The following is a 144,179-nucleotide window of genomic DNA, read 5'->3' as shown; positions in this document are numbered from 1 at the left end:
ACAATGTTTTCAAAAGCCTCTATGAAATTACTATGTACCAATGCTCATAATGGCCACACTAAGGCTTACTGTTTATCAGGTTATCATTTGATGTTTTTGGCATCTCTCTGGATGATAAGAAAGCCCCCCAAAAATGATTGGGAAAATAATCAAAATATGTTTTTGTTGCTGTTCTTGAGACGTCCCATCCTCCACCTGGCTTCTGATTAAACCCTCATAGTTGTCTGGTATTGTCGTCAATACCCAGAAGCCTCTATTTCAAAGTTGAACACCTAAATTAATTTCTGGGAACAAATAGCTAGTTGTGAGATGGTTAATCTAGCTTCAGTAGTTGTGACTTGTTTATGTTGTTGTTTATTTTCATTGGCAGGCAAGACAGCTTGCTAATAAACAGGTCTGACAGAATGACAAGACAAACATTTACCTACCGCCCCTCACTCTGTCACAGGGGTCGTGGAATGGAGACCAGGACGCAGCGTGGATAGTGCTCATTCTTAATCTTTAATGAAGACACTTTAACCAAAAAACGACCAACAACAGTCCCGTCAGGTACACTTAGACTAAATGGAAACAACTACCCACAAACCCCAAAGGAAAACAGATTGCCTAAGTATGGCTTCCAATCAGAGACAACGAAAGACACCTGCCTCTGATTGGAAACCATACCCGGCCAAACATGGAAAAACAACACATAGAAATAGAAAACTAGAACACTCCCACATAGAAACAAAAACCCCAAAAACCCACACAAAACAACCCCCTGCCACGCCCTGACCATTTTGCTATGGCAAATGACCTCTTTACCTGGTCAGGACGTGACACACTCTCAGCAGGAACGTTATGTTGTGGTGGAGTCAGGAGTGTGCGTGTGTGTGTCATACAAACAGGAGTGATTCAAACACACATGAGGATATGTAGATGTCTGAAATGTCAACAATACTGGGCCTCTACTAACTGGCGGTTGAATAATCAGCCTGTTGTTTTCATTTAACCAGGCTAGTCAGTTAAGAACAAATTCTTATTTACAATGACAGCCTAGGAACATTGGGTTAACTGCCTTGTTCAGTGGCAGAACAACAGATTTTTACCTTGTCAGCTCAGGGATTCAATATGGCAACCTTTCGGGTTACTGGCTCAGCGCTCTAACCACTAGGCTACCTGCTGCCCCTGGTTAACTCTTTTTTTTGTTAGGAAAACTTCCTCACCTACCTCGCCAACCCTCTGAATGATAAATTATCATTATCACCAAGAGAAAACAAACAATGCCCTGCATATTTATCTTCATCATTCAATAAGAACTACAGTGGGTAGCTAAATGAAACCATCAGTTTCATGACTCAACGTGTTGTTGCGTGCATCATGATGAAAACTGATGAATGAGTGGACAGATAGCAGGTCCTTTGGATGGATATACCCACAGTAGTGCAATGCAGTGCTGTGTGTTATTGCAGAGCTGCCAGTGTGCCTGTCTATTTGACTGAGTCAGTGAGCGCTCAGGATGCATTATGAAGTAGTTGAGAATGTCAGAAGGGTTGTAGTCTATTTGATTTGATTTGATTTATTAGGATCTCCATTAGTCGACACCAGTGGTGGCAGCTAGTCTTACTGGGGTTCAACACATAACGGAAAAGATATTACAGACAAAATACTTTACAATTTACATACATGAACATGTAGTGTGTTTGTGTGTGCCTCTATCAGTTACACATACATGTCAGTACATACACACAACAAGTAGGTGACATGGGGGAGAGACGTTGTGTCATGAAGTGTTGCTTTAGTTGTTTTTTGAAACCAGGTTTGCTGTTCACTTGCACTATATGGTCCTGTGTGGCTCAGTTGGTGGAGCATGGTGTTTGCAATGCCAGGGTTGTGGGTTCGATTCCCACGGGGGACCAGTACGGGGAAGAAAAAAAAAACATCTATGAAATGTATGCATTCACTACTGTAAGACGCTCTGGATAAGAGCATCTGCTAAATGACTAAAATGTAAATATAGGACAGAAGAGAGGTCCATTCACTCATGGCTCTGTATAATACTGTACGTTTTCTTGAATTTGTTCTGGATCTGGGGACTGTGAAAAGACCCCTGGTGGCATGTCTGGTGGGGTAAATTTGTGTGTCAGTGCTGCGTGTAAGTTTACTATGCAAACAATTTGGAATTTCCAACACATTAATGTTTCTTATTAAAACAAGAAGTGATGCAGTCAGTCTTTCCTCAACTCTTAACCAAGAGAGACTGGCATCCATAGTATTAATATTAGCCCTCTGATTACAATTAAGAGCAAGACGTGTTGCTCTGTTCTGGGCCAGCTGCAGCTTAACTAGGTCTTTCTTTGCAGCACTTGACCATATGACTGGACAATAATCAAGATAAGATAACACTAGAGCCTGCAGGACTTGTTGTGTGAAGTGTGGTGTCAAAAAAGCAGGCAGGATCACTGGACAGATAGTAGCAGTTCCAGCAACTGATGCCAACCGAGTCGCGGGATCCAAACTCAAAAGGTAGCTAGCTAGTAACCAAACTTTTTCAATAGACTTTCTATCAGGTATCAAGGTAGGACCCAGATGCAGACCATGTCGAAGTAACAATGTTTATTACAGCCACAGGGGCAAAGGTACAGGACTGCAAGCAGGCTCATGGTCAGGGGCAGGCAGAGTGGTCAGGTGGGCGCGTACAGGGTCAGGACAGGCAAGGGTCAAAAACCAGGCGGACGAGAAAAGAGAGACTGGGGAAAAGCAGGAGCTGAGACACAAAAACGCTGGTTGACTTGACAAACAAGACGAACTGGCAACAGACAAACAGAGAACACAGGTATAAATACACAGGGGATCATAGGGAAGACGGGCGAAACCTGGAGAGGGGTGGAGACAATCACAAAGACAGGTGAAACAGATCAGGGTGTGACACTTTCAGAACTTTCCAAAACAACAATCTTCCCAAAACAACAAACCGAGAGAGAGAGAGAAAGAGAGAGAGAGAATGAATGAAAGAGAGAGAGAAAAAGAAAGAGAATGAGAGCGAGGGGGAGAGAGATGGGAGAAAGAGAGAGAGATAGGAGAATGAGAGTGATAGAGAGATAAGAGAGAGATGGGAGAATGAGAGAGATGGAGAGATAAGAGAGAGAGAGATGGGAGAATGAGAGAGATGGAGATAATAGAGAGAGAGAGAGATGGGAGAATGAGAGAGATAGAGAGATGGGAGAATGAGAGAGAGATGGGAGAGAAAGAGCGAGAGAGTCAGAGATGGGAGAGATAAAGAGAGGGAGAGATAAAGAGAGAGATAAAGAGAGATGGTATGAACATGGTGGAGAGAGAGAAGAGAGCCTGACTGAGCCATCAGGATTTAGACTTTCTAATGGGGTGTGATGTGATCCAGCAAGATGTCTCAGGCTGCGTTTGGGGTGAGATGTCATCCAGCAAAATGTCTTAGGGTGCGTTTGGGGTGTGATGTCATCCAGCAGGATGTCTCAGGGTGCGTTTGGGGTGTGATGACATCCAGCAGGATGTCTCAGGGTGCGTTTGGGGTGTGATGACATCCAGCAGGATGTCTCAGGGTGCGTTTGGGGTGTGATGTCATCCAGCAGGATGTCTCAGGGTGCGTTTGGGGTGTGATGTCATCCAGCAGGATGTCTCAGGGTGCGTTTGGGGTGTGATAACATCCAGCAGGATGTCTCAGGGTGCGTTTGGGGGTGATAACATCCAGCAAGATGTCTTAGGGTGCGTTTGGGGTGTGATAACATCCAGCAGGATGTCTCAGGGTGCGTTTGGGGTGTGATAACATCCAGCAGGATGTCTCAGGGTGCGTTTGGGGTGTGATAACATCCAGCAAGATGTCTTAGGGTGCGTTTGGTGTGTGATAACATCCAGCAGGATGTCTCAGGGTGCGTTTGGGGTGTGATAACATCCAGCAAGATGTCTTAGGGTGCATTTGTGTAGATGGGAAAGAAAAGGACAGATTCACCCTTGTCACAAAACGCTGCCTTCCAGTTGCTTTAGATGTCTCTTAGTGTGTGTATGAACTACTGGAAGTATGAATTATGAGTTTCAAGTAAACAATAATACTGTATTTAGATCAAGATAACAACACAAAAGTAGCAGAAATGTATAACCCCATACTGCTTTATCTGTATAGGGATGATATTAATTCATTCTGAACAATTAGAACCAAAAAAATGGTGGCCATAAACTTTGAGAAAACTATGAATGACCACACACCGTTCCGCATTCAGACTGTTGTTGACTTGTCTCTATTCTGCAGCCGTAGAGAGGACAAGCTGAGGATCCCCAGTGGATGGTTGTGTCACCTGGCCCCTGAAATAGTCTCTCAGCTCTCCCCGGAAACAGAGGAGGACAAGCTGCCTTTCTCCAAACAGTCAGATGTCTTTGCTTTCGGGTGAGTACCGCTACGTTGCAAATGGTACCCTATTCCATATGTAGTGTGCTACTCTCGACCAGGGCCCATATCTCTCTGGTTAAACGTAGTGCACTATTAGGGAATAGGATGCCATTTGGAATACACTACGTGTCCCTTGCCACTTCTCTTATGTTGTGAGGAGTTGTTCAGGAGCCTCTTCACTCTCTGTCCAGTTTTCATTGGATTTTCAGGCCCGATTGTATTGACTTGAATTAAATTGAATAAACTTTATCCCACTAGGGGAAATTGGGTTTGTCACTAGCAAGACAAATACTATAATGTTTATTTTATTTTTTTGTTATCCCTCTGAACCATTTACCATCTCTTCCATCTTTCCTCTCAGCCATCTTCCATCTCAGCCATCTTCCTTCTCATCCATCTTCCCTCTCATCCATGTTTGGAATGGTTATAATAAAATGGTAATAGCGGCTAGAATGGTTATAATAACCGAAAGCCAGGAGTTTTCCAGTCTACCTGACCTAACCAAGAAAAACTCTAGTACCTTAGATATGACACTGACCCTAGTTATAACACTGACTCTAGTTATAACACTCACCCTAGTTATAACACTGACCCCAGTTATAACACTAGTTATTACACTGACCCTAGTTATAACACTGACCCTAGTTAACACTAGTTATAACACTCACCCTAGTTATAACACTGACCCCAGTTGTAACACTAGTTAAACACTGACCCTAGTTATAATACTAGTTGTAACACTGACACTAGTTATAACACTGACCCTAGTTATAACACTGACCCTAGTTAACACTAGTTATAACACTGACCCTAGTTATAACACTAGTTATAACACTGACCCTAGTTATAACACTAGTTATAACACTGACCCTAGTTATAACACTAGTTATAACACTGACCCTAGTTAACACTAGTTATAACACTGACCCTAGTTATAACACTAGTTATAACACTCACCCTAGTTATAACACTGACCCTAGTTATAACACTGACCCTAGTTAACACTAGTTATAACACTGACCCTAGTTAACACTAGTTATAACACTGACCCTAGTTATAACACTAGTTATAACACTGACCCTAGTTATAACACTAGTTATAACACTGACCCTAGTTATAACACTAGTTATAACACTGACCCTAGTTAACACTAGTTATAACACTGACCCTAGTTATAACACTAGTTATAACACTCACCCTAGTTATAACACTGACCCTAGTTATAACACTGACCCTAGTTAACACTAGTTATAACACTGACCCTAGTTAACACTAGTTATAACACTGACCCTAGTTATAACACTAGTTATAACACTGACCCTAGTTAACACTAGTTATAACACTGACCCTAGTTATAACACTAGTTATAACACTCACCCTAGTTATAACACTGACCCTAGTTATTACACTAGTTATAACACTGACCCTAGTTATTACACTAGTTATAACACTGACCGTAGTTATAACACTAGTTATAACACTGACCCTAGTTATAACACTAGTTATAACACTGACCCTAGTTCTAACACTGGACCTAGTTATAACACTAGTTCTAACACTGACCCTAGTTATTACACTAGTTATAACACTGACCCTAGTTAACACTAGCTATAACACTGACCCTAGTTATAACACTAGTTATAACACTGACCCTAGTTATAACACTAGTTATAATACTGACCCTAGTTATAACACTAGTTATAACACTGACACTAATTATAACACTAGTTATAACACTGACCCTAGTTATAACACTCACCATAGTTATAACACTGACCCCAGTTATAACACTAGTTATAACACTGACCCTAGTTATAACACTGACCCCAGTTGTAACACTAGTTAAACACTGACCCCAGTTGTAACACTAGTTAAACACTGACCCTAGTTATAACACTAGTTATAACACTGACCCCAGTTATAACACTAGTTATAACACTGACCCCAGTTATAACACTAGTTATAACACTGACCCCAGTTATAACACTAGTTATAACACTGACCCTAGTTATAACACTGACCCTAGTTAACACTAGTTATAACACTGACCCTAGTTAACACTAGTTATAACACTGACCCCAGTTGTAAAACTAGTTAAACACTGACCCTAGTTATAACACTAGTTATAACACTGACCCTAGTTATAACACTGACCCTAGTTATTACACTAGTTATAACACTGACCCTAGTTAACACTAGCTATAACACTGACCCTAGTTATAACACTAGTTATAACACTGACCCTAGTTATAACACTCACCATAGTTATAACACTGACCCCAGTTATAACACTAGTTATAACACTGACCCTAGTTATAACACTGACCCCAGTTATAACACTAGTTATAACACTGACCCCAGTTATAACACTAGTTATAACACTGACCCTAGTTATAACACTGGCCCCAGTTGTAACACTAGTTAAACACTGACCCTAGTTATAACACTAGTTATAACACTGACACTAGTTATAACACTGACCCTAGTTATAACACTGACCCTAGTTAACACTAGTTATAACACTGACCGTAGTTATAACACTAGTTATAACACTGACCCTAGTTATAACACTAGTTATAACACTGACCCTAGTTATAATACTGACCCTAGTTATTACACTAGTTAAAACATTAACCCTAGTTAACACTAGTTATAACACTGACCCAAGTTATAACACTAGTTTTAACACTGACCCTAGTTATAACACTCACCATAGTTATAACACTAACCCCAGTTATAACACTAGTTATAACACTGACCCTAGTTATAACACTAGTTATAACACTGACCCCAGTTATAACACTAGTTATAACACTGACCCCAGTTATAACACTAGTTATAACACTGACCCTAGTTATAACACTAGTTATAACACTGACCCTAGTTATAACACTCACCATAGTTATAACACTAACCCCAGTTATAACACTAGTTATAACACTGACCCTAGTTATAACACTAGTTATAACACTGACCCCAGTTATAACACTAGTTATAACACTGACCCCAGTTATAACACTAGTTATAACACTGACCCCAGTTATAACACTAGTTATAACACTGACCCTAGTTATAACACTCACTCTAGTTATAACACTGACCCCAGTTGTAAAACTAGTTAAACACTGACCCTAGTTATAACACTAGTTATAACACTGACCCTAGTTATAACACTGACCCTAGTTATAACACTGACCCCAGTTGTAAAACTAGTTAAACACTGACCCTAGTTATAACACTAGTTATAACACTGACCCTAGTTATAACACTGACCCTAGTTATAACACTGACCCTAGTTATTACACTAGTTATAACACTGACCCTAGTTATAACACTGACCCTAGTTATTACACTAGTTATAACACTGACCGTAGTTATAACACTAGTTATAACACTGACCCTAGTTATAACACTAGATATAACACTGACCCTAGTTATAATTAAGTGATAATGCCCTCGAAGCTGGTGTTTGGAGGATATATTGGCACGGATGTATTTTGGCTTGAGACTGTCTCGAGCCGGCAAACCTTGCCAATATATCCTCCAAACACCGGCTTCGAGGGCATTATTACTTTGTACAACGGGATACCAACATATTCAAATAATGATTTACATATTTTAATTAAAAACTTTATTTTGATGAATTTATTTATACTATTTCATCCTTCCACAAGATATAGTCCCGACACAAATCTAGGGTTGCTACCCAAGCCGGCTCGTTTGCCAGAGACGCGACCCAGTCGTTCAGTCTTTTTGTTTTGTATCTATGGGCTCGACCCAGTCATTTGTTCTAAATGTCCATACACAAGCCAGTATGGCAATGTTCTTATCCATTGCTTGCTAGCTAGCCAACTACGTCTAACTTACAGTCACATCAAACTGTGTAGTCTGAATAACAACAAGTAGCTGCATTTGCATTTGTTTGAGCTGTTTTCTAGTGACATTTATTTAGATACATCCCATAACAATGAGCTAATGATGCATGATTTCACCTGGCATAGAACATGTGCTCTCACGTCAGAACACTGTTGTTCAGAGGCGCTAGCCAACAACACAGATAAAACAGTTACTTCAAACTGAAGCTGGAAAGACTGCAGACTAGCTGCATAGTTTTCTATTGACATTTCTTTGTATATATCCATAAAAATTATACTGATTCATGATTTCGACTTGCTGAGAAAAGCTGCTTGCTGCATCCCGACTCCCGACACCTACACGTTCATTACTATAGGACAGCTGGAGATAGAATTTCAATAGCCTACTGAAACAATGTGGCAAATGTCAGAGAGACACACAACAAGGTTTATTCTAAATCTCTGCTATTTAAAACCAATTGCTAGTTTAAAAGAAATGGGAGATAAGATTTATAGTATTTTTACAGTGGAGATCAAGTTTTATAAATTGTCTGGCTGGGCTATAACACTGACCCTAGTTATAACACAAGTTTTAACATTCCATGCTCTGCCATTCCTTGCCTTCTATTTTTTATCTTCTGTGATCGTCACAGACCCCTTTGCGTGGGCGGACCCTGCACTGTTGACTCCTAACACAATTGCATTTTCAGATGTCCTCCCATATGGAGGGCCTGTCACTGGATCAGTCTGAGGGGAAGGGACGCAGTGCTCACATACACACTGGATGGGCCCCATATGGCACGCTATTCCCTATATAGTGCATTACTTTTAACCAGAGCCCTGTGGTAATAGGGTGTCATTTGGGACGCAATCGGTGTCCATCTGGCCTGTTGGTGCCTTAGTGTTATCTAGAGGTGACCCCTAGAGCTGTTGTACATATTCAGCAATTCTCCATGTGTTTTTTTTTTCTATCTTGGCCGACTGCTATTTTTATGCTACTCAACCCTGGTTGTTGACATGACAGTGGAGAAAATGGCTGCTCATAATGCAAAGAGAGGATAGTGTGACGATGTTGATGAAGTATACTGTATTAAATGGACCTAACAGGTTTGATATAAAGTTAGTACTTCAGCAGCAACCTTGTGGTCTGTCAGACTCATTGTCGGAGCGTCTATAGCTTTTCAATGTATTCCGGCAAGCACAACAGACATACAGCATAGAGATGCAGGTTTAGGTATTAAACCTGGTTTGATACCCCTTGTGTGTGGACGTCTGTTGTTGTATTTTGTCATAATCTCACCGTAATAGGAAATATTACATACACACATCCAATCTCCCTGAGCAGGTGCTGAATAGGAAAACAAATCAATTCATTGTGAAACGTGAGACTGCACAGTGAAATCTATGCTGCCGTGTCATTGATGGTATCATAATGTTAAATGTCTAAACCATGGGATATTTCACACATCTGCCCCCCCCCAACTGATTCCCCCCCGTGCTGTGTCTGTCTGCAGCACTATCTGGTACGAGTTGCATGCACGTGAGTGGCCTTATAAGAACCAGCCAGCAGAAGTTATCATCTGGCAGGTGGGCAGCGGAATGAAACCCAATCTCACACAGATCGGCATGGGCAAAGAGATATCGGTGAGTGTTGCCCATTTACAGCAAACTGTACCACACCTACTGACTATTTTAAATTGAACCTTTATTTAACTAGTCAAGTCAGTTAAGAACAAATTCTTATTTACAATGACGGCCTACACCGGACAACGCTGGGCCAATTGTGCGCCGCCCTATGGGACTCCCGATCACGTCCGGATGTGATACAACCTGGATTCGAACCAGGGACTGTAGTGACACCTCTTAATTTTAATTTTTAATTTTTTAATTTTACCTTTATTTAACTAGGCAAGTCAGTTAATTAAAAACAAATTCTTATTTACAATGACGGTCTTGCACTTGCAAGGCCTCTCTTGCACTGAGATGCAGTGCCTTAGACCGCTGCACCACTCGGGAGCAGGTAGAAGTTGCTCACTAGTTGTAGGTGAACATATTCTAAGTCCATGGTTAAAGATACTGTATATTCCTGAGTAAGGTTCTTCATAGTAGTGCAGTGTTAACTTTCTTTCTTCACATAGCTAAACACCACACACCTGGTTGTTTCAGGTCTGATCTGTGTACATATCAATTTACAGGTGTTCAGAATGAGCATCCTCATACATATCAATTTACAGGTGTTCAGAATGAGCATCCTCATACATATCAATTTACTGGTGTTCAGAATGAGCATCCTCATACATATCAATTTACAGGTGTTCAGAATGAGCATCCTCATACATATCAATTTACAGGTGTTCAGAATGAGCATCCTCATACATATCAATTTACTGGTGTTCAGAATGAGCATCCTCATACATATCAATTTACAGGTGTTCAGAATGAGCATCCTCATACATATCAATTTACAGGTGTTCAGAATGAGCATCCTCATACATATCAATTTACAGGTGTTCAGAATGAGCATCCTCATACATATCAATTTACAGGTGTTCAGAATGAGCATCCTCATACATATCAATTTACAGGTGTTCAGAATGAGCATCCTCATACATATCAATTTACAGGTGTTCAGAATGAGCATCCTCATACATGGAATGAGACTAAATCCTGTATACCTGTCTGGGATGTTTTTTTTGTTTGTTTTTTTTGTCCTGTCCTCAATTGGCTGTTTGTTATTTGTGTTTTCTGAACCACTTCACAAAATAATTTCTCTCACAGGGAAAAATACTGTTATTTGAATCCGGTGGCATTTGTCCATTTGTCCAGTTCTCCACGCAGGTCTCTTTCTCTCCTGTTTGTCCTGTGTGTGCCTGGCTCTCTAAACGGGGTCTGTTCTGGATCTCCCTCCCTAGGACATCCTGCTCTTCTGCTGGGCGTTCGAGCAAGAGGAGAGGCCCAGCTTCTCCAAGCTGGTGGATCTGCTGGAAAAGTTGCCAAAACGGAACCGCCGCCTTTCCCACCCAGGGCACTTCTGGAAGTCAGCTGAGTATGTCAAATGAGATTAAAAAACAACAAAGTAAACTTGCCTAGACTATGTATCCTCATGGTGTGTGTGTGTGTGCGTGTGTGCGTGTGTGCGTGTGTGCGTGTGTGCGTGTGTGTGTGTGTGTGTGTGTGTGTGTGTGTGTGTGTGTGTGTGTGTGTGTGTGTATAGGTGCAGTTGACCGTGACCCTCTGAACCTAGACTTCTCAACATCCTCTGAACTCATATTTTGGGTTTATTGTTTAATCACATGGAAGATGTGTTTTATTTCATTACTCAAATGACCTGTTCAGTTTGTTGGTTGGTTTCTTTATTCTGGAATGTATTTTTCTCAATGTCACTTGTTTTAATTAGAGGTTTTTTTGTGTCATGTCTCACTTCATTGTGTACGGAAAATGCATCAGAATGAACTAGTTTTTAGAATGAATGTAATTATGTAATGAATTATGAAATGTACATTTTTAAGTAATTGTCTCGCCATTTCCTGTCTGTCAACTGTCTTTGTCATTTGACAGTGTACCTCATGGTCTCTTGTGTTTGTGTTCTCTACATCTTAGTCTCAAAGCTTTATTTGAAAGTCATTATTCACTATTGAATGTGAAGACTCCACTCCTGTCACTTGTAGGGCTGGATGATACTTCAGTACATTGGTAAGAAACTGTTCTGTGCTTTGATTATTGCCTGTGAACACTGTTGAGGATGCGTAAAAAAAGCATCCAATTCCCTACACGGACCTGTCAAAAACGTCAAAGGTAGTGCACTAGATGGGAAATAGGGTGCGAGATGTTTGAACAACAGCCTTTTTTCTCAGCTCTGGGCCATTCAGTAGAAGACCTAGACTGACTGACTAGAAATCTCTCACACTAGTGTGAAAACGCTGACACTTCAAATGTATCTCATTACTTAGTAGAAATGTGCGTCAACACATTGGACAAATGCTGTCACTGAGAAATAGGTTTATAGTGGTTACTTTGGTGTTTTAACGCAGAAAAGTTAAAAAAAGAGATGTATAGCCAGCTAGCTAAGGTCACTACCTACGTACGTTAATGATGACACAATCGATTCACTTCAGGAATTTGTCAGCCCTATAATTGACAAAGCACTTTCTGAACAGACACCATGACACAGTCTAGTAACACGACTCTGTCCATGACCTGGCCTTTTCTATCATATATTTCACAGCGATATTTGAAATCTAAGCTAGATAGAGTGCAGTCAGACTGTGGAAACCAGTGTCTCAGTAAGAACTGTAAAGCTACTGCCATGGGCTCTGTACAGCCATGGCTTAGATGCAGACAATCCAATCCTGTATAAAGCCCTTTCTACAACACTATATTATACAGTAAAATATGTTGGAAATGCATACAAACAAATTGCTGCTGTTTTTTGGAGTACATGTCTATTTTGGAATTACTGGAATTCAGATATTGTACGTGGGTCATTTATATTTGTACTGTTTACAACTTTTAAGTGCATGAAATGGACTACAAAGGATCTATTCTCGTTATTACGATACAAAGTTGACTCTTTCAGCTCTACATTAAGTATATGATCACTGGGGTATTTTCTGATGGAACTGTTGTCAGCGTAGGACCACCAAACAATACAGTTATAACAGTTAATAAGACTATACAGCCTGCTTTGTAAAAAAGGAAATGTTCAAAAGCGATGTTTAAGAGAATGATTGTAATATTATATTTGCACAGTATAATTGTGAAGAGAAATACCTAATTGTGCTGGAAAAAAACAAATCAACAGAAAAACCAATCAACATTTAGTGAAAAGTGTACAGTGGCTTGCGAAAGTATTCACCCCCTTGGCATTTTCCCTATTTTGTTGCCTTAAAACCTGGAATTAAAATAGATTTTTGGGGGGTTTGTATCATTTGATTTACACAACATGCCTACCACTTTGAAGATGCAAAATGTTTTTTATTGTGAAACAAACAAGAAATAAGACAAAAAATATGTATACTATTCACCCCCCAAAGTCAATACTTTGTAGAGCCACCTTTTGCAGCAATTACAGCTGCAAGTCTCTTGGGGTATGTCTCTATAAACTGGGCACATCTAGTCAGCTGGGATTTTTGCCCATCTTCAATGCAAAACTGCTCCAGCTCCTTCAAGTTGGATGGGTTCCGCTGGTGTACAGCAATCTTTAAGTCAGACCACAGATTCTCAATTGGATTGAGGTCTGGGAATGGCCTAGTCAAAGCCAATACATTTAAATGTTTCCCCTTAAACCACTCGAGTGTTGCTTTAGCAGTATGCTTAGGGTCATTGTCCTGCTGGAAGGTGAACCTCCGTCCCAGTCTCAAATCTCTGGAAGACTGAAACAGGTTTTCCTCAAGAATTTCCCTGTATTTAGCACCATCCATCATTCATTCAATTCTGACCGGTTTCCCAGTCCCTGCTGATGAAAAACATCTCCAAAGCATGATGCTGCCACGGCCATGCTTCACTGTGGAGATGGTGTTCTTGGGGTGATGCGAGGTGTTGGGTTTGCGCCAGAGATAACGTTTTCCTTGATGGCCAAAAAGCTCCATTTTAGTCTCATCTGACCAGAGTACCTTCTTCCATATGTTTGGGGAGTCTCCCGCATGCCTTTTGGCAAACACCAAACGTGTTTGCTTATTTTTTTCTTTAAGCATTGGCTTTTTTCTGGCCACTCTTTCGTAAAGCCCAGCTCTGTGGAGTGTACCGCTTAAAGTGGTCCTATGGACAAATACTCCAATCTCCGCTGTGGAGCTTTGCAGCTCCTTCAGGGTTATCTTTAGTCTCTTTGTTGCCTCTCTGATTAATGCCCTCCTTGCCTGGTCCATGAGTTTTGGTGGGTGGCCCTCTCTTGGCAGGTTTGTTGTGGTGCCATATTCTTTCCAATTTTTAATAATGGATTTAATGGTGGTCCGTGGGATGTTCAAAGTCTCTGATATTTTTTTATAACTCAACCCTGATCTGTAGTTCTCCACAACTTTGTCCCTGACCTGTTTGGAGAGCTCATTGGTCTTCATGGTGCTGCTTGCTTGGTGGAAGAAGCTCGCATCCGCTACAAGACCATGGTGCTTGCCTACGGAGCTGTGAGGGGAACGGCACCTCCGTACCTTCAGGCTCTGATCAGGCCCTACACCCAAACAAGGGCACTGCGTTCATCCACCTCTGGCCTGCTCGCCTCCCTACCTCTGAGGAAGCACAGTTCCCGCTCAGCCCAGTCAAAACTGTTCGCTGCTCTGGCACCCCAATGGTGGAACAAGCTCCCTCACGACGCCAGGACAGCGGAGTCAATCACCACCTTCCGGAGACACCTGAAACCCCACCTCTTTAAGGAATACCTGGGATAGGATAAAGTAATCCTTCTAACCCCCCCCCCTTAAAAGATTTAGATGCACTATTGTAAAGTGGTTGTTCCACTGGATATCATAAGGTGATTGCACCAATTTGTAAGTCGCTCTGGATAAGAGCGTCTGCTAAATGACTTAAATGTAAATGTAAATGGTGCCCCTTGCTTAGTGGTGTTGCAGACTCTGGGGCTTTTCAGAACAGGTGTATATATACTGAGATCATGTGACACTTAGATTGTACACAGGTGGACTTTATTTAACTAGTTATGTGACTTCTGAAGGTAATTGGTTGCACCAGATCTTATTTAGGGGCTTCACAGCAAAGGGGGTGAATACATATGCACACACCACTTTTCAGTTTTGAAACAAGTAATTTTTTTCATTTCACTTCACCAATTTGGACTATGTTGTGTATGTCCATTACATGAAATCCAAATAAAAATCCATTTAAATTACAAGGTTGTAATGCAACAAAATAGGAAAACACCAAGGGGGATGAATACTTTTGCAAGGCACTGTAGACCTCGTTTTATCGTCAGTTGCCGTAAATCAATATTCCATGTGAACTCACTACAGCAGTTTTGGTGTACAGGATTTCTTACTTTATGAATGTATGTATTGTGTTGTTGTGGTTTTGTCGTATATTTCTGTTCATTCAGATTTATTTTTCTCCATATACCTTCCTATATTACGTAAGCATTGATGTTTATTTTCTGATTCAAGCCTTGTATTGTAGAGTATAGCTCCCAAAGCTTGTATTTATCGATGCCTTGTGGTCCATGGCTCAGTGACTGGTAGATTCATCAGAAGCTCTTTATTTGCACTCATCTTCTACGAAAAAGTATGCCAATAAAAATGTTTTCATTTTGAATGTGTTTTTGTTCGTTTCTACTCATCTTTTATCTTACCCTCTTCTCTTTTATACGTTTTGCACTTGTTACTTTGAAAATGTTTTACACACCCTTGCACAGGACTTTATTGAAGAGCAACTTCCCCTAAAAACAAACATATATTTTAGAAAACAACCTGTATGGCATCGATATGAGTCAGAAACATTTATTCTACTGTCAAAATTGACTACAAAAGTGTAACAAAGACTTGTGATTGTGACTGCATCACAACTTAAATGAAGTTTGGGTTTATTTCAATCCTGCCTACATGCCCACAGCTGGCAGCAATCAAGTAATCATACATTCGGAGTATAGCTGCATGCAGCCCGATTGTAATGCCTGTGGTAAATTTGACATTGAATATCCCTATGGGGTTAGTTGGGGACCATCGGTAAATTACACAATGTACACAATGTTAAAATTCCAATAGCTCCAAATTCCAATGACTTAAAAACCTCAAACCAACTATAAATTGTAAAAATGTATATACAAATATTGAAACCATTTAATGAAAACTAAAAGGTGTGCAACATGAAAATATTTTGTCATTGTGTAATTTATTGCGGTCCCTAACTAGCCCCAAAGATAGACTATCCAAAGTCAAACCAATTTTGCCACGGTCGCACACCAGCTGGCTGAAGCTAATTGGCGTAAGAATTTGGCTAACTCTTCTCACCTGCAAACATACAAGCGAGACACCAATATCAAACCACACTCCGAAACCAACTCTCGCTTGAATTCATTCGTGACCGCTAACATTTCTTAATAAACCATCAAATACGATGCCAAATCAGGAAGTTCAGCCATCCTTTAAAACTGAGCCTAAAGTCAGTTACTAACCTCAAATTAAATAGACTTGTACAAGAATATAAAATCCACAAAAAGAAAAACTGAAGCAGTAAAACATCTGGATTAAAGGTACTGTATCAATCAGGAAAGTTTGAGTTGCATCAAATGTACTGGTGGACAATGTCATCAATCTCAACCAAGAACCCTTCAAGAGTCCTTCCCAGTGTTTAAACAGTAACACAATTCAAAACAATTAGCCTATTGTCTGGTTTTTCACAGACATAACACCTAAGCTACACTGAGTGTACAAAACATTAGGAACACCTTCCTAATATTGAAATGCAGCCCCTTTTGCCTTCACAACAGCCTTAATTTGTCGGGCATGGACTCTACAAGGTGTCAAAAGCGTCCCGCAGGGATGCTGGCCCATGTTGACTCCAATGCTTCCAACAGTTGTGTCAAGTTGGCTGGATGTCCTTTGGGTGGTGGACCATTCTTGAAACACACTGGAAACTGTTGAGCATGAAAAACCCAGCAGCATTGTAGTCCTTGACACACTTAAACCAGTGCTCCTGGCACCTACTTCCATAACCTGTTCAAAGTCACTTAAATATATTGCCTTGCCCATTCACCCTCTGAATGGCACACATACACAATACATGTTTCAAATCCTTCTTTAACCTGTCTCCTCCCCTTCATCTACACTGATTGAAGTGGATTTAACAGTTGACATCAATAAGGGATCATATCTTTCACCTGGATTCACTTGCCCAGTCTGTCAAATAAAGAGCAGGTGTTCTTAATGTTTTGTACACTCTGTGTATATATGTGTAAAGGAAATGAGTTGGAGATAATTTACACATTCCCCAGACATGTATATTTTGTATTAAGCAAATTGGCAGCAACAGTGCATTTGCATGGATCTCTTTAGGTTCGTAGGGAAATGGAGGGTTGACTATATGCCAGGATCCTCCTTCACGTATCCCAGCATTCACACTGAATTCACCATTCTACTAATTGACACTTGCCGTCATATTTTTGATGTATTTTTTGGCCACAGATTCCTGCATGCCCAGAGGGAGCGTTGGCACGCTGATGATGCTGTCTGTGCGAGCCTCACATGCTACCTCTGCTTTACGCCTGTGTGTGTGTGCGTGTGCGTGCGTGCGTGCGTGCGTGTGTGCGTGTGTGTCAGGTGTGTAACTCACAGGCTGAGGAGGGAGAGAAGTGGGAGAGAGGGAGGATGGAAAGAGGGAAGGGAGAGGTGGATTGATGGATGGATGGGAGCACTGGGTTCTCCAGACATTCTCTCCTGTCTTCAATCTCTCCCTCCTGTCTTCAATCTCTCCATCCTGTCTTCAATCTCTCCCTCCTGTCTTCAATCTCTCCTCCTGTCTTCATCTCTCCTGTCTTCAATCTCTCCCTCCTGTCTTCAATCTCTCCATCCTGTCTTCAATCTCTCCATCCTGTCTTCAATCTCTCCCTCCTGTCTTCAATCTCTCCCTCCTGTCTTCAATCTCTCCCTCCTGTCTTCAATCTCTCCCTCCTGTCTTCAATCTCTCCCTCCTGTCTTCAATCTCTCCCTCCTGTCTTCAATCTCTCTCTCCTGTCTTCAATCTCTCCCTCCTGTCTTCAATCTCTCCCTCCTGTCTTCAATCTCTCCCTCCTGTCTTCAATCTCTCCCTCCTGTCTTCAATCTCTCCCTCCTGTCTTCAATCTCTCCCTCCTGTCTTCAATCTCTCCCTCCTGTCTTCAATCTCTCCCTCCTGTCTTCAATCTCTCCCTCCTGTCTTCAATCTCTCCCTCCTGTCTTCAATCTCTCCATCCTGTCTTCAATCTCTCTCTCCTGTCTTCAATCTCTCCCTCCTGTCTTCAATCTCTCCCTCCTGTCTTCAATCTCTCCCTCCTGTCTTCAATCTCTCCCTCCTGTCTTCAATCTCTCCCTCCTGTCTTCAATCTCTCCCTCCTGTCTTCAATCTCTCCCTCCTGTCTTCAATCTCTCCCTCCATGTCTTCAATCTCTCCCTCCTGTCTTCAATCTCTCCTCCTGTCTTCAATCTCTCCCTCCTGTCTTCAATCTCTCCCTCCTGTCTTCAATCTCTCCATCCTGTCTTCAATCTCTCCCTCCTGTCTTCAATCTCTCCCTCCTGTCTTCAATCTCTCTCTCCTGTCTTCATCTCTCCCTCCTGTCTTCAAATCTCTCCCTCCTGTCTTCAATCTCTCCATCCTGTCTTCAATCTCTCCCTCCTGTCTTCAATCTCTCCCTCCTGTCTTCAATCTCTCTCTCCTGTCTTCAATCTCTCCCTCCTGTCTTCAATCTCTCCCTCCTGTCTTCAATCTCTCCCTCCTGTCTTCAATCTCTCCCTCCTGTCTTCAATCTCTCCCTCCTGTCTTCAATCTCTCCTCCTGTCTTCAATCTCTCCCTCCTGTCTTCAATCTCTCCCTCCTGTCTTCAATCTCTCTCTCCTGTCTTCAATCTCTCCCTCCTGTCTTCAATCTCTCCCTCCTGTCTTCAATCTCTCCCTCCTGTCTTCAATCTCTCCTCCTGTCTTCAATCTCTCCCTCCTGTCTTCAATCTCTCCCTCCTGTCTTCAATCTCTCCCTCCTGTCTTCAATCTCTCCCTCCTGTCTTCAATCTCTCCCTCCTGTCTTCAATCTCTCCCTCCTGTCTTCAATCTCCTCCTCCTGTCTTCAATCTCTCCCTCCTGTCCTTCAATCTCTCCCTCCTGTCTTCAATCTCTCCCTCCTGTCTTCAATCTCTCCCTCCTGTCTTCAATCTCTCCCTCCTGTCTTCAATCTCTCCCTCCTGTCTTCAATCTCTCCCTCCTGTCTTCAATCTCTCCCTCCTGTCTTCAATCTCTCCCTCCTGTCTTCAATCTCTCCCTCCTGTCTTCAATCTCTCCCTCCTGTCTTCATCATCTCTCTCCCTCCTGTCTTCAATCTCTCCCTCACTGTCTTCAATCTCTCCCTCCATGTCTTCATCTCTCCCTCCTGTCTTCAATCGCTCCCTCCTGTCTTCAATCTCTCCCTCCTGTCTTCAATCTCTCCCGCCTGTCTTCAATCTCTCTCCTGGCTTCCATTCTCCCTCCGGTCCTTCAATCTCTCCCTCCTGTCTTCATCTCTCCCTCCTGTCTTCAATCTCTCCCTCCTGTCTTCAATCTCTCCCTCCTGTCTTCAATCGCTCCCTCTGTCTTCAATCTCTCCCTCCCTCATGTCTTCATCTCTCTCTCCCTCCTGTCTTCATCTCTCCCTCCTGTCTTCAATCTCTCCCTCCTGTCTTCAATCTCTCCCTCCTGTCTTCAATCTCTCCCTCATGTCTTCAATCTCTCCCTCCTGTCTTCAATCTCTCCCTCCTGTCTTCAATCTCTCCCTCCTGTCTTCAATCTCTCCCTCCTGTCTTCAATCTCTCCCTCCTGTCTTCAATCTCTCCCTCCTGTCTTCAATCTCTCCATCCTGTCTTCAATCTCTCCCTCCTGTCTTCAATCTCTCCCTCCACTTCTTCTGACTGCCCCCACTCAAGTGTAAAATTCACATCCTTGTCAATGTCTGAAGATATCTGTCTCAATGATGGAATAGTTGAGGACTGAGGCAAATAAATAGTTGTCTAGGCCTACTTACTCTAAAGCAGGGCTCTCCAACCTTATTCCTGCAGAGCTACCCTCCTGTAGGTTTTTGCTCCAACCCCAGGTGTAATTAACCTGATTCAGCTTATTAACCAGCTAATTATTAGAATCAGGTGCACTAGATTAGCGTTGGAGTGAAAACCTACAGGACAGTAACTCTCCAGGAACAGGGTTGGAGTGAAGACCTACAGGACAGTAACTCTCCAGGAACAGGGTTGGACTGAAGACCTACAGGACAGTAACTCTCCAGGAACAGGGTTGGAGTGAAGACCTACAGGACAGTAACTCTCCAGGAACAGGGTTGGAGTTAAAACCTACAGGACAGTAGCTCTACAGGAACAGGGTTGGAGTGATAACCTACAGGACAGTAACTCTCCAGGAACAGGGTTGGAGTGAAGACCTACAGGACAGTAACTCTCCAGGAACAGGGTTGGAGTGAAGACCTACAGGACAGTAACTCTCCAGGAACAGGGTTGGAGTTAAAACCTACAGGACAGTAACTCTCCAGGAACAGGGTCGGAGTTAAAACCTACAGGACAGTAACTTTCCAAGAATAAGGTTGGAGAGCCCTGATATAAAGAGTTGTTTTTCCCTGCTGGGAGATCATCTACCGTCTTGAAGGCTTGAGGGGATGGTGGCAGGGGTGGGTGTGTGGAGAGGTGGAGAGAGGGGGTTGGACGGGAGGTGGAGAGGTAGAGAGAGGGGGTTGGAGAGGAGGAGGAGAGGTAGAAAGGAGGAGGGGTGGTGGAGAGGTAGAGAGAGGGGGTTGGAGAGGAGGAGAGGTAGAGAGAGGGGGTTGGAGAGGAGGAGGGGAGGTGGAGAGGTAGAGAGAGGGGGTTGGAGGGGAGGTGGAGAGGTAGAGAGAGAGGGATGGAGAGGAGGAGGAGAGGTAGAAAGGAGGAGGGGTGGTGGAGAGGTAGAGAGAGGGGGTTGGAGAGGTAGAGAGAGGGGGTTGGAGAGGAGGAGAGTTGGAGAGGTAGAGAGAGGGGGTTGGAGAGGAGGAGGGGATGTGGAGAGGTAGAGAGGGGGATGGAGGAGTGGAGGTAGAGAGGTAGAGAGAGGGGGATGGAGAGGCTCAGAAGGGATGGAGAGAGGGGGGTTGATTAAGGAATACCAGTAACACCTTGAATGGGAATACTAATTAATTCTGTAATATCCCAATCCTTACATAATTAGCCCCAATTAGCTTGTTGAAGTTTCTCCTATTCTGCAAATCAATGTACATAATTTCCTGGAAAATCCCCTCTAAACGAGGAAGATCTGGTGAAGAAATATATCCCATAGATTCTAAAATGCAGTCATTAGTGATGATATCATATCCTAGTGATCAACATTCCATTTGCAGGTTCTAATCGGGAATGTATTGTTCTGTGAGAACAGATTTCTATGCACTATATGCACTATAACCAATGACTGACGACTAAAACCTAAATACAATAATCATGTGCACTATAAACAATGACTGACGACTTAAACCTAAACCCCCACTTGAATGAAATGTATGTTTCCTTCCTGTTGTTTTCGCATGATGTTTCGTTAGAACCTTTGATCTTTCAGGAGCTTCTTCTCTCTCCCCCACACCATGTATATTTTGTTTTATCCATTTTGAAATTGGCATACTGAAAAAGCTGAACACAGAGCAACCCAGGCTGCAGGTAAAGATACCTTATTTTTAAATCCTGTCCTTGTTGTACCAAGGGCACCAGTAGAGGTTAGTGGTACAGTATGTGAGAACCAAACTTGGACAAAATTCTTGCATCTCGCAATGAGAGAGCAGGTCAGTGGAGATTCTAACTTTAAGAATTGGAGCAAGACAACGAAACTGATACTGTAACCTTTAGAATGGAGCAAGACAATGAAACAGATACTGTAACCTTTAGAATTGGAGAAAGACAATGAAACAGATACTGTAACCTTTAGAATGGAGCAAGACAATGAAACAGATACTGTAACCTTTAGAATGGAGCAAGACAATGAAACAGATACTGTAACCTTTAGAATGGAGCAAGACAACGAGACAGATACTGTAACCTTTAGAATGGAGCAAGACAACGAAACAGATACTGTACCTTTAGAATGGAGCAAGACAATGAAACAGATACTGTAACCTTTAGAATGGAGCAAGACAATGAAACAGATACTGTAACCTTTAGAATGGAGCAAGACAATGAAACAGATACTGTAACCTTTAGAATGGAGCAAGACAACGAGACAGATACTGTACCTTTAGAATGTAGCAAGACAACGAGACAGATACTGTAACCTTTAGAATGGAGCAAGACAACGAAACAGATACTGTAACCTTTAGAATGGAGCAAGACAACGAAACAGATACTGTACCTTTAGAATGGAGCAAGACAATGAAACAGATACTGTAACCTTTAGAATGGAGCAAGACAATGAAACAGATACTGTAACCTTTAGAATGGAGCAAGACAACGAGACAGATACTGTACCTTTAGAATGGAGCAAGACAACGAAACAGATACTGTACCTTTAGAATGGAGCAAGACAATGAAACAGATACTGTAACCTTTAGAATGGAGCAAGACAATGAAACAGATACTGTACCTTTAGAATGGAGCAAGACAATGAAACAGATACTGTAACCTTTAGAATGGAGCAAGACAATGAAACAGATACTGTAACCTTTAGAATGGAGCAAGACAATGAAACAGATACTGTAACCTTTAGAATGGAGCAAGACAACGAAACTGATACTGTAACCTTTAGAATGGAACAAGACAATGAAACAGATACTGTAACCTTTAGAATGGGGCAAGACAATGAAACAGATACTGTAATAGAATGGAGCAAGACAATAAAGCAGCACCCTTTTAGGATTGATTGGAGTAACTGCAAGGTAATGAAACAGCTTCATTAAGATGGTATCAAGACCATGAAACGCATACAGCACAGTAGCTTTAGAAACTGCCAATTTGGTACAACATGAGGTGTCAGAGTTAGCACTAGCTCCACAGCTTCCAGAGTGTGTGGGCTTTTCTTTATTCCTCCAAACACACTTCGTACTTCAAGGAAGACGGAGAGATAGAGACAAAGGGCTGGGGAGGGGGAGAGGACTGTGAGAAAGAGAGGGGGGGAGGAGATATAGAGATAGGGAGCGAGAAAGAGAGAGGACACAGAGAAAGAGAAATACAGAGATGTGTACCCTGAAAATTCATACAAATTTCCAGAAAATTCTTCCTTTAGCTGGCATTGTTTGGGACGAGGACTTGCATTAATTCATGCATTAAGGTGTCAGATTTCCCTCTGGCTATCACACGTGTTCCTCAACAGCTAGGAAAAACCTGTCCCCATGTCTGTCCATCTGCCAGGTAAAATAATACAGTACTGCTACATTCCCCATGTCTGTCCATCTGCCAGGTAAAATAATACAGTACTGCTACAGTCCCCATGTCTGTCCATCTGCCAGCTAAAAATAATACAGTACTGCTACAGTCCCCATGTCTGTCCATCTGCCAGCTAAAATAATACAGTACTGCTACAGTCCCCATGTCTGTCCATCTGCCAGCTAAAATAATACAGTACTGCTACAGTCCCCATGTCTGTCCATCTGCCAGCTAAAATAATACAGTACTGCTACAGTCCCCATGTCTGTCCATCTGCCAGCTAAAATAATACAGTACTGCTACAGTCACATGTCTGTCCATCTGCCAGCTAAAATAATACAGTACTGCTACAGTCCCCATGTCTGTCCATCTGCCAGCTAAAAGAGTACAGTACTGCTACAGTCCCCATGTCTGTCCATCTGCCAGCTAAAATAATACTGTACTGCTACAGTCTCCATGTCTGTCCATCTGCCAACTAAAATAATACAGTACTGCTACATTCCCCATGTCTGTCCATCTGCCAGCTAAAATAATACAGTACTGCTACAGTCCCCATGTCTGTCCATCTGCCAGCTAAAATAATACAGTACTGCTACAGTCCCCATGTCTGTCCATCTGCCAGGTAAAATAATACAGTACTGCTACAGTCCCCATGTCTGTCCATCTGCCAGCTAAAATAATACAGTACTGCTACAGTCCCCATGTCTGTCCATCTGCCAGCTAAAATAATACAGTACTGCTACAGTCCCCATGTCTGTCCATCTGCCAGCTAAAAGAGTACAGTACTGCTACAGTCCCCGTGTCTGTCCATCTGCCAGCTAAAATAATACTGTACTGCTACAGTCTCCATGTCTGTCCGTCTGCCAACTAAAATAATACAGTACTGCTACATTCCCCATGTCTGTCCATCTGCCAGCTAAAATAATACAGTACTGCTACAGTCCCCTTGTCTGTCCATCTGCCAGCTAAAATAATACAGTACTGCTACAGTCCCCATGTCTGTCCATCTGCCAGCTAAAATAATACAGCACTGCTACAGTCCCCATGTCTGTCCATCTGCCAGGTAAAATAATACAGTACTGCTACAGTCCCCATGTCTGTCCATCTGCCAGGTAAAATAATACAGTACTGCTACAGTCACCATGTCTGGCCATCTGCCAGGTAAAATAATACAGTACTGCTACATTCCCCATGTCTGTCCATCTGCCAGCTAAAATAATACAGTACTGCTACAGTCTCCATGTCTGTCCATCTGCCAGCTAAAATAATACAGTACTGCTACAGTCCCCATGTCTGTCCATCTGCCAGCTAAAAGAGTACAGTACTGCTACAGTCCCATGTCTGTCCATCTGCCAGCTAAAATAATACAGTACTGCTACAGTCCCCATGTCTGTCCATCTGCCAGCTAAAAGAGTACAGTACTGCTAGTCACCATGTCTGTCCATCTGCCAGGTAAAAGAGTACAGTACTGCTACAGCACCCATGTCTGTCCATCTGCCAGGTAAAATAATACAGTACTGCTACAGTCCCAGTGAGCCACTCAGATAGCCAAGGCCTGTTGTTCAATCATTTTCCTATAGATGTCAAACAGTGTCATGCTGTTGTTAGTCTGATCTCAGCTTGTATCTGGGAGATGGAGGTGCACAATAAACAGTTGGATGATAGATACTGTAAATACAATTTAAAATATCCTTTCCAGATTTAAATGATTTATCAAAACGTTTATTTTTCTAATTTTGTAATTATGCCAGTCATTTTGTCCAAGAGGGAATTTGTGCTTGTGCATTTGTGTTTCTGTACGTGTTTGGATATAATTGTCTCTATTTCGTCTGGTTGTTCCTGAGGGCATTGCGAGGCTTAAGGAAGACCACTCACTGACTTAATGTTGGTTCTTCCTTTCCCTTCCTGCTCCAGGATGTAACATAACTAACCATGGGACTGTGTCTTTGCGTGTTGAAGCTACACACAATACCCCATAATGAAATTTATAAAAAATGTAAAACTGAAATATCACATTTACATAAGTATTCAGACCCTTTACTCAGTACTTTGTTGAAGCACATTTGGCAGCAATTACAGCCTCAAGTCTTCTTGGGTATGACTCTACAGGCTTGGCACACCTGTATTTGGGGAGTTTCTCCCATTCTTCTCTGCAGATCCTCTCAAGCTCTGTCAGGTTGGATGGGGAGCGTCGCTGGACAGGCTGTTTTCAGGTCTCTCCAGAGATGTTTGATCGGGTTCAAGTCCAGGCTCTGGCTGGGCCACTCAAAGACATTCAGAGACTTGTCCCGAAGCCACTCCTGCATTGTCTTGGCTGTGTGCTTAGGGTTGTTGTCCTGTTGGAAGGTGAACCTTCGCCCCAGTCTGAGGTCTTGAGTGCTCTGGAGCAGGTTTTCATTAAGGATCTCTCTGTACTTTGCTCAGTTAATCTTTGCCTCGAACGTAACTAGTCTCCCAGTCCCTGCCACTGAAAAACATCCCCACAGCATGATGCTGCCACGACCATGCTTCACCGTAGGGATGGTGCCAGGTTTCCTCCAGATGTGACGCTTGGCATTCAGGTCAAAGAGTTCAATCTTGGTTTCATCAGGCCAGAGAATCTTGCTTCTCATGGTCTGAGAGTCTTTAGGTGCCTTTTGCCAAACTCCAAGCGGGCTGTTATGTGCCTTTTACTGAGGAGTGGCTTCCGTCTGGCCACTCTACCATAAAGGCCTGATTGGTGGAGTGCTGCAGAGATGGTTGTCCTTCTGGAAGGTTCTCCCATCTCCACAGAGGAACTCTAGAGCTCTGTCAGAGTGACCATTGGGGTCTCGGTCACCTCCCTGACCAAGGCCCTTCTCCCACGATTTCTCAGTTTGGCCGGGCGGCCAGCTCTAGGAAGAGTCTTGGTGGTTCCAAACTTCCTCCATTTAAGAAAGATAGAGCCAACTGTTTTCTTGGCGACCTTTAAAGCTGTGGACATTTTTTGGAACCCTTCCTCAGATCTGTGCCTTGACACAATCCTGTCTTGAAGCTCTACGGACAATTTCTTTGACCTCATGGCTTAGTTTTTGCTCTGACATGCACTGTCAACTGTGGGACCTTATATAGACAGGTGTGTGCCTTTCCAAATCATGTCCAATCAATTGAATTTACCGCAGGTGGACTCCAATCAAGTTGGAGTCCACTTGAAACATATCAAGGATGATTAGTGGAAACAGGATGCACCTGAACTCAATTTCGAGTCTCATAGCAAAGGTTCTGAATACTTATGTAAATAAGGTATTTCTGTTTATGTTTTTTTTTATACATTTTCACTTTGTCATTATGGGGTATTGTGATGTCATTATGGGGTATTGTGTTGTCATTATGGGGTATTGTGTGTAGATTATGGGGTATTGTGTGTAGATTATGATTTTTTACAATTTTATCCATTTTAGAATAAAGCTGTAACGTAACAAAAAATTGGGAAAAAGTCAAGGGGTCTGAATACTTTACGAAGGCGCAGTAGCTCCCTCAGCTTTTCCCCTTGACGTTACCCTTTTCTCTAACCAAAACACACACTCTCTAGCCGTCGCCTGATGGGAACCAGAGGTGTTGAGGAGAAAAGGCAGTCTACAGACAAGATTGACAAAGGCCTTTCTCCACTCAATGCCTAAAACTTTTCCCCCAAACAAGTACTTTAATCTTTACTTTGGATTTTGTTTTGTTTTACGGGGTTCTGTTATTCATTCATTCCATACATATAATTTTCACATTGCAACAGTTTTCATCGTGCTGAGACTAAAACACCTTCCAAATTACAGTTTTCCAGCTTCGTAGCTAATTCTTAAGTGACATAATGTAGAATGAGCGACTTCGCTTCTCCCCCTCACTTGTGTCAACATCCTCCTGTCAACTCCAACACTGTCAACCCCATGCTATTTCCCGCACGCTACCAATGTTATAATGTCACACCGTGTCCCAGAGCGGCTGGCTCAACTAGCAGACTATGTCAGTTCCTGTTTGTTGGGGGGGACCACCTAAACCAGTACAAAACATAGGTTCGTGACAGGCCACCTATTGGATTGAGTCATGAGAAATGCAATGGACCAGGCAACGCTTTATCTACAGTTGTATCACAATCAATCTTATTTCAGTTACAACATTTAAAACCAACTGGCGATATTCGGTTTCAACTTTTCCAGTATAAATAACAACAGTCAATGACACGAACCCGGATGGTGGCTTGGCACTACTCAGACCACACCTAGGACTACAATCACATTAGTGTCTTTTAGAGCAATTAACTACGTCATATCAGATCATTAATCGTTACAAATACCTGGTGAATCCACCATCACTGTGAGTATGGGGAGTGGCGCTTGGAGCATGGACCCCCGACCCCCCCCAAAAAAAAACGATAGCCGGCAACCCTGAACGCAGGGCGAGCTGTGGTTAGGACTGACTCCACTTGAAGCTAGCTCCAATCAGAGCTCTGCATCTCAGACCTTTGTAGTTTGGACTCCAGCACCAAGGCCTCACTCAGCAGGCGCTCCACCCCGAACACAGGTGCACCACAGGTTATGAAGGAGGCAGAGGGCGTGAACTGCAATGAAAGAGACAGTGTAGTTAGGGGATTCTCCAATCACAGGATGAGGGTGGTTAAAAAAGTTAAACCAGTGCAACCAATTAAGGTCGATCAGTTGTGAGAGATAAAGTCCCCCTAATTACACTATTACTTTTTAATTAGCTACTGAGCTGCCATCAAGGTTGACATACATACAGAACATACATAATTCATATACGAGTGAGTCCCACACACTGTTATTCCAATGCATCTGCTTCAGGTGTTCTTATCTTACTGCATGGTCTGGTCCAGGGATGGGCAACTGCCGCCCCCCTTTTTGTAGGCCTGCAGATCAGGCCGCCCCCACAAAAAAATATATATATATATAGGTCACACCTTATTTGGATAGTCCTGACTGTTCATCTGTAGATGCTCTACAGATGGTCATACTATCAACAAACTATCTGTTTGACATTTTCCACATGAGTTATTCCTGTCGTGTTTGGAGAGATGATTAGAGAATGCAAGTGGGGAGATGCTGCTAATTGGGATTAATTATGTGTTGGATTTTTTTCTACTTTTGGTGTATGTTGTTAGTGGTCGCCAGGGGCGTCATGCACCCCCAACATCTGAGGGGGCACAAAGTACGTGATTATGGCTGGGGGATGGTCCGGAGAGGGGCTAGGCCCCCATCTTTAAGTTTGAGAATGTTGCATTTTTCAAACACCCAAAACACCTTACTCCTGCAATAGAGCCATAAGCATTATGCTTAATTCTATGTCAAAATTAGGTTTATTTTTCTGTATGTCTAAGCATAACTCTTTATCCTCCTGACTGATGGTTATTTTGTTAAAGGAACTAAATATGCTTCTCTGCATCTTTGCTCAAATCTGGGTAAGATATTGAAAGGAATGTGAGTCTTATTCAGTACATTTAGCTATTGCCTGCTTTTCTAAACTCTAGTAACCTTGCCAGCAGGCATGCCAGCTAAGATAATTAGACAAGCTACTCCAACTTGATTGATAGCCTGAAATGGAACGGTAGATAGTTATGAAAATTGCTAGGTAGCTAGCAGTATTACAGAGAAACAAACAAAACAAAACAAAAACATAGATTTTTTTAACAGGACAAATAAGAGGGGGCACATGCCCCTGCGCCCCCTATGGCCATGACACATGTGGTGCCCGCATATGTGTCTGTGTGTCTGTGTGTGTGCGTATGTGTGCATCAGTGGAGCCTGGTGGGAGGAGCTAGAGGAGGACGTGCTCATTTTAATGTCTGGAATGGAATTAATGGAACTGTTGGTAGAGCATGGTGTTTGCAACGCCAGCATGGTGTGTGCAACGCCAGGCTTGTGGGTTCGATTCCCATGGGGGGCCAGTACAAAAAAAAAAAAAGACAAAAAAAATGCATGAAATGAAATGTATGTATTCACTACTGTAAGTCGCTCTGGATAAGAGCGTCTGCTAAACGACTAAAATGTAAATGTAAATATAAAACCCTTGACTCCGTACCATGAATGCTATTCCAGCCATTACAATGAGCCTGTCCTCCTATAGCTCCTCCCACCAGCCTCCTATGGCGTGCATTTGTCTATGTGTATTTGTGTAGGTGTGTGTTTATACTGTAGGTGTGTGTGTAATGTGTGTGTGTGTGTGTTTATACTGTAGGTGTGTGTGTAATGTGTGTGTATGTATACTGTAGGTCTGTGTGTAATGTGTGTGTGTGTTTATACTGTAGGTGTGTGTGTAATGTGTGTGTGTGTGTTTATACTGTAGGTGTGTGTGTAGTGAGTGTGTGTATTTATACTGTAGGTGTGTGTGTAGTGAGTGTGTGTATTTATACTGTAGGTGTGTGTGTAGTGAGTGTGTGTATTTATACTGTAGGTGTGTGTGTAATGTGTGTGTGTGTGTTTATACTGTAGGTGTGTGTGTAGTGAGTGTGTGTATTTATACTGTAGGTGTGTGTGTAGTGAGTGTGTGTATTTATACTGTAGGTGTGTGTGTAGTGAGTGTGTGTATTTATACTGTAGGTGTGTGTGTAGTGAGTGTGTGTATTTATACTGTAGGTGTGTGTGTAGTGAGTGTGTGTGTTTATACTGTAGGTGTGTGTGTAGTGAGTGTGTGTATTTATACTGTAGGTGTGTGTGTAGTGAGTGTGTGTATTTATACTGTAGGTGTGTGTGTAGTGAGTGTGTGTATTTATACTGTCGGTGTGTGTGTAATGTGATCAGCTATGCAGAAAATGTGTTGCTGCCGTAGACAAAATGCCAAGTCCTCTCTTAACCACTCATCACTCATTTTCACATTCAACTATTTAATTTCTCCCAGGTGTACTTTTTTATCCCTTACCAAATAAAAGCTTTTTTCCTCGTCTGCCTTACCAAATAAAAGCTTTTTTCCTCGTCTGCCATACCAAATAAAAGCTTTTTTTTCACATCTGCCTTACCAAATAAAACTTTTTTCCCCTCAGTGGGTTATTGATACAAAGACACCAATGTCGCATCCCAAACAGCACACTACTCCCTATATAGTGCAAACAAACCCTACTTACCAGTGCACTATAAAGGGAATAGTGCACCTAAGGAATAGGGTTCCATTTGGGACACAATCCAAAAATCAATGTGGAGCATTAGGATGCACTCCAAAAAGCTTTGCGTACGGGGCTGAGCGTCTTTGAGATGCTGTGTTTCGGATTTATGAATCTGTTACAGCTCATGTGGTTCACTGATCATTTCCATTAGAGCAGATTTGACTAAATAAGTGTTGAAGGGAGAGGATCTGATCACAAGCACCATTTCTGATCCACTAGTTGAGTTGGAAATTAAATATTCAACCTCCCTCTTCTCTAATTTACTGCACTTAAAAGAATTGACAACATGGTCCTCTCCTACTCTTCTTTTTCCTCCTCCTCTTCCTCCTCCTCCTCTTCCTCCTCCTCTTCCTCCTTCTCCTCTCCTCCTCCTCCGTCTCTTCTTCCTCCTTCTCCTCTCCTCCTACCCCTCTTCCCCCTTCTCCTCCTACTCCTTCTCCTCCTTCTCCTCCTTCTCTTCTTCCTCCTTCTTCTCTCCTCCTTCTCCTCTCCTCCTACTCCTCTTCCTCCTTCTCCTCTTCCTCCTTCTCCTCTTCTTCTACTCCCCTTCCTCCCCCTCCTCTTCCTCCTCAGATTGCATTTGATTCTACGGGGGAGAAAAATCTTTGTTTATCCCTGTCTGCTCTGCCGTTTGCACACACTCCCATGCCATGCCCTTTGCCCTTTGCCCTTTGCCAAACACAACGTATACATAGTAATGTTAATGCTTCAAGTAGAGCGTAAAACATGAAATAATCTATTAAATTTGTATCAGACGTGCAGACTGGGAATATCGAAAAACACATAACTTGGCCTTGAATGACTCCATAACATTTTCCAATTTGCTTTACAACACTTTCTCCTTTATAAAGCAACATAAAATCTTTATAGATTTATATATTTAAGCACATCAGCATTACGGCTTTATTTTTTTAATCAACATTACCCCTTTCAACTTTCTGCCTGTATATGATTGGATTTTCCGTCACATAAAATGTATAGAGGTTGTGTTCTGAGGTTCCATGACAGTGTTCTGAGAGGCAAGCGTGGTCAGTGGACACACACAATGCCTTTCTGTCCTGTTGTGCTTGAATTTCCCCATGAGCTTCCCAAATACACTGCTGTAACGAAGGCCTGGTAAGAGAAACAGGACTTCAGCTCATGATCAAGAGGAGATTAGAGGAGAGGAGAGGAGAGGAGAAAGAGAGAGCTCTACAGGGTTCTATGTCCACCAGCACACTTCATTCCCTCACACAAGTCAGTAAAGCCTGACAATCTCTCCACTGACGTGAGTCCCGCCGCCTCGCCACGTCATCGTGGAAAGAGGCTTATAGTAGAGACATACAAATTAAATTGACCCAATCTGCCACAGAAAGATACATTTATGATGCTAAGAATGGGATGATGACACACCCCCAAATCCCAATAGAAAGACGAAGAGGTCTTATTTTTGTATGTTGTATAGAGGCCTCAAAATAACACATAATTGGTTCATGCATAGGCTACATGCTGACTGAGGCCTGCTTTGATCTACTTCCCCACCAACCTAATCCCATGATTTAATCATCCAGGCCTGTAAAAACATTCAACAATAACCTGATTATAAAGCCAGAGCAGTGGAATCTCAAACAAGGTTTTGTAAAGGGGCTCTTCGGCTGTCCTTTTTTGGTTCTAGATAGCACCTTTTTTTTCTCAGAGGGCTATATTTTAACAAAGCTAACGCAATAGTAAATCTTTGCGCTGGCTGTAGTGCTATAGGTCGGGGGTGTGTGTGTCAGAAATAATTTTGGTATTTTCACAGCGGGAATTATGGGCACAGTGGCTGGCAGTGGGGTGAAAGGGCTGGGTTTTGATGAATAGATTAGTTGTAGGTGTGTCAAGGCTTGGCCCTTCACTGGCCAATCAGAATATGCTCCATGGCTAAATATGTGATTGCATCAAGTTGTGTATTTACAGTCTTTTATTGTCAACTCCAATTCTAATGTTAGTCCATTATAAATAACCTACAGAAACAAAATAACAAAATCTAGGCCCATCCCATATTTGCTAAATATGTTGAACATGTTTGTGGTCCATATTGTTCTAAGAACTCTAATTGCATAGCTTCAATATGAAAATACAGTGCCTTCAGAAAGTTTTCATACCCCTTGACTTATTTCTTGACTTATTCCAAATGTACAGTACAAAAAAAAGAAGCTATTTCTAAATAGGATCGGGTCAGAATCATGATATCACATAATGCCTAAGGCCAAGGGCTCTTTAGTGCTGTGTAGTGTCATAGGTTTGGGGGTGTGTTAGCTGTTTTCGCAACCGGAATTATGGGCGCAGTAGCTAGCGGTGGAGTGAAAGGGCTGGGTTTTGATGAATAAACAAGTTGTGTGTGTGTGTGGAGGCTTACACTGGCAAATCAGAACGTGCTCCATAGCTACATATATGGTTGCTTCAAGTCTTTAATGTATTCCGTTGTCATCAACTCCAATTAGAATATTAGTCGGTTATAGTCTAGTTCATTAAATAGCCTATCCAATATTTGCTAATTTGCTATTGCTATGTTGAACATATTTGCAGTCAACATGATTCTAATTGCATTGCTTCAATATGGAAATACATGGTTAAACATAGGCTATAGCATTAGCACTGATATAGGGGCTAGGCCCACTGTAAATTGCATTCTGGACATGGAAATGCCAAACGTACACAGTAATGGAAAAACTGGTAATTATACAGTAATTTGGGGTTATTGTCAACAGTAAAACACTCTGAAATATTTTACTGCAGCATAGTGTAAATTATAGTGCATTGTGGGAAAATGTTGTGGGCAGGGCAAATAATTGCTGTATTTCGAGTGGTACTGTAATTCCACCCCACAGAAAACAGTACCATACTGTATCTTTGGAGTGTCAAAAACCCTTACTGGGTGCATGGTATTGTTGTTTCTGGCTCATTAACATTTTTTTGCAACATGCCTTGTAAGAGGCTATATTTGTTGTACCCATGAATAAGAATGCTGTACCAATTTGACTCCTATTTATAGTGCCCCATGAACTTTTAAAGGGGACAGATTGGAGTGGCAACCAGTCTAAAACCTTAAACGGTTGAGTGTTTAGCCATGTCCTTTCGGTCTGTTTTGTCCTGTAGTCGAAGGCAGTTTGGAAGCCTTTGTTAAGTCCTCTAGAATTGCAAGGGATAGAAAACACCAAATATTCATGAATATACCTGGAATGTGTAAACATTTTACCTAGCAGCCAACCTGCTTGCAACAATCCCTTGTAATTACAGTAAAGTACTGTGAAATACAAACCCCTCCCATCAATGAATTTCATTCATTCATTCCAATTATGGTACCATGTTTTTTTTTGTTTTTTTACAGTATAATATAGTCCCTTTTACGGTATTGTACTGTGTGTCATTACACATTACTTGCTTTGATTCCGTATTTATATTACAGTAGGTATGCTGTAATATAAAATATATAATTTTACTTGCCACTGAGCTGCCTGTAATCTACTGTCAAATTCACTGTAACCCTTTTACAGTGTACGGTAACCCTACAATAGGCATGGTTACAACAAAAATGTAGCCAATCTAGTTTTTTTGATTGGCTTCAACATGAAATATTTCTCTACACGCATTGCATTAACATTTCAAAAATGCACTGTAGGTTCGAGACTTGGACAATTGGACATTGTCCAAACACTATAATAAGATTAGCCTACAATCGCCATTGATATGGCCTGTTAGTGTCTTTACTACATGAAAGTTAAAACGAACATGCAAATAGCCTAAGCTACAAGTGGATTCAGCACGAAGGACAGCGATCGGAATTCCCGCAATTTGACAATTAGGTCCAACAGAGGAAAGTGGAGTATGCGTTTTTTGACAAAATGACAAAAGGAAAAAGAATAAGCAGTCTTTAAAAAAAAAAAAAATTTCTAAACAGGCTTCACTGACACCTTTCATGCAATGGGCATCGCACATAATGAGTCCAGACTTTTCACAAAAGCTGGCCAAAAATAATGTCCAATATTAAAGGGGGATTTCGTTGACTGTTTTGCTGACTGTCTGTTTTGCTGACTGTCTGCTTTGCTGACTGTCTGTTTTGCTGACTGTCTGTTTTGCTGACTGTCTGCTTTGCTGCTCATGATATTTTAATAAAACATTGGTGATGAATCGATAAGGCTACAAAATCAAAACCATAAACAATCACGTTACGCTAAGACCAGTTTTTGCCGGTCTTAAATGTCTCTCTCTAGTTGAGCACTAAAATTGGCATATTGGCGCACGTTTTTCAGGACACACCTAAAAGATTTCCACCCCTCCCACCTCAGCACAAGCGGGCTGATGTTAGACAGGTAAATGACCAACCCTGGAGTTTTTACATGAGGAAATTACAAACGAACATGTGTTTGATACTTGCGCCTCCTTAGGAGACAGTAGAAAATAGAGCCCAGAGTGTATATTGAACTTTATACAATGGGTTGGTCTGATCCTGAATGCTGATTGGTTAAAACTGCATTCCAGCCGGTGTCTATTCCACAAGTTACCGTCAGCTAAAGCTATGACATTAAAAGGCCTATATAATCTGTTCCATCTGACTGCGCAATCCACTGTCTCATCAGTCCAGGCAGGGAAGTTATAAACTTCATCTCCACTATAAAAAACATCTGGACATGATCTCACATTTCTTTTACACTAACATTTAGTTTTCAACAGATTTGTATTTGTATTTGTATAAACCTTGCTCTCTGTTTCTCCGACATTTTAAACATTGTTTCAATATTCAAATTCGATCTCCAACTGTCAAACCAAATTTTATTGGTCACATGCACATGGTTAGCCGATGTTATTGTGAGTGTAGAGAAATGCTTGTGCTTCTAGTTCTGACAGTGCAGTAATATCTAACAAGTAATCTAACAATTCCACAACAACTATCTAATACACGCAAATCTAAGTAAAGGGATGGAATAAGAATATGTATATATAAATATATGGATGAGCAATGACCGAGCAGCATAAGCAAGATGCAATAGATGGTGTATAAAATACAGTATATACATATGGGATGAGTAATGCAAGATATGTAAACATCATTATTAATGTGGCATTATTAAACTGACTAGTGATCCATTTGTTAAAGTGGCCAATGACTCAAGTCTGTATGATGGCAGCAGCCACTCAATGTTAGTGATGGCTGTTTAACAGTCTGATGGCCTTGAGATAGAAGCTGTTTTTCAGTCTCTCGGTTCCAGCTTTGATGCACCTGTACTGACCTCGCCTTCTGGATGGTAGCGGGGTGAACAGGCAGTGGCTCGGGTGGTTGTTGTGTCCTGGAGGGCAGGTAGTTCGCCCCCGGTGATGCGTTGTGCAGACCGCACCACCCTCTGGAGATCCCTGCGGGTGTGGGCGGTGCAGTTGCCCGAGGGGGGGCTAGTGCCCCTGTGACAACAATTTTGGACCCCCTTGTGGCCCCCCTAAATGTGGAGTATGAAATACACATTTTTGCTATGATTCTTTTTTTACATCCGTTATTAGACAGTGGCAACGATGATGATTATGAACATGGTCTTTTGCCTGTTAATGCAGTGAAGAAAACGATATGACACAATAACGTCTAATGAATCTGGCCCCTCTAACAGTACAACTGGCCCCAGCTTGGCCCCCCCAGTTGAAATGGTCTAGAACCGCCACTGCCTGGTGCATTAAAGCTGGGACTGAGAGTGTGTTAACTGCCTTGTCCTAAAGAGAGAGCACATTTTCTATGCCAGGCGAAATCGTGCCTCGTGTATCCAAATAACTGTCACTAGAAAACAGCTTAAACAAATGCAGCTACTGTTGTTATTCTGTGTGCACTGTTTGATGTGACTGTACGTTAGCCATGGTTGGCTAGCTAGCAAGCAAGGGATAAGAACGTTGCCAGCCAGTATGACAGTGGAACGTTTAGAACGAAAGACTGGGTCACGTCCATAGATACCCGAACCAATAGAACGAACGACCAGCCCGCTTGGGTAGCAACTCTAGATTTGTGTCGGGACGATATCTTATGGAATGATGAAATAGTATGAATACATTCATCAAAATAACGTTTTTATTTAAAATATGTCAATCAGTATTTCAACATGTTGGTAACCTGTTGTATAAAAGTGATAACACCCTCAAAGCTGGTGTTTGGAGGATATATTGGCATGGTTTGCCGGGCCTCGACTTCCTCTCGGGCCTAACAACACCGTGCCAATATATCCTCCAAACACCGGCTTCTCTGGTATTACCACTTAAGTAGAATATCTACAGTACCCATTTCTTCGTCTGACTGTTAAAGTACAAAGAAGTACAAGTTGAGGACAATGATTCAGAAGGGAGTAGTACTACAGTACAGTACAGTACAGGTGAGTCAAGGAGAACGTTTCTGTCAAGAAACTAGCAGCCAAAGGCCAAGGTATCTCTTTACTGTAGCTCCACAAAACCTTGTCCACCTGAGAATGTATTCTACATTGTAGCATGTGAACAGCCTTCTTTACTGTTTGAGTTGTTTGATTATCATTCTTTGCATGTTCATTTTTATTGACGTTTAAGAAAAAAAGACACTCTGAATTCAATCTTGACAAAAATGTGATTTTCAGCTTATTCTTTTTTAAATCTCAGTTTCTTTTCTTTTCTTGTTAGTTTCTTTTATAAGTTTGAATGTCTGAAAATCTTCTCCACCTTGTCTACTGATATTCTGTGAAAGTCATTTAGAATGTTCTGTCCAAAACAGATGCCTCTGTAAACTAGTAAATCAAATGCATGTTCGTTGTTCGATATGCCTACTCTGCATTTCTGCAGCACAATAATCCTCCTCCTCCTCATCATCATCATCATCATCACCACCATTATCATCACCACCATGATGATCACCACCACCATCATTATCATCATCATCACCATTACCACCACCACCATCATCATCATCATTTTGATGCTGTCCTTGTTCTTTCTGATTTTAATGTATTTGAGGGAGCAACTCTTTCTTGTTCAAAGACAGATGATGAATCTACATTTGTACAGTGATATTTACGTTATTAACGTTATATTGACGTTTTTTACCCTTCCAGAAATATATAGTTTCTGCTGTTCAACTGAAGGTCAATGAATTACTGAAATCTGCAGCCTCGTTATTATTAAGTTTGTGTTTTGTTCTACTGTCCAGCCAATAAAAACATTAAAACATATTACTCTACATGGTGAAATTACTTTTCTTAAGGAATTGTTTGTATTGATATTTCTATGCATTGTAATTTCACGTATAATCTACATTTACACTGGATGTTTTCCTTCCAGGCACGTGTCACAAACAAGAACAAACAACAGTGATTACGTAAAACAATATTTTACTGCCAGATTATCTAAAAGGAATATATTTAGTCACTGTCAATATGTTGTTGTTGTTTGTCATATATTTCTGTTTCCAGTGATATCCGTCAGAGATGAGAAGACTCTAGCTAAAGTGAAAAAAATGGAAAAACAAACTGTCTATGAGTCATATTTTGCCCTGAGATATCATTAATGCTGCCATTAATGTTGCTAATTTCTTACCTTGTCCTTTTATTGAAATTATAAAATAAATGTCTCTTGATATTGACCAAGGCCAACTATTCGGTTCATTTAAAATTCACCATTCAGAATCTTAGTAGCTTGTGGCAGTCATTGTAAGAATAAAATACACACAAAAATGTTTTTTTCTTGCATCCTTCTAGATATATCTTTTTGCGTCATGCATCTTCTTGTGTCTCACAAACCATGTCCATTGTCTTAGCTTTTTTAACTCCCTTTTGAGAATCCTAAGGTGCAGTAAAGAATTATTTGAATGTTGAGAGATAAATACAGATTAGGGGTGTCCTGGCATTCTAACGATGGATCTCACTCACTCCAGCCCACTTCACAGTATTTATGCAGTAACCATTTTCTTACAGCTGAACAAACCCACATAATGGTTTTGGGAGCTGTACCAGGTAGAATCTCCTCACAGGTTAATGCTTCCAATTTTGAGAAGGTGTCGTGTGCGTGGTGTGCAGGCAGCAGTTTAAATTGATTCTGGACCACAAGACTGATGCAGTGTTCCCTTGACTCTCTGTCCCCAGATGTTAGGTTTTGGTTGCAAAGTCTCTGAGTGTCAGAGGAAGTGGATGGAGTGTTACACAAGTGTATAATGGATACTCTGAGTGTGTCAGACACGGTACTCTATGATGGATACTCTGAGTCTGTCAGACACGGTACTCTATAATGGATACTCTGAGTCTGTCAGACACGCTACTCTATAATGGATACTCTGAGTCTGTCAGACAGGGTACTCTATAATGGATACTCTGAGTCTGTCAGACAGGGTACTTACTCTATAATGGATACTCTGAGTCTGTCAGCCACGCTACTCTATAATGGATACTCTGAGTCTGTCAGCCACGCTACTCTATAATGGATACTCTGAGTCTGTCAGACAGGGTACTCTATAATGGATACTCTGAGTCTGTCAGACACGCTACTCTATAATGGATACTCTGAGTCTGTCAGACAGGGTACTCTATAATGGATACTCTGAGTCTGTCAGACAGGGTACTTACTCTATAATGGATACTCTGAGTCTGTCAGACACGCTACTCTATAATGGATACTCTGAGTCTGTCAGCCACGCTACTCTATAATGGATACTCTGAGTCTGTCAGACAGGGTACTCTATAATGGATACTCTGAGTCTGTCAGACTGGTTATTTGGTATTGGTGGCTTCTAATCAGGAACAACTTTTTTTGCTTTACCATGTAACCTGTCCAGGAAAGACTGAAGTAGTGGCTTCAGTTATGGACTGTAATTATGATCTAAAACAAGGCCCTTTGCGCATGGTATCCATTTTCTCTGCCACACACTTAGAGACCAAGCCACCAAATCACCTAGACTCTGAGACCAAGCCACCAAGTCACCTAGACTCTGAGACCAAGCCACCAAATCATCTAGACTCTGAGACCAAGCCACCAAATCCCCAACTCTGAGACCAAGCCACCAAATCACCAACTCTGAGACCAAGCCACCAAATCACCTAGACTCTGAGACCAAGCCACCAAATCACCTAGACTCTGAGATCAAGCCACCAAATCACCTGGACTGAGACCAAGCAACCAAATCACCTAGACTCTGAGACCAAGCCACCAAATCACCTAGACTCTGAGACCAAGCCACCAAATCACTTAGACTCTGAGACCAAGCCACCAAATCACCTAGACTCTGAGACCAAGCCACCAAATTACCTGGACTGAGACCAAGCCACCAAAACACCTAGACTCTGAGACCAAGCCATTAAATCAACTAGACTCTGAGACCAAGCCACCAAATCACCTGGACTGAGACCAAGCAACCAAATCACCTAGACTCTGAGACCAAGCCACCAAATCAACTAGACTCTGAGACCAAGCCACCAAATCACTTAGACTCTGAGACCAAGCCACCAAATCACCTAAACTCTGAGACCAAGCCACCAAATCACCTGGACTGAGACCAAGCCACCAAATCACCTGGACTGAGACCAAGCCACCAAAACACCTAGACTCTGAGACCAAGCCACCAAATCACCTAGACTCTGAGACCAAGCCACCAAATCACCTGGACTGAGACTATGCCACCAAAACACCTAGACTCTGAGACCAAATCACCTGGACTCTGAGACCAAACCACCAAATCACCTACATTTTTACATTTAAGTAATTTAGCAGACGCTCTTATCCAGAGCAACTTACAGTAATGAATGCATACATTTCATTTCATGTATTTCTTTAATATTTTTATACTGACCCCCCGTGGGAATCAAACCCACAACCCTGGCACACACCATGCTGGCGTTGCAAACACCATGCTCTTCCAACTGAGCCACAGGGAAGACCTAGACTCTGAGACCAAGCCACCAAAACACCTAGACTCTGAGACCAAGCCACCAAATCACCTAGACTCTGAGACCAAGCCACCAAAACACCTAGACTCTGTGGACAGTGATTCAAAGAAGCACTACAGTCTAGTTATAGACTATCACTATGGCTCCTGTCAGGTCAAACGGGTGAAAACTCAGGGTTCTTATTATAGCTGATATGTAAGAATGTGTAGTCCCCTTCTCCTCTGTTAACATTTAACACATAACCCTGAGCCAGTGTTTCATTGTGTGTGTCGAAGCTATGTTTTGGCTGATGAAGCTCTCTGCCAGTGTTTCATTGTGTGTGTTGAAGCTGTGTTTTGGCTGATGAAGCTCTCTGCTGGATATGACTGGAGGGTACGATTAGACAACAGTAGTTTAAGCTCATGGAAGTCAACAGACAGAATAAAAATTTACATGTTTTATCATCACATACACCAGATAGGGGCAGGGAAATATGTTGTTTTACAGGGTCAGACACAGTAGTACAGCTCCACTGGAGCAAATTAGGGTTAAGAGCCTTGCTCAAGGGCACATCGACAGATTTTTTTCCCCTTGTCGGCTCAGGAATTCAAACCAGCAACCTTTTCGGTTATTGGTCCAATGCTCCGACCGCTTGGCTTCCTGCCGCCGAGAATAAGAGCTCTGCAAAATCCATTGCCAACAACAGTTTGGTCATGTTATGATGGGAGGATGCGGTTTGAGGCTGATTCACTCCTATTTGAAGTCCAGTGTCCACCTGTATTTAATACCTTTAATAGTGAGGGTTGGCAGTGAGCTGGTCGTACAAGACTTATATAACCCTGAATTAAAGAGAAAACACAGAGTTAGATTGAAGAGAAGTGAGAAGGTAAATTAACAACCTGCAGTGCTATGAGATGTCAAAGAGTCAAAGAGATTGTACTGGCCTTTATAGAACGTAGTATCAGAAGATAAATAAAGAAAATGATGCAATCTTTCTAAATGTATACACATTAGCTTCTTTAATTGAATTTCATGTAAGTTGTATTGTGTCACCTCTCCTTTATATCTAATTGGGCAGTGTTTCCCTAAACATATTTTTGTTAAGGAACTCAGTCCGACTTTCAACTTACTCTTGAAAGTCGTAATAATAGAATGCACAAGGTGAGATTTAAAATTGGGTAGTGCATAATCACTTTTCAGTCATTGCATACCTTAGAGAGCTATTTATAACTTGACAGAAATGTCCAGATTTACTAGATCATGTCAGCTAACATTTTTTGAGCTAGGTTTTATTGCCCATAGATTTTGTTGTAATTTTTGAGTCTCTCAAATATCACATGAATACACATTAGACATGGCAAAATGTGTAGAATTGCAATGAAATTAGCTTTAAAACTGCAACATTTTCTCTGCCCCCCATGCCAAAATTGCAGGAAATAAGCTTTAAACAAGGAAAATGTTCTGAAAACATTTGGGAACCCCTGCAATTTCCTCAACATCACAGACGGTACATGTCAAATACATCAATGTAGGACATCAGTTTTGCTAACAAGAGAGACAGACAAGCAACAATATATTTAACTCGATTTATTTCTTACTGAGAGTATTTTCAAAGGCTTGAACACAATACCCTGACCCTGAATGACGTTTTCTGACGCAAGGACCAGGATTTCTGTGAGACCCTCCTCCCACAACATCCTTCCTGTGTAAATCAGGTCTGCACCTTCCTACTAAGATGGATGTAACACTGGCACATGTACAGCTCTCACTTCATTCTCAAGTGCTTCATATTATTTTCAGCACTGGAGACAATCGTAAGAGATGACTAGTGGAATTTCCTTGCGTTTTTCTTGCAGACAAGCAACAATGATGCTTGTCTGCAATACTAGTTCATTGCAATACTATTATAGTGAAGATAGTACCGTGAAGATTCATGGCATTAATATTATGAAAATGTAACTCATTCCCCTGAAATGTAACTTGGTCCCCTGAAATGTAACTTGGTTCCCTGAAATGTAATTCGGTCCCCTGAAATGTAACTCGGTTTTCTGCAACGTAACTCGGTTTCCTGAAATGTAACTCGGCACTAATATCTGGGGATATACAGTAGTTCACAGTCAGACATACACTATATCACTCTGACCATTGCTCATTCTGTGATGATACTAACCTCTGTAATGATCTCTGTTGCGTACGATAAAAGCTGCTTAATAATATTCAAGAACTGATGAGGTTTGGGAGTAAATTTGTTTTAAAGTGATTGTCATTACATTACGAGTCATGCTCTGACACTCGCACACACAGCCCCCAGCTAGCCTCATGAATTAGTCAGACACAATGAGGTTACAGTACATTCGGAAAGTATTCAGACCTGTTGACTTTTTCCACATTTTGTTACGTTACAGCCTTATTCTAAAATTAATTAAATTGCTTTTTCATTTTTAATTTTTCTTAATTTTGCAATTTTAACGGAAATATCACATTTACATAAGTATTCAGACCCTTTACTCAGTACTTTGTTGAAGCACCTTTGGCAGCGATTACAGCCTCAAGTCTTCTTGGGTTTGTAGCTACAAGCTTGGCACACCTGTATTTGGGGAGTTTCTCCCATTCTTCTCTGCAGATCCTCTCAAGCGCTGTCAAGTTGGATGGGGACACTGCACAGCTATTTTCAGGTCTCTCCAGAGATGCTAGATTGGGTTCAAGTCCAGGCTCTGGCTGGGCCACTCAAAGACATTCAGAGACTTTCCCGAAGCCACTCCTGTGTTGTCTTGGCTGTATGCTTTGGGTCGTTAACCTGTTGGAAGGTAAACCTTAACCCCAGTCTGAGGTCCTGAGCGCTCTGGAGCAGGTTTTCATCAAGGATCTCTCAGTACTTTGCTCCGTTCATCTTTCCCTCAATCTTGATTTGTCTCCCAGTCCCTGTCGCTGAAAAACATCTCTGCAGCAGGATGCTGCCACCACCATGAACATACAGGAACTCACACTATACAGAGTATTTGCACTTTTGTTTTCTTTCAGGAATGAACATAGAACGGAAACGTGTACCCAAACCAAAATATCAAGAGAGATAATCAAAAATGGCTGACATTACACAACTCTGTGTTGCTGGGTCATTAGAAGTTTAGCTGAACTAATTTAATGTTCCAGAAATCAACAATGTTTTTCCCTTTGGACTCTAATATATTAGGAATCATTTGACTACACAAAAATCTGTTAATTCATTTCATTAGTATGTGTAGAATGCTTTGTATTTAGACACTGTGTCAGTTTGATCATAAATTCTAACAGACCTTAGAGGTCTTATGGGGGAATTGGAAAATAATGCATTAGTCTATTACTTGTACTACATCCTTAGTTTCTCACAGTTTCCTTTATCAATATCCCACAGTCATTGATCCTCCTCAGCTTCCAATCCACACATTAAACCCTGCTTCTCTTCACTGCAATTCATCTCCAAGCTATTGTTGTACATGAGAATGAATGCTCAATCAACTTTCTGTACCTGAATTTTTTTAATAAAAGCTAAATAAACGATGAGAGAACAATTTATTCAGATCCTCAGTATTCAGTCAATGTTACAATGACAAGTTTGGCTTTAGGCACCATTTTGATTGAGCTTCTGGAAGCAGAACCAGCAGGGCTGAGGCTAAGGGTTATGGTTTTAAAATAAATTATGCCAGGGTAGGGGGTGGGTTAAAGACTTCACATCTCTGTAAACACCAGGAGTTCTTGTTCCCCGGCCTCCCACCAGCTCCCTGGGGCAACGGGAGGAGAACAGAAGACAGAGGGAGGCACATTATACTATCATCCCCTAACAGCCTGTTAAGAGGCCCCCTCCATACTGCCCTTTCCTCACACACACACACACACACACGCACGCACGCACGCACGCACGCACACACACACACACACACACACACACACACACACGCAGGCACGCATGCACGGACACACCCTTACAGTATCAAGTCCTTGTACCCACCATGCCATTACCCTTCAGCCTCCAGAGTGCTAAACTACTCTCTCTCTTTGCCTATCTCTGCAGTCTCCAGTCCTCCATATGATTTTACACTCTTTTCAGCGAGAACAATCCATTTGTTTCAGGAAACCTCAAGGCCATGCAGAAGAGAAGGGTGGGAGGAACTCTATCTTGAAAGTGTGAGACATACTGTACATTGTTTGTGAGGCGCTGTGGTGTCCTCTGGTGCTTTGGTCCTCCACAGTCCCATAGTGCATCATCCACGGGCTAAACAGATGGTAACCAACCCTCATGTTTTGCATCATTTAAAATAAAATTATTTTCTACACAACCAGTGGGAAGATGCTGGTATCCACTTGCATACATAAATACCCCTCTATGTGTTATCACCACTCTGCCTGCCCTTTGGAATTATAGTGCATTTCATGAAACTTTTGAGGCCCTTACCCCTACTGAAGAAGTGATGGTGTGCTTTTCATTGCTTTTCCTCTAGCGCATGTATGTTGACTGTAGGAGAGCTTTGTCACATCTGACAGGAATGCATCATAGAATGACCTGTGTGAAATCAACAAAAACATGTCTACAAGCAATTGTTACAGCAACAGGAGAAAAGCTTCAAGAGCTTTGTCCAAATACTGGTGGACTCAACTAACAAAATAATTGACGATTTAACCAAAGAGGTCCAGGACCCTGGAGAAAGCCAAGACTTGAGAGGAACCTACATTTTCCCCAATGAGGACTTGTCTGTAGCTGTGCGCCAGAGGCGGAAAGAACTTATCCTAGCTATGAAAGCTGCCAGAGAGCGTGGGAACATTGCTTACATCCTCTACGGCAGGCTCATTGTTCACCCTCCCTCCCAGAAGCCTGGGAGGGGTGAGAGAGCCAAGCTTCCCGGGTCAGTAGCTTCAACCCATTATCACTCACACACACACACAGCATATATTCAGAGCCATATTCCTGTAAACTTCGAGAGGATCTCATGATATATGTTCTTGAAGTTTTGTGGTTGCAGGTTCACCTGCCTCATCTAAGGCCTCTTCTTTTGGGGTGCTGCAATAGGCCACCAAGTGATAACAGTCAGTATCAGATAATATGGGTGAAATGCTTGATAATGTGTGTGATGTTAACCAAGAGGTCTATTTTCTGGGTGACCTGAATATAGGCTGGTTTTCATCAAATTGTCCGCTCAAGGGGTAGTAATCTGGCTCAGGTTATCAATCAACCTACCAGAGTGTTTAAAAACACTACATCATTCACGTGTATTGGTCTTATCTTTACTAATGCTGCAGAAATCTGCTCTAAAGCTGTATCCATACCCAGTGGATGTAGTGACCATAATAGGGTGGCCATATCTAGAAAACTAAAGTTCCAAAGGCTGAGCCTAAAACTGTGTATAAGAGATCATACAAATGGTTTTGTAGTAATTCCTATATTGAAGATGTAAAGAAGATTTGTTAGTCTGATGTGTGTAATGAGGAGCATCTAGACGCTGCACTTGATGCATTTATCACATTGTTTCTCCCAGCTATTGATAAACATGCACCTATTAAGAAACTGACTGTTAGAACAACCATGGTCTCAGACATTTCGTATTATTCTGTACGTAAATCCAATACACATTTTTTAGTATGATATGTTACGTTTCGTATGGTATGTATTCATTTGTGGATGTCCATCACCCATTTCGTATGATATGTTATGAATTAAAATGTATATTGTACAGTACTAGTCAGAAGTTTGGACACACCTACTCATTCAATGGTTTTTATTTCTTTTTACATTGTTGAATAATAGTGAAGACATCAAAACTATGAATTAACACATATAGAATCATGTAGTAACCAAAAAAGTGTTAAACAAATCAAAATATATTTTGTATTTGAGATTCTTCAATGACAGCTATTTGAGATTCCTTGATGATAGCTATACACAATCTTGGCATTCTCTCAACCAGCTTCTGAATTTCAATTAACAGGTGTATCTCGTTAAAAGTACATTTGTGGAATTTCTTTCCTTCTTTATACGTTTGCGCCAATCAGTTGTTTTGCGACAAGATAGGGGTGTACAGAAGATATCCCTATTTGGTAAAAGACCAAGTCCATATTATGCCAAGAACAGCTCAAATAAGCGAAGAGAAATGACAATCCATCATTACTTTAAGACATGTAGGCCAGTCAATCCGGAAAATGTGAACTAAAACCATAAAGTGCCATGATGGAACTGGCTCATGAGGGCCACCACAGGAGAGGAAGACCCAGAGTTACCTCTGCTGCAGAGGATAAGTTCATTAGAGTTACAAGCCTCAGAAATTGCAGCCCAAATAAATGCTTTACAGTGTTCAAGTAACCGACAGATCGCAACTGTTCAGAGGAGACTGCGTGAATCAGACCTTCATGGTCGAATTGCTGCAAAGAAACCACTTCTAAAGGACACCAATAATAAGAAGAGACTTGCTTGGGCCAAGAAACACAAGCAATGGACATTAGACCGGTGGAAATCTGACTTTTGGTCTGATGTGTCCAAATTTGAGATTTTTGGTTCCAACCTCCGTGAGACGCAGAGTAGGTGAAAGGATGATCTCCACATGTGTGGTTCCCACCGTGAAGCATGGAGGAGGAGGTGTGATGGCGTGGGGGTGCTTTGCTGGTGACACTGTGTGATTTATTTAGAATTTAAGACACACTTAACCAGCATGGCTACCACAGCATTCTGTAGTTGTCACACCCTGATCAGTTTCACCTGTCCTTGTTATTGTCTCCAACCCCTCCAGGTGTCGCTTGTTATCCCTGGTGTATATATCCCTGTGTTTCCTGTCTCTCTGTGCCAGTTCATCTTGTATGTTGCAGGTCAACCAGCGTGTTTTTCCTGTGCGCCTGCCTTTTCTATTCTCTTTAACTTGTCCTCCTGGTTTGGACCCTTGCCTGTTTTCTGGACTCTGTACCCGCCTGCCTGACCATTCTGCCTGCCTTGACCACGAGCCTGTCTGCCACTCTGTACCTTCTGGACTCTGAACTGGTTTTGACCTTTTGCCTGTCCACAACCATTCTCTTGCCTACCCCTTTTGGATGTAATAAATATCAAAGACTCAAACCATCTGCCTCCCGTGTCTGCATCTGAGTCTCGCCTTGTGCCCTCGTAGTAGTGATACGCCATCCCATCTGGTTTGCACTTAGTGGGACTATAATTTGTTTTTCAATAGGACAATGACCCAAAACACCTGTGTAAGGTCTATTTGACCAAGAAAAAGAGTGATGCAGTGCTGCATCAGATGACCTGGCCTCCACAATCACCCAACCTCAACTCAATTGAGATGGGTTGGGATGAGTTGGAGCGCAGATTGAAGTAAAAGCAGCCAACAAGTGCTCAGTATATGTGGGAAATCCTTCAAGAATATTGGAAAGCATTCCAGGTGAAGCTGGTTTAGAAAATGCCAAAGCTGTCATCAAGGCAAATGGTGGCTACTTTGAAGAATTTCAAATATAAAATATATTTTGATTTGTTTAACACTTTTTTTGGTTACTACATGTTTTCATATGTGTTATTTCATAGTTTCGATGTCTTCACTATTATTCTACAAGGTAGAAAATAGTAAAAATAAAGAAAAACCCTTGAATGAGTAGGTGTGTCCAAACTTTTGACTGGTACTTTATGTTACGAATTTGGTAAACATACAATATGTTCAGAGTTTGCTAAACATATGATATGTTACGAATTCTATCTAGGTGGCTAACGTTAGATCGCTGGCTAACGTTAGCTAGGCTAGGGGTTAAGGCCAAGGTTTGGGTGAAGTTTAGGAGTTAGGTTAAAAGGTTAAGGTAAGGGTTAGGGGAAGGGTTAGCTGAAAAGCCAAACCTTAACATGCTTAGTAGTTGCAAAGTATCTAAAAAGTAAATACAAATTTGCTAATTGACTTAAGTAACCATACCAAACGTAGTATATACTCATTTCAGTGTCTAGTCTATGAGACCAGGCCGGATAAAACTGTTAAGGCACACTGGATTGATGAGGAATTGAAAAAGTGTATGGTTGAGAGAACAAAAATAAGACAAAATTGTATTCTGAAACTAAGATAAACTATATAAAGTATGATGGAAAAATGGTTTGGAATAGTTTAAATGGAATGACGGGCAGAAAAACTAATTCAACACTATCTTTTATTGAATCATATGGCTCATTCATCGCAAAACCTTCTGCCAATTGTTTTAATGACTATTTAATTGGCAAAGTGACAAACTCAGGCATGAAAAGCCAACAACAAACTGTGAACCATCATCTTTATGCATAAAATAATGAATAAGGAATGAAAAGCATTGTAAATTCGAATTTTGTCAAGTTAGTGTCTGAGAGGTGGAACAATTATTTCTGTCCATCAATAATGAGAAACCACCTGTTATTGACAACCTAGATGTAAAGCTACTGACTATATTTCTTTCTTCTTATATATATATATATTTTAATAGTCATATTGTCCTTTAGTTATTGCGTTCTTAGCAGGGTTGGGGAGTCACGGATTACAAAAAACGCTAACTGTAATCCGTTACGTTACAAGCTAAAATATTGTAATCAGATTACAAATACTTTTGAAAAACTAGATGATTACTTCGAGGATTACTTTTAAATTCAGAAAGGATGTTTGCGAAACAAAAAATATTTTACACTTCCCTGTTTCCTCAACGACATTCAAATCAGCATTGAAAAAAGGTGCAAGCTGGTCTGACCACAATTCAGAGACCACCATGACGACACACCAAATGTGTTTGATGGATTGCAGGAAAAGAGCAGGAATAGGCTTTTGTAGGCTACGGTCCAAGCTATGTCTTCCAATGGTGCGACTGCTGTTGGCATCCAAAGAGTATCCAACTTGAATAAATGCTTGGAGGTGAGGATGGCAGCAGTGGTGTGGTCTACGGCGATACGGATATCACTTATTATTGATATCTACACAGCGCATTGATGTGAATCACGCTGCAGCTCTCTCATTTAGCTATTTGCACTTTATGGATTGTGGTTGTTGTGGATGGCTGTTTACATTTCTAAATGTATATTTGAACCCAATAATGGTTGAATACAAGAAGTTTAAGCTGCCTATCAATCATTGTTTTTGAAACAAGTAGATAGCCAGTGAAAAATGCGCTCTTGCAACAGCTGCATAGTGTGGATCCCGGCCTATGGAATAAAAGTGGGGCTTTAATTGCTCGATCTAATTCATGCTGATTAAAAAAAAATACATCCATAGGCCTAATGGACACATGCTCACACTCATAACACTTTTGATAGACTTAAAGGGGCAATTTGTAGTTGCTACATCAATTTTTGGACTTAAATGATATATATTAATGTAAAATATAATTGAATGGTATTATTATATGCAGTAGAATGCAGCGATATGCAGTGATGGGTTAGAAGAAGCCTACATAACCAACCCATACGGTAAAATGTAACATGCAGTTTTGGCCAGCTATATGTAAACTTTAACATCGATTTATCTTGCAGTAGATGTCAATCAATTGGTAACTGAATGTAATCAGATTACGTTACTGAGTTTGGGTAATCCAAAAGTTACATTATTGATTACAATTTTGGACAGGTACCTAGTAACTGTAACGGATTACATTTAGAAAGTAACCTACCCAACCCTGCTTCTTAGTCTACATTTGTGAAGCTGTTCCTGTCCATTAGTGTGGTGTGTTTTGTCATGTTCTATGTTTTGTGTGGACCCCAAATAAAAATCATAAATCACATGTCTCCTGGGTTGTATGGAACTTTTCATATATAGGACATTTGACTTGAACAATTTTGATACATCCTGGGTATTTACTATTCAATTAACTTTTCTAGGGCATTAGGGTCAAATATTTTAATTTGTAGCCCACACACATGAACCAAGATCCTTTAGGGGACTGCAGAGGACCATATTTGGAACCATCATTCATCAATTGAGTGCACTGTAATGAAAAACAATAGTTCCAAATGAATTAGTGGATACTGTTCTAACATAGAAAATCCCTGCAGGAATGTTCTATCCTCTCTTCTCAGGATGATAATCTTCAATGAAAATCTACGACAAACAAACATAAACACAATCCAATAGAATCCAATTATATGACATGGCCAAATAGAATTCATCCATCCAAAGCTAAACTCTATCAAAACACAGTGAGCCTGCAGTGAGGTACAAATGTCTTGAGGTGTAACTGGAAACAATGTCTTGTGGTGTAACTGGAAACGATGTCTTGTGGTGTAACTGGAAACAATGTCTTGTGGTGTAACTGGAAACAATGTCTTGTGGTGTAACTGGCAGTAACAAGATGGATCCAACAGAGGGAGAGACTTACACCAAACACACATCATTAGAAACAATATATATATATTGATAAACTCCAAACGACATCACACCTGACCAATTAACTGAGCTCTATGTACAGGTTGACGACATTGAGTCAAATGGTGAGAACAAGGAAGTGAGAAAGAAGCTAGCTACGATATACGTCAAGGTATCATAGACGTCAACTACCCATTCACGGAATGCGTAGATCATCATGTGACATCGTGAGAGGATCATGTGACTCAACCCTTGCTCTGAATAGGACCCCTTTACCCTAATTTAACATGTGTAAATAGAAGGCCCCAACATCCAGTTTTCAGCGGAAAAGGAAGCTAGGTTAAAAATACTCTATCCCTGAAAACCGCTGAGGGTGGTACCCCTTCAACCTCACTTTCTGTACGCACACACATACATGCATGCCCACCAACACGTACCCACACGTACGCACACATGTACGCACACACACAGACACACTTAATCTTTCTCTCTCACTCAACACTTGTCACAATTCCCAAGATATCCACTGCTCGGTTTCCAAAATGGAGGGTGGCAGGGTAAATAGGGAGGAGAATAACATTATTTTTTTGTCATTTTAGCAGACGCTCTTATCCAGAGCGACTTACAGTAGTGAATGCATACATTTCATACATATTTTTTTGTTGTTGTTCGTACTGGCCCCCTGTGGGAATCAAACCCACAACCCTGGCGTTGCACACACCATGCTCTACCAACTGAGCCACAGGGAAGCCAAACATAACAGATATAAATCCTAACAGATTTAAGTTTGGCTGGTTGGTGGGTTGGTGAGACTTAACTCTGGGCTGATGGTGTGATATGCAGCCCAGCGGATGGGTGACTGGCGATGTTACAGTTTTTAACAATCACTTTGGCACTAATTTCAGAACCTTGTGGTAATTTTTCAAAACTCTAGACACAAAACTGAAAACGGTCATCACTTGTAACAAAGGCTGTCCAATGTTCAAAATATTGCATTGTGCATTCATATCTTTAAAGAAACCTTGCACTTGCAGAATCATCGGTTCAAATAACTCATTTATCATGAAATACCATAGGAACATTCATTTAGATCACCCACACACAAGATACTGATAGTTTCACTGTGTCGTTGTTCGTACAATCATTAAATATTGTAGTACAAAATATGTGACACGTTTCATTATGCAACTACACGTAAATACAGCACTGTAAAAGGACTAGTAGAGAGAATACTACAGACACAGTGGAATCATTGAACAACATATGACATTTATTGATGAAATACAATACAATCACAACATAGGTTTCTTTGAATCAAAGCAAAAATAATTAGCTACAAAAAAAAGACAAAAACTACAGTAAAACATCAACTTCAGCATTCCTCACCTGGCTTACTGTCAAAAGCAAAACAAAGGATTGATTACTGTACTTCTATATTTCCATCAACCCTGTCTTGTGGATTTGGCCACAGGTTCTCATCCACATCACAATGGATGTTTTCATTAGCCAAACATCTTGGGAAGAATCTTCGGGCATGGCGAATACAGGCCTGACACTGGTCTGACGTGATGTCATTGCATGCATCATCCATGGCCTGGAGAAGGGCGGCTTGTTCGTGAGGGCGCCTATCATATACCTTCCACCTCCATGTGGAGAAAAATTCCTCAATCGGGTTAAGGAAAGGAGAGTATGGGGTTAAGTACAGGGTGGTAAATTGTGGTTGGGCCTAAAACCATGTTTGCACCATTTGAAGATGGTGGAACCTGACATTATCCCACACAATGACATAGGTCATGCCATCAGCTCTACAGACCTGATTTAGCTCATCAAAGAAGGTTACATTCGAACAGCGAATCATGTGGCTGCATGCAACTCAATATATAGAGTATATAGAGTAGAGAGCTTTAGATGTTGTTCGACCAAACATTAGAACGGGCAAGATGCATAATCTAAGCAACTTTGACCGTGGTATTATTGTTGGTGCCACACATGGTGATTCCAGCATCTCAGAAACAGCTGCCCTCCTGTGATTATTCCTCACTACAGTCTCTAGAGTTTACAGAGAATGGTGCGATAAACAAAACACATTCAGTGAGCGGCATTTCTGTGGGAAAAAACACCTTGTTAATGAGAGGTCAGAGGAGAATGTCCAGACTCATTCAAGCTAACAGAAAGGCCACAAATGCTCAAATAACAGCTGTTTAAAACAGTGGTGTGCAGAAGGGCATCTCTTAACGTACAATGCCATGAATAATTCAGGCTGTTGTGGAGGCAAAAGGGGTCCTACCCAGTACTAGATAGGTGTACCTAATAAAGTGAGTGTACAGTAATATACAATCTGAAAACATGGTCTGGAAAAGTGGTACATGGGACCATAGAAACAGTGTCTGATAAAGAATGATGATGAAATATTACATCAATAGATAATGTAGTCCAATTAGTTCATGTTCCAGGGTAATTGGTGTCAATGGATCTCATTATGCTGAAAGTTTCATGATCTAAACATGGAATATTGTTTGTCAGTTTCCACAAAACTATGCATTAAGAATAAATGCAACAGCTACTTATCATTTTGAGCAGTTGTATCAATTGATGGTTAGATCATTGTAATGAAATGAATAGACAGTCATCTCAGACATAATGTGTGAATTGCATTTTGAAATGGTAATACTTTGATGTTAAGTTGTGTCATTTTGAACAGGTGTTTTTAGTTCAATGAACAAATGATCTTATCTTTATGTGTATTGTATCCAAGCAATTGGAAAAAGTGTTAGAGTTTTGAAGAATTTGCATTTTGATCATTGGTTGTGAGTTTTGTGTCTGGAGTTTTGAAAAATGACATCAAGGTTCTGAAATTAGTGCCAAAGTGATTGTAAAAACTGTAAGCAGGGGCTTTGCAGCGTGGCTTTATTAAAGGGCAGATGGTACCACTCAAGCAGGAAGTGATTGAAATAATGACACGGAAGCAGGCCAAGTGTGTCAGGGTGTGTGTTTGAGTGTCAGTGTGTGTGTGTGTGTGTGTGTGTGTGTGTGTGTGTGTGTGTATGGCCCTCTTCATGGGCACCTGCATGAGCCCCCCACATCTTCACCAGGTGAGTCCCCTAACCTGCCTGTGTGTGTGTGTGTGTGTGTGTGTGTGTGTGTGTGTGTGTGTGTGTGTGTGTGTGTGTGTGTGTGTGTGTGTGTGTGTGTGTGTGTGTGTGTGTGTGTGTGTGTGTGTGTGTGTGTGTGTGTGTGTGTGTGTGTGTGATGTTATCACCGCATCACAGCGATGTATTAGACTTAACTTTATAGAAGGGACAATAAAATAACTACTCCTGTGCTAATCACATCCCAAATTCTTCCAGGAATTGTGTTGTGTTTGGTTTTATGACTTTTAACTTACAACAGCCAGGAAGCATGAAGCAAGTTGGGTCAAAAGGCCAATGCTGATTGGCTCTGAAGTACGAAGTAACGCATACAGCATCCTTTGCCCCATATTCAGTGCCCTTTGAACTCCGTGACTGGTGATGTCTGTATCATTATCTCAACAAGTATGGAGATAACTAACCTCAAGTCCTTGGACGTGCACCTACACGTCCCCTTTTCAAATCCAGGATTGCCCCATTAATTGATCGGCTATAATCTCTTCTTTAAACACCTGGGCAGATAACATTGGATAAGGCAAAACCACTGGAGAGCTGAGGCAATATATACACAAATGTATAGTATTTAAATTGATTCATTTATCAGATGCTATTATAAAGAGTGACTTTTGAAAATAGACCCTTCAAGGGGCAGTAGGTAGCCCTGAGCCAGCAAGCTGGAAAAATCTGCTTGCATATACATGCCCGTCTGAAGTTTACCAATGAACATCTGAATGATTCAGAGGACAACTGGTGAAAGTGTTGTGGTCAGATGAGACCAAAATGGAGCTCTTTGGCATCAACTCAACTCGCTGTGTTTGGAGGAGGAGGAATGCTGCCTATGACCCCAAGAACACCATCTCCACCGTCAAACATGGAGGTGGAAACATTATGCTTTGGGGGTGTTTTTCTGCTAAGGGGACAGGACAACTTCACCGCATCATTTGACGGGGCCATGTACTGTCAAATCTTAGGTGAGAACCTCCTATCCTCAGCCAGGGCATTGAAAATGGGTCGTGGATGGGTATTCCAGCATGACAATGAGCTAAAAAATAATCACATTAAGGTCCTGGAGTGGCCTAGCCAGTCTCCAGACCTTAATCCCATAGAAAATCTGTGGAGGGAGCTGAAGGTTCGAGTTGCCAAACATCAGCCTCGAAACCTTAATGACTTGGAGAAGATCTGCAAAGAGGAGTGGGACAAAATCCCTCCTGAGATGTGTGCAAACCTGGTGGCCAACTACAAGAAACGTCTGACCTCTGTGATTGCCAACAAGGGTTTTGCCACCAAGTACTAAGTCATGTTTTAAAGAGGGTCAAATACTTATTTCCCTCATTAAAATGGAAATCATTTTATAACATTTTTGACATGCGTTTTTCTGGATTTTTTTGTTGTTATTCTGTCTCTCACTGTTCATATAAACCTACCATTAAAATTATAGACTGATCATTTCTTTGTAAGTGGGCAAACGTACAAAATCAGCAGGGGATCAAATACTTTTTTCCCCCACTGTACCCTGACTCTGCGTGCAATGAACACAAGAGAAGTGACACAATTTCCCAAGTTTAATATTGCCTGCTAACCTGGATTTCTTTTAAGTAAATATGCAGGTTTAAAAAAAATATACTTCTGTGTATACATTTTAAGAAAGGCATTGATGTTTATGGTTGGGTACATTCGTGCAACGATTGTGCTTTTTTCGCAAATGCGCTTTTGTTAAATCATCCCCTTTTGGCGAAGTCTTTGTTAGGAAGAAATAGTCTTCACACAGTTCGCAACGAGCCAGGCGGCCCAAACTGCTGCATATACCCTGACTCTGTTGCACAGAACGCAAGAGAAGTGACACAATTTCCCTAGTTAAAAGAAATTCATGTTAGCAGGCAATATTAACTAAATTTGTAGGTTTAAAAATCTATACTTGTGTACTGATTTTAAGAAAGGCGTTGATGTTTATGGTTAGGTACACATTGGTGCAACGACTGTGCTTGGTAAATCACCCGTTTGGCAAAGTTGGCTATGATTCAATGATAAATTAACAGGCACCGCATCGATTATATACAATACAAGCTAGATAAACTAGTAATATCATCAACCATGTGTAGTTAACTAGATTATGTTAAGATTGATTGTTTTTTTACAAGATACGTTTAATGCTACCTAGCAACTTAGCACCTTACCTTGGCTCCTTGCTGCACTCTCATAACAGGTAGTCAGCCTGCCACGCAGTCTCCTTGTGGAGTGCAATGTAATCCGCCATGATCGGTGTCCAAAAATGCTGATTACCGATTGTTATGAAAACTTGAAGTCGGCCCTAATTAATCAGCCGTTCCGATTAATCGATCGACCTCTAATACATACCCCTACCAGAAGCCATAGATTACAGGCAACATTCGCACTGAGCTAAAGGGTAGAGCTGCCGCTTTCAAGGAGCGGGACTCTAACCCGGAAGCTTATAAGAAATCCCGCTACGCCCTCTGACGAACCATCAAACAGGCAAAGCGTCAATACAGGACTAAGATTGAATTGTACTACACCGGCTCTGACGCTCGTTGGATGTGGCAGGGCTTGCAAACTATTTCAGACTACAAAGGGAAGCACAGACGAGAGCTGCCCAGTGACACAAGCCTACCAGACGAGCTAAATAACTTCTATGCTTGCTTCGAGGCAAGTAACACTGAAACACGCATGAGAGCATCAGCAGTTCCAGTTGACTGTGTGATCACGCTCTCCGCAGCCGATGTGAGTAAGACCTTTAAAGAGGTCATCATTCACAAGGCCAAAGGTCCAGACGGATTACCAGGACGTGTACTCTGAGCATGCGCTGACCAACTGGCAAGTGTCTTCACTGACATTTTCAACCTCTCCCTGTCTGAGTCTGTAATACCAACATGTTTCAAGCAGACCACCATAGTCCCTGTGCCCAAGAACACTAAGGTAACCTGCCTAAATGACTACTGACCCATAGCACTCACGTCTGTAGCCATGAAGTGCTTTGAAGGCTGGTCATGGCTCAATACCATTATCCCAGAAACCCTAGCCCCACTCCAATTTGCATACCACACCAACAGATCCACAGATGATGCAATCTCTATTGCAAACCACACTGCCGTTTCACACCTGGACAAAAGGAACACCTATGTGAGAATGCTATTCATTGACTACAGCTCAGCTTTCAACACCATAGTGCCCTCAAAGCTCATCACTAAGCTAAGGACCCTGGGGCTAAACACTTTCCTCTGCAACTGGACTCTGGACTTCCTGACGGGCCGCCCCCAGGTGGTAAGGGTAGGTAACAACACACCCGCCACGCTGATCCTCAACACGGGCGCCCCTCAGTGGTGTCTGCTCATTCCCCTCCTGTACTCCCTGTTCATTTATGACTACACAGCCAGGCACGACACCAACACAATCATTAAGTTTGCTGATGACACAACAGTGATAGACCTGATTATCGAAAACGGTAGAGATCTGTGTGGTGCAAGGACAACAACCTCTCCTTCAACGTGATCAAGACAAAGGAGATGATTGTGGACAACAGGAAAAGGACGACGGAGCGCGCCCCCATTCTCATCGATGGGGCTGTAGTGGAGCAGGTTGAGAGCTTCAAGTTCCTTGGCGTCCATATCACCAACACACTAACATGGTCCAAGCACACCAAGACAGCTGTGAAGAGGGCATGACAAAACCTATTCCCCTCAGGAGAATGAAAAGATTTGGTATGGTTCCTCAGATCCTCAAAAGGTTTTCAGCTGCACGATCGAGAGCATCCTGACAGGTTGCAACCTGCCTGGTATGGCAACTGCTCTGCCTCCGACTGTAAGGCACTACAGAGGGTAGTGTGTACAGCCCAGTACATCACCAGGGCCGTAAGCTTCCTGATATCCAGGACATCTATACAAGGCGGTGTCAGAGGAAGGTCCTAAAAATTGTCAAAGACTCCAGCCACCCTAGTCATAGACTGTTCTCTCTGCTACCGCATGGCAAGCGGTACTGGAGCTCCAAGTCTAGGTCCAAGAGGCTTCTAAACAGCTTCTACCCCCAAGCCATAAGGCTCCTGAACATTTAATAAAATGGCAACCCAGACTATTTGCATTGGCCCCCCTTCTACTCTGTTGCTATTCTCTGTTATTATCTATGCATAGTCACTTTAATAACTCTACCTACATGTACATATTACCTCAATTACTCTGACACCGGTACCCCAGCATATAGCCTCCACATTGACTCTGTACCGTAACACCCTGTATATAGCCTCTGCATTGATTCTGTACGGGAATGCCCTGTATATAGCCTCCACATAGACTCTCTACCGGAATGCCCTGTATATAGCCTCCACATTGACTCTGTACGGGAATGCTCTGTATATAGCCTCCACATAGACTCTGTACCGTAACACCCTGTATATAGCCTCCACATTGACTCTGTACCGGAATGCCCTGTATATAGCCTCCACATAGACTCTGTACCGTAACACCCTGTATATAGCCTCCACCTTGACTCTGTACCGGAATGCCCTGTATATAGCCTCCACATAGACTCTGTACCGTAACACCCTGTATATAGCTTCCACATTGACTCTGTACCGGAATGCCCTGTATATAGCCTCCACATAGACTCTGTACCGTAACACCCTGTATATAGCCTCCACATTGACTCTGTACCGGAATGCCCTGTATATAGCCTCCACATAGACTCTGTACCGTAACACCCTGTATATAGCCTCCACATTGACTCTGTACGGGAATGCCCTGTATATAGCCTCCACATAGACTCTGTACCGTAACACCCTGTATATAGCCTCCACATTGACTCTGTACCGGAATGCCCTGTATATAGCCTCCACATAGACTCTGTACCGTAACACCCTGTATATAGCCTCCACATTGACTCTGTACCGGAATGCCCTGTATATAGCCTCCACATAGACTCTGTACCGTAACACCCTGTATATAACCTCCACATTGACTCTGTACCGTAACACCCTGTATATAGCCTCCACATTGACTCTGTACCGGAATGCCCTGTATATAGCCTCCACATAGACTCTGTACCGTAACACCCTGTATATAGCCTCCACATTGACTCTGTACCGTAACACCCTGTATATAGCCTCCACATTGACTCTGTACCGGAATGCCCTGTATATAGCCTCAACATAGACTCTGTACCGTAACACCCTGTATATAGCCTCCACTTTGACTCTGTACCGGAATGCCCTGTATATAGCCTCCACATAGACTCTGTACCGTAACACCCTGTATATAACCTCCACATTGACTCTGTACCGGAATGCCCTGTATATAGCCTCCACATTGACTCTGTACCGGAATGCCCTGTATATAGCCTCCACATAGACTCTGTACCGTAACACCCTGTATATAGCCTCCACATTGACTCTGTACCGTAACACCCTGTATATAGCCTCCACATTGACTCTGTACCGGAATGCCCTGTATATAGCCTCCACATTGACTCTGTACCGGAATGCCCTGTATATAGCCTCCACATTGACTCTGTCCGTAACACCCTGTATATAGCCTCCACATTGACTCTGTACCGGAATGCCCTGTATATAGCCTCCACATTGACTCTGTACCGGAATGCCCTGTATATAGCCTCCACATTGACTCTGTACTGTAACACCCTGTATATAGCCTCCACATTGACTCTGTACCGGAATGCCCTGTATATAGCCTCCACATAGACTCTGTACCGTAACACCCTGTATATAGCCTCCACATTGACTCTGTACCGTAACACCCTGTATATAGCCTCCACATTGACTCTGTACCGTAACACCCTGTATATAGCCTCTGCATTGATTCTGTACGGGAATGCCCTGTATATAGCCTCCACATAGACTCTCTACCGGAATGCCCTGTATATAGCCTCCACATTGACTCTGTACGGGAATGCTCTGTATATAGCCTCCACATAGACTCTGTACCGTAACACCCTGTATATAGCCTCCACATTGACTCTGTACCGGAATGCCCTGTATATAGCCTCCACATAGACTCTGTACCGTAACACCCTGTATATAGCCTCCACCTTGACTCTGTACCGGAATGCCCTGTATATAGCCTCCACATAGACTCTGTACCGTAACACCCTGTATATAGCTTCCACATTGACTCTGTACCGGAATGCCCTGTATATAGCCTCCACATAGACTCTGTACCGTAACACCCTGTATATAGCCTCCACATTGACTCTGTACCGGAATGCCCTGTATATAGCCTCCACATAGACTCTGTACCGTAACACCCTGTATATAGCCTCCACATTGACTCTGTACGGGAATGCCCTGTATATAGCCTCCACATAGACTCTGTACCGTAACACCCTGTATATAGCCTCCACATTGACTCTGTACCGGAATGCCCTGTATATAGCCTCCACATAGACTCTGTACCGTAACACCCTGTATATAGCCTCCACATTGACTCTGTACCGGAATGCCCTGTATATAGCCTCCACATAGACTCTGTACCGTAACACCCTGTATATAACCTCCACATTGACTCTGTACCGTAACACCCTGTATATAGCCTCCACATTGACTCTGTACCGGAATGCCCTGTATATAGCCTCCACATAGACTCTGTACCGTAACACCCTGTATATAGCCTCCACATTGACTCTGTACCGTAACACCCTGTATATAGCCTCCACATTGACTCTGTACCGGAATGCCCTGTATATAGCCTCAACATAGACTCGGTACCGTAACACCCTGTATATAGCCTCCACATTGACTCTGTACCGGAATGCCCTGTATATAGCCTCCACATAGACTCTGTACCGTAACACCCTGTATATAACCTCCACATTGACTCTGTACCGTAACACCCTGTATATAGCCTCCACATTGACTCTGTACCGGAATGCCCTGTATATAGCCTCCACATAGACTCTGTACCGTAACACCCTGTATATAGCCTCCACATTGACTCTGTACCGTAACACCCTGTATATAGCCTCCACATTGACTCTGTACCGGAATGCCCTGTATATAGCCTCCACATTGACTCTGTACCGGAATGCCCTGTATATAGCCTCCACATTGACTCTGTACCGTAACACCCTGTATATAGCCTCCACATTGACTCTGTACCGGAATGCCCTGTATATAGCCTCCACATTGACTCTGTACCGGAATGCCCTGTATATAGCCTCCACATAGACTCTGTACCGTAACACCCTGTATATAACCTCCACATTGACTCTGTACCGGAATGCCCTGTATATAGCCTCCACATTGACTCTGTACCGGAATGCCCTGTATATAGCCTCCACATAGACTCTGTACCGTAACACCCTGTATATAGCCTCCACATTGACTCTGTACCGTAACACCCTGTATATAGCCTCCACATTGACTCTGTACCGGAATGCCCTGTATATAGCCTCCACATTGACTCTGTACCGGAATGCCCTGTATATAGCCTCCACATTGACTCTGTACCGTAACACCCTGTATATAGCCTCCACATTGACTCTGTACCGGAATGCCCTGTATATAGCCTCCACATTGACTCTGTACCGGAATGCCCTGTATATAGCCTCCACATTGACTCTGTACTGTAACACCCTGTATATAGCCTCCACATTGACTCTGTACTGGAATGCCCTGTATATAGCCTCCACATAGACTCTGTACCGTAACACCCTGTATATAGCCTCCACATTGACTCTGTACCGTAACACCCTGTATATAGCCTCCACATTGACTCTGTACCGTAACACCCTGTATATAGCCTCTGCATTGATTCTGTACGGGAATGCCCTGTATATAGCCTCCACATAGACTCTCTACCGGAATGCCCTGTATATAGCCTCCACATTGACTCTGTACGGGAATGCTCTGTATATAGCCTCCACATTGACTCTGTACCGGAATGCCCTGTATATAGCCTCCACATAGACTCTGTACCGTAACACCCTGTATATAGCCTCCACATTGACTCTGTACCGGAATGCCCTGTATATAGCCTCCACATAGACTCTGTACCGTAACACCCTGTATATAGCCTCCACCTTGACTCTGTACCGGAATGCCCTGTATATAGCCTCCACATAGACTCTGTACCGTAACACCCTGTATATAGCTTCCACATTGACTCTGTACCGGAATGCCCTGTATATAGCCTCCACATAGACTCTGTACCGTAACACCCTGTATATAGCCTCCACATTGACTCTGTACCGGAATGCCCTGTATATAGCCTCCACATAGACTCTGTACCGTAACACCCTGTATATAGCCTCCACATTGACTCTGTACGGGAATGCCCTGTATATAGCCTCCACATAGACTCTGTACCGTAACACCCTGTATATAGCCTCCACATTGACTCTGTACCGGAATGCCCTGTATATAGCCTCCACATAGACTCTGTACCGTAACACCCTGTATATAGCCTCCACATTGACTCTGTACCGGAATGCCCTGTATATAGCCTCCACATAGACTCTGTACCGTAACACCCTGTATATAACCTCCACATTGACTCTGTACCGTAACACCCTGTATATAGCCTCCACATTGACTCTGTACCGGAATGCCCTGTATATAGCCTCCACATAGACTCTGTACCGTAACACCCTGTATATAGCCTCCACATAGACTCTGTACCGTAACACCCTGTATATAGCCTCCACATTGACTCTGTACCGGAATGCCCTGTATATAGCCTCAACATAGACTCTGTACCGTAACACCCTGTATATAGCCTCCACATTGACTCTGTACCGGAATGCCCTGTATATAGCCTCCACATAGACTCTGTACCGTAACACCCTGTATATAACCTCCACATTGACTCTGTACCGTAACACCCTGTATATAGCCTCCACATTGACTCTGTACCGGAATGCCCTGTATATAGCCTCCACATAGACTCTGTACCGTAACACCCTGTATATAGCCTCCACATTGACTCTGTACCGTAACACCCTGTATATAGCCTCCACATTGACTCTGTACCGGAATGCCCTGTATATAGCCTCCACATTGACTCTGTACCGGAATGCCCTGTATATAGCCTCCACATTGACTCTGTACCGTAACACCCTGTATATAGCCTCCACATTGACTCTGTACCGGAATGCCCTGTATATAGCCTCCACATTGACTCTGTACCGGAATGCCCTGTATATAGCCTCCACATTGACTCTGTACTGTAACACCCTGTATATAGCCTCCACATTGACTCTGTACCGGAATGCCCTGTATATAGCCTCCACATAGACTCTGTACCGTAACACCCTGTATATAGCCTCCACATTGACTCTGTACCGTAACACCCTGTATATAGCCTCCACATTGACTCTGTACCGTAACACCCTGTATATAGCCTCCACATTGACTCTGTACCGTAACACCCTGTATATAGCCTCCACATTGACTCTGTACCGTAACACCCTGTATATAGCCTCCACATTGACTCTGTACCGTAACACCCTGTATATAGCCTCCACATTGACTCTGTACCGTAACACCCTGTATATAGCCTCCACATTGACTCTGTACCGGAATGCCCTGTATATAGCCTCCACATTGACTCTGTACCGGAATGCCCTGTATATAGCCTCCACATTGACTCTGTACTGTAACACCCTGTATATAGCCTCCACATAGACTCTGTACCGGAATGCCCTGTATATAGCCTCCACATAGACTCTGTACCGTAACACCCTGTATATAGCCTCCACATTGACTCTGTACCGTAACACCCTGTATATAGCCTCCACATTGACTCTGTACCGTAACACCCTGTATATAGCCTCCACATTGACTCTGTACCGGAATGCCCTGTATATAGCCTCCACATAGACTCTGTACCGTAACACCCTGTATATAGCCTCCACATTGACTCTGTACCGTAACACCCTGTATATAGCCTCCACATTGACTCTGTACCGGAATGCCCTGTATATAGCCTCAACATAGACTCTGTACCGTAACACCCTTTATATAGCCTCCACTTTGACTCTGTACCGGAATGCCCTGTATATAGCCTCCACATAGACTCTGTACCGTAACACCCTGTATATAACCTCCACATTGACTCTGTACCGTAACACCCTGTATATAGCCTCCACATTGACTCTGTACCGGAATGCCCTGTATATAGCCTCCACATTGACTCTGTACCGTAACACCCTGTATATAGCCTCCACATTGACTCTGTACCGGAATGCCCTGTATATAGCCTCCACATTGACTCTGTACCGGAATGCCCTGTATATAGCCTCCACATTGACTCTGTACTGTAACACCCTGTATATAGCCTCCACATTGACTCTGTACCGGAATGCCCTGTATATAGCCTCCACATAGACTCTGTACCGTAACACCCTGTATATAGCCTCCACATTGACTCTGTACCGTAACACCCTGTATATAGCCTCCACATTGACTCTGTACCGGTACCCCCCTGTATATAGCCTCCACATTGACTCTGTACCGTAATACCCTGTATAGAGCCTCCACATTGACTCTGTACCGTAACACCCTGTATATAGCCTCCACATTGACTCTGTACCGTAACACCCTGTATATAGCCTCCACATTGACTCTGTACCGTAACACCCTGTATATAGCCTCCACATTGACTCTGTACCGTAACACCCTGTATATAGCCTCCACATTGACTCTGTACCGTAACACCCTGTATATAGCCTCCACATTGACTCTGTACCGTAACACCCTGTATATAGCCTCCACATTGACTCTGTACCGTAACACCCTGTATATAGCCTCCACATTGACTCTGTACCGTAACACCCTGTATATAGTCTCCACATTGACTCTGTACCGTAACACCCTGTATATAGCCTCCACATTGACTCTGTACCGTAACACCCTGTATATAGCCTCCACATTGACTCTGTACCAGTACCCCCTGTATATAGCCTCCACATTGACTCTGTACCGTAACACCCTGTATATAGCCTCCACATTGACTCTGTACCGTAACACCCTGTATATAGCCAGGCTATTATTATTTACTGCTGCTCTTTTATTATTTGTTTTTCTTATCTCTTGCTTTTTTTAAAGGTATTTTCTTAAAACGTCATTGTTGGTCAAGGGCTTGTAAGCGGCAGGTAGCCAAGTCATTAGAGCGTTGGACTAGCTGACAAGGTAAAAATATACCGTTTTGCCCCTGAACAAGGCAGTTAACCCACTGTTCCTAAGCCGTCATTAATAATAAGAATTTGTTCTTAACTGACTTGCCAAGTTAAATAAAATGTCACTGTTGTATTCGGTGCACGAATACAACACCTGTTGTATTCGGTGCACGTGACAAATACGATTTGATTTAATATGCAATCACAATTCACGAATTGATTTCAAGGGCCATTGTCGGAATTGTGTACTTTGGTTACACTTAGCCAATCTACACTGCTTGACCAAAAGTATGTGGACACCTGCTCGTCGAACATCTCATTCCAAAATCATGGGCATTAATATGGTGTTGGTCCCCCTTTGCTGCTATAACAGCCTCCACTCTTCTGTGAAGGCTTTCCACTAGGTGCATTCATATGGAGAATGTATCTCCTTCTATAGCCTACACACAAGTCATGTTTTGAAATAAAGTAAACAGCAGTGGACAAATACAAATATTGGCAGTTACCAAGCATGACTCAGACACATGCATCTTTTTTATTTTGTTAACGACGGCTCCAGATCCACAGTCAACGCTTGCTCCTCCCGTCCACACACATGGCCACGTAACGGGGTGGGCCTTCAGGAGTATTCAGGAGGGACTAGTCCTGGTGATGACAGAAGAAAAATTCAGCAGCCTGCCCTACACCATTACTTTATAAATGCCCGCGCACGACCCGATCTGAGCTCGTCACAGTGTCCCTCGTGGTCCATATTTATACGGCACCCTGGCGCGCAGAGACGCACAGGCATGCTTCAAGCTCTAATTTGACAGCGCGCACAGCTCGAGCGAAGCCAACAACCTGTGTGTACAGCTTCTGAGGAGGAAAACGAATAAGCACGAGAGGAGTTAATCTGACACTTTTATTTGCAACAGTTTGTTGAAGCAGTGAGCTTGTTGTTCTCAGAGGTGAGTCACTTGGATCATTCAGACCTAAAAGCACCAATTTCTCTTTGGGTGCCATACAGAAAATTACGCATTTCATGGCTGCTTAGCGCTGTTGATTATGCGTCGCTATCGTTGAGGTTTGACACATTATACACTTGATTATGGGATCGAATGTAATAACAGCTGCTTAATCCTACGGTTAATTTTATTGTCAGAAAAGGGCTTTGAAAAACAATTGTAGACAGGTGGATAAACTTTGACAATATTTCTAAATGAAACCTGCAAAGGATTTTTGTCCTAAACTTTATTAAGATCTGATTTGGCACTGTTAGCTTTGTTCTTTATCAGACAGCAAAAATGTGTGTTTCACAATTAACGCATTAGGAAGACGCACTTGTTGCATAGAACAAACGAACATTAGGCTACAGGCCCTCTGGTGCTCATCATTTACACCATATAGCTATGTCTGTGCCCTGCAATTGAAACATCTCCTGGTAGGGTTAAACCCCTATGGGCCTAAACTCTGAGACATTCTTAAACAGACAAGCCAGGGTAGTGTTATGTGGCACTCATAGCTGAAAAATGGCATGACAAACACGCGGTCCTGCATCTCCTGTCAATTGCTTGTCCTTTTTTTTTATTTTTTTAATAATGCTCTTGTTAATTTGATGTGATTTTAGTTTTGCTCTTCTGTAAACTATAGCCTCAGTGTTTTTACATTTCCCACAAATCAACATTATACCTATTTTATTCGTTTTCTTTGCGAGTGAGCACACAGCAGCATTTGACTGGGGTTATTTTGATATGCGTGTGGGTGAGATAGCCTTTTTGAACGCGACAGAGGAGAAGAAGTAGGAAGACAGGGAATTACATCGGGGAAGTTGAGCCTGCTCCCTGGTTGCCCCAAAAAAACTACAAAGGATTCCAATAGCCTAAAACTTACATTTTTGGTTCCTTCAAATTGTTTAAGTGATTATGTCTAACAGACAATGTTTGACATTTCTGCGTGTACTCAGGTATTTAATATTTTGAGGGCAAGTGATTTTAATCTTCAAGAGAGATTCAACACTTAAACCGTTTTTAAAGTTATCCCCAATTCCTCTTTCAATTGTATTTAATAACGATGCAATTGGTGCATGTAAATATTGTTTGCTCAAATACCTGCATTGTGTTTGTGATTGCAATAGCATATCGGATTAAACAGTAAAGATAATTGAATAACATTTACCTCAAGCTAGTGATAGCCCTGTACGAAATTGTAAAACATTTCTGTAATGAGCGCTGTCTATGGTGCTACATAGAGCTGTCCTTGGTACTGGACAAGATAAAAGGTATTGCGCGTGTTTTGTTGATACTTTGCCACGCACATGGACATGGCATCTCACAGCAGTCATGTGAATCACTTGTAGTTAGGAATTCTGCTGTTTAACTAACATTGAATTGAAAATAAGAATACGATAAAAATAGTCAAAGGCTTATCTGGTTTATGAAGTTAGACTAACGCATATCATTTAAAAAGCAATTGAAAAGATTTGCAACGTGTGTTTGACGTTGTATTTTGTTTTTAAAGTTGTTTCACTGAGACAGTCAATACGCCGTGCGACACTGGTTTATGCAAGCGCTGTCAGGATTATGCAAGCGCTGTCACACGCGACTTGGTTTTCAACTTTAACGGAGACACACAGAGGAGGTCATACTGGAGGGTGTCTACCAGTCTTTCTCTATGGTGATCCTGCTTGGTGATCCTGCCAGGGGACCAGCTGTGTATGGTGTCTATGACTCCAGTTCAGGGTTACATTGTCAATTAAAAATGTTACATTGTCAATATAAACGAGATGAGTCATCTTGAGTTGAGGTCTTTATCTTACTCACTATTTCAATTATATATATATATATATATATTATATTATGATGTTATTTTATCATACCTTTATAAAAAAATATATCACAATTAATATAGCCTAAATTAGCAAATTTTGATGATGATTTGTCTACTTGACAAAATGCTCAAAGGACTTACCACCCTAGCTGAAATGACTTAGAGAGAGAGAGAGTAGTTTTCAGTGTAATATCATGTCCTTTTAAAAGCATTCAATCCAGTTCTATGTCGACTCACTTGTCTTAGAACGTTACATCTGTAAACACGCTGTCAAACAGATCACAAAATCAAGTCAATGTTCTCTTTTACTAACACATTTGGGCTTCTCTCTTCTTCTTGTCTTTCCTTCTGCTCTGTAGGCATCAAATCCCAGAGGACACATCACACACACCACACACACCACACACACCACACACACCGCCAGACATCATGCTGGAGTCTGAGCCTACTGTGTTCCAGCTGCAGCCTAACATCATCTCTGTGCGTCTCTTCAAGAGGAAGTTAGGCGGGCTGGGCTTCCTGGTCAAGCAGCGCGTCTCCAAGCCACCGGTCATCGTGTCCGACCTGATCCGGGGCGGGGCGGCTGAGGAGTGCGGCCTGGTCCAGGTGGGGGACATTGTCCTGGCCGTCAACAACAAGCCTCTGGTGGACCTCAGCTACGAGCGGGCCCTGGAGACCCTGAAGAATGTGTCCCCAGAGAACCACGCCGTCCTCATCCTCAGGGGCCCTGAGGGCTTCACAACCCACCTGGAGACCACCCTGTCTGGAGACGGACGACAGAGGACCGTCAGGGTCACCCGGCCAGCCTTTCCTGCCTCCAAGTCCTACGAGCGCTGCTGTCCATTAAGCCCCCTCAGTCCAGGGAAGGGAAGTAAGGACCCACAGCAGCTGAGGGCCATCGAGAACCTGTCATCCCCCTCGGTGACTCCGTCCTACAGAGAGGCCCTGCTCCAGAGGGGAGGGGTGCAGGCTCTCATCGCTGCCCAGGACCCCCTACTCCTGAATGGGGTGGAGGAGAACAACGACCTGCTGAAGGAGATCGAGCCGGTGCTGAGTCTGATCAAAAGGGAGATCAACGGAAAGGGACAGAGGACCATAGAGAGCAGGGATGCTGAGGTGCAGGTGGACAGGTGAGTTGACCCATTGACACCAAACATGTGACCTGTTGACCCCGACCATGCATAGTATACACAACTGCACATACAGATTTACTCTCTCTAGGCTAGATGGGACGCTACCGTCCTACCTGACCAGCATCCAGTGAAAGTTCAGGGCGCTAAATTCAAACTACAGAATTGTAAATATTTAACATGCTTGAAAATACACATGCAATATGTCAAAATAAAGCTTAACTTCTTGTTAATCCAGCCACGGTGTCGGATTTCAAAAAGGCTTTACGGCGAAAGCAAACCATGCGATTATCTGAGGACAGCACCCCATCAAACAAACACAGACAATCATATTTCATCCCACCAGGCGCAACACAAAACTCAGAAATAATGATATAATTCATGCCTGACCTTTGAAGAGCTTCTTCTGTTGGCACTCCAATATGTCCCATAAACATCACAAATGGTCCCTTTGTTCAATTAATTCCTTATATCTCCAAAATGTCAATTTATTTGGTGCGTTTGATCCAGAAAAACACCGGTTCCAACTCGCGCAACATGACTACAAAATATGTAATAAGTTACCTGTAATCTTTGTCCAAACAATTCAAACAACTTTCCTAATACAACTTTAGGTATTTTTTTATGTAAAAAATCGATAACATTTAAGACGGGATAAACTGCGTTCAATAGCGGATGAAAACAAAGTGGAGCGAGCTTTCAGGTTGCGCGCCCCAACCACAACAGTACACGAGACTCGACCCTCGTTCTGAACCGGGCTACTTCTTCATTTCTCAAAGGAAAAACATCAATCAATTTTTAAAGACTGTTGACATCCAGTGGAAGCGATAGGAACTGCATGCAAGTGCCTTAGAAATCTAGATCCACATAGAAACCCCATTGAAAAGAGAGTGACCTCAATTTTTTTTTTCCTGGATGGTTTGTCCTCGGGGTTTCACCTGCCAAATAAGTTCTGTTATACTCACAGACATCATTCAAACAGTTTTATAAACTTCAGAGTGTTTTCTATCCAAATCTACTAATAAAATGCATATCCTAGCTTCTGGGCCTGAGTAGTAGGAAGTTTACTTTGGGCACACTTTTCATCCAGACGTGAAAATACCGCCCCCTAGCCTAGAGAGGTTAATTTGATCACTCTGTTGTCGTAAATAATTTTACTGTGAAGCGGGAAATGCAAATTGTAGTGTGTTCAAGTTTTAAAAAGGTTTCCAACTGTTTGTAATGCCCACTTAAAAATGTCTACCTTGATTTGCCCTAACAAAAAATGTAACCCCTGCAAAAATGTCCTTTGTTATCCACATAATAATGTCCTGTTGCTGCAGGATTATTGTCCTGCTGTGAGAAACTGGTCAAATGAAGATAGTACATCTATACACAGCAGTACATAGCAAAACACACCACAAACCCACAACAACTTAATCACTAGATAGACGGTAAGTGAGAATACTCCTGCAGGTTCATTATTATACATCTTTACATGGCTAGTGTTTGTGGGCATGATGGGTAGTGTTTTTTCACATCAGGGAGCAGTTGGTTCAAAAGGTTTCAATCTGACTCAAACATCTTATGCTTATTCTCTTTGTTGTAGTGACTGTATGGTTCAGACCCACTCAGTGGTGACTGTCCTGTAGATACTGGTGACAATTTATACCTCCTGTGTACATGTATCCAATCAAAATCGGATTGAGAGAGCATGGTACACTACCTTAAAATCGATAGCACACATTGACTACGTCAAACCCCTGTTTACTCTGCTGACTCCCTCTAATCCTGTCATCCTCAAATGAATCATAGCTTTCTAGGAAAAGTAGAAAACACGATGTAACATGCTCTTTAAGTTTACCTCAAAGCAAAGCACTATCAAACTGCTACATCAGTTGATAATCATGTTGATAAGTGACCTATAGTACCATACATTAGCTTTTAAATGCATCCTGTATTTTAGAATGGCAGACTGACTTTTGAGAGACAGGAAAGAGTCAGCTAGCTAACCAGATTTCCTTGTTAGGGCTACGATGACGTTCAGATATGGCGATGCTCGCTCGCTAAAGAGGCTTTCCAAAGCGCAGCCAATAGAGGTGAAGGAATATAGAAAATTAAATGGCGGTATTAGGTATTGACTCAGGGCAGGCCTAAACTGTTATCTCTGGCTGTATTTGTGCACTATCATCTTACTAATAAGTTGATATAGCGGTTGGTGAAATAGAACAGCACATGAACTAGAAGAGCTATTTAGATCAAAAGTAGATCAAGTTAGTTTTCACTCTGAACTGTACTGCTTTATAATAACTGAGTCAGAGTCAATGACAGAGAAACTACTTATAATCACTGAGTCAGTCAATGACAGAGAAACGACTTATAATAACTGAGTCAGAGTCAATGACAGAGAAACGACTTATAATACCTACTCTTGTTATTTCTGTGTTTCTGAGTCCGTCTTCAGAATTGTGGTGATGATGAATGTGGTTGTTTAACAAATGGTGGATATAAGTGTATGCAGTGTTACGGAAAGACGGTTGTGCGCGCTGTTACAGTAGGTGTATGTAGTGGGTGGGGGGGCAGTTTGTGTGTGTGAGTGTCAGTGTGTGTGAGTATAAGTGTGTGTGTGAGTGTGTGTGTGTTAGGGAGAGAGAGAGACGATCGGGCAGGCGCCAGATTCCCCATTAGCTTGGACAAGCGTCCATGAGAGAGAGGAGATATGTGTGTGGGTGTTTAACGAGCGAAGGAACGCAACAACTGAAATCTGAGGCTGTATTTAGTCACATCTCATTGGGATTCAGCCTCACCCATTGTCTGACTGTATCTCTGTGTAGACATAGATGTTAGTTATATGTAGTTCTGCTTGGCCATAGATGTTAGTTATATGTAGTTCTGCTTGGCCATAGATGTTAGTTATATGTAGTTCTGCTTGGCCATAGATGTTAGTTATATGTAGTTCTGCTTGGCCATAGATGTTAGTTACCTGTAGTTCTGCTTGGCCATAGATGTTAGTTACATGTAGTTCTGCTTGGCCATAGATGTTAGTTACGTGTAGTTCTGCTTGGCCATAGATGTTAGTTACATGTAGTTCTGCTTGGCCATAGATGTTAGTTACATGTAGTTCTGCTTGGCCATAGATGTTAGTTACCTGTAGTTCTGCTTGGCCATAGATGTTAATTATATGTAGTTCTGCTTGGCCATAGATGTTAGTTATATGTAGTTCTGCTTGGCCATAGATGTTAGTTACATGTAGTTCTGCTTGGCCATAGATGTTAGTTACATGTAGTTCTGCTTGGCCATAGATGTTAATTATATGTAGTTCTGCTTGGCCATAGATGTTAGTTACATGTAGTTCTGCTTAGATGACACACAGGCTCTATAACCTAAAGTCTAACCCGGGGCTGGGTTTCTAGAAAGCTAACACATGGTCATACAAAGGATAATTTTAGCCATATGATTTTTTACATTTTAGGACCCTTTAGGTATAAAAATATATATGACAGAATTATTTGATGAAACATTGAATTTGGCCTTACTGTTATTAGCCCACAGAAAATCAAAAAAACGGATTCATACATGGAAAAACAGATAGTAAAAAAAAATCTATCAAAAATAAATATGTTTTGAAGTGTCTGTCTTGAGAGATATAATATAGTTTTTTTTTTTTTTTACAGTGGAATGACCCATATACCTTGGACATGGGAATTCCCTAGTCACTTCCATTCGTGTTTCGACCAGTTATGGTTTTACCTTCAGACATGTCCCATGAAACATGTGGGGGTTGTAGAGCAAAACGGAGAACACCATCGTGTTCATGAGAGTCTCAATGTTCCATAGAGGGGTCATATTAGTTTGCCCAAACCCGTTCGGACGCTACAGACGTTGTCATGAGAAGATACATTTTTGGGATGTCTCCTGGTCTGACAAAAAGCACTGCAGCTATATGGGGATTGGAAGTGACGCAGACTATTAAATTGATGGAAGCTACAAACTATCTGAAATATTAAAGCTGATCTAACCCCTGAAAAAATAAATAATACAAAAACAGCACTGTAGCTCTGTCACTTTCCACCACAGATGTGGAACGCTGACGTCGGTGGGTGTGGTGGATTCAGCCTCAGCCTGTGAAAAAAAAAACAATCCATATCTCTAGCTTAAACAGATGGATTTTGATGTGGATTATTTTATTATGTTAATTAGATTGACGCGTGGGTGGGGGTTAAGGAGAACTAACTATGTTTGCCTGCCATTCAGGGACCTTGGTATAGGAAATGGTATTTCACCCCAGCTGGCATCTGATAAGGACAGAGTGTGTGAAGACCTGTGGAGGAAGGACAACAACATGCAGACGGTGCTCCACAACCCTAACTCTGAGACAGACAAGGTAAAAATTCCAATAAATGTGTGTGTGTGTGTGTGTGGTTGCAGGTGTTTATGAGTGTGTACTTGTCTTGCATGCCTTTCGAGTGAATCCACTTGTGTAAGCTTATCCTCCCATATGTGAGCGAGTGTGTTAGTAATGTATGCTTGCCCATGATTATCTCCTAGAGTCACACATGACATATGCTTCTAGAATCCTCCAATCTACACATTCATTTGTGTGTTCCTTGTTCCTTTCTCGTTCTTGGAACTCTTAGAGCTTCCTGTGACTGTGATGCGCATCCATGTGCATCATGAGAACAAGAACAAGGCTCCCCACTCAAGAACTCATCACCTGGGAATTAGATCATTCCAACTTTTGGGTTAGGGTGGACTGGGTTAGGATGGACTGGGTTAGGGTGGACTGGGTTAGGATGGGCTGAGGTAGGATGAGCTGGGATAGGATGGGGTGGGATAGGATGAGCTGGGATGGGCTGGGCTGGGCTGGGTTAGGATTAGCTGGACCGGGTTAGGATGGCCTGGGATAGGATGGGCTTGGATAGGATGGGCTGGGCAGGGCTGAGTTAGGATGGGCTGGAATAAGGATGAGTTGGACTGGGTTAGGATGGGCTGGGCTGGGTTAGGATGGGCTGGGCTGGGTTAGGATGGGCTGGGATAAGGATGAGTTGGACTGGGTTAGGATGGGCTGGGCTGGGTTAGGATGGGCTGGGCTGGGTTAGGATGGGCTGGGATAAGGATGAGTTGGACTGGGTTAGGATGGGCTGGGCTGGGTTAGGATGGGCTGGGCTGGGTTAGGATGGGCTGGGATAAGGATGAGTTGGACTGGGTTAGGATGGGCTGGGCTGGGTTAGGATGGGCTGGGCTGGTTTAGGATGGGCTGGGATAAGGATGAGTTGGACTGGGTTAGGATGGGCTGGGATAAGGATGAGTTGGACTGGGTTAGGATGGGCTGGGCTGGGTTAGGATGGGCTGGGCTGGGTTAGGATGGGCTAGGCTGGGTTAGGATGGGCTGGGCTGGGTTAGGATGGGCTGGGATAGGATGGGGTGGGATAGGATGAGCTGGGATAGGATGGGGTGGGATAGGATGAGCTGGGATGGGATGGGATGGGCTGGGCTGGGTTAGGATTAGCTGGACCGGGTTAGGATGGCCTGGGATAGGATGGGCTTGGATAGGATGGGCTGGGCAGGGCTGAGTTAGGATGGGCTGGGTTAGGATGAGTTGGACTGGGTTAGGATGGGCTGGGCTGGGTTAGGATGGGCTGGGATAAGGATGAGTTGGACTGGGTTAGGATGAGTTGGACTGGGTTAGGATGGGCTGGGCTGGGTTAGGATGGGCTGGGATAAGGATGAGTTGGACTGGGTTAGGATGGGCTGGTATAGGCTGAACTGGGTTAGGATGGGCTGGGATAGGATGGGCTGGGTTAGGATGGGCTGGGATAGGATAGGCTGGGATAGGATGGGCTGGTATAGGCTGAACTGGGTTAGGATGGGCTGGGATAGGATGGGCTAGGATGGGCTGGGCTGAGTTAGGATGGGCTGGGCTGGGCTGGGCTGAGTTAGGATGGGCTGGGCTGAGTGAATGCTTTCTTAGTGAATGAGGCCGGATGGAGAGAAACCATCCAAGAGACCCTAATGAATGAGGGCAGCTGTGGTCACAGAGGGAGATGATAAATGTTTCTCCTCTAATGTGGCCCTCTCCAAATCATTAAGGCCTTTTGAGGTCTGCAGGGATGTGTGTGTGTGTGCAGTGGGGATGGGGGTAATGTGTATAACGGGGGCATAGTGTGTGTGCATGTGTGTGTGTATGTGTGTAGGGGCATACTGGCGCCATTGTAGGTAAATGCAAAGCTGTGTTTCCGGAAGGCCCAGAGGTGGGTGTATGTGTTTGCCCTGACTCCAGAGTCTGACTCATAGGAGAGCCCAGAGGTGGGTGTATGTTTGCCCTGACTCCTGAGTCTGACTCATAGGAGAGCCCAGAGGTGGGTGTATGTTTGCCCTGACTCCTGAGTCTGACTCATAGGAGAGCCCAGAGGTGTATGACTAACAACATGTAAAAAGTCTATGAGATAAATGTATTATTATTCTAACAAATTACTTTTGATACCTCCAGCCATTTATTCATATTTCCTTGATAACTGAATGCTGAAGCAGGGCGTCCACCTGTTGGGGACTTCTGCAATACGTCATTCTCCATCCCAAGTGGGATGAGGAGAGACAGGAGGCTACAGAACTGCCAAATAAGAAGTTGGTAGAGTTTAAATTCTTATTTCATTAAGATGGAGAGGGCTTGATGACAATAGAGGAGTTGTTAATGTTATTGAATAGATCCAAAGCATCTACTGTATAATCCCGAGTGCGCAGCGGTCAAAGACACTGCATCTCAGTGCAAGAGGGGTCACGGCAGTACCTGGTTTGAATCCAGGCTGCATCACATCTGGCCGTGATTGGGAGTCCCATAGTGCGGCACACAATTGGCCCAGTGTTGGCCGTCATTGTAAATAAGAATTTGTTCTTAACTGACTTGACTAGTTAAATAAAGGTTCAATGAAAAATAGTCAGTAGGTGTGGTACAGTTTGCTGTAAATGGGCAATTTAAATTTTTAAAATTATTTTCTGGGTTTTAAATGTTCTGTCACAACACTGCCAACAGGTTCAGGAGGTAGGGCTCTCCTTCGAGGCAGGTTCAGGAGGTATGGCTCTCCTTAGCGGGAGGTTCAGAAGGTATCGCTCTTCTTCAAGGCAAGTTCAGGAGTGAGGGCACTCCTTCGAAGCAGGTTCAGGAGGTAGGGCTCTCCTTAGAGGCAGGTTCAGGAGGTAGCGCTCTCCTTCGAGGCAGGTTCAGGAGGTATGGCTCTCCTTCGAGGCAGGTTCAGGAGGTAGGGCTCTCCTTCGAGGCAGGTTCAGGAGATAGGGATCTCCTTCGAGGCAGGTTCAGGAGGTAGGGCTCTCCTTCGAGGCAGGTTCAGGAGATAGGGATCTCCTTCGAGACAGGTTCAGGAGGTAGCGCTCTCTTTTGAGGCAGGTTCAGGAGGTAGGGATCTCCTTCGAGGCAGGTTCAGGAGGTATGGCTCTCCTTCGAGGCAGGTTCAGGAGGTAGGGCTCTCCTTCGAGGCAGGTTCAGGAGATAGGGATATCCTTTGAGGCAGGTTCAGGAGGTAGGGCTATCCTTCAAGGCAGGTTCAGGAGGTAGGGCTCTCCTTCGAGGCAGGTTCAGGAGGTAGGGCTCTCCTTCGAGGCAGGTTCAGGAGGTAGGGCTCTCCTTCGAGGCAGGTTCAGGAGATAGGGATCTCCTTCGAAGAGGTTCAGTAGGTAGGGCTCTCCTTCGAGGCAGGTCCAGGAGGTAGGGCTCTCCTTCAAGGCAGATTCAGGAGGTATGGCTCTCATTTGAGGCAGGTTCAGGAGGTAGGGCTCTCCTTCAAGGTAGGTTCAGGAGGTAGGGCTCTCCTTCGAGGCAGGTTTAGGAGGTATGGCTCTCCTTTCGAGGCAGGTTCAGAATGTAGGGCTCTCCTTCGAGGCAGGTTCAGGAGGTAAGGCTCTCCTTCGAGGCAGGTTCAGGAGGTAGGGCTCTCCTTCAAGGCAGGATCAGGAGGTATGGCTCTCCTTCGAGGCAGGTTCAAGAGGTAGGGCTCTCATTCGAGGCAGGTTCAGGAGGTAGGGCTCTCCTTCGAGGCAGGTTGAGGAGATAGGGATCTCCTTCGAGGCAGGTTGAGGAGATAGGGATCTCCTTCGAGGCAGGTTCAGGAGGTAGTGCACTCCTTTCGAGGCAGGTTCAGGATGTAGGGCTCTCCTTTGAGGCAGGTTCAGGAGGTAGGGCTCTCCTTCGAGGCAGGTTCAGGAGGTAGGGCTCTCCTTCAAGGCAGGTTCAGGAGGTATGGCTCTCCTTCGAGGCAGGTTCCGGAGGTAGAGCTTTCCGAGACAGGTTCAGGAGGTAGGGCTCTCCTTCAAGACAGGTTCAGGAGATAGGGCTCTCCTTCGTGGGAGGTTCAGGAGGTAGGGCTCTTCTTCAAAGTAGGTTCAGGAGGTAGGGCTCTCCTTCGAGGCAGGTTCAGGAGGTAGGGCTCTTCTTCACGGAAGGTTCAGGAGATAGGGATCTCCTTCGAGGCAGGTTCAGGAGGTAGGGCTCTCCTTCAAGACAGGTTCAGGAGATAGGGCTCTCCTTCGTGGGAGGTTCAGGAGGTAGGGCTCTTCTTCGAAGTAGGTTCAGGAGATAGGGATCTCCTTCGAGGCAGGTTCAGGAGGTAGGACTCTCCTTCGAGGCAGGTTCAAGAGGTAGGGCTCTCCTTTAAGGCAGGGCAGGAGATAGGGCTCTCCTTCGAGGCAGGTTCAGGAGGTAGGGTTCTCTTTCGAAGCAGGTTCAGGAGGTAGGGTTCTCTTTCGAAGCAGGTTCAGGAGGTAGGGTTCTCTTTCGAAGCAGGTTCAGGAGGTAGGGTTCTCTTTCGAAGCAGGTTCAGGAGGTAGGGCTCTCCTTCGAAGCAGGTTCAGGAGGTTGGGTTCTCCTTCGAAGCAGGTTCAGAAGGTAGGGCTCTCCTTTGAGGCAGGTTCAGGAGGTTGGGCTCTCCTTTGAGGCAGGTTCAGGAGGTTGGGCTCTCCTTCGAGGCAGGTTCAGGAGGTAGGGCTCTCCTTCGAGGCAGGTTCAGGAGGTAGGGTTCTCCTTCGAAGCAGGTTCAGGAGGTAGGGCTCACCTTTGAGGCAGAAGCAAGCTGTACCCCAGTGCCAGGAGTTCTCTTAGATCCTGCTTGCTTCTACATATTATTATTGAATAGATTCCACGAGTTTGACCAGTAAATTCTCTTTATTCCCCTCATTCATATTGTACTCTTCACCTCTCGTTATCGTTCTTTTTCTCTTTTTTTCTCTCTCTCTCGCTCTCTCTTTCTCTCTCTCTTTCTCTCTCTCTTTCTCTTTCTCTCTCTCCCTCTCTCTTTCTCTCTCCCTCCCACTCACACTTTAACGTGCTAATTTTCCTCATCTTGATTCCTCTGGCTGTTTGACTATAGCGGTAATAGGCTCTCTTTATGTGGCCTAGCTGCACAATAGGCTTTCTGTATTGGCCGACTGCTTGTATGCTGGCTGGCTGGGTGGCTGTGTGGGTGGGTGGCTGTGTGGGTGGCTGGCTGGTTGTGTGGCTGGCTGGCTGTGTCTGGCTGTGTTTCTGGCTGGTTGTGTGGCTGGGTGGCTGGCTGGCTGTGTGGCTGGCAGGCTGTGTGGCTGGTTGGCTGGGTGGGCGGGCGGGTGGTTGCCTGGGTGGGTGGCTGGCAGGCTGGCTGGCTGGCAGGCTGTCTGGGTGGGGGGTTGGCTGGCTGTCTGGGTGGCTGGCGGGCTGGCTGACTGTTTGGGTGGCTGGCGGGCTGGCTGACTGGCTGGGTGGCTGGCTGGCGAGCTGGGTGGCTGGCTGGCTGGGTGAGCATTTCTTATGGACACAGAATTAGTCTTCTCGCTGTGAGGAATCAAATCAATTAAAACAGGTCCACTCTCCTATTCTTGAAAATATCAATAGATTGACGTTTCACCCCTTTGCTTTCATTCTGTCAGCGAGCGCTACATTTCTGCCTGTTGTTTGAGGCACCTTCGCTGCGTGGAGAATGCATGGCTGTGTGATTGATTAACTCTTCTTGAGAGATGATGATAAGAGCTATTACAAGGTGTGCTATTGATTTCTTTTTGATTTGAGGTTCAGTCACATGGAGAGGTCTGAGTACTTAAAAAATAGAATCAATTCAATTTCTTATCTTATTTCCACTAATTGGTCTTTTGAGCAATCACATCAGACATTTTTCATAGCTGATCTGATTGGTCAAAAGATCAATTAGTGAATCAAAGATCAGAAATGGTACTGTCTAAACTGAGCCACAGTAGACAAACTGAGATAGCTGACAATTAGCAGTCAATAATAATAGTGTTTCAAGATGCTGATTGCCTTTGTACCTGATGAGGGGTGTCTGCTGTCTCTGATTGTCATTCAGATGGTACTGTAGGAGGCTGTGCAAATACTAAATAATGCTACTCTCTGTCTCTATCTCTGTCTCTGTGACTGTCTGTATCTCACTCACTGTAACCATCTCTGTCTCTGTGACTGTCTATATCTCACTCACTGTAACTATCTCTGTCTCTGTGACTGTCTATATCTCACTCACTGTGACTGTCTCTATCTCTGTCTCTGTGACTGTCTATATCTCACTCACTGTAACTATCTCTGTCTCTGTGACTGTCTATATCTCACTCACTGTAACTATCTCTGTCTCTGTGACTGTCTATATCTCACTCACTGTGACTGTCTCTATCTCTGTCTCTGTGACTGTCTATATCTCACTCACTGTGACTGTCTATATCTCACTCACTGTGACTGTCTATATCTCACTCACTGTGACTGTCTCTATCTCTGTCTCTGTGACTGTCTATATCTCACTCACTGTGACTGTCTATATCTCACTCACTGTGACTGTCTATATCTCTGTCTCTGTGACTGTCTCTATCTCACTCACTGTGACTGTCTCCATCAATTAAATACAATTCAAAGGGCTTTATCGGCATGGGAAACATGTTTACATTGCCAAAGCATGTGAAATAGATAATAAAGAAAAGTGAAATAAACAATAAAAATGAACAGGAAACATTACACAACATTACAAAGTTCCAAAGGAATAGAGACATTTAAAACGTCATATTATGTATATATATATACAGTGTTGTAATGATGTGCAAATAGTTAAAGTACAAAAGGGAAAATAAATAAACATAAATATAGGTTGTATTTACAATGGTGTTTGTTCTTCATTGGTTGCCCTTTTCTTGTGGCAACAGGTCACAAATCTTGCAGCTGTGATGTCACACTGTGATGTTTCACCCAGTAGATATGGGAGTTTATCAAAATTGGATTTGTTTTCAAATTCTTTGTGGATCTGTGTAATCTGAGGGAAATATGTGTCTCTAATATGGTCATACATTTGGCAGGAGGTTAGAAAGTGCAGCTCAGTTTCCACCTCATTTTGTGGGCAGTGTGCACATAGCCTGTCTTCTCTTGAGAACCATGTCTGCCTACGTCAGTCTTTCTCAATAGCAAGGCTATGCTCATTGAGTCTATACATAGCCAAACTTTCCTTAATTTTGGGTCAGTCACAGTGGTCAGGTATTTTGCCACTGTACTCTCTGTTTAGGGCCAAATAGCATTCCAGTTTGCTCTGTTTATTTGTAAATTTCTTCCAATGTGTCAAGTAATTATCTTTTGTTTTTCTCATGATTTGGTTGGGTCTAATTATGTTGCTGTCCTGGGGCTCTGTTTGTGTTTGTGAATGGTCCCAGAACCAGCCTGCTTAGGGGACTCTTCTCCAGGTTCATCTCTCTGTAGGTGATGGCTTTGTTATGGAAGGTTTGGGAATCGCTTCCTTTTAGGTTCTTGTAGAATTTAACAGCTCTTTTCTGGATTTTGATAATTAGCGGGTATCGGCCTAATTCTGCTCTGCATGCATTATTTGGTGTTTTACGTTTTACGTTATATCTCGCTCTGTGACTGTCTCAATGTTTCTCACTGTGACTGTCTTTATCTCTCTCTTTCTTTGACTCTCTCTCTCTCTCTCTCTCTCTTTCTCTGTCTCTGTGACTGTCTCTCTCTCTCTGTGACCATCTCTATCTTTGTGACTGTTTCTCTCTCTCTCCCTCTCTCTCTGTCTATCTACGTCTCTGTGACTGTCACTCTCTTTCTCTTTCTTTCTCTCTCTCTCTCTCTCTCTCTCTCTCTCTCTCTCTCTCTGTGACCGTCTCTATCTCTGTCTATGTGACTGTTTCTATATCTCTCTCTGGGACTGTCTCTATATCTCTCTCTCCTTTTCCCTCTCTACCTAAAGTTCTTGTATCCAACCGCCACTGTCAGGTGTGCTCGACGGCCATCTTGGTAGAAGCATTATGGGCTAGTCTACTGACTAAAGTGTATGAATTCTCCTAAACATCTGCTTCTTCCCTCCAGCCTTCAGCCCAGGGGAGGATCTCCCCTAACAAGGCTCTCCCGAACGGCAGCCCATCCAAATGCCATCGCTTCATGAAGATCAAGAATGTGGAGACTGGAGTCACGTACAATGACACTCTACACCACAGCTCTAGTAAGGTACGGAACGGACTTTATTTCTCGTCTGCAAACAGTGGCTTCTTCTCATCAATAAATCAGTCAATTACTTAATCATTAACCAATCAGTCAAGGGACTGTGTGGCTTCTCATCTGTACAACAGTGGCTTTCTCTCATCAATCAATTGATTAGTCAATTAGCTAATCAAACAAACAATTCATTTAATCAAATTAGTGTGTACTTATCTAGCCCTTTTCTTACAAATACAGCAGATAATATATATTTTTTATAACAATATATATTTTTTAGGAACTCCGTTGGGGTCTCACCGTTGAGAGTTAGAAAATTAGAATACACAAGGTGCAATTTCGAAATGTAATTGGGCATCAGCAGTCACTCAATTAGCCCATATCAGCACATTTTAGATTGGTAAGTTAGTCTAGCCAGCTATCTAAACTTGAAGTAATCATGGTTGAATTATCGTCTGTGAGGGCCCCCATTGATTTTGTTAGTCACTCTCACTCAGATATCATCTTAAAAACGGTAAACATTTCTCTCCAGCATATGGCAAAATGTAACTTAAGGACCCCAAAAGGCTGGGGCCGACTCTGACTGCATGTGTGGGTATGGATGTGGGTACGGATGTGGGTACGGATGTGAGTACGGATGTGGGTACGGATGTGGGAACGGATGTGGGTACGGATGTGGGTACGGATGTGGGTACGGATGTGGGTACGGATGTGGGTATGGATGTGGGGATGCAGACCCGCAAGCCACTGTGGCCCCTCATGATGAGTTGCCTATCTTAAGAATTTAGCCATTCATCTGCACAGATAGCTCTGCAGCCGTCGGCTTGGTCTTATAACATGAGCCTAGCTAATTATTTCAGTGACTTATCGGACGACAGCCTGCTATGCATCCCAATGAATGTGCCTCGCCTCTAATAGCGCATCTTCAGATGTATAAAAAATCACAGAATTATGTTTTTCTCAGTCATATAAAGGACAGCTGCGTGGCATGAATGCCCAGAGCTTTATGTTGAGCGGATGTACTGAGGCAAATTAATCCTTTGTTTTATTTTTAACACTCTGTTCATCATCACCCTTTTTCCTTTCTCTCTTCCCCTCTCTCTTTCTTCCTCTTTCCATCGCTCTCTATCTCTCTCTCTCTCTCTCTCTCTGTCTCTGTCTCTCTCTGTCTCTCTCTCTGGCTCTCTCTGTCTCTCTCTCTCTCTCTGTCTCTCTACCTCTGTCTCGCTCTCTCTCTGTCTATCTCTCTCGCTCTCTCTCTGTCTCTCTCTTGTTCTCACTTCCTCTCACTCTTTCTCTCTTTCTCTCTCTCTCTCTCTCTCTCTCTCTCCCTCTCTTTCTCTCTACATATGTACAGTGAGCTCCAAAACTATTGGGACAGTGCCACATTTGTTGTTGTTTTGACTGTGTACTCCAGCACTTTGGATTTGAAATGATACAATTACAATGACGTTTTAATTTGAGGGTATTTTCATCCATATCATGTGAATCATTAAGAAATTACAGCACTTTTGGTACATAGTCCCCCTTTTAAATAGACCAAAAGTATTGGGACAAATTCACCTATCTGTGTGTTCAACCCCATCGAACACCTTTGAGATTAATTGGAACGCCGATTGCGAACCAGGGCTAATTGCCCAACATCAGTGCCCGACTTCACTAATGCTCTTGTGGCTGAATGGAAGCAAGTCCCAGCAGCAATGTTCCAACATCTAGTGGAAAGCCTTCTCAGAGGCTGTTATAGCAGCAAAGGGGGACCAACTCCATATTAAAGCCCATGATTTTGGAATGAGATGTTCGACGAGCAGGTGTCCACATACTTTTGGTCATGTAGTTTGTGTGTATATATATAAAAATTAAATACAAAAAAAAAATATATATATATATATATACTGTATATCCTTTTCCTCTGTCTCGGTCTCTGTCTCTCTGTCTGTCTCTCTCTCTCTCTCTCTCTCTTTCTCTGTCCCGCTGCGTCCCTCTCTATCTCCCTCTCCCTCTCAGTCTCTCTTATCTCCCCTCGTCATTCTCAGCGGCTGTTTTTGTACGTCTTCTTTACTTCTGTGATTTAAGCGAGCGTCACGCTGAGGATGAGGTTGTTTGAGTACGGGAAGAGGGGGGAAGAGGGGGGAAGAGGGGGAAGAGGGGGGAAGAAGGGGGGGAAGAGGGGGGAAGGGGGGGAAGAGGAGGGAAGAGGTTTTTAGGGCAAGGCCTGAGTGGCTGGACAGAGTGATTGGGTGTGTGGTTCATCCTTCATGACTAGACTGCCCATTTTAGCTGCAGCGTTGTTGAGTTACTGTTAAATGTCCGCTCTGTGTTCGTGCTCGGCCAAACATTTTCTGCCTTTTTCTTTCTCTCTGTCTAATTTGGCGAATGCATAGATGCAGTAAAGAGGTCAATGGAACACAGGCTGTGGGGGATAGAAGAAAGACCCTGGATTGGCACACGCTCAACAAATTTGTTATAACAAAGTGGATATTTGTCAAATCCTTCATGATTGATGTATTGTAACAGGTCTACCATGTGGTTACTAAAATCCTATTTGGATATAGTTAGTTGGCTGTTTTCGCTGCATTAGAAATGTTTCCTTTTCATTGTTTAGAGGAAGTGACTGCTAAAGAATGTTCAGACACTAAATAAAGAATTCCTTTAGTGTCTCTCTCTCTGTAAAACAGAAATGCCTGAGCAATGGGTCCCCTGGGGGTTCCTTTCTCGAGCTAATAAAAAATCCCCAAGCGCTCTCTCTCTCTCTCTCTCTAAGGCTGCCACTATGACTCAATTAATAATTCAGTCATTAGCAGTCATTCTGGACATATCTGTTGAAAGGGGCAATCTGCAGTTCAAGCAATAACAAAGAGCTGAGGGATGGGGCTGGAGAAATGTAATCACTCTCAAATTCATAGACAGAACCATGGATGTAAGGCCTGACTATCCATGATATCAAAAGAGAGAGAGAGAGAGAGAGAGAGAGAGAATGCACCTGCACGAGACAAATAACACATATACTTCTCCCCTGGGGGCTGTGCTATGATCAGAAGTGCCCTGGGGGCTGTGCTATGTGATCAGAAGTCCCCTGGGGGCTGTGCTATGTGATCAGAAGTACCCTGAGGGCTGTGCTGTGTGATCAGAAGTCCCCTGGGGGCTGTGATGTGTGATCAGAAGTCCCCTGGGGGCTGTGATGTGTGATCAGAATTGTGATTACTATAGATGGAAGCCATGTGATTCCTCAATGGCTTTTGTTCTACAAGGAAATTACATGTGATCAAAGCCTTGTGTGATGTGATGTCATCCACGTTGCCTTTCAGTTGCCGATCTGCACTGAGCGTGTGTGTTTCGGGTCTATCATGACACCAAGTCAGGGGAGCCGCAAGCCAGATGAGTCCCGGGCCAAAGAAGAGCTGCTGCCGCTGGCTACTGACTTCATAGACCAGTACTACACCTCCATCAAAAGGCAGGAGAGTTGCACTAACACTGACCCTATACTTCAGATATTTACATACCTTTGGATGTACTTGCCTGCATCCCTCATTGCCAGCATCCCCACCAGTAGTACAAATGCCATTTGTTTGTCCTCATATATACATATGATGTAAATAGTACTCTAAATATGTGTCACTTTAAAGTACCTCTTTCTCTGTGACACTCATGCCTGGGTGCACATGTTTTTTTTAATAACAAATAAAATGTATTTTATTGAGGGAAAGGTTTGGAAATGGCTCATAATAATGTCCGGAACGGAGCCAATGGAATGGCATCAAATATCTGGAAACCATGTGTTTGATGTATTTGATACCATTCCACTGATTCTGCTCCAGTCGTTACCACGAGCCCGTCTTCCCCAATTAAGGTACCACCAGCCTCCTGTGGCTCACACATACCTCTACATATACATTCCTATACATTCAGGAAGAGCACAGCCTCCATAGAATTAATTTCACAATAATAATGTATAGCTCTTTTTACTTGCACACAATATACTGTAGCTTGGTCACTCCAGCCCCAGGGGTTCACCGCCCTGCAGCGCCCCAACCCAACACACCCCCACGCTTCAGGAACGTGGTGAAACATTCTTTACTGGCTTCGGGTGTACTAGGCCAGGGCCACAATGACAATCCACAGGACGGTGGACCCCCGGGGCCAGAACAGCGCAGCAGCAAAGAATAGCCTAAAGAGGTTTAGAGAATGTTTTTGATGCAAAACGTACTCTAAATGCAATTGTTCTGACATGACTCTTGTGTGACCCCTGGCTCTGTCCTCCTGCCTGTGTATATTGTGACAGGTTTGGCTCAAAGGCCCACCTTGACCGTCTGGAGGAGGCGACTAAGGAGATAGAGGGTTCTGGAACGTACCAGCTGAAAGACACAGAGCTGATCTACGGAGCCAAGCACGCCTGGAGGAACGCTTCCCGCTGTGTAGGACGCATCCAGTGGTCCAAACTACAGGTCAGTAACAATACTCTAAGTGAGGTATATATATACAGTCTTGGCCAAAAGTTTTGAGAATGACACAAATATTAATTTCCACAAAGTTTGCTGCTTCAGTGTCTTTAGATATTTTTGTCAGATGTTACTATGGAATACTGAAGTATAATTACAAGCATTTCATAAGTGTCAAAGGCTTTTATTGACAATTACATGAAGTTGATGCAAAGAGTCAATATTTGCAGTGCTGACCCTTCTTTTTCATGACCTCTGCAATCCGCCCTGGCAGGCTGTCAATTAACTTCTGGGCCACATCCTGACTGATGGCAGCCCATTCTTGCATAATCAATGCTTGGAGTTTGTCAGAATTTGTGGGTTTTTGTTTGTCCACCCGCCTCTTGAGGATTGACCACAAGTTCTCAATGGGATTAAGGTCTGGGGAGTTTCCTGGCCATGGACCCAACATATCGATATTTTGTTCCCCGAGACACTTAGTTATCACTTTTCCCTTATGGCAAGGTGCTCCATCATGCTGGAAAAGGCATTGTTCGTCACCAAACTGTTCCTGGATGGTTGGGAGAAGTTGCTCTCGGAGGATGTGTTGGTACCATTCTTTATTCATGGCTGTGTTCTTAGGCAAAATTGTGAGTGAGCCCACTCCCTTGGCTGAGAAGCAACCCCACACACTAATGGTCTCAGGATGCTTTAATTTTGGCATGACACAGGACTGATGGTAGCGCTCACCTTGTCTTCTCCGGACAAGCTTTTTTCCGGATGCCCCAAACAATCGGAAAGGGGATTCAGAGAAAATGTCTTCACCCAAGTCCTCAGCAGTCCAATCCCTGTACCTTTTGCAGAATATCAGTCTGTCCCTGATGTTTTTTTCCTGGAGAGAAGTGGCTTCTTTGCTGCCCTTCTTGACACCAAGCCATCCTCCAAAAGTCTTTGCCTCACTGTGCGTGCAGATGCGCTCACACCTGCCTGCTGCCATTCCTGAGCAAGCTCTGTACTGGTGGTGCCCCGATCCTGCAGCTGAATCAACTTTAGGAGACGGTCCTGGCGCTTGCTGGACTTTCTTGGGCGCCCTGAAGCCTTCTTCACATCAATTAAACCGCTCTCCTTGAAGTTCTTGATGATCCGATAAATGGTTGATTTAGGTGCAATCTTACTGGCAGCAATATCCTTGCCTGTGAAGCCCTTTTTGTGCAAAGCAATGATGACGGCATGTGTTTCCTTGCAGGTAACCATGGTTGACAGAGGAAGAAAAATGATTCCAAGCACCAGCCTCCTTTTGAAGCTTCCAGTCTGTTATTCGAACTCAATCAACATGACAGAGTGATCTCCAGCCTTGTCCTCGTCAACACTCACACCTGTGTTAACGAGAGAATCACTGACATAATGTCAGCTTGTCCTTTTGTGGCAGGGCTGAAATGCAGTGGAAATGTTTTTGGGGGATTCAGTTCATTTGCATGGCAAAGAGAGACTTTGCAATTAATTGCAATTCATCTGATCACTCTTCATAACATTCTGGAGTATATGCAAATTGCCATCATACAAACTGAGGCAGCAGACTTTGTGAAAATTAATATTTGTGTCATTCTCAAAACTTTTGGCCACGACTGTATATATATATATATATTTATTCATTTATATTCCGGACTCTGACATTGCTCATTCTGATATTTCTTAATTTCTTTCTTTATTTTATTTATTTTTTGATTTGTGTGTATTGTTTTGTATTGTAAGGTATACTGCAGTTAGAGCTAGGAACATAAGCATTTCGCTACACCTGCGATAACATCTGCTAAATATGTATACAAGACCAATACAATTTGATTTGGTCCAAACTACAGATCAGAAACTCAATGCTCAATGTCAAAATCCAATCTACCTGAGCCAGTATGCCACCAGTTATGAAGAAACGTCTAAAATCATCTGGAATGGAGGTACATAACATTCTCTCCGCCTCTCGTCATGATCTGTGTAATATGTCACTACATGTGACTAATTTGCACCTATCGAGTAAGGCACTGAATAGTAGGAAAGCTCAGCTTTGAAAAATAAATGCATTGCAGAGTGATGTATTCCACCATTTTATTTCAAAAACATATTGGCTGTTATGTCTATATACACCCTAACGGAGGCAGGGCAGACATCCCAAAAGTTAGGAGTGAAACTGTCAAATATAGGCTGAGGATGAAAGAAGTGATATCTAAGGTGAAACAAATCACACTGTAATGGAAATTAGAGTGATGCCGCTTTCATTTATTTGCCTGACCATATAGCGTTAATAAGAAATGACAACATGCTTTTGCTAAGGTCCTTGGATTCTTAAATATGTGTTGAATTTGAGTTGTTTTATGAAGAACTTCAGGATGAAAGATTGCACTCAATAAAACTGTGGTAGCGTTCAAAATGTTTGAGTAACATTCTTTGAATACATGTTTTTATAACAGGTATTCGATGCCAGGGACTGCACAACGGCTCACGGAATGTACAATTACATCTGCAACCACATCAAGTATGCCACTAACAAAGGAAACCTGAGGTGAGTCGGTAGTGCAAATTTAGACAAATAAAAAAGACCTAGCTAGCTAAAAGAAAGCCAACCTGTTCCTTTAAAAATAGCAGTTAATTTTCTCAAATCGTGTTTGTCCGTTTCCCTGTCCCTTTTCTCAGTGTTGGCTTTCTGTCTCTTTTCTGTCTCCTCTCCTCTCTATGTTCTGCTGGTCTGTCACTCACTTCCCTTTAGTTCAGTTTCTCCATCTGGATCTCTGTCTGTTTTCTATTTCCCTCCATTTATTTTTTTCTGTCACCTTGAACCTCAGTTAATCTCTTCCTCTCTCCATCTCTTCCTCTCCATCTCTCCCTCTCCATCTCTCCCTTCTTCACTCTCCATCTCTCCCTTCTTCACTCTCCATCTCTTCCTCTCTCCATCTCTTCCTCTCCATCTCTCCCTCTCCATCTCTCCCTTCTTCACTCTCCATCTCTCCCTTCTTCACTCTCCATCTCTCCCTCTCTCCATCTCTTCCTCTCCCTCTCTCCCTTCTTCACTCTCCATCTCTCCCTCTCTCCCTCTCTCCATCTCTTCCTCTCCATCTCTCCCTCTCTCCATCTCTTCCTCTCCATCTCTCCCTCTCTCCATCTCTTCCTCTCCATCTCTCCCTCTCCCTCTCTCCCTTCTTCACTCTCCATCTCTCCCTTCTTCACTCTCCATCTCTCCCTCTCTCCATCTCTCCCTCTCTCCATCTCTTCCTCTCCATCTCTTCCTCTCTCCATCTCTTCCTCTCCATCTCTCCCTCTCCATCTCTCCCTTCTTCACTCTCCATCTCTCCCTTCTTCACTCTCCATCTCTCCCTCTCTTCCTCTCCATCTCTCCCTCTCTCCATCTCTTCCTCTCCATCTCTCCCTCTCCATCTCTCCCTTCTTCACTCTCCATCTCTCCCTCTCTCCATCTCTTCCTCTCCATCTCTCCCTTCTTCACTCTCCATCTCTCCCTCTCTCCATCTCTTCCTCTCCATCTCTCCCTCTCCATCTCTCCCTTCTTCACTCTCCATCTCTCCCTTCTTCACTCTCCATCTCTCCCTCTCTCCATCTCTCCCTCTCTCCATCTCTTCCTCTCCATCTCTCCCTCTCTCCATCTCTTCCTCTCCATCTCTCCCTCTCCATCTCTCCCTTCTTCACTCTCCATCTCTCCCTTCTTCACTCTCCATCTCTCCCCCTCTCCATCTCTTCCTCTCCATCTCTCCCTCTCTCCATCTCTCCCTCTCTCCCTTCTTCACTCTCCATCTCTCCCTTCTTCACTCTCCATCTCTCCCTCTCTCCATCTCTCCCTCTCCCCATCTCTTCCTCTCCATCTCTCCATCTCTCCCTCTCTCCATCTCTTCCTCTCCATCTCTCCCTCTCCATCTCTCCCTTCTTCACTCTCCATCTCTCCCTTCTTCACTCTCCATCTCTCCCTCTCTCCATCTCTCCCTCTCTCCATCTCTTCCTCTCCATCTCTCCCTCTCTCCATCTCTTCCTCTCCATCTCTCCCTCTCCATCTCTCCCTTCTTCACTCTCCATCTCTCCCTCTCTCCATCTCTTCCTCTCCATCTCTCCCTCTCTCCATCTCTTCCTCTCCATCTCTCCCTCTCTCCCTTCTTCACTCTCCATCTCTCCCTCTCTCCATCTCTTCCTCTCCATCTCTCCCTCTCTCCATCTCTCCCTCTCTCCATCTCTCCATCTCTTCCTCTCCATCTCTCCCTCTCTCCATCTCTTCCTCTCCATCTCTCCCTCTCCATCTCTCCCTTCTTCACTCTCCATCTCTCCCTCTCTCCATCTCTTCCTCTCCATCTCTCCCTCTCCATCTCTCCCTTCTTCACTCTCCATCTCTCCCTTCTTCACTCTCCATCTCTCCCTCTCTTCATCTCTCCCTCTCTTCATCTCTCCCTCTTTCCCTCTCTCCCTCTTTCCATCTCTCCATCTCTTCTAGATCTCTCACTAGCCCACTCTTTCTCTCTGTTCCTTGTCTGTCTGTGTCTCTTCAACTGCATCTCTCTAGTCTGCTAGACGTTTCTCACAGCTAGACTCAGTCCTTTATCAGTCCAATACAGCTCTGCCTAATCAAACCACGTCTTTACTCTCGAATTAATTAATGGCAAACTGTATCAGTCTGACTCATCCCTGCGCTGAGTTAAAGTCACCTCGCCTCACCTCACATTCCCAAAGACAGCTGATAGTCCTTGATATCATAAATAAAAAATATTCAGCCACTGTCAGCATGTAGCAGAAGCCTGATAGCAGATCAGTTTGTGATTTAGCCATGTCCTCTGTCAGGTTTTTGTATAGCATGACATCAAATGAGTATGGAGTTGGCTACATCCTTTACTGATCTGCAGACTGCTTCTGATTCAGACTCCAAAAATATTGTCTATTCCCTTAACATTTGGGGGGCTTGTATTGACAATGGAACTTATCATTACCAGCACCATTCTCTTACCAACTGAGCCACACATAACCACCAGTTTCTGGTCTGTAAACAGAGCGTAGTAGAGAGACTGGTGCCCAGATGCTGTATCTAACCCACTGCCCCAGATCATACCAGCTGCTCTCCTCTCACTGTTCCACTGGGCGTCAGAGATTTACAGACAGATTAGTAGAATCAACACGTTTGCCCTGTCATGGCTTTAGTGTAACCCAACAGGATGGGTTCAGTGGTTCAGCAGGGACGGACTAAAAGTAACCAAGCTTTAGTTCCAGCCTTCCTTATCCCACAGCCTCCTGGGTTAAACTGTGCTAAACCTTTAGATAGTATGTGAGTAGACTTTCATTTGTTGCATCGCCATAGATACAGTCTTTATGCTCCCGTCATTCAAATCTCTCTCTCTCTCTCTCTCTGGGGGAGGGTGGCTTTTTTCCAGGGGTGAAAGTAAGCAGAGTATCGCCAAAATAGGGCGGCCCAGCGGCGCCCGGGTTTGGCCGGGGTAGGCCGTCATTGTAAATAAGAATTTGTTCTTAACTGACTTGCCTAGTTAAATAAAGGTTCAATAAAATAAAATAAAAAATAATAAATAGTGGGGTTATGACGTACTGGTTCAACATGAACCTATCACAATAATTACTACTGTAGGCTACTACACTATTATCTATCATTACGCATGTCACCCTAATGAAAATGGAGCAAATGGACTTGAAAACGTGTGCAATGCGCTCCAAAAATGAGGGGTGGCTTGACAAGAACAGTGAAATTTTGCGAAGGCAGAGACGAGTGGTGGAGACCGAGACGAGCGCGGACAGTGGACACAATTCGGGTTAGGCCTAATGAGATGTAGGCCCAATGAAGGACAATCACCGGATGTCATTCATTACACTTCTTAAGGTTTTGCTGGCAATGTCTCTTTCCATTCTTCAAATTACGGGTGCACAGTATGGACGCGGGAATTATTTTACAGTCGACGAACATTAGCACTCAAGTCCCAAGTCAAGACAGGCAAGTATCAGGTCAAGTCTCAAGTCTTTAACTTTGAGTTTCGAGTCCTAAACAAGTCATAATGTGCTCTTCACCAAATGTAATACCATTTCATATGTTTAACAAGAGTATTAGTTAGTATATTACATTTATGCAAATCATGAATGCTTTTAAAAATAGATGTATTACTTTCCAAATAAACGTTATATTTCCATGGAAATACATGTGTAGCCATGAGAAAGACCCCCCCCCCCAAATAGTGATCGACTATCGAGGATCGCTATGGGGCGCAATCGGGCGTTTTAAGCTTGTACACAATCGCCCAACCTTGTTTTAGGAACATCAGGCAGGATTTAGACTACCAACTGCCTAGCCAGTTGTAGCTCAATCTTGGGTGAAATGATCACGTTCCCGCACTGACTGACTGTGTGGAGGCTCATTGATTTAACATTACGTTAGCCTACATGATACACTAGTAAAGTAATAAAATATACAGCTGTCGGCTATATTAGCCACGACTTAACGTTCTTTGTGCAGCTTCAAATGTCGAACAAAGTTGGAAATTGTTGCGCCTCCGTCTGTAATTTTCTTCCCGCATGTTTTGCAAGTTGCAATCCATTTTTTGTTGATACAGCTTCGTCTTTATATCCAAAAATAGTAATTTTGGGTATCATCTTTCCAAGCGCTCCATCTGAATTCACCCGCCGACGTTCCTCTGCACTGCACAACTTTTTCTCAGTTGGCACATTTTGATTGGCTGCTGTCTGATTCAAACTGTAATCCGTTAAATGAAGAGTTGATGCTCTGCACACTTTTTTTAATAGCATAATTTTTCATATTTGGGCTTGGGGAGGGTATCAAGTCAGGTCACGAGTCATTGGTGTTAAAGTCAAAGTCGAGTTGAAAGTCATCATATTTTTAAATCGAGTCTGACTCGAGTCCAAGTCATGTGACTCGAGTCCACACCTCTACTATATGTAATTCTATGTTCAGGCCCAAGGAGCAGGGAAGAAATTAAATCTACTTTCACACCTGGTCATATCAATTTTTTTCCAGATCTGCCATTACCATATTTCCTCAGAGGACAGATGGCAAGCATGACTTCCGGGTGTGGAACACACAGCTGATTCGCTATGCCGGTTACAAGCAACCTGACGGTCAGATTCTGGGAGACCCAGCAAACGTGGAATTCACTGAGGTACAGTTATATGACATTGTGGTCACTGTTATTCAAAGTGAATTATGGTTCGTAAGAGCATGGAATATGTATCCCTCATAGGATATAAAACCACAAACTTTGTCTTGTCAGCTTCAACCTACTGAGCCACTTACAGTATTAATCAATCAATCAAATGTATTTATAAAGCCCTTCTTACATCAGCTGATGTCACAAAGTGCTGTACAGAAACCCAGCCTAAAACCCCAAACAGCAAGAAATGCAGGTGTAGAAGCATGGTGGCTAGGAAATACTCCATTGAAAGGCCAGAACCTAGGAAGAAGCCTAGAGAGGAACCAGGCTCTGAGGGGTGGCCAGTCCTCTTCGGGCTGTGCCGGGTGGAGATCATAAGAGTACATGGCCATTTAAGGCCAGATTGTTCTTCAAGATGTTCAAACGTTCATAGATGACCAGCAGGGTGAAACAATAATCAGTGGTTGTAGAGGGAGCAACAGAACAGCACCTCAGGAGTAAATGTCAGTTGGCTTTTCATAGCCGATCATTCAGAGGTCGAGACAGCAGGTGCGGTAGAGAGAAAGGGAGAGAGACAGAGAGAGAGAGAGAGAGAGAGAGAGAGAGAGAGTCAGAAACAGTAGGTCCGGGACAAGGTAGCATGTCCGGTGAACAGGTCAGGGTCACCAGGTAAGACAGGAGAATTACATCAGATATAACAGACTGACCCTAGCCCCCCGGCACATAGACTATTGCAGTATAGATACTGGAGACTGAGACGGGTGGGTCGACGATACCCCCGGACAGGTCCAACCAGGCAGGATATGACCCTACCCACTTTGCCAAAGCACAGCCCCGACAACACTAGAGGGATATCAACAGACCACCAACTTACGACCCTGAGACAAGGCTGAGTATAGCCTACGAAGATCTCCTCCACCACACAAGCCCGAGGGGGCGCAAAACTGGACAGGAAGAGCACGTATGTGATTCAACCCACTCAAGTGACGCACCCCTCCTAGGGACGGCATGGAAGAGCACCAGTAAGCCAGTGACTCAGCCCCTGTAATAAGGGGCTGACTGCACACCCCTGGGCTAGACTACACTCAACCATAGGACCTACTGAAGAGATGAGTCTTCAGTAATGACTTAAAGTCGAGACCGAGTCTACGTCTCTCACATGGATAGGCAGACCATTCCATAAAAATTGAGCTCTATTGAAGAAAGCCCTGCCTCCAGCTGGAGGTCTTCATCTTGTGACCGTAGCGTACGTGCAGGTATGTACGGCAGGACCAAATCAGAGAGATAGGGAGGGGCAAGCCCATGTAATGCTTTGTAGGTTAGCAGTAAAACCTGTAGGTTAGCAGAAATCAGCCCTAGCCTTAACAGGAAGCCAATGTAGAGAGGCTAGCACTGGAGTAATATGATAATTTTTTTTGGTTCTAGTCAGGATTCTAGCAGCTGTGTTTAGCACTAACTGAAGTTTATTTAATGCTTTATCTGGGTAGCCAGAGGGTAGAGCATTGCAGTAGTCTAATCTAGAAGTGACAAAAGCATGGATTTGTTTTTCTGTATCAATTTGGACAAAACGTTTCTGATTTTTGCAATGTTACGAAGATGAAAAAAAGCTGTCCTTGAAATATTCGTCAAAAGAGAGATCAGGGTCCAGAGTAACGGCGAGGTCCTTCACAGTTTTATTTGAGATGACTGTACAACCATCAAGATTAATTGTCAGATCCAACAGAAGATCTATTTGTTTCTTGGGACCTAGAACTAGTATCTTTGTTTTGTCCGAGTTTAAAAGTAAACATTTGCCGCCATCCACTTCCTTATGTCTGAAACACAGGCTTCCAGGCTAGGCAATGTTGTGGCTTCACCATGTTTCATCGAAATGTACAGCTGTGTGTCATCCACATAGCAGTGAAAGTTGACATTGTGTTTCCAAATGACATCACCAAGAGGTAGGATATATAGTGAAAACAATAGTCATCCTAAAACGGAACCTTGAGGAACGACGAAACTTACAATTGATTTGTCAGAGGAAAAACCATCCAGAGAGACAAATTGATATCTTTCTGACAGATAAGATCTAAACCAGGCAAGAACTTGTCCTTGTAGACCAATTAGGGTTTCTAATCTCTGCAAAATAATGTGTTAATTGATGGTGACAAAAGCAGCACTAAGGTCTAGGAGCACGAGGACAGATGCAGAGCCTCGGTCTGATGCCATTAAAAGGTAATTTCCATTCCAATTTTCTGGAAGCTTGCTTCAGGGTTCAGATATTTTCTCTATACCAGGGAGAAAATGTAGATCCTCAGTTAGGTGGTTAACCGATTTTGTACTCCAACGTCCTTAGGTAGGTGGAGGGAGTCTTGAAGGGCATCTAGGAATCTTTGGGTTGTCTGATAATTTATAGCATGGCTTTTGATGATCCTTGGTTGGGGTCTGAGCAGATTATTTGTTGCGATTGCAAATGTAATAAGATGGTGGTCCGATAGTCCAGGATTATGAGGATTTTTTTTTTTAGATCCACAATATTTATTCCGTTGGACAAAACTAGATCCAGGGTATGACTGTGGCAATGAGTAGGTCCGGAGATATGTTGGACAAAACCCACTGAGTAGATGATGGCTCCGAAAGCCTTTTGGAGTGGGACTGTGGACTTTTTCATGTGAATATTAAAGTCACCAAAAATGTGAATATTATCTGCCTTGACTACAAGGTGCGTTAGGAATCCCGGGAACTCAGTGAGGAACACTGTATACGGCCCAGGAGGCCTGTAAACAGTAGCTATAAAATGTGATTGAGTAGGCTGCATAGATTCCATGACTAGAAGCTCAAAAGACGAAAACACAGTCATTTTAGTTTTTGTAAATTGAAATTTGCTGTCATAAATGTTAGCAACATCTCTGCCTTTGCGGGATGCACAGGGTTATGGTCACTAGTGTAACCAGGATAAGAGGCCTCATTTAACACAGTAAATTCATCAGGATTGAGCCATGGTTAAGTCAGGCCAATCACAGCAAGATTATGATCAGTGATTAGTTCATTGACTATAACTGCCTTGGAAGTGAGGGCTCTAACATTAAGTAGTCCTATTTTGATATGTGAGATATCACAATCTCTTTCAATAATGACGGGAATGGAGGAGGTCTTTATACCAGTGAGATTGCTAAGATAAACAACGCCATGTTTTGTTTTGCTCAACCTAGATCGAGGCACAGACACGTTCTCAATGGGGATAGCTGAGCTGACTACACTGACTGTGCTAGTGGCAGACTCCACTAAGCTGGCATGCTGGCTAACAGCCTGCTGCCTGGCCTGCACCCGATCTCATTGTGGAGCTAGAGGAGTTAGAGACTTGTCTATGTTCATAGATAAGATGAGAGCACCCTTCCAGCTAGGATGGAGTCCATCACTCCTCAGCAGGCCAGGCTTGGCCCTGTTTGTGGGTGAGTCCCAGATAGAGGGCCAATTATCTACAAATTCTATACATTTACATTTTAGTCATTTAGCAGACGCTCTTTTCCAGAGCGACTTACAGTAGTGAATGCATACATTTCATAAATTTTTTTTTTTTTCATACTGGTCCCCGTGGGAATTGAACCCACAACCCTGGCGTTGCAAACACCACGCTCTACCAACTGAGCCACACTATTTTGGGAGGCGCAGAAAACAGTTTTCAACCAGCGATTGAGTTGTGAGACTGCTATAGAGCTCATCATTCCCCTTAACTGGGAGGGGCCCAGAGACAATTAGTCGATGCCGACAGATATTTCTAGCTGATTTACACACTGAAGCTATGTTGCGCTTGGTGACCTCTGACTGTTTCATCCTAACATCGTTGGTACCGACGTGGATAACAATATCCATATACTATCTACACTCACCAGTTTTAGCCTTAGCCAGCACCATCTTCAGATTAGCCTTTACGTCAGTAGCCCTTCCCCCTGGTAAACATTGTATTGGGGTAGTGGAGTCGTGAATGACTAGGGTTTTCAATTTGTCAGAGCTAATGGTGGCTCAGACCCGGTAATGGGTGAAGGAGAGACCCGAGAAGGCTCGGCCTTTGACTCAGACTCGTTGCTTAATGGGGAGAACCGGTTGAAAGTTTCTGTTGGCTGGATGAGCGACACCGGTTGAGCATGGCGACAGCATTTCTATCCAGAAGCCTTGAGAAAATTGTCTGGCTGCGGGGACTGTGCGGGGAGGATTTATACTACTCTATGTACTTACTGGTGGCACAGACGCTGTTTCTTCCTTTTCTAAACTTAAATTGCCCTTGCCTAATGATTGCACCTGAAGCTGTGCTTGCAACACGACTATCCTCACCAGAAGGTGATAGTTCTCCTGTAGATTATGAGAACAGCAACTGCAATTAGATGGCATAGTGTTAATGTTACTACTTAGCTTTTTTGGCTGGTCAAGGTCCTGTAGAACCATGTCCAGATCAAGCTTCCAGGGTGAAAAAGTGGATTGAAAAAAGTAGAGCGAGGAAAGAACAAACAAAGTCGTTGGTCAATGTATTAAATAAAAAACGACAGGTGTGGCAGATAGCCAAGTAGCGACAAACAGCACAACAAATGGTAACAAACAGCACAACAAACATAACAAAAAACAGCACAACAAAACAGCATAATAAACAGCACAACAAATGGTAACAAACAGCACAACAAACATAACAAAAAACAGCACAACAAAACAGCATAATAAACAACACAACAAATGGTAACAAACAGCACAACAAACATAACAAAAAACAGCACAACAAAACAGCATAACAAACAGCACAACAAACATAACAACAAACAGCACAACAAACAGCACAACAAACAGCACAACAAACATAACAACAAACAGCACAACAAACAGCAACAACAAAACAGCAACAACAAAACAGCACAACAAAACAGTACAACAGACAGCCCTACAAATAGCAAAACAAACAGCACAACAAACAACACAACAAAAAGCACAACAAACAGCAACAAAAAGCACAACAAACAGCAACAAACAGCACAACAAACAGCAACAAACAGCACAACAAACAGCACAACAAACAGCACAACAAACAGCACAACAGCACGGAGACAAGTCGAAGTAGATAACAAAACCTGGAAGTGTTCAATGTGTTTATATAGCATGCCTCTGAGCAAGGCTAAAACTCTGACTAAAACACATTCTGGAGTGGAAACCACTAAACAGGATTTATGAGTCTACTTGAGTGAATCCATGTTAAAATGTGATGAAATGTGTTGGCTTGGGTCTCTAGATCTGCATCCAGCAGGGCTGGAAGCCTCCCAAGGGCCGTTTCGACGTGCTGCCTCTCCTGCTGCAATCCAACGGAAACGACCCAGAGCTGTTTGAGATACCTCAAGACCTCATTCTAGAGGTGCAGATCACACACCCCAAGTGAGTGAGACAACACACACACATGTGCGCGCACACACACACACACAAAACACACACCCCAAGTAAGTGAGACAACACACACTAACAGAGGCTGAGTTGGGGAGTGTTCCAACTGCCACACTAGCAAACCACTTAGACTGAAGCAATGTACGGGCCATGTTTTCACACAGATACAGTCACACCCCACACTTTAGGCACAGAGGGAGTTTCATCCACGGGCACATGACATCCTCTGCCAACCAAGTCCCGAGAACCATCCACCTGGCTCTCTTCTCAACCCCCGCGTCCCTCCCAACCCCCCCGCATCAGTTCAGTTAGCCTCAGCTCTTCTCTGCTGCCAGTTTGGCTCCTGCTACTGTCACCACCTGCGTCTCATCATTACATGAAGCTATGATGGCTCTATGCTACTGCGGCCAAACAGATAGGTAGCCGGCCCCCAGGGGCCACGCAGAGCCTTTTTTGGATGTAGGGCCAGTCATTTCGGGGCCTCTGAATCGCTTGCAAGTGTTTGTGCTGTGATAATGGGATAATGGGATAATGTTCATTTTGTCTAACGCTCCTGTTCTTCTTGGCTGTCTATTCCTCTATAGTGTAAACAATTCACACCATGTCATCACAGTGGGCAGATATGTCATCACAGTGGGCAGATATGTCATCACAGTGGGCAGATATGTCATCACAGTGGACAGATATGTCCTCACAGTGGACAGATATGTCCTCACAGTGGGCAGATATGTCCTCACAGTGGGCAGATATGTAATCACAGTGGGCAGATATGTCCTCACAGTGGGCAGATATTTCATCACAGTGGGCAGATATGTCATCACAGTGGACAGATATGTCCTCACAGTGGGCAGATATGTCCTCACAGTGGGCAGATATGTCCTCACAGTGGGCAGATTTGTAATCACAGTGGGCAGATATTTCATCACAGTGGGCAGATATGTCATCACAGTGGGCAGATATGTCCTCACAGTGGGCAGATATGTCCTCACAGTGGACAGATATGTCATCACAGTGGACAGATATGTCCTCACAGTGGACAGATATGTCTTCACAGTGGACAGATATGTCATCACAGTGGGCAGATATGTCACCACAGTAGAATTTTAACATCTAACATCTCTTGGAGAAATTCTTAATTTCTTTGTACCTACAAACGGTATTTTCTTTCCATGACGTACTATACAAATGTCAATATCAGAATATAAGCTTGTCACTAGTCTCTTCCAGTGGCTTTTCACCAAGATAAGAATGTGGGCTTTTACATTGATTCAGAATGTAAACAGCAGCAGTCAGCTACAGTTCAAGCTATGTATGATATATCCTCTTAACCATCTCTACAAACCTTGAATGCTAGTTTATTAATTTGAATCAACAAGTCAAGCTATAAGTCACATTCTCCATCTTTCCTCCATACCTTGAATGCTAATAATTTGAATCAATGTCTTTGTTCCCCTGTGCTTGCAGGTATGATTGGTTCAAGGACCTGAATCTGAAGTGGTACAGTCTGCCTGCTGTATCTAGCATGCTGCTAGAGGTGGGGGGGCTGGAATTCACTGCTTGTCCCTTCAGTGGCTGGTACATGGGCACCGAGATCGGCGTCAGGGACTTCTGTGACAGCTCTCGCTACAACATCCTGGAGGTTTTATGATCACTTATAAAGCATTTCTAAGCATTTCTAAACATTTATAAGCACCCCTTCGTGGCTGTTACATGGGCACCGAGATCGGCATCAGGGACCTCTGTGACAGCTGCAATGGTTAAATGCACTATTTGGACATATTCTAATGGGACCATGAGGTATACAATGATGTTATCTGTGTTATGTGTGGGGTTTGTAAGGGGAATTCACACTATAGTTGTGAGTGGTTGTTTTACCATAATATTTTATTATGATATTTACTTGAGTCTATCATACGCTTTACTATAATCTTTACTGTGATATTTACTAGAATCTATCATATGCTTTGCCATAATCTGGTGGGGCTTTTTATATCTTTTTGTGCCTTTATACTTTAAAAAACACACACTATTTTTTTAAAATTTAACCAGGAAAAGCCCATTGAGGCCCAGAGTCTCTTTTTCAAGGGAGACCTGGCCAAGAAGGCAGCAACAATCAATATATTACAGAATTAAAACATACAACAATACAATACAACAACATGGTCCAGCCTAAAAAAAGCATTTACGCTCCTCTGTAACAGTCTCCCATCAATATTTTAAATTCATTCAGTGGCACTAACATATCTAGGTGAAGCATGTTGTAGACTATTCCATGCCTCTGGTGCACAAGAAGAGAAGGCAGTCTTTCCTAATACTGTGAATGTCCTGGGGACTTTAAGTAGCAACCACCTAGCAGACCAGGTATGGTAACTGCTGGTGGTGAAGGAGACCAGACTACAGAGGTAAAGAGGGAGTTTACCCAAAAGGATATAAAGTGAGGTCAAGAGGGAGTTTTACGCATATAAAGTGAGGTCCAACCTACCATTTGGTACAATGTGCAATGGTGGGTGAGTTGACTTGGCATTTGTAATAAAGCACAAGGATGCATGATTAACAGGGTCCAGTCTGTAAGACAGAGGAGGTTGCATGCATATACAAGTCACCATAATCAATTACAGAGAGAAAAGTGGCCTGAACAAGCTTCTTTCTAGCCATAAGCGGGAAGCAAGCCTTATTACGAAAATAAAAACCCAATTTCAATTTAAGCTTTGTCACAAGATTATCCACATGAACTTTAAAGGACAACTTGTCATCCAACCAAATACCTAGGTATTTGTAGGTTGACACTTTTTCAATGGATAAGCCACCAGATGTGATAATGCTAACGTTCTCTGGCAGAGTTCTAGATCTGGTAAAGGTCATGATTTTTTTTTTTTTTTACATTCAAGACCAGTTTGAGACCATAAAGGGAGGCAGTGACTGAAAAGCAGTGGAGCTCTTCAACAGCCTGAACCAGAGAAGGAGCACATTAATATATGACTTTATCATCTGCATATAGATGTAACTTTGCTGGTTGCATCCCATTTCCCAAATAATTTATAAAAATTGAAAACAACACAGGAGCTAAAATGGAACCCTGGGGCACACCTCTATTAATCTCAAGAAAGCTAGACTTGTGATTGTCAGTATATACACATTGTGTTCTGTCAGAAAGGTAGTTCCTAAACCAATTTACTGCCCCTTCACTGAGAACAATGTTTCTGAGTCTAGCTAGCAACAATCCATGGTCAACTGAATCAAAGGCCTTTGATAAATCCACAAACAGAGCAGCACAATGTTGCTTTTTATCAAGTGCATTAATGATGTAATTTGCCACTGCCATAGCTGCAGTTATGGTGCAGATCTAAAGCCAGACTGAACCCCACTCAGTATGTTCTTTTCAATGAAGACGTTTTTTAACTGTGAGATCACTAGGGATTCATAGACTTTGGCCAGGATAGGAAGTTCAGAGATAGGACGATAGTTCTTAGCATCTGAGAGATCTCCACTCTTTAGCAGTGGGAGGACATAAGCTGATTTCCAAATGTTGGGTATGGAATTGGTTAAGAGACTCAAGTTGAAAATGTGAGCCACAGGTTCAGTAATAATACCAGCTGCTATCTTTAAGAGGTAGGGGTCCAGGTTGTCTGGACCTGCAGAATTGTTTGTGTCTATAGCCTTTTGTGCTTCATAGACCTCAGTATAAGAAACAGGCTCAATGATAAAATGGTTCACATGAGGGCCTATATCATAGTTGACTGTAACAGAGCTTACATTAGAGGCCTGGGCCCCACCATTATCAAAACAGAACCAGCAGATATGAAGTGCTTGTTAAAAACCCCACAATATGGGCGTTTATCCTTCACTTCATTAGAATCCATCATTAAATGGTCAGGAAGGCCAGAGGATACATTAGAACCTGACACTGATGTGATTAGCTTCCAGAACTTGGTAGGGTTGTTTAGGTTCTCTGTGACTGCATTTAAATAGTCATCTGATTTGGACTTCCTGACCAAGTTATCTGAAAACCAGGGATTGTCCCTTCCACTTGATTCTACATTTCTTCACAGGGGCATGCTTATCACAAATCGACACACATTTCATATAAAAATTGTCCCAGACAGTGTCAACATCGGGAATCAGACTTACTCTGTCAATATTACGGTACAGATCATGTAAGAACGCTTAATCATCAAACTGTTTAAAATATCTTTTAAAAATATAACGAGGTTTGGCTTTGGTTATTTTTGTATTTCTAACACAAGCAATTGCACAGTGATCACTGACATCATTACAGAATATCCCAGTAGATGTGTATTTGTGAGGGGTATTCGTTAGAATAATGTTCAATAGCGTTGATTTGTTAGGTCTTGTAGGCGCATTAATTAATTGAGCGAGATTCAGAGAGTCACACAGTTCTTTAAAATAATCTGATACAGATGTAAGCATGTCCCAGTTCAAATCTCCTAAAATAATGAATTCAGAGTCATTTAGCTTGTGCAGGACATCAGAAATAGAGTTAAGTGCGTCTCCCGAAGCCGAGGGCGGTCTGTAGCAGCTGACTACAGTGATGTGGGAGTTCACTTTAACCGCAAGTACTTAAACATTTTGACTTTGGTAATCGAGAGATTTTCAGAGGCGTTAAACTCAGATTTGACATAAATTGCAACCCCTCCTCCTTTACTCATCCTATCCGTTCTTAAAACGGTGGACCCATCAAAAGAAATCAAGTTACTTGACACATATTTCTTTAGCCAAGTTTCTGATAAAACCATTATGTCTGCATTTGTCGTTTTGACCCATATTCTTCCAGTATGGCAAATTAGTCTGCTCTCATAACAACATGCATGCAGGCTAACATCCATCACTTAAATTCTCAACATTCATGGGTTTCCATAACACATCAAAATAGATGTTTCAATTTTTTTAAGCATAAAATGTTGTATTGTTTTCCTGGAAACAGCAAGCCAAAATCAAATCAAATATTATTGGTTGCATACACATATTTAAAATTTGATTTGAATTTGACTTGCTGTTTCCAGGAAAACAATCTATTTTGATGTTTAAACAAATAGGAACATCTATTTTGATGATGTAGAATCTTAATTTGAGCCAGTTTCTTCTACAGCAGGAAAATGATCCTGCAGCAACTAGAAATGTAGATTATAATTATTGGACATTTTTTTAGGGGTTGATACATTTTTCGCAAGGGAAAATCAAGTCTGAAATGTCAAAGTGTAAATTACGAACTTCAAAAGTCTTTTAAAACCTCAAATACACTTTAAAATTTCCTGCAACAGGTGATCAAATTAAGATCCTACATCTGTATTGCTGGTCAGATGAAGAGGATCTTGCTGTTGCTGTAGCTATGGTGATGATTGATTAATGTGTTTTATGTCACAAACAGTAGCATCGTGATGTCTAGAACATGTCAAGCTTAGAGGGTGTAGATATAATAATTACATCTCTGGTTGTGCTGTTTTCATTCAGCTAATGTATTAGCATAGCCATTACGGTGATGATGATATGGTGTTGTTATGTTTTCAAAGAGTTTCCATGCTTAGAAAGTCACTTTAGTTGTTATTTCCCCTCATCTTGTTTTCCCATCTCAAGCACCCTGCTGCTAAATGCAGCTTTACCCATGAACATAATTGTTATGATAGATTTTATGTGACATTTTCTTATTTTAGTGCAGAACAAAAGGCAGTTCTAAAACGGTTGTTTTTTATTGTTTAAAATGTCTCCATTATGTATTTTGGCCATTTTATACTGACTGCAACCAATCACCTGTGGTTTTATACTGACTGAAACCACTCACCTGTCACTCTGTCACTCACAGGACAGTTTGTCACTCAGAGGACAGTTTGCTAAGGGAACCACTGATTTAAGTACCTTGCTCAAGGTTACATCCACAGATTTTTCACCTAGTCAGCTCGGGTTACTGGTCCAATGCTCTTAACCAGTAGGCTACCTGCCGCCTATGTAGCTTTACGAACAACAGCACTTAGCTGACACTTATTCTTATCACAACAAGGTTACTTGAATGATAAAGACAAATGTTTATCTCTTATGTAGCAGGTAATATAGTAACAATAAGACAAGAAGAGTAAAATGTTACCCTGATTGTTTATCTTCAATGTATCTTTATTCACAACAGGTATTGTTATTAAAGCATGGTATGTTACTGTCCAATAGGAAGTGGCTAATCTGATGGCCCTGGACACCAGGAAGACTTCTTCTCTATGGAAGGACAAGGCACTGGTGGAGATCAACATAGCAGTCCTCTACAGTTTCCAGGTGTGGGTTTATCTGCTGGCCATTTACATCTCTGAAGGTTACTGGGGTGCTGGAATTGATTATTTACAGGGCTTGCATTTCATACACTATATATACAAAAGTATGTGGACACGCCTTCAAATTAGTGGATTCGGCTATTTCATCCACACCCATTGCTGACAGGTGTATGAAATTGAGCACACAGCCATGCAATCTCCATAGACAAACATTGGCAGTGGAATGGCCTTATTGAAGAGCTCAGTGACTTTCAATGTGGCACCATCATAGGATGCCACCTTTTCAACAAGTCAGTTTGTCAAATTTCTGCCCTGCTAGAGCTGCCCCGGTCAACTGTAAGTGATGTAACACTACAGCATACAATGACATTATAGATAATTATGCGCTTCCAACTTTGTGGCATCAGTTTGGGGAAGGCCCTTTCCTGTTTCAGCATGACAAAGCAAGATCCATACAGACATTATTTGTTGAGATCAGTGTGGAAGAACTTGACTGGCCTGAGTCCTGACCTCAACTCCATCGAACACCTTTGGGATTAATTGGAACGCCAACTGCGAGCCAGGCTTAATCGCCCAACAACAGTGCCCAACCTCACTAATGCCCTTGTGTCTGAATGGAAGCAAGTCCCTCACAGCAATGTTCCAACATCTAGTTGAAAGCCTTCCCAGAAGAGCAGAGGCTGTTATAGCAGCGAAGGGGGGGAACAACTCCATATTAATGCCAATGATTTTGGAATGAGATGTTTGACGAGCACGTGTCCACATACTATATTGAATGATTTTCTAGAATGGTCCTTGCTGTAGACAAACTAGTATTATGCTTTATATATGAAGCATGTCTTTATATGAAGTCAGAAATATGTTTAAATTAGTTGTAATTATGGGTGCTTGAGAGTGATTTAATTGATAGCTTGATAAACTCTAAATATAATCCTGAAATAACTAAGGTGAATGAACTGAATGAAATAACTGAATCCCCCTTCATGATTTGCTTCCTGTTATCTGTTCCCAGTCATCTAAGGTAACTATAGTGGATCACCACTCTGCCACAGAGTCCTTTATGAAGCACATGGAGAATGAGATCAGGGTGCGGGGGGGCTGCCCGGGGGACTGGGTCTGGATTGTACCCCCCATGTCTGGAAGCATCACCCCCGTGTTCCACCAGGAGATGCTCAACTATCGCCTCACACCATCCTTTGAGTACCAGGTAAATCAAATCAAATCAAAGTTTATTGACCGCGTATACAGATTTGCAGTTGTTATAGCAGGTGCAGTGAAATCCTTGTGTTACTAGCTCCAACAGTACAGTAGAATGTCTTGTGTTACTAGCTCCAACAGTACAGTAGAATGTCTTGTGTTACTAGCTCCAACAGTACAGTAGAATGTCTTGTGTTACTAGCTCCAACAGTACAGTAGAATGTCTTGTGTTACTAGCTCCAACAGTACAGTAGAATGTCTTGTGTTACTAGCTCCAACAGTACAGTAGAATGTATTGTGTTACTAGCTCCAACAGTACAGTAGAATGTCTTGTGTTACTAGCTCCAACAGTACAGTAGAATGTCTTGTGTTACTAGCTCCAACAGTACAGTAGAATGTCTTGTGTTACTAGCTCCAACAGTACAGTAGAATGTCTTGTGTTACTAGCTCCAACAGTACAGTAGAATGTCTTGTGTTACTAGCTCCAACAGGGCAGTAGAATGTCTTGTGTTACTAGCTCCAACAGTACAGTAGAATGTCTTGTGTTACTAGCTCCAACAGTACAGTAGAATGTCTTGTGTTACTAGCTCCAACAGTACAGTAGAATGTCTTGTGTTACTAGCTCCAACAGTACAGTAGAATGTCTTGTGTTACTAGCTCCAACAGTACAGTAGAATGTCTTGTGTTACTAGCTTCAGCAGGGCAGTAGAATGTCTTGTGTTACTAGCTCCAACAGTACAGTAGAATGTCTTGTGTTACTAGCTCCAACAGTACAGTAGAATGTCTTGTGTTACTAGCTCCAGCAGGGCAGTAGAATGTCTTGTGTTACTAGCTCCAACAGTACAGTAGAATGTCTTGTGTTACTAGCTCCAACAGTACAGTAGAATGTATTGTGTTACTAGCTCCAGCAGTACAGTAGAATGTCTTGTGTTACTAGCTCCAGCAGTACAGTAGAATGTCTTGTGTTACTAGCTCCAACAGTACAGTAGAATGTCTTGTGTTACTAGCTCCAGCAGTACAGTAGAATGTCTTGTGTTACTAGCTCCAGCAGTACAGTAGAATGTCTTGTGTTACTAGCTCCAACAGTACAGTAGAATGTCTTGTGTTACTAGCTCCAGCAGTACAGTAGAATGTCTTGTGTTACTAGCTCCAACAGTACAGTAGAATGTCTTGTGTTACTAGCTCCAACAGTACAGTAGAATGTCTTGTGTTACTAGCTCCAACAGTACAGTAGAATGTCTTGTGTTACTAGCTCCAGCAGTACAGTAGAATGTCTTGTGTTACTAGCTCCAACAGTACAGTAGAATGTCTTGTGTTACTAGCTCCAACAGGGCAGTAGAATGTCTTGTGTTACTAGCTCCAGCAGGGCAGTAGAATGTCTTGCAAATACAATACAAATACACAAATAATCAAAAATCTAAACAAGAAATCAAGGAGTGACAGAAGGGGTAGAGAGTATATATTAGGGTGAGCATGTCTCAGAATCTAGAATATTAATATGTGGTGTGTATAGTGTGTTATTTGGAAATAAAATGGAATGTACAGTCGTAGGTATATTAGGATGAGCTATTTTATTTAACCAGGCAAGTCAGTTAAGAACAAATTGTTATTTACAATGACAGCCTAGGAACAGTGGGTTAATTGCCTTGTTCAGTTGCAGAACGAAAGATTTTGATCTTGTCAGCTCAGGGATTCGATCTAGTAACCTTTTGGTTGCTAACCCAATGCTGGCCCAATGCTTTAAACACTAGGCTACCTGCCACCCCATGTGGAGAACACAGTATATTCATACACAGTGAGTAAACAACAGTATAGAAACAGTATATGAGGTGACCAGCCTTCAAAGACTATATACAGTGGGGGAAAAAAGTATTTGATCCCCTGCTGATTTTGTACGTTTGCCCACTTACAAAGAAATGATCAGTCTATAATTTTAATAGTAGGTTTATTTGAACAGTGAGAGACAGAATAACAACAAAAAAATCCAGAAAAAAGCATGTCAAAAATGTTATAAAATGATTTGCATTTTAATGAGGGAAATAAGTATTTGACCCCTCTGCAAAACATGACGTAGTACTTGGTGGCAAAACCCTTGTTGGCAATCACAGAGGTCAGACGTTTCTTGTAGTTGGTCACCAGCTTTGCACACATCTCAGGAGGGATTTTGTCCCACTCTTCTTTGCAGATCTTCTCCAAGTCATTAAGGTTTCGAGGCTGACGTTTGGCAACTCGAACCTTCAGCTCCCTCCACAGATTTTCTATGGGATTAAGGTCTGGAGACTGGCTAGACCACTCCAGGACCTTAATGTGCTTCTTCTTGAGCCACTCCTTTGTTGCCTTGGCTGTGTGTTTTGGGTCATTGTCATGCTGGAATACCCATCCACGACCCATTTTCGATGCCCTGGCTGAGGGAAAGAGGTTCTCACCCAAGATTTGACGGTCCCCTTAGCAGAAAAACACCCCCAAAGCATAATGTTTCCACCTCAAAGTTTGACGGTGGAGATGGTGTTCTTGGGGTCCTAGGCAGCATTCCTCCTCCTCCAAACACGGTGAGTTGAGTTGATGTCAAAGAGCTCCATTTTGGTCTCATCTGACCACAACACTTTCACCAGTTGTCGTCTGAGTCATTCAGATGTTCATTGGCAAACTTCAGATGGGCATGTATATGTGCTTTCTTGAGCAGGGGGACCTTGCGGGCGCTGCAGGATTTCAGTCCTTCACGGCGTAGTGTGTTACCAATTGTTTTCTTGGTGACTATGGTCCCAGCTGCCTTGAGATCATTGACAAGATCCTCCCGTGTAGTTCTGGGCTGGTTCCTCACCGTTCTCATGATCATTGCAACTCCATGAGGTGAGATCTTGCATGGAGCCCCAGGCTGAGGGATATTGACAGTTCTTTTGTGTTTCTTCCATTTGCGAATAATCGCAGCAAATGTTGTCACCTTCTCACCAAGCTGCTTGTCGATGGTCTTGTAGCCAATTCCAGCCTTGTGTAGGTCTACAATCTTGTCCCTGACATCCTTGGAGAGCTCTTTGGTCTTGGCCATGGTGGAGAGTTTGGAATCTGATTGATTGATTGCTTCTGTGGACAGGTGTCTTTTTTACAGGTAACAAGCTGCGGTTAGGAGCACTCCCTTTAAGAGTGTGCTCCTAATCTCAGCTCGTTACCTGTATAAAAGACACCTGGGAGCCAGAAATCTTTCTGATTGAGAGGGGGTCAAATACTTGTTTCCCTCATTAAAATGCAAATCAATTTATAACATTTCCAACATGCGTTTTTCTGGATATTTTTGTTGTTATTCTGTCTCTCACTGTTCAAATAAACCTACCATTAAAATTATAGACTGATCCTTTCTTTGTCAGTGGGTAAACGTACAAAATCAGCAGGGGATCAAATACTTTTTTCCCCCACACTGTACATGGGGCATTAGTCTCAAGGTGCAGGGTAAGTACCGGGCATGAAGCCGGCTAGGGATGTCTGTTCAACGTTCTGATGGCCTGGAGATGGAGATTGTTTATCAGGCTCTCTGTCCCAGCTTTGATGCACCTGTACAGACCTCTTTTTTTACGTTGAGGGAGAGGTTATTTTCCTGGCACCACTATGCCAGGACTCTAACCTACTCCCTGTAGGCTGTCCCATCGTTGTTAATAATCAGGCCTACCACTGTCTTGTCATCAACAAAACGTGATGATTGAGTTGGAGTCATGCGTAGCCTCGCAGTCATGGGTGAACAGGGACTACAGTAGAGGGCTGAGCACACAACCCTGGGGGGGCCCCGTATTGAAGATCAGCATAGCGGACGTGTTGTTGCCTACCCTCACCCACCTGTGGTCGGCCTGTCAGGAAGTCTAGGAACCAGTTGTACAGGGAGTTCAGGCCCTGGAGGTGATATGGTCCTTGACTATTCTCTCAATGCACTTCATGATGACAGAGGTGAGTAATTCAGTTATGTTATCTTATCTTGCTTGGGTACAGAGACAATGGTGGACTTCTTCAACCAAGTGGGGACAACAGACTACGATAGGGAGAGGTTGAATATGTCCGTAAACACTACAGCCAACTGGTCTGCACATGCTCTTGGTATGCTGTCTTGGACAGCAGCCTTGCGAGGGTTAACAAGTTTGAAAGTATTACTCATGCTGGCTACAGAGATATGAAGCCCACAGTTCATGTGTGCGGCGGTGCCCACGACAACGACTCTGTGTGGTTTTCCTCAAAGCGGGCGAAAAAGGTGTTTATTTTGTCTGGGAGTGAGTGTCTGCGACGTAGCTGGTTTTCCCTTTATAATCCATAATTGTCTGCCATCTGTGTCTTGTGTCTGAGCCATTGAATAGCGACTGCACTTTGTCCTTGTAATGTCTTTTTGCCTCTTTGATTGACTTGTGTTCCCAGTCACCCTACTGGGGTTAAATGCGGGGGTGTCACGGGTGTCGTAGGGTGTAGACCAAAACGCAGCAGGAAAATATATACTCATCTTCTTTTTATTGAGTGAAGAAGGAAAACACAAACAACGTATACAAAAAAAAAAATGAACTAGACAGTCTCGTCAGGCATAACGCAAAACAAGAAACAATCTCCCACTAAATCCCATGACAAACACATACCTAGTTATAGGACCTTCAATCAGAGGCAACGATAGACAGTTGCCTCCAACTGAAGGCCCCAACACCAATTAGCTAAACATAGAAATACAAACGACTAGACAGAACATAGAACAATAACCAAAACCCTGGACTAATAAATCAAATACCCCTCTACATACATAACCACCCCGAACCATATAAACCAAATACCCCCTCTACATGAACACATACACAAACACACCCTGAACCACATAAAACAAATACCCCCTGCCACGTCCTGACCAAACTATAAGAACAAATAACCCCTTTACTGGTCAGGACGTGACAGGTGGTTCGCGGAAGAAGGAGAGTTTGTGTTGTCAAAGTCAAATTCTTTCAAATACTTTATTATGTACAGTATGTATCTCCTTTAAATGTACAGTAACATCATCCACTGACCCGTATGTTGAGCCTAATGTGACGCGCTTCTCTCACCACTATAGGCTGACCCATGGAATCACCACGTGTGGAAAGTCAACAATGGGACACCCACCAAGAAAAGAGCCATCGGCTTCAAGAAACTGGCCAAGTGAGTACAGAGATAGAGAGGTCCTTTCATTAGGCCTTAGGGCAACATTATGCTACACCTAGATTGGGGTTAGAGGTCTCCATTGCAGTCCTGCATGCTGTTTATGTATAATGAAGTACACACTTTAAGTGCACACTTGTTTCCTAATCCTCCATTTGGCACTAATAAAGAACTGCTAGTAAATACAGCATGTTAATGATATTATAGAACTGCTAATAAATACAGCTTGTAAATGATATTATAGGGCGGCCTGCTGTCCATTATAGGGTGGCCTGTTGTCCTTCTTCTTCTTTGTTGTGTCTCCATGAATGGGATGAGATGAGGTAGTGGTGCAGACACAGGGAGGGAGTTCATCTACTCAACAGTGATGAGATGAGGTAGTGGTGCAGACATGTCATCACGAGGATATGACAAGCTAGGTCATCACGAGGATACGACAAGCTAGGTCATCACGAGGATACGACAAGCTAGGTCATCACGAGGATACGACAAGCTAGGTCATCACGAGGATATGACAAGCTAGGTCATCACGAGGATACGACAAGCTAGGTCATCACGAGGATACGACAGGCTAGGTCATCACGAGGATATGACTAGCTAGGTCATTAAGGGGATATGACAAGCTAGGTCATCACGAGGATACGACAAGCTAGGTCATCACGAGGATACGACAGGCTAGGTCATCACGAGGATACGACAAGCTAGGTCATCACGAGGATACGACAGGCTAGGTCATCACGAGGATACGACAAGCTAGGTCATCACGAGGATACGACAAGCTAGGTCATCACGAGGATACGACAGGCTAGGTCATCACGAGGATACGACAAGCTAGGTCATCACGAGGATACGACAAGCTAGGTCATCACGAGGATACGACAAGCTAGGTCATTAAGGGGATATGACAAGCTAGGTCATCACGAGGATACGACAGGCTAGGTCATCACGAGGATACGACAAGCTAGGTCATCACGAGGATACGACAAGCTAGGTCATTAAGGGGATATGACAAGCTAGGTCATCAAGGGGATTTGACAAGCTAGGTCATCACGAGGATATGACAAGCTATGTCATCACGAGGAAACAACAAGCTAGGTCATCACGAGGATACGACAAGCTAGGTCATCACGAGGAAACGACAAGCTAGGTCATCACAAGGATACGACAAGCTAGGTCATCACGAGGATACGACAAGTTAGGTCATCAAGGGGATTTGACAAGCTAGGTCATCACGAGGATATGACAAGCTATGTCATCACGAGGAAACGACAAGCTAGGTCATCAGGAGGATACGACAAGTTAGGTCATCATGATTGCCATCTGCTGTTTAGGCATGATGTGCAGCACTGTCTGTCTGTCTGTCTGCTCGAGCAAACCACCCGAGCGTGGAGGGAAAGCTAGTAAACTACAGTAGTTATCTGAGTTTAGAAGACTTTAGAGAGAGGGAAGGGGGAAGAGAGAAGGGGGAAGGGAAAGAGGTAAGAGGAAGGGGTGAGGGGAAGAGAGAAAGGGGGAGGGGGAAGAGAGAAGGTTGAAAGGGGTAAGAGGGAAGAGGGAAGTGGTAAAGGGTAAAGGGGGAAGGGGGAAGAGAGAAGGGGGAAGAGGGAAGGGGGAAAGGGGTAAGGGGGGAAAAGGGAAAAGAGAGAAGAGGGAAGGAGGAAGAGGTAAAAGGAAGGGGTGAGGGGGAAGAGGTAAGGGGAAGGGGGAAGAGAGAAGGGGAAGGGGGAAGAGGGAAGGGGAAGGGGGAAGAGGGAAGGTGGAAGGGGTAAAAGGTAAAGGGTTAAGGGTTTGTGGTGTGACAAGGTCTGCTGTGCCTTTGATCACTGGTGCCTGTGATTTATCCTTTTTTTGGTTACACTATATAAAAGCTTTATGAATTAACCATTTTAAATGTTTATATATATAGAGAGATGTTTTATTATGTTATGAATTATACATGTCTTCTCTATCTGTCTGTGTGTGTGTGTGTGTGTGTGTGTGTGTGTGTGTGTGTGTGTGTCTGTGCAGGGCTGTGAAGTTCTCAGCCAAGCTAATGGGCCAAGCCATGGCTAAGAGGGTCAAAGCCACTATACTATTCGCCACCGAGACCGGAAAATCTCAAGACTATGCAAGAACCCTGTGTGAGATCTTCAAGCATGCCTTTGACGCAAAGGTAACCTTTATATAGCTACCACACAAATTGAATATGAATTGATGTGCCATGTCTGTTTTTTGATATTAGTTATCTTGATTGGAACATGAAAAAGCCGACTTCAAAACATCCCCCTGAACCCTGTGTGAGATTTTCAAGCATTTCTTTGACGCAAAGGTAAACCACACAACTTGAATATGACTTCATGCGTCATGTCTTTTTTTGGATGTTATTGTGAATGAAAGAAAAAACAATCCCCCCCTCACTGACGAAGCTGAGGCCCCGCAGATTTGAAAAAGTGAGGAGACGGTTTCACACCAAGAAGGCGAGCTTACACGGAAATGTGTATTTTGTCACATTCCGATTCCCTCTCATGCAGCAAAGTGCCAGGGGCCACAGCAGAAGAATCAACCCAGCCAAGCGTTAAGCTGTAGTTTAAGATAAAATCTTTAAAAACCGCAGGCTGTGTAAATGTGTTTGTCAAAATAGAAAAATGTGCGGCTCTACTGCTCTCAATCATCTAGTGTCTCCCTCCAGGACGTGACATATTCTGCTTTTACGGCTTCCTACTTAAAGTAATCAATCAGACGAGAGGGACGATCTTGTTGTAGTTGAGTCAGACAGGCAGATGCAGAGCGGATGGATGACTGGGCATTTCCTCTCTTCCTCTTCTCGGTCATCTTGTCCATTCTCTCAGCACGATGGCCCGTAGGAACTAAGGCTGCTGGAGTCAGAGAGAGAGTTGGATATCTGGGTGTTAATTGTATCGCAGCACATTATCAGCTCGTTAAGACAAGGACGTAGTGTTCATTTGATACCTCACTGCTGCCCTATGGTCTCTGGACTCATGACCGTGTTTCTTCCTTACGGTCTTAGTCAGAGGAAGAAAAACTTCCCCACAGTGGAAAAACATCCCCAGAGCATGCTTCCACCACCATGCTTCATAGTAGGGATGATGCCAGGTTTCCTCCAGACGTGACGCTTGGTATTCAGGTCTAAGAGTTCAATCTTGGTTTCATCTGAACAGAGAACCTTGTTTCTAATGTTCTGAGAGCGCTTTAGGGGCCTTTTGGCAAACTCCAAGCAGGCTTTCATGTGCCTTTTACTGAGGAGTGGCTTCCGTCTGGCCACTCTACCATAAAGGCCTGATAGGTGGAATGCTGCAGAGATGGTTGTCCTTCTTGAAGGTTCTCCCATCTCCACAGAGGAACTCTTGAACTCTGTCAGAGTGACCATCGGTTCTTGGTCACTTCCATGACCATGTCACTTCCATGACCAAGGCCCTTCTCCCCCGATTGCTCAGTCGGGCCGGGCGGTCAGTTCTAGGAAGAGTCTTGGTGGTTCCAAATGTTTTCCATTTAAGAATGATTGAAGCCACTGTGTTCTTGGGGACCTTCAATGCTGCAGACATTTTTTGGTACCCTTCCCCAGATCTGTGCCTCGACACAATCCTGTCTCGGAGCTCTACGGACAGTTCCTTCAACCTCATGACTTGGTTTTTGCTCTGACATGCATTTTCAACTGTGGGACCTTATATAGACAGGTGTGTGCCTTTCCGAGTCATGTCCAATCAATTTAATTTACCACAGGTGGACTCCAATCAAGTTGTTGAAACATCTCAACGATGATCATTGGAAACAGGATGCACCTGAGCTCAATTTCAAGCCTCATAGCAAAGGGTCTGAATACTTCAGTACCAGTCCAAAGTTTGGACACACCTACTCATTCAAGGGTTTTTCTTTATTTTTACTTTTTTCTACAATGTAGAATAATAGTGAAGACATAACACATCATCATGTATTAAGCAAAAAAGTGTTAAACAAATCAAAATATATTTTATATTTGAGATTCTTCAAAGTAGCCACCCTTTGCCTTGATGACAGCTCTGCACACTCTTGGCATTCTCTCAACCAGCTTCATGTGAAATGCTTTTCCAACAGTCTTGAAGGAGTTCCCACATATGCTGTGCACTTGTTGGCTGCTTTTCCTTCTCTCTGCGCTCCAACTCATCCCAAACCATCTCAATTGGGTTGAGGTCGGGTGATTGCAGAGGCCAGGTCATGTGACGCAGCGCTATATCCCTCTCCTTGGTCAAAAATAGCCCTTACACAGCCTGGAGGTGTGTTTTGTGTCACTGTTGAAAAACAAGCGATAGTCCCACTACGTGCAAACCAGATGGGATGGCATATTGCTGCAGAATGCCTTGGTAGCCATGCTGGTTAAGTGTGTCTTGAATTATAAGTAAATCACTGACAGTGTCACCAGCAAAGCTACCCCACACATCACACCTCCTTCTCCATGCTTCACGGTGGGAACCACACATGCGGAGGTCATTCGTTGACCTACTCTGCATTTCACAAAGACACAAATTTTGACTCATCAGACGAAAGGACAGATTTCTACCAGTCTAATGTCCATTGCTTGTGTTTCTTGGCCCAAGCAAGTCTCTTCTTCTTATTGGTGTCCTTTAGAAGTGGTTTCTTTGCAGCAATTCTACAATGAAGGATTGATTCACACAGTCTCCTCTGAACAGTTGATGTTGATATATGTCTGTTACTTGAACTCTGAAGCATTTATTTGGGCTGCAATTTCTGAGGCTGGTAAATCGAACAAACTTATCTTCTGCTGCAGAGGTAACTCTGGGTCTTCCTTTCCTGTGGCGGTCCTCATGAGAGACAGTTTTATCATAGCGCTTTATGGTTTTTGCGACCGCACTTGAAGAAACTTTAAAAGTTCTTGAAATTTTCCGCATTGACTGACCTTCATGTCTTAAAGTAATGATGGACTGTCGTTTCTCTTTGCTTATTTGAGCTGTTCTTATCATAATATGGACTTGGTCTTTTACCAATTAGGGCTATCTTCTGTATACCATCCCTACCTTGTCACAACATTAAGAAGGAAAGAAATTCTACAAATTCACTTTTTACAAGGCATATCTGTTAATTGAAATGCATTCCAGGTGACTACCTCATGAACTGGTTGAGAAAATGCCAAGAGTGTGCAAAGCTGTCATCAAGGCAAAGGGTGGCTACTTTGAAGAATCTCAAATACAAAATATATTTGTTTAACCCTTTTTTGGTTACAACATTATTCCATATGTGTTATTTCATAGTTTCATACTTTTCTACAATGTCGAAAATAGTAAAAATAAAGAAGAACCCTTGGATGAGTACTTTTGATGGTACTGTATGTAATTAAGATACAGTTTTCACTTTGTCATTATGGGGTATGGTGTGTAGATTGTTGAGGATTTTTATTTATTTAAACATTTTTAGAATAATGCTGTAACATAATTTTTGGGGAAAAAGTCAAGGGGTCTGTAACGATCGTCATAGAGAGGTGACCAAGATGCAGCATGGTACGTGTTCATGATTATTTATTTAAATCAAACAAACACTCGAACAAAAATAACAAAGGGAAACGAAAGCGCACAGTTCTGTCAGGTACAGAAACACAAAACAGAAAACAACTACCCACAACCACAGGTGGGAAAAGGCTGCCTAAGTATGGTTCCCAATCAGAGACAACGATAGACAGCTGCCTCTGATTGGAAACCATACCTGGCCAAAACATAGAAATATAATGACATAGAATGCCCACCCCACACCCTGACCTAACAAAATAGAGAAATAAACCGTCTCTCTCAGGTCAGGGCGTGACAGTACCCCCCCCCCCCCCCCAAAGGTGCGGACTCCTGGCCGCAAACCTGAACCTATAGGGGAGGGTCCGGGTGGGCATCTATTCTTGACGGCGGCTCTGGTTCGGGGCGTAGCCCCCACTCCGCCCGCTGATCCCCCCGCTTCTGTGTCGCTGGAGGAACCAGACCGTGGATCATCGCCGGAGGCTCTGAACTGCCGACCGCCGCTGAAGACTCCGGGCTGCAGGCCGCCGCTGTAGACTCCGGGCTGCAGGCCGTCTCAGGAGGTTCCGGGCTGCAGGCCGTCTCAGGAGGTTCCGGGCTGCAGGCCGTCTCAGGAGGTTCCGGGCTGCAGGCCGTCTCAGGAGGTTCCGGGCTGCAGGCCGTCTCAGGAGGTTCCGGGCTGCAGGCCGTCTCAGGAGGTTCCGTACCGGGGACCGTCGCTACAGGCTCCATGCCATGGATTATCACTGGAGGCTCCGGGCCATGGATTATCACTGGAGGCTTCGGGCCATGGATCATCTCTACAGGCTCCGGGCCATGGATTATCCCTACAGGCTCCAGGCCATGGATCATCCCTACAGGCATCTTGCCATGGATTATCACTTGAGGCTCCGGGCCATGGATCATCCCTACAGGCTCTGGACCATGGATCATCACTGGAGGCTTCTTACGTGGAGCCGGAACGGGTCTCACCAGACTGAGGAGACAGCCTGGTACGTGGAGCAGGCACAGGGCGTACCAGGCTGAATAGACTCACTGAAGGGAGAGTGCGAGGAGCAGGCACAGGACGTACTGGGCTGTGGAGGCGCACTGGAGGGAGAGTGCGAGGAGCAGGCACAGGACGTACTGGGCTCTGGAGGCGCACTGGAGGGAGAGTGCGAGAGGCAGGCACATGCTCACCACGATAAGCACGGGGACTTGGCTCAGGTCTCAACCCTGACCCCGCCCATCTACCCGTGTGACCCCCCCAAAATGTATTTTGGGGCTGCCTCTCATGCTTCCTTCCTTACCGTGCTAGTTCCTCTCTCACTGCCTTCACCTGCTTCCCCGGCAGGCTTCTGTATCTCTCCAATACTTGCCCCCAAGTCCAGTCTATCCTCTCCTCCAACTCCCCCAGAGACCAGGAATCCATCTCCTCCCGGGCACGCTGCTTGATCCAGTTGTGGTGGGTAGTTCTGTAATGATCGTTTTAGAGAGGTGACCAAGATGCAGCATGGTACGTGTTCATGATTATTTATTTAAATCAAACAAACACTCGAACAAAAATAACAAAGGGAAACGAAAGCACACAGTTCTGTCAGGTACAGAAACACAAAACAACTACCCACAACCACAGGTGGGAAAAGGCTGCCTAAGTATGGTTCCCAATCAGAGACAACGATAGACAGCTGCCTCTGATTGGAAACCATACCTGGCCAAAACATAGAAATATAATGACACAGAATGCCCACCCCACACCCTGACCTAACAAAATAGAGAAATAAACCGTCTCTCTCAGGTCAGGGCGTGACAGGGTCTGAATACTTTCCGAAGGCACTATATGACTGTTATTTTCTTGGTATCACTCTGAGGTTTTTTTTGGTCTTGAATATCTGCCATTTTGTTTGCTGAAAATATAATGTGTTTTCACTTAATTTCAAAATGTCTCTGGTTCACACACATTAAGTGAATGTATGAAATGTGGACAGCTTTATTGACACACATGTTCCACTACTACAGGTGATGTCAATGGATGAATACGACATGGTGGATCTGGAGCATGAAACACTGGTGTTGGCCGTGACCAGTACATTTGGCAACGGAGATCCACCCGAAAATGGAGAGGTATGATTGGCCAGTACAGTGTGTTAGTTTGTGTGTGCGCGCGCGTGTGTGTGTGTACCTGCACGTGTGTGCATGCGTGCGGTTGAGTGTGTGCTTGTGTGTTTACCTGTGTGTTATACTATGTATATGTTGTTTAACCTGCAGGGGATTGACTATTGACCGTCTTCCTGTTTGTGTAGAAATTCGGAGCTGCCTTGATGGAAATGAGACATCCTACATCCAACACAGAGGACAGAAAGTGAGTTCAACCATCTGGGCCCATTCAACCAGAGAATGTTGACTTGGCACACATCCCAAATGGCACCCTATTCCCTATATAGTGCACTACTTTTGACCAGGGTTCCATAGAGTGGGTAGTGTACTATATAGGGAATAGGGATCCATTTGGGATGTAATCATGGCTACAGTAAAGGTCACAGACATCCTCATACATATGGACAGCATTACTCAACAGTTAACTGAGATGGGTTTTTTTGGAGGGAGTGTACTATCTCCTGTCCTTATGCCCTTGAGTAAGATACTTAACCCCTAAAATTGCTCCACGGGTTCTGCACTGCGGCTGGTCTTGTACTCCTCCCAAAATGATGTGTTGTGTCTTGTCTGAAGTCGTTGGGAGGACAGCAGAAGAAAATATTTCTGTCTCTGCAATGGACTAGTGAAGTAGTATTCTATACTGAGTGTACATGCTATCCCTGTGTCTGCCTCTCTGTCAGGAGTTACAAGGTCCGTTTCAACAGCGTGTCGTCCTACTCTGACACCCGCAAATCCTCCAGCGACGAACCCGAGCCCAGGGTCAACTTCGAGAGCACCGGACCCCTCGCCAACGTCAGGTACAGTAAACAAGCCCAATCGTACTACCTGACGAAGGCCATGCTGCCAAAACGCGTCGGATTTAAAAAAAAACAACATTGTTTCTATTGAACATGCCATACTAATAAAGGCATTTTAATCAATTATATGAAGAGTGCCTTGGTCCTCCTTTCTTTTTGAAGCCCAATCCGACTTTATAATTGGCCAATGTGGGTTGAAGCGCAATCTGATTGTCCAAAAAATATTTGTATGGCTAAATTCAAATATATTTTTCGCATTGTGCTTAAACAGAGTTTAACAGGTTAACAAAAACGACAGACTTGTGAGTATAGATGATAGCCAAGCTACAACAGGGAGACAAAGCCCTCTGTCTGTCTGAAGAGAACCCAAAGACGTCTTGGACTGCTTATTAAACCGGTGTTTTGATGACTGCACGGGGGTGGAAATGTCTCCTTTTTACTAACACAGACAGGGGCCATCTGGTGCAAGATAACGTTGAAAACATCAGACGAAGTGATAACTCATCCCTTTATACTGCCTGTCTGTGTAGTGTTCTGAGAGGACAGAGGGAGGAAGAAATACGCTCTTTTGAGCAATTCCCTTGTATGGTTGTCTGAATCAAATCAATTTAAACTCTCTGTGTGTGTGTGTGTGTGTGTGTGTGTGTGTGTGTGTGTGTGTGTGTGTGTGTGTGTGTGTGTGTGTGTGCCTGCACATGTGTGCATCTCTCTTTCTCTTTCGCTTTTTCTTTCTCTTTCCAGGTTCTCAGTGTTTGGCCTTGGCTCCAGGGCCTACCCACACTTCTGTGCTTTTGCCCACGCTGTGGACACGCTGTTCGAGGAGCTAGGGGGGGGAGCGCATCCTACGCATGGGGGAGGGAGATGAGCTGTGTGGCCAGGAGGAGTCCTTCAGAAACTGGGCCAAGAAGGTTTTCAAGGTGGGGTGACTGGGGAGTCTTGGGTCAAGAAAGTTTTCAAGGAGGGGTGACTGGGGAGTCCTGGGCCAAGATGTTTTTCAAGATGGGGTGACTGGGGAGTCCTGGGCCAAGACGTTTTTCAAGATGGGGTGACTGGGGAGTCCTGTGCCAAGAAAGTTTTCAAGGTGGGGTGACTGGGGAGTCCTGGACCAAGAAGGTTTTCAAGGTGGGGTGACTGGGGAGTCCTGTGCCAAGAAAGTTTTCAAGGTGGGGTGACTGGGGAGTCATGGGCCAAGAAAGTTTTCAAGGTGGGGTGACTGGGGAGTCATGGGCCAAGAAAGTTTTCAAGGTGGGGTGACTGGGGGGAGTCCTTGTGGGGCACGGAACACACTCACTCACATGCATGAAGGCCTACACGTCCGCATGCACACAGGCATGCACACACAGAAATAAGCTATTTTGAGCAATTCCTTTGTATGGTTGTCTGAATCAAATCAATAGCGGTAATGGTCTTAATAATGGACTACACAGAACAGTATTTACGTCAGAGAATTCTGGCACACCTGGTGTGATGTATGACGTGCCCACAGGTGTCTGCATGGTCTGTAGAGTTATTTTCAGTAGTAAATTAGGAACGACTCCCCACACTCTAACAGCCTGTTGATTCATGCATTCTTTGTTGAGCTAATGCTTCAGGCAGCCAGACCTTGACAGTGGGATGATGATCTTATGTTTATGTGCAGACCAGGAGGTTCATTTCTGCATTTAGTGCATTATTCATCTTTATAAACCTCTCAAAATGCATCTGTAAAAAGCCCATCAGCTGTGAAAGAGAGAGCTCTGAACGTGGTCTAAAATGTGCTGTTAAACAAGCAAAGCTTTGAATACCTGTCCTTATAAACGCATGTGGTTGTGTCTGTCCGTCAAGGCTGCCTGTGATGTGTTCTGCATCGGTGATGTGAACATCGAGAAAGCACACGATTCTTTGATCAGTAACGATCGTAGCTGGAAGAAGAGCAGGTTCCGCCTCACATACACAGCTGAGGCCCCTGCCCTAACACAAGGTATAAAGGGTTTCATTGAAAACTCTGTCTCACTTTAAACAAAACATAGCTTTAAAAAATATATATAATCTTATGAAGCCTTTATAAACCCTTTATAAGGCCTATATAGCTATCATTCATAAGCAAGTGTCATGATATGTAAAGGGTGGAAAAAGAAGGAGTCTATTTATCTGATCAAAGTGAATTTGTTACAGTATAGAATAGCTCAAATGCTTTCATTGATGAACCTTTGTGAATGTATCCTTCAACAGCATTATACAGCATCCACAAGAAGAAGGTCTATGGAGCCAAGATCATACAGAGTGAAAACCTCCAGAGTTCTACATCCAAGTGGGTAGATTTTGTTCTCACAGTATTGTATGGCTAGCTCAATAAGTATGTTTCATGATTTTACTCTAGCCTTGCTTCATATGAGATGTTATAACCCCAAACTGTACAACGTTTACAAACTGTAACAACAAACTCTAACCCCAAACTCTAGCCACAAACTGTAACAACAAACTCTAACCCCAAACTCTAGCCACAAACTGTAACAACAAACTCTAACCCCAAACTCTAGCCACAAACTGTAACTACAAAATCTAACCCCAAACTATACAATGTTTACAAACTGCAACCCCAAACTCTAACCCCAAACTATACAATGTTTACAAACTCCAGCCCCAAACTCCAGCCCCAAACTCTAACACACGAACTCTAGCCACGAACTCTAGCCCCAAACTCTAACCACACTGTACAATGTTTACAAACTCTAGCCCCAATCTCTAGCCCCAAACTCTAGCCCCAAACTCTAGCCCCAAACTATAACCACACTGTACAATGTTTACAAACTCTAGCCCTAAACTCTAGCCCCAAACTCTAGCCCCAAACTCTAGCCCCAAACTCTAGCCCCAAACTCTTACTACAAACTCTAACCCCAAACTCTAGTCACAAACTCTAACCCCAAACTCTAACCCCAAACTCTAACCCCAAACTCTAGCCACAAACTGTAACTACAAACTCTAGCCACAAACTCTAGTCACAAACTCTAGTCACAAACTGTAACCACAAACTGTAACCACAAACTGTAACCACAGTTCTGAATCCCCTAGCAGTCGCTCCACCATATTTGTTAGACTCCACACAAATAATGAGGACAGCCTGGCGTACCAGCCCGGCGACCATCTGGGCATCTTCCCTGGAAATCATGAGGACCTGGTTACGGCTCTCATAGAGAAACTAGAGGACGCTCCACCTGTCAATCAAATCGTCAAGGTGGAGTTCCTGGAAGAGAGGAACACAGCACTGGGTTAGTAGAACTCTATGTTATATATTTATATAACCTGTATTTAGGAAGCCCTCCATGCACTTAATTCAATATTAGACAATAAAGAACAAACAGAGTTTGATATTGTCAGGTTGGTGGGTGTAGCTGGTGTATAAAGTCAGGCGCATTAGAGAAGAGATGAGTGAAACAACGTACTTTACTCGGCAGCACAAAGTAAACAATTTACAAAGTGCAAAAAGAACGGTTGCCACAAAGCATGGGTGACAAACAGCACCCGGTACAAACCAGCCGGAACATACCGACCTGAACAAATAACAATCAACAATCTCGAATCCAGTATGGAATGAACGGAATACGCCGGGGCCTCCTCAATGTCCAGAGGGGGCGGAGGAACCTCCCGCACCTCAGACTCCTAGAGCAGGCCAGTCACCACTGGCCTGAGGAGAGACACATGGAACGAGGGGTTAATGCGGTAATCGGGGAGAAGCTGTAACCTGTAACAAACCTCGTTCACTCTCCTCAGGACTTTAAATGGCCCCACAAACCACGGACCCAGCTTCCGACAGGGCAGGCGGAGGGGCAGGTTTCGGGTCGAGAGCCAGACCCAGTCCCTCGGTGCGAACACCGGGGCCTCACTGCGGTGACGGTCTGCGCCAACTTTCTGGCGCAGCACAGCGCGCTGAAGGTGAACATGGGCGGCGTCCCATGTTTCCTCCATGCACCGGAACCAGTCGTCCACCGCAGGAGCCTCGGTCTGACTCTGATTCCAAGGAGCCAGAACCGGCTGATACCCCAATACACTGGAAAGGGGAGAGGTTAGTGGAGGAGTGGTGAAGCGAGTTCTGGGCCATCTCTGCCCAGGGCACAAACGCTGCCCACTCCCCCGGCCGGTCCTGGCAATAGGACCACAGAAACCTGCCCACATCCTGGTTAACTCTCTCCACCTGCCCGTTACTCTTGGGGTGAAAACCTGAGGTAAGGCTAACCGAGACCCCCAGATATTCCATGAACGCCCTCCAGACCCTTGACGTGAACTGGGGACCTCAATCAGATACTATGTCCTCAGGCACCCGGTAGTGCCGGAAGACGTGTGTAAACAGGGCCTCCGCAGTCTGTAGGGCTGTAGGGAGACCGGGCAAAGGGAGGAGATGACAGGACTTAGAAAAACTATCCACAACGACCAGGATCGTGGTGTTACCCTGTGAAGGAGGAAGATCAGTCAGGAAATCTACCAACAGGTGCGACCACGGCCGCTGTGGAATGGGTAAGGGTTGTAACTTACCTCTGGGCAGGTGCCTAGGAGCCTTGCACTGGGCGCACACCGAGCAGGAGGAAACATAAACCCTCACGTCCTTAGCTAAAGTGGGCCACCAGTACTTTGGGCCCAATAGATCAGCCGGTCGCGGACAGCAGACGGAACGTATAGACACTCAGCTGGACATTGGAGGGGAGTGGGCTCTGTACATAACGCCTGTTCGATGTCCGCGTCCAGCTCCCACACTACCGGTGCCACCAGGCAAGAGGCCGGGAGTATGGGAGTGTGATCCATGGGCCGCTCCTCTGTGTCATACATCCGGGACAGTGCATCTGCCTTCGCGTTCTGGGAACCTGGTCTGTAGGATAGGGTGAAAACAAATCGGGTAAAAAACATGACCCACCTTGCTTGGCGAGGATTCAGTTTCCTCACCGCCCGGATGTACTCCAGATTGCGGTGGTCAGTCCAGATGAGAAAAGGGTGTTTAGCCCCCTCAAGCCAATGTCTCCACGCCTTCAAGGCCTTGATGATAGCCAACAAGTCCCGGTCCCCCACGTCATAGTTTCGCTCCGCCGGGCTGAGCTTCTTCGAAAAGAAGGCACAGGGGCGGAGCTTTGGTGGCGTACCCGAGCGCTGAGAGAGCACGGCTCCTATCCCAGCCTCGAACGCGTCCACCTCCACTATGAACGCCAAAGAGGGATCCGGATGAGCCAGCACGGGAGCCGAGGTAAACAGGGCCCTCAGCTGACCAAAAGCCCTGTCCGCCTCACCTGACCACTGCAAACGCACCGGTCCCCCCTTCAGCAGTGAGGTAATGGGAGCCGATACCTGACCAAAGCCCCTGATAAACCTCCGGTAGTAGTTGGCAAACCCAAGGAACCGCTGCACTTCCTTTACCGTGGTGGGAGTCGGCCAATTACGCACAGCTGAAATGCGGTCACTCTCCATCTCCACCCCTGAAGTGGAAATGCGGTACCCTAGGAAGGAGACGGACTGTTGGAAAAACAGACATTTCTCAGCCTTGACGTACAGGTCATGCTCCAACTGTCAACCAAGCACTCTGCGCACCAGGGACACATGCTCGGCACGTGTAGCGGAGTATATCAGAATGTCGTCGATATACACCACTACACCCTGACCGTGCAGCTCCCGGAAAATCTCGTCTACAAACGCCTGGAAGACTGATGGAGCATTCATTAACCCGTACGGCATGACGAGGTACTCATAGTGCCCTGAGGTGGTACTAAATGCCATCTTCCACTCGTCCCCCTCCTGGATATGCACCAGGTTGTAAGCACTCCTGAGATCCAATTTTGTGAAGAAGTGCGCCCCGTGCATTGACTCGATCGCACTGGCTATGAGAGGTAGCGGGTAACTGTACCTTACAGTGATTTGGTTGATGCCTCGATAGTCAATTCACGGGCGCAGACCTCCATCCTTCTTCTTCACAAAAAATAAACTCGAGGAGGCAGGTGAAGTGGAGGGCCGAATGTACCCCTGCCCCAGAGATTCGGAGACATATGTTTCCATAGCCGCCGTTTCCTCTTGCGACAGGGGATACACGTGACTCCTGGGAAGTGCCGAGTCTACCAGGAGATTTATCGCACAATCCCCCCTGTCGATGGGGTGGTAATTGATTTACCTTCTTTTTACAGAAGGCGAGAGCCAAATCGGCATATTCAGAGGGTATGCGCACGGTGGAGACCTGGTCTGGACCTTCCACCGTAGTAGCACCGCCGGAAACCCCTAAACACCTCCCCGAGCACTTTCGTGACCACCCCGTGAGAGCCCTCTGTTGCCACGAAATAGTGGGGTCATGACAGGCCAACCAGGGTTGGCCCAGCACCATGGAAAATGCAGGAGAATCAATAAGAAAGAGACTGATACTCTCCTTGTGACCCTCCTGCGTCACCATGCCCAGTGGAGCGGTGGCCTCCCTAATTAGCCCTGACCCAATGGTCGACTATCTAGGGCATGCACAGGGAAGGGCATATCCACAGGAACAATGGGGATCCCTAAACTATGGGCAAATGATCTGTCAATAAAATTCCCAGCTGCGCCTGAATCTACGAGTGCCTTATGCTGGGAATGCAGGGAAAAATCGGGAAAATTAATAGACAAAAACATGTGAGCAACAGGGGGCTCTGGGTGAGTCTGGTGCCGACTCACCTGGGGTGACACGAGAGTGCCCTGCCTGCTGCCTCGACTCCCAGAGGAACCTCCCCAGCACCGACCGGCAGTGTGCCCTCTGCGGCCACAGATGGTGCATGAACCGGCCCCTCCTCCGGTCGCCCTAATAGCAGCACCTCCCAGCTCAATGGGCGTAGGAGCGGTGGTGCTGGGGGATGGAATCGACAGACCCCAATCTGGACGTCCGTGGGTAGCCAGCAGGTTATCCAACCGGATGGACAGGTCCACCAGCTGGTCTAAGGTGAGAGTGGTGTCCCTGCAGGCCAACTCCCGACAGACGTCCTCACGTAAACTACAATGGTAGTGATCAATTAAGGCCCATCCCGTGCCGGCGGCCAGGGTCCGAAAGTCCAAGGCGAACTTCTGTGTGCTCCTCGGCCCCTGCCTAAGGTGGACGAGACGTTCACCTGCCGCTCTACCCTCAGGCGGGTGGTCGAAAACTGCCCGAAGGAGGCGGGTGAAATCCTCGAATTGATCCAACACCGTGTCTCCTTCCTCCCATACGGCGTTGGCCCAATATAGGGCTTTCCCTGAGAGACATGAAACGAGGGCGGACACGCTCTCACGGCCTAAGGAGCCGGGTGGACGGTTGCCAGGTAGAGCTCCAGCTGGAGTAGGAACCCCTGACATCCCGCAGCCGTCCCATCATACTCCCTCGGAAGAGCGAGCTGAATCCCACTGGGACCGGGTGAAGGAGGGTGAGTAGTGGTGCCCTTGGTGGTGCTGGTGGAGGCGCTGGAGGAACTCCTCTTCTCTCCCAGCGATCCATAGTCTGCAGGACGTGATCCATGGCGGTGCTGAGATGTTGTAGTATGGCTGCATTCTGCTGGACACGCTCCTCGACCCCTAATAGGGGGGTGTCTGCTCCTGCTGACTCCATATTGTTTGGTGTGTGATTCTGTCTGGTTGGTTGGTGTAGCTGTTGTATAAAGTCAGGTGCAGGAGAGCACAGATGAGTGAAACAACGTACTTTACTCGACAGCACAAAGTAAACAATTTACAAAGTGCAAAAAGAACGGTTGCCACAAAGCATGGGTGACAAACAGCACCCGATAAAAACCAGCCGGAACATACCGACCTGAATAAATAACAATCACACACAAAGACATGGGGGAAACAGAGGGTTAAATACATGACCAGTAATTGGGAAATGAAAACCAGGTGTGTGGGAAAACGAGACAAAACAAATGGAAAATGACAAATGGATCGGCGATGGCTAGAAGACCGGTGTCGACCGCCGAACACCACCCGAACAAGGAGAGGCATCAACTTCGGCCGAAGTCGTGACAGATATTGGATATGCAGGTCTTATTAGGAGGATTTATGGTGGTTTACATTATGCACAGTGTACAGTATACTTGACTATATAATGCTCAAATACTTTAATATTTTTAAGCAGTGCTTAATATTTTACACGGGCATTCACAAGTTGTGTATGCTACTCATACATCATGCTATTGTAGTGTTATATTATTGATGCACAAGAATAAATACTGAACTTGTTCTAAGGGGGCGGCAGGTAGCCTAGCGGTTAAAAGCGTTAGGCCAGTAACTGAAACGTCACTGGTTTGAATCCCAGAGCCAACAAGGTGAAGAAAAAAACAACAGTTGATATGCCCTTGAGCAAGGCACTTAACCATAATTGCTCCTGTAAGTCGCTCTTGATAAGAGGGTCCATCAAATGTACTTTTGTGCTTGTTTTCTCCATCTGAAGGTGTGATCAGTAACTGGCTGGAGGAGCCTCGGATCCCCCCTTGCACCATCTACCAGGCATTCCAGTACTTCCTGGATATTACCACGCCCCCCAGCCCAGTCCTGCTACAGCAGTTTGCCTCCCTGGCCACTAACGACAAGCAGAGGAAGAAACTAGAGACACTCAGTAAGGTAATGAAAGGTTTTAACCATATAGTCTGTATGTTTCACCATATGTACAGATGTAGGATCTTAATTTGACCCATATTGTCACAGCAAAATAATCCTGCAGCAACAGGATTTGAATATCTAGTCCATAATGTTGATTGATCGGTGGTTAGGCTATTAGCTGGCTAAAAGTAGACTACATGATAAGTGCAATACTGTTAATATAACCGTGGGTTTTTGTAGGTTTTCAGTGAATTTATATAAATCACAAAGGACAGCAATAAGAGTGGTCAAATTAAGATCCTATGTACCTTATATCCTTGAGTGTTACTCAGTATGTTAAAAGGCCCACCAGTCGACCCTCCAGAGTCAAGGGGTCTCCTTTGTAATGTGCTCATACAGATCTGCTACGTTAATTTGATCCCTCTGTTATCGCAGATCATTTTCCTGTACAGCAGAAAATGCTTTAAAAGGCTCCTAAAGTTTGTAATCAGAGTAATCATGCCCATAGGGGGCACAGAGGCACGTGTCCTCTCATATTTGTCCTGTTTAAAAAATAAATAACATCTGTAATACTACGAGCTACCTAGCAATTTTATGAAGTTGGCTTCAGCTAGCCCAGATAGGTTCCCAATCTCCTAACCTGATAACTAACTAGCAAGAGTAGCTAGCTTGTCTAATTATCTTAGCTGGCATGCCTGCTGGCAACGATAGTAGACTATAGAAAAGCAAGCAATAACTACATTTACTGAATAAGACTCATTCCTTTCAATATTTTACCCAGATTTTAGCAGAGATGCAGAGAAGCATATTTAGTTCCTTTAAAAAAAAACATCAGTCAGGATGATACAGACAGCACAAGAGGTATGCTTAAATATGTCGAAAAATTTACTTTAGATGGGTTTTTTTTTACATAGAATTAAGCATAATGATTCTGGCTCTAGATTGCAGGAATAAGGTGTTTCAGGTATTTGAAAAATTCCAAATTCTACAATTTACAGACAGGCGGCATAGCCCCCCTCCAGACCTCACCAAGCCATCCTCATATACTTTGTGCCCCGTCAGATTTTAGGTGTGAATGATACTCCAGTTTGTAATTCCCACTTTAAAATGTCAGACTTGACTTGATTGGCCCTAAAGAAAAATGTATCAACACCTACAAAAATGTAAATTAAAGCTAGAATCCTTAATTAAAACAATAACAAAGCGGTCACCCTGCTTCTGTTTTGGTAAAAAGCTGAGAGAGGGCCTGAAGAAATGTAACCACTCTCAACTTCATAGAGACAGGTATGCATGCGAGGACTGACCATCTATGATATCAAAATCATAGTTTTAACCATGGGCTATATTCAATCTGTATTGCTGAAGCGTTAGAAATGTTAAGGTATTTTCCTAATTTCCTATTGAACATTACCTTTAAATTTCAATCACACTGGAAAGCTGAATTCCTGTTATACGGATTGAATGGGCCCAATGATTTGAAGCTATACTGTGTTTATTTACGTTTGCATTGTTACAAACATTGGAGTAAACAAGCTTATATTCTGGGTTCTGATGTGGTTAGACAGTTGAACTAAGCTCATGAGGCATTTATAAGTTATATTCTACAAGAATCAATGGGTATACAGTGCCTTCGGAAAGAATTCAGACCCGTTGACTTTTTCTGCATTTTGTTACGTTACAGCCTTATTCTAAAATGGATTATATATTTAGCAAAAACAGGTTTTCAGAAATGTTTGCAAATGTATTAAATATCTAAACCAGAAATACCTTATTTACATAAATATTCAGACACTTTGCTATGAGACTCCAAATTTAGCTCAGGTGCAGCCTGTTTCCATTGACTATCCTTGAGATGTTTCAACAACTTGATTGGAGTCCACCTGTGGTAAATTAAATTGATTGGACATGATTTGGAAAGGCACACACCTGTCTATATAAGGTCCCACAGTTGATAGTGCATGTCAGAGCAAAAAACCAAGCCATGAGGTTGAAGGAATTGTCCGTAGAGCTCTGAGACAGGATTGCGTCGAGGCACAGATATGGGGAAGGGTACCAAAAAATGTATGCAGCATTGAAGGTCCCCAAGAACAAAGTGGAAACCATCCAGATGGACAACCATCTCTGCAGCACTCCACCAATCAGGCTTTTATGGTAGAGTGGCCAGATGGAAGCCACTCCTCAGTAAAAGGCACATGACAGTCTGCTTGGAGTTTGCCAAAAGGCACCTAAAGACTCTCAGACCATGAGAAACAAGATTCTCTGGTCTGATGAAACCAAGATTGAACTCTTTGGCCTGAATGCCAAGCGTAACATCTGGAGGAAACCTGGCACCATCCCTCGGTGAAGCATGTTGGTGGCAGCATCATGCTGTGGGGATGTTTTTCAGCGGCAGGGACTGGGAGACTAGTCAGGATCGAGGGAAAGATGAACGGAGCAAAGTACAGAGAGATCCTTGATGACAACCTGCTCCAGAGCGCTCAGGATCTCAGACTGGGACGAAGGTTCACCTTCCAACAAGACAACAACCCTAAGCACACAGCCAAGACAACGCAGGAGTGGCTTTGGGACAAGTCTCTGAATGTCCTTGAGTGGCCCAGCCAGAGCCTGGACTTGAACATCTCTGGAGAGACCTGAAAATATCTGTGCAGAAATGCTCCCCATCTAACCTGACAGAGCTTGAGAGGATCTGCAGAGAAGAATGGGAGAAACTCCCTAAATACAGGTGTGCCAAGCTTGTAGCGTCACACCCAAGAAGACTCAAGGCTGTAATCGCTGCCAAAGGTGCTTCAACAAAGTACTAAGTAAAGGGTCTGAATACTTATGTAAATGTTTTATTGTCGTTTTTTTAAAAACCTGCTATTGCTTTGTCATTATGGTGTAGATTGTGTGTAGATTTTCCTGCTGTGGGAAACTGGTCAAATTAGACAGTTCAGTACAGTTTTATCTGAAGGAATTCAGTGCTAGGAAGACCCTGGTACATTGCATTTTTGTAGGTCCATTGTGATTTTATGTTTAATAATGCATAGATTCCACAGGATAGAGTAACACAACATATTTATAGTCGAAGTAGCAGACACTTTTAAACCAAAGTGACATACTGTACAGTGAGTGCATTTCACTATGTGTGACCCCAGTGGGAATTGAACCCACAACTTTGGTATTGCAAGCACTATGCTTTAACTAACCCATGAGTGGTGTTACTAGCACTATGCTTTAACCAACCCATGAGGGGTGTTACTAGCACTATGCTTTAACCAACCCATGAGTGGTATTACTAGCACTATGCTTTAACCAACCCATGAGTGGTGTTACTAGCACTATGCTTTAACCAACCCATGAGTGGTGTTACTAGCACTATGCTTTAACCAACCCATGAGTGGTGTTACTAGCACTATGCTTTAACCAGCCCATGAGTGGTGTTACTAGCACTATGCTTTAACCAACCCATGAGTGGTGTTACTAGCACTATGCTTTAACCAACCCATGAGTGGTGTTACTAGCACTATGCTTTAACCAACCCATGACTCTGGTGTTACTAGCACTATGCTTTAACCAACCCATGAGTGGTCTTACTAGCACTATGCTTTAACCAACCCATGAGTGGTGTTACTAGCACTATGCTTTAACCAACCCATGAGTGGTGTTACTAGCACTATGCTTTAACCAACCCATGAGTGGTATTACTAGCACTATGCTTTAACCAACCCATGAGTGGTGTTACTAGCACTATGCTTTAACCAACCCATGACTCTGGTGTTACTAGCACTATGCTTTAACCAACCCATGACTCTGGTGTTACTAGCACTATGCTTTAACCAACCCATGACTCTGGTGTTACTAGCACTATGCTTTAACCAACCCATGACTCTGGTGTTACTAGCACTATGCTTTAACCAACTGAGCCACAAAGGACTGCTAAGGTAATTAATTAGATTAGCATTCATTAGATTCTTCAAGCGTTTTCGTTATGCCTTTTGTCATAGACAGTGAGCACATTAAACAGAGGTACAAATACTTGTTGGGAAGGTGGAAATAAAAGCATAATCTTGGCTTTTACGTCTTGCTTTATTATCACGGGAATTCTTCACCAGAAAATGTCTCCCTGTTGAATGTCTCCCTGTTGAATGTGTTCTTCTTGTCAGTACAGTAGCTGTGAATTTCCACTTTATCGCAAAGCGGAGGCACCCTGTGCTCAAGGCACAATTGACCCGTGCATTCAATATGTTTACCACAAAAAAACATGAATGCCTTCCTCTACGTGATTGAAAACCATTTTGAAGCACTTTGCGCTTGTTGGAAACAACCTTAGAGTAGACAGGTTTTAGCTTGAACAGAAGTAATAGAATTTAAGCCCTGAGCCCGGGAACCCTCAGACACATTTTCTCCCCATACAGAGACTCCCACAGTTCAAAAACGTCCATTTTGGTGAATGTCTTAACGTTATGTTGGTCAGGCCTGGCGAGTGAGTGCCTCAGTCTTTGTGGTTCAACTCATTCTAAAAAAACAAAAAAGAGAAAAACATTGGAATAAAAAACAGACATCAAGCCACAGTGGGATCTTCAGCTACCGGCTATCCTTGCTATTTTTCTTCGTCCCAGTTGACCTGCGTGACTCCCAGTGTCTGTGGCTTACACAAGGTACTCAGGCTCTGTCTGTTCTTCAACCTGCATTGTTGGTTAAGGGCTTGTCAGTAAGCATTTCACTGTAAGGTCTACACCTGTTATATTTGGCGCATGTGACAAATAACATTTCATTTGATGTTTAGAAAATGACAGAAGCTGGAAAGACCAAAATATGTCAAAAGTCAATCATATATAATGTCATCACATCAGGAGATTGTTGTGAGTTGTCTGACTGAAATATGTCTCACCTCTTATCTTCTCCACCAGGTGTGTGGAGTTGGAGAAACAACCACAATAACTCATTTTCTCTGAAGCAATACATTTTCTTTAGCATGGCTCCTTATACTAGGGTATATTGAATGCACATTACATTAGCATGCCTCTTCTTCACCTCTCTCCTTTACTTTCCTACTTCTATCCTCCTCCTCTTCTTTTCTACTCCACTCCTCTCCTCCACCTTTCTCCTCTCCTCTCCTCCACCTCTCTCCTCTCCTCTCCTCTCCTCTCCTCCACCTCTCTCCTCTCCTCTCCTCCTCTCCTCTCCTCCACCTCTCTCCTCTCCTCTCCTCTCCTCTCCTCCACCTCTCTCCTCTCCTCTCCTCCTCTCCTCTCCTCCACCTCTCTCCTCTCCTCCTCCTCTCCTCTCCTCCACCTCTCTCCTCTCCTCTCCTCCTCCTCTCCTCTCCTCTCCTCCACCTCTCTCCTCTCCTCCTCCTCTCCTCTCCTCCACCTCTCTCCTCTCCTCCTCCTCTCCTCTCCTCCTCCTCCTCTCCTCTCCTCCTCCTCTCCTCTCCTCCTCCTCTCTCCTCTCCTCCACCTCTCTCCTCTCCTCTCCTCCACCTCTCTCCTCTCCTCTCCTCTCCTCCTCCTCTCCTCTCCTCTCCTCTCCTCCACCTCTCTCCTCTCCTCCTCCTCTCCTCTCCTCCACCTCTCTCCTCTCCTCCTCCTCTCCTCTCCTCCTCCTCCTCTCCTCTCCTCCTCCTCTCCTCTCCTCCTCCTCTCTCCTCTCCTCCACCTCTCTCCTCTCCTCCTCCTCTCCTCCTCCACCTCTCTCCTCTCCTCCTCCTCTCCTCTCCTCCACCTCTCTCCTCTCCTCTCCTCTCCTCCACCTCTCTCCTCTCCTCTCCTCTCCTCCTCCTCTCCTCTCCTCCTCCTCTCCTCTCAGGGCTTGCAGGAGTATGAGAAGTGGAAGTGGTATAACAACCCAACCATGGTGGAGGTGTTGGATGAGTTTCCCTCCATCCAAATGCCCTCTACCCTGCTGTTAACCCAGCTACCCCTGCTCCAGCCCAGATACTATTCTATCAGCTCCTCATCAGACGTCCACCCAGGGGAGATTCACCTCACCGTGGCCGTAGTGTCATACAAAACCAGGGGTAAGGGCTGGGCACTAGACTGTGTTGGGTTTACGGGAGCAGGATGAAGTTCCCTCATAGACACTGATCTAGTCAGTTTTACATGTTCCTTAGGCTAGTCTTTTGAGCGTGGTTATGGCATGAGGCTCTACAACACTAGAGGTAAGGGCTGTCGCTAGGTTACAATGGTGTTTACAAGTGTAAAGTTACCCCTCGACACTGATCTGAGGTTATTTCCCGTACATATGGTAAAGGTTATGATTTCTCAGAGATGCATTGTATGTGCGCAATATGATGTGATGTGTGTGAAGCTGAGCATGATGGTTTCTCTAAACTGGAGACAAATGCCCTTAGCCCATTATATGTCCTCTTCTTCAGTGTTAGTTTGGAGAGGAGGAGGTACGCCGGTGAAGTGGATGATGGGTAATTGTCTCATTTCAGATGGAGAGGGCCCGATCCACCATGGAGTATGTTCATCATGGCTCAACAGAATAGAGGCAGAAGAAATGGTCCCCTGTTTTGTCAGAGGGTATAACATTGTACTTCTTTTTGTGTTTGTGTGTTATTGTTGCATTATTGCTTTACTCTTATGGAATTAATACATGTCATTTTCTATGATTGTAAGTGGTGGTTTGGACCATAACAAACGTCAACAATGATTGTTATGTGGTGTGTATTCATATGGTCCGACTCAGCTCTATGTCAGTGCAGGTCAGAACACTGCACATGATTATACCATATGATTCATATCCAACATTGACTCATATATGGTGTACTCTACAATCATTGACTAAAACGGTTGTTTCTTCTGTTACATTTTAATTTCTGGTAACTAGAATCCAAGCATTTTTCTTTATCAGAAATTACAAATGAAGGCATAACATAAAACATTCAAAATAATAAATGTACCAAGTGATTGTAGAATGCAACATAATGGCTACGAATCAAGACATTTTAAGATAAAGAAAAATGCTTTGATTCGAGTTATTAGAAATGAAAATGTCTTGATTCGGAGCCTTTATGGTGCATTCTACAATAATTTGGTACATTTATTTAAATGTTTTATGTTATGCCTTCAATTGTAATTTCTGATGGAAAACATGCTTTGAATCTAGTGCTCTTAATTAAAAATGTCTTGATCAAATGTCTGATTGTAGTGCGCCTACGTTCCGATTGCCGAAGGACCACAGAGCTCCATGTATCCTAGTCGGTCCAGGCACTGGGATCGCCCCCTTCAGAAGCTTCTGGGAACAGAAACTTTTTGACTACGAACACAAGGGTTTGTGTACAAAATAGGAAAAGCATTCACACGCTTGATCTTAATTCTTGCATGTGGGAATTATTCGATAATGACTTTTAATAAAAATGTAAAATAAACCACACCGTGCAGCCAGTATCACTTGTGCTTATTCAACATTACAGACAGAACTTCATAAATTAACACTGTAGTCTTTAGATGACTCTAAAACATGTATAGTTCAGTGAAAGGTGAAGTAATGTGGTGTTTGCTTCCATAGGGATCAAATCCTGCCCTATGATCCTGGTATTTGGATGTCGTCAGTCCCAGATAGACCACATCTACAAGGAGGAGACGATCCAGGCTAAGAACAAGGACGTGTTCAAAGAGCTGTACACAGCCTACTCCAGAGAGCCTGGCAGACCTAAGGTACTGTTAACCTTAAACACTTGGTTTAGTCCATTTTGAGTTTAAACATGACAATGTGTCTTTGGCAGTAAAAACACAGCAACATAGACAGAAGCCATGTGGGAGATAAGAAAGTGGATTTCTAAATAAAACGTATGGATATCTCTATCCCTGTGTTTGTCTTTTCCCTTGACGCCACATGAGGCTGCCGAGGGGCTCGTAATGATGTCTGGGAACGGAGTAAATGGAATGGAATAAAACACCTGGAAACCATGTGTATTTGATATCATTCCACTAATTCCGCTCCAGTCGTTACCATGAGCCTGTCCTCCCCAATTAAGGTGCCACCAACCTCCTGTGCTTGACTCCCACTGTTACATTCTTCCAGTTGTAAAATACTGTCCTCACACAGGCCACCATGTATGTAGGATTCTAAACAAACTCGATGCTCCATCGCTACAATCTTTGTTGCCTTCCACACTCTTTGACCCTGTAGCTCTCTCCATCTGATTTATTAAATCCCTCTTTCTCCTGTCGCTTTCTGACACAGACATATGTGCAGGATGTGCTTTGTGAGCAACTGTCAGAGACTGTGTACCAGTGCCTGAAGGAAGAGGGAGGACACATCTACGTGTGTGGGGACGTGGGTATGGCCGGGGACGTCCTCAAGACCGTCCAGCAGATTATCAAGCTGCAGGGAAACATGACGCTGGAGGACGCTGGGTTCTACATCAGCAAACTCCGAGTAAGGACAATAGGCTTCGCTATCATGAACACTAAACTAACTAACAAACTAACCTAGCTGACTGACTGAACGACTGACTGACTGAAACATACAGTACAGAGTAAATGTAAGTCATGTGATTTAGATTTGGACATTGGCAGATTACACCTTCACATGGATGGTTTTCAGAATATGACAGACATTCAGACACATTCAGGATTTGTTTGTTTAGATTCAAATAAGGTTGTTACATTACCGACTCAAAGAAAGAGAAACCAAAAACACACATTTCAAAGATTTGAATAAGGAAAATGGGTAAAGACCACCAGACAACCAACTGTACAGACTATCAATACTGTACATGAAAGACTGGAATCGAAGATCCACATGAGCAAAATGTCTAGATCACTATTGACTAAACAGAAGAGGGGTATATAATCAAACTCATTTTGAAATGATAATGATCAACTAAGAAACGGTTTTATCCAAGCCCTGGCTATTGAAAACATGTTTCAAGACAATGCTGGACCGTACTGTACACTGCACTGTATCCATCTTTCCTCTCTGTCCCCACCGATCACAATGTATCTGTCTTTCCTCTCTGTCCCCACCGATCACAATGTATCTGTCTTTCCTCTCTGTCCCCACCGATCACAATGTATCTGTCTTTCCTCTCTGTCCCCACCGATCACAATGTATCTGTCTTTCCTCTCTGTCCCCACCGATCACAATGTATCTGTCTTTCCTCTCTGTCCCCACCGATCACAATGTATCTGTCTTTCCTCTCTGTCCCCACCGATCACAATGTATCTGTCTTTCCTCTCTGTCCCCACCGATCACAATGTATCTGTCTTTCCTCTCTGTCTCCACCGATCACAATGTATCTGTCTTTCCTCTCTGTCCCCACCGATCACAATGTATCTGTCTTTCCTCTCTGTCCCCACCGATCACAATGTATCTGTCTTTCCTCTCTGTCCCCACCGATCCCACTGTATCTGTCTTTCTTCTCTGTCTCCATCGATCACAATGTATCTGTCTTTCCTCTCTGTCCCCACCGATCACAATGTATCTGTCTTTCCTCTCTGTCCCCACCGATCACAATGTATCTGTCTTTCCTCTCTGTCCCCACCGATCACAATGTATCCGTTTGATCTTCCTGTACTCATCTAACCTCACTTCATCTATGGAGTAATCCTGTGGCCATTTTATTACACACACACACCTTATCTTCTCTCCTCGCAGGACGAAAACCGCTATCACGAGGACATCTTCGGTGTCACGCTGCGTACGTACGAGGTCACCAACCGGCTGCGTTCGGAATCCATCGCCTACAATGAGGAAAGCAAAAAGGACTCTGACGAGTGAGTGTTTAGTTTACCCCCGCAGCTTTCACTGTGTTCCCCTCTTGTTCTTCCACAGCCACCAACTGTCCCTGGGACATCTCTGCTGTTTTTACATACTGTGCCATACTGGTGGGAGGGACCTGCAGGCTGTAGATACACTGGAGATGCAGTCTCTGGTCTGGTTTATGACTGTTTTCAAAATTGCAGAATGGGTAACCATAGAAACCAGTTGAAAAGGGATCCAACTCAACCAACCGGATCACAGTGTTAACAAGTGGCTCTGTTGTGTTTTCCGTTCACTCCGTATATTTAGAATTCCATTGTTTCGTAAAGGGGAAATCTTCCATTGGTACATCCATTTTTTGCACTATTAAATTAATGAAATACACCCATTGATTCTTGTAGAATATAACTTGAAAATGCCTCATGAGCTTAGTTCAACTGTCATACCTCATCAGAATTAAAAATACAAGCTTGTTTTACTCCATTGTTTGTAAACAATGTATTTGTAAGCAAACACTGTATAGCCTCAAAACATGGTTAACACTATACTTTTTATATCATGGATGGTCAGTCCTTGCATCCATAGCTCTGTCTATGAATTTAAAAGTGGTCACATTTCTCTAGCCCCATCCCTCAGCTTTTGACCGAAACAGTGGAGGGTGGCATTTTGTTGTTTGAACTGCGGATTGCGCCTTTAAAGATAATAGCCTCCTTTTTATACATTTGTCATATGAATTAAGAAATAAGTCAGTGCCTCATTAAAAAGCGTCATAATAATGTATGTGATCAAAGGCCTCGTTACAGAGTGAGCTGGATGAGTAACGTCTCTGTCTGTCTCTCTCTTCCTTCTCCTCTCTGCCAGGGTGTTCTGCTCGTAGAACCGTAAGTGGGGTTCTGGAGCTTTCTGATGTGGACCAACCGGAAGGGCCGTACGCCGCAGGGGGGCGGGGAAACGAGTGACAGACACTACAGCTGATCGAGAATACTGTGCCAAGTTTTGTACTGTAAAAAATGTGTTCTTTTTATATACCAGTTCAGCTTCATCATGGTCAGTCAGGCTCTGCACTTAGTCTGTAGAAAGGTTTGAAACATTTTGTTTTTTAGAATTTTGAGATGTGTTTTTTTGTTTATTCCAAAATTGATTACTTTCTGATTTCATTATGCATCATAAAGTGTACCTAGTATTATACCAGCCTCTTTGTTGATGCATGAGCAAGATGAGAATATTGGTACATAAATATACTGTTAGCTATTTAATGTTAGAATCAAACCCTTTTTGCTAAAGTTTTATATTTGCAGGACGACTTATGGTAAACAAGGTCACAATGCTTTGATTGGAGATTCAGTCTAAGTTCCATTCCCAACCAACTGAATCTAATGCATTTCAACATATACTGTACAAGGCTGAAATGTTGTCAATCTGAGCTGGTCTACCATGTTTTGGTGTGTATTCTTTTTTTGAGAGGGAGGGAAAAAAAATACATAAATGGGTGCAGTGAAGAACTGTGAACCAGATTTGCTTGACAGTCCATCAAAATGCATTTGTTTCTCTGTCTCTCTGCCTGGCTGTCAGTAGCTGCGTTTTCTCCCCATTTTGTGGTCTGATTTCCAACAGGAACTGCATTAAGATGTGGACGAAAGCCATTGCAATGTTTGAAATGTCATGCCGTGGGAGAGCCTATGCATGTGTATCTTCTGTATACATTCATAGCCAATATTTAAGAATTACACACAAAACCCAATGCGTATAATCTAGAGGGCTCTGCATCTTCTAAATGGTATACAATATTATCAAGGGGAAAAAAATCTATGACACATATCTCTGGCTGCCTTCCTATTTATTCGCTAAGACCAAATGCTGAGGTATTGGGGTGCTGTCTGATAGCTTTGAAAGAACTTCATATATGGTACATATTTCCAATGGTAACTGAGTGAGGAAAGGAGTCATGATTTTAAGTCAATCAAGAAGTTGGGTTGCTTTACTTTGCTTGCTGTCCTTGACCAACCATTACCAGAGACGGAAAAGGAAGCGAGACATCTAACTCGCTCCTTTTTTCTGGTTCATATACAGTCAATGAACTAAGCAGACCAGACTCAGCTGCTAATTCATTGGTGCCTATGGGAGAGCCACCACTTAGTCAGACCGTAACTGTGAAAGAAAAATGATATGATAAACGGCCTAAGTGGGACATCTTCATTTAACCATGTAACCAGAGTTATATATGGCTACATGTACAGTAACTATCAATGTAGAGGAACCCCTGTTTGTGCATAGTGTCTTTCTTATCCCCATGTCATCAGATCTGGAATAAATAGCAGGAATCTCAAATGGGAGAAATCTTGAATAGCAGATCTTGACTAGCTAGTTTTGAGCGATTAACTGACATTTCCAATTTCTGGGGGTTATTATACAACTAATTGACCGACATCTGTTTAATTACTTGAATTCAATTTAGTTTTGTTTGTTTAGTGAACCCAACGCGCCGTTTCTCTAAAGAGACAATTCAAAACCTTCACGAGAGAAATCTGAGAAATCAAGTCAAGAACTACACTGAACAACAATATAAACGCAACATGTTAAGTGTTGATCCCATGAGCTGAAATAAAAGATCCCAGAAATGTTCCATACTGACAAAACGCTTATTTCTCTCAAATGTTGTGCACAAATTTGTTTACATCCCTGTTGGTGAGCGTTTCTCCTTTGCCAAGGTAATAATTGTCTCTCTCTCTCTCTCTCTCTCTCTCTCTCTCTCATTGCATTTTCAAGATCAAGAAATAAATAATTAGATCATTGCGTTTTAGTTGTTGTCATGGCAATCCAACTAAGTCGAGTTTACTTCATTGTGAAAGAAGGTTGAGGATGATATCTTAATAAAAATTAATTGTATGATATTCATCCTTTGTCAAAGCACTGTGTTTACCTTAATTTTCCCACTTTAGGCAAAAGGTAATTAAACAGCCTTTTCAATGAGCATTATGTGAAGGCCATTTAGCAGGGCTGATCTGAGTAATCCTGTTTACATTCTAAACATGTCATTGACACTTGTTTGTGATAAAGAAAATATTTTCAATGGTCACCAACTCTGCAGTTACTTGTGGTTTTTCTTTCTTTCTTCCTTTATTTCTTAGCTTCTTGTGCTTGCCTGCTCTCTTTCTTTAGTGTTTCCTTTGTTTGCAAACTAAAATGGCCGCAAGCATGATTGAAACGTAATGGATTTCTGTTATCTGAGTCTCTCTGCTACTTACTGGCGCATATAGATTAAGCTTTTAACGGATAACTTTCTGTTTTTATTTGGGGAGAATTAGGCAACTCTGTTCATTGTTCCTTTTGCTGAATGTTTTTGTTCCTCCCAAGAATTACAAGTACTTTTGCTTTTTGTTTTAAGTGTCTTTGAGATTATTTGTAAAATGAAAAGCGCTATATAAAATAAATATAATAAAATAATGAATAAATATATTATTATTATTTGTTTACGTAGGTTTTTGGGGATTTGGAATGAGGGCCGCTAAAACTCTGTGATGTAAAATGTGCAACGACAAAAAAATATACAGTACCAGTCAAAAGTTTGGACACACCTACTCATTCCAGGGTTTTTGTATTTTTACTATTTTCTACATTGAAGAATAATAGTGAAGACATCAAAACTAGGATATAACACACATGGAATAAATATATATATATATATATATATATATATATTCCATAACTTTTTTTAACTAGGCAAGTCAGACAAATTATTATTTACAATGTCAGCCTACCCCGGCCAAACCCGGATGATGCTGGGCCAATTGTGCCCCACCCTATGGGACTCCCAATCACGGCTGGATGTGATACAGCCTGGATTCGAACCAGGGACTGTAGTGACACCTCTTGCACTGAGATGCAGTGCTTGAGACTGCTTCGCCACTCGGGAGCCCTATTACGTAGTAACCAAAAAAGTGTTAACAAATCAAAATATATTTTATATTTGAGATTCTTCAAAGTAGCCACCCTTTTCCTTGATGATATCTTTGAAAACTCTTGGCATTCTCTCAACCAGCTTCATGAGGTAGTCACCTGGAATGCATTTCAATTAACAGGTGTGCCTTGTTAAAAGTTAATTCGTGGAATTTCTTTCCTTTTTAATGCATTTGAGCCAATCAGTTGTTTTGTGACAGGGTAGGGGTGGTATACAGAAGATAGCCCTATTTGGTAGAAGACCAAGTCCATATTATTGCAAGAACAGTTCAAATAAGCAAAGAGAAACGACAGTCCATCATTACTTTAAGCCATGAAGGTCAGTCAATGCAGAACATTTCAAGAACTTTGAAAGTTTCTTTGAGTACAGTCGCAAAAACCATCAAGCGCAATGATGAAACTGGCTCTCATGAGGACCGCCACAGGAAAGGAAGACCCAGAGTTACCTCTGCTGCAGAGGATACGTTCATTAGAGTTACCAGCCTCAGAAATTGCAACCCAAATAAATGCTTCACAGAGTTCAAGTAACAGACACATCTCAACATCAACTGTTCAGAGGAGACAGAGTGAATCAGACCTTCATGGTCGAATTGCTGCAAAGAAACCACTTCTAAAGGATACCAATAAGAAGAAAAGACTTGCTTGGGCTAAGAAACACGAGCAATGGACATTAGACCGGTGGGTATATCTGTCCTTTGGTCTGATGAGTCCAAATTTGAGATTTTTGGTTCCAACCGCCGTGTCTTTGTGAGACGCAGAGTAGGTGAACAGATGATCTCCGCATGTGTGGTTCCCACTGTAAAGCATGGAGGAGGAGGTGTGATGGTGTAGGGGTGCTTTGCTGGTGACACCATCAGTGATTTATTTAGAATTCAAGACACACTTCATCAGCATGTCTACCACAGCATTCTGCAGCAATATGCCATCCCATCTGGTTTGGAGAGCAATGGAGAGTAATGGAGTGCTGCATCAGATGACCTGGCCTTCACAATCACCTGACCTCAACCCATTTGAGATGGTTTGGGATGAGTTGGACAGCAGAGTGCTCAGCATAGACTGTTGGAAAATAATTACTCATGAAGCTGGTTGAGAGAATGCCAAGAGTGTGCAAAGCTGTCATCAAGGCAAAGGGTGGCTACTTTGAAGAATCTAAAATACAAAATATGTTTTGACTTGTTTAACAATTGTTTGATTACTACATGATTCCATTTGTGTTATTTCATAGTTTTGATGTTTTCACTGTTATTCTAAAATGTAGAAAATAATAAAAATAAAGAAAAACCCTTGAATGAGTAGGTGTGTCCAAACTTTTGACTGGTACTGTATGTGAATATAGTCTATATATAATATATACAATTAAGAAAAATATTAAACTGAGACTATTTGAACCAACTTTTTCTAAGAATGTATTTTGTTTATATAAATTGATATTATTTGTCTTTTCTGCTTGGTGAAAAGAAGAACACACTAAAAAAACAAGCAAGGTTCATGGTCTCCCTGATATCCTTTAAGTAGGAGAAAAACAACAGCACTATATGAATGCATGATGTTCTGTAGCTACTGCTCTATGTCCTCTTGTAAAAATCTCTGGCTACTTAACAGCACTGTGTCAACGATTACGACTAATGTGACTCAGTCCATCCATCCACAGTGTGATGGGACGGTCAATGTGCTTAAGGGGTTTCTGTGTTTGTATCGCTGCTGCTGAACTCCAACAACCCAAACAGCCTCTGCTATGACCCTTAGTGTGGAATTTATCAACCTTGACGGTTTGCATTTTAATGCATACTGCAAGGGCCTTGGCATTTACTTAATAAAACAAAATGTACAGTATGTCAATCCCGTGTTTGTTGTCTTTTCTTGTGTGTTTAAACTCTCATGGGATTTCTAATGAGTGGGACGTGGGTAGTGGAGTTTAAGGTCAATGTGGATTGTTGTTGATGAGTGTTGCCTGCACTTTTCAAAGATCAAAAAGCTATAGGAGATGTATTGTATACACTTCACATGTCCTGTGTCTTTCCTGTATTGAACTGATTAGTTACTGCAAACAAGCCAGCTCTCTGCACTTCCTGCTCTTGTTGTCATTCTCAAAGCCTTCACAACAGGGTAGGGACTCAGAGGTACAATTCAGGCACTGAGATACAATGTGTAGGCGGTGGCACTCAGCTACAGATACAACCCAGCACCATGGAAATCTAACAACAAAGTAAATCAGCCAAACATTAAACCAGCCCCCGTGTCCTCACCCTCCTGTGGATTGGTGGGTGTGAGCCAGAGCAAAAAGCCTACAGCTTCCTAATTAGCATGCCAGTCAATAGTTTTATGAGGTTGACCTTCCTATTGAACAAGATACACTACATAATCAAAAGTATGTGGACACCTGCTCGTCGAACATCACATTCCAAAATCATGGCCATTAATATAGAGTTGGTCCCCCCTTTGCTGCTATAACAGACTGCACCGTTGGAACATTGCTGAGGGGACTTGCTTCTATTCATCCACAAGAGCATTAGTGAGGTTGGGTACTGATGTTGGGCGATTAGGCCTGGCTCACAGTCGGCGTTCCAATTCGTCCCAAAGGTGTTCGATGGGGTTGAGGTCAGGGCTCTGTGCCGGCCATTAAAGTTCTTCCACACCAATCTCGATAAACTATTTCTGTATGGACCTCGCTTTGTGCATGGGGGCATTGTCATGTTGAAACAGGAAAGGGCCTTACCCAAACTGTTGCCACAAAGTTGAAAGCACAGAATCGTTCTAGAATGTCATTGTATGCTGTA

The 144,179-nt window shown here is 43.4% G+C and overlaps 2 protein-coding genes across 5 annotated transcripts in view; both read left to right on the top strand.

The window, feature by feature from the left end:
• The window catches only part of LOC115200503 (kinase suppressor of Ras 2), a 115,506-nt gene extending 102,364 nt beyond the window's left edge, over positions 1-13,142 (top strand). For 3 of the 4 annotated variants that reach the window (XM_029763624.1, XM_029763625.1, XM_029763622.1), the window contains exons 20-22: positions 4,262-4,396; positions 9,768-9,897; positions 11,166-11,406. In XM_029763624.1, coding sequence (XP_029619484.1) covers positions 4,262-4,396; positions 9,768-9,897; positions 11,166-11,312 — 412 coding nt within the window. In that variant the 3' untranslated portion in view covers positions 11,313-11,406. Of the gene's footprint in view, positions 1-4,261; positions 4,397-9,767; positions 9,898-11,165; positions 11,407-11,467 lie in introns of those variants that run through there. The other variant, XM_029763623.1, reaches the window with a different exon arrangement.
• Positions 13,143-65,580: 52,438 nt separating this feature from the next.
• On the top strand, positions 65,581-140,068 carry LOC115200502 (nitric oxide synthase, brain-like). Its single transcript, XM_029763620.1, is given in 30 exon segments — positions 65,581-65,782; positions 68,000-68,770; positions 73,004-73,133; positions 81,090-81,227; positions 84,521-84,666; positions 85,495-85,657; positions 88,093-88,184; positions 92,643-92,784; positions 98,027-98,166; positions 99,637-99,811; positions 104,347-104,448; positions 105,457-105,651; positions 110,707-110,792; positions 112,800-112,944; positions 118,283-118,387; positions 118,567-118,625; positions 119,101-119,217; positions 119,959-120,043; positions 120,045-120,134; positions 121,042-121,177; positions 121,429-121,507; positions 122,272-122,465; positions 127,604-127,773; positions 133,540-133,750; positions 134,171-134,258; positions 134,887-135,008; positions 135,247-135,395; positions 135,925-136,119; positions 137,341-137,459; positions 138,307-140,068. Coding segments are annotated over 29 exon segments (4,290 nt in total). The 5' UTR covers positions 65,581-65,782; positions 68,000-68,069; the 3' UTR covers positions 138,323-140,068.
• Positions 140,069-144,179: the final 4,111 nt, after the last annotated feature.

Source organism: Salmo trutta, chromosome 9 (genome assembly GCF_901001165.1).
Source record: "Salmo trutta chromosome 9, fSalTru1.1, whole genome shotgun sequence".
NCBI classification, from domain to species: domain Eukaryota; kingdom Metazoa; phylum Chordata; class Actinopteri; order Salmoniformes; family Salmonidae; genus Salmo; species Salmo trutta.
Note: the sequence above shows the minus strand (reverse complement) of the source record. Positions and strands in the feature narration are given on the sequence as shown.